The sequence below is a fragment of the Onthophagus taurus genome, chromosome 8, assembly GCF_036711975.1.
Source record: "Onthophagus taurus isolate NC chromosome 8, IU_Otau_3.0, whole genome shotgun sequence".
In the NCBI taxonomy this organism is placed as follows: domain Eukaryota; kingdom Metazoa; phylum Arthropoda; class Insecta; order Coleoptera; family Scarabaeidae; genus Onthophagus; species Onthophagus taurus.
Genome location: NC_091973.1, coordinates 9,788,286 through 9,932,464, shown reverse-complemented (window position 1 = coordinate 9,932,464; position 144,179 = coordinate 9,788,286). Strand labels below are relative to the sequence as shown.

At 36.5% G+C, this 144,179-nt stretch overlaps 9 protein-coding genes and 5 long non-coding RNA genes across 17 annotated transcripts; 9 read left to right on the top strand and 5 right to left on the bottom strand.

Moving 5' to 3' along the window:
- The first annotated feature begins 2,197 nt into the window (after positions 1-2,197).
- LOC139431048 (uncharacterized) lies at positions 2,198-3,382 on the top strand. The gene has a single exon (XM_071198618.1). It carries the CDS (start codon positions 2,198-2,200, stop codon positions 3,380-3,382), a length of 1,185 nt encoding a protein of 394 aa, XP_071054719.1.
- A 16,889-nt stretch (positions 3,383-20,271) lies between these two features.
- LOC139430939 (uncharacterized) lies at positions 20,272-21,177 on the top strand. Its single transcript, XR_011641300.1, has 3 exons — positions 20,272-20,745; positions 20,814-20,898; positions 20,970-21,177. It is a non-coding gene; the product is annotated as an uncharacterized lncRNA (long non-coding RNA).
- A 21,421-nt stretch (positions 21,178-42,598) lies between these two features.
- On the top strand, positions 42,599-46,012 carry LOC139431047 (uncharacterized). The gene has a single exon (XM_071198617.1). It carries the CDS (start codon positions 42,599-42,601, stop codon positions 46,010-46,012), a length of 3,414 nt encoding a protein of 1,137 aa, XP_071054718.1.
- A 2,295-nt stretch (positions 46,013-48,307) lies between these two features.
- On the top strand, positions 48,308-50,733 carry LOC111413615 (uncharacterized). The gene is made up of 4 exons (XM_023044649.2): positions 48,308-49,240; positions 49,324-49,520; positions 49,673-50,248; positions 50,308-50,733. The coding sequence occupies exons 1-4, from the start codon at positions 49,113-49,115 to the stop codon at positions 50,700-50,702; spliced, it is 1,296 nt and encodes a 431-aa protein (XP_022900417.1). The 5' UTR covers positions 48,308-49,112; the 3' UTR covers positions 50,703-50,733.
- A 271-nt stretch (positions 50,734-51,004) lies between these two features.
- LOC111413614 (uncharacterized) lies at positions 51,005-53,005 on the bottom strand. 2 transcript variants are annotated; one of them, XM_023044648.2, is made up of 3 exons: positions 52,920-52,988; positions 52,616-52,860; positions 51,005-52,553 (listed from the first exon to the last, which is right to left on the bottom strand). In XM_023044648.2, exons 2-3 carry the CDS (start codon positions 52,796-52,798, stop codon positions 51,051-51,053), a joined length of 1,686 nt encoding a protein of 561 aa, XP_022900416.1. In that variant the 5' UTR covers positions 52,799-52,860; positions 52,920-52,988; the 3' UTR covers positions 51,005-51,050. The 2 variants fall into 2 exon arrangements, with proteins under 2 accessions (XP_022900416.1, XP_071054654.1); XM_071198553.1 differs by having other exon boundaries at positions 52,616-53,005.
- Positions 53,006-58,354: 5,349 nt separating this feature from the next.
- LOC139431046 (uncharacterized) lies at positions 58,355-61,004 on the top strand. Its single transcript, XM_071198616.1, has 3 exons — positions 58,355-58,385; positions 58,501-58,707; positions 60,733-61,004. The coding sequence occupies exons 1-3, from the start codon at positions 58,355-58,357 to the stop codon at positions 61,002-61,004; spliced, it is 510 nt and encodes a 169-aa protein (XP_071054717.1).
- Positions 61,005-76,248: 15,244 nt separating this feature from the next.
- Positions 76,249-77,389, top strand: LOC139431173 (uncharacterized). 2 transcript variants are annotated; one of them, XR_011641482.1, is made up of 4 exons: positions 76,249-76,347; positions 76,912-76,957; positions 77,014-77,090; positions 77,149-77,389. It is a non-coding gene; the product is annotated as an uncharacterized lncRNA (long non-coding RNA). The 2 variants fall into 2 exon arrangements; XR_011641481.1 differs by lacking the exon at positions 76,249-76,347 and having other exon boundaries at positions 76,764-76,957.
- Positions 77,390-82,788: 5,399 nt separating this feature from the next.
- LOC139431104 (uncharacterized) lies at positions 82,789-83,774 on the top strand. 2 transcript variants are annotated; one of them, XR_011641398.1, is made up of 4 exons: positions 82,789-82,893; positions 83,458-83,503; positions 83,560-83,636; positions 83,695-83,774. It is a non-coding gene; the product is annotated as an uncharacterized lncRNA (long non-coding RNA). The 2 variants fall into 2 exon arrangements; XR_011641397.1 differs by lacking the exon at positions 82,789-82,893 and having other exon boundaries at positions 83,289-83,503.
- Positions 83,775-94,795: 11,021 nt separating this feature from the next.
- On the bottom strand, positions 94,796-106,431 carry LOC139431139 (uncharacterized). The gene is made up of 3 exons (XR_011641441.1): positions 106,046-106,431; positions 105,735-105,971; positions 94,796-95,313 (listed from the first exon to the last, which is right to left on the bottom strand). It is a non-coding gene; the product is annotated as an uncharacterized lncRNA (long non-coding RNA).
- A 6,183-nt stretch (positions 106,432-112,614) lies between these two features.
- LOC139431051 (uncharacterized) lies at positions 112,615-113,689 on the bottom strand. The gene is made up of 3 exons (XR_011641368.1): positions 113,501-113,689; positions 112,865-112,975; positions 112,615-112,806 (listed from the first exon to the last, which is right to left on the bottom strand). It is a non-coding gene; the product is annotated as an uncharacterized lncRNA (long non-coding RNA).
- Positions 113,690-123,020: 9,331 nt separating this feature from the next.
- On the top strand, positions 123,021-125,318 carry LOC111424969 (uncharacterized). Its single transcript, XM_071198622.1, has 2 exons — positions 123,021-123,500; positions 124,598-125,318. The coding sequence occupies exons 1-2, from the start codon at positions 123,021-123,023 to the stop codon at positions 125,168-125,170; spliced, it is 1,053 nt and encodes a 350-aa protein (XP_071054723.1). The 3' UTR covers positions 125,171-125,318.
- On the bottom strand, positions 123,497-125,871 carry LOC111420787 (putative nuclease HARBI1). The gene is made up of 2 exons (XM_071198621.1): positions 125,308-125,871; positions 123,497-124,415 (listed from the first exon to the last, which is right to left on the bottom strand). The coding sequence occupies exons 1-2, from the start codon at positions 125,812-125,814 to the stop codon at positions 123,609-123,611; spliced, it is 1,314 nt and encodes a 437-aa protein (XP_071054722.1). The 5' UTR covers positions 125,815-125,871; the 3' UTR covers positions 123,497-123,608.
- Positions 125,872-135,487: 9,616 nt separating this feature from the next.
- Positions 135,488-136,587, top strand: LOC139431045 (piggyBac transposable element-derived protein 4-like). Its single transcript, XM_071198615.1, has 2 exons — positions 135,488-135,815; positions 136,571-136,587. The coding sequence occupies exons 1-2, from the start codon at positions 135,488-135,490 to the stop codon at positions 136,585-136,587; spliced, it is 345 nt and encodes a 114-aa protein (XP_071054716.1).
- A 1,970-nt stretch (positions 136,588-138,557) lies between these two features.
- On the bottom strand, positions 138,558-139,415 carry LOC139431044 (uncharacterized). The gene has a single exon (XM_071198614.1). It carries the CDS (start codon positions 139,413-139,415, stop codon positions 138,558-138,560), a length of 858 nt encoding a protein of 285 aa, XP_071054715.1.
- Positions 139,416-144,179: the final 4,764 nt, after the last annotated feature.

Here is a 144,179-nt window from a genome sequence, read left to right as displayed (position 1 = left end):
CAGTTCAAATATTTCTTTGTTCCTTTGTTATCGTGTATTCCGCATCTACCTGAGTGCCTTATGTAAGGGGTGATATAGTCACCTTGCCGGGAGGAAATGAATCAGTATTAATGAAGTAGTGAACGAGAGAAGATGTTGTTTTATTACGAAACTGAAAAATATAATACAGTCTCCGTTACAATAAACTTTCGATAGAACTTCATTTGCCAGGATATAACTTTTGTGGACCGGGTAGCAAGTTGGAAAAGAGATTATTGAGAGGAGATCGAGGTGTGAATCCATTAGACGAAGCTCAGATTTAAAATTTAGACACGACGCAGATAGAGCATTATATAAAGCAGCGAAAGAACGAATACGAAATAAAGAGTCTACTCTTGGAGAAAAAGTGGCATCGTCCGTAATAGAACACTTTAACGTATATAGTTGCCTCATCTCCTTTTTTGGCATTACGTACACTTCAAGAACTTGCGAACCTTTACGCCGATGACAGTCCAAGAGCGGCCGAAGTTCTCAAAAATAATGTTTATATTGATGATATTGTAACCGGAGCTCAATCTGTCAAGAAGCATTACATCTACAACAAGAATTGATTGTTTTATTAAAGAAAGGAGAAATTGAGCTACGAACATGAGCGAGTAATTGTGTCAATCTCTTACAAGTTGTCTCAAAAACTAATTTACAGAAGCCGATATCAATGGATTCTGGTGAACTAAATTATGTCAAAGTATTGGGTCTTCATTGGGATCCTACTACCGTCATAATTCCTGTACTAAACGTTCGATACTGTCAGAAATTGCTCAGATTTACGATCCGCTTGGTTTTCTGGCACATTTAAAGCAAAAACAATCATGCAAAATCTCTGGCAGTGTAATCTTTCTTGGGATGAAAAACCCTCCCACATCAATTTCTGATACGTGGAAATTATTCAAAGAAGGCCTAGCTGCTTTATCTACTTGGACTTTGCCCCGTTTAATGGTTCCGATAGACACCAAGTCGATCCAACTCCATCTATTCTGTGATGCCTCTCAACTTGAGTATTGCGCTGTCGCATACTTACGATATCAAACTTCTACTCATATTCAAACTTCTTTCGTCTGTGCAAAAGCACGTGTTGTTCCTTTGAAAACTATTTCGATTCCTAGACTAGAACTGTGTGGTGCAGTTCTCCTTACTGATTTATTTCAGACCATAAAAGAAGCGTTATCCCCAAACATCACTTTCGATTCGATTTTCGCCTGGTCTGATTCTCAGGTCACTTTAACCTGGATTTCTTCGGTACCTAACCGATGGAAAATCCATGTTGCAAACCGTGTAACTCAGATTCAGAATATCTTACCTTCTAAATGTTGGAGACACGTTTCATCCTCTAACAATCCCGCTAATTGCGCATCTCGAGGTCTTCTTCCCGACCAATTAATTACATCTTAATTGTGGTGGAAGGGTATTTCGTGGCTTACCGATTGTCCAGAATATTTGCCCTCAACTCACGAATTCATACCCGAACCATGTGACACCTTAATTACAACAACAAAAAAATATATGTAATACCAACACATTTACAACACCAAACACAATACGGTCCTCGCCTAGCTCAATTGGAGATTGGGTCGGGTATAATTTCTCTAAGGCGCCACACATTGCTCCCGTATTGTCCACGAACTGTGACGTGAAGTTGGTAAAGTGAGTGTTGTAAACAAATGCCAGGTGGGTATGGTAGCGCTACTAGCCACTGCTTGTAGAATAGTTTGCACGCTTGCTTTAGGGTGGGTTAGTGTGGCTTTCTGCGGGGGTGGAGGAAGCGCTCCATCGAGTGTCTGCCTCCTCGTGGCACCACTGGATGTGTGGCTTCCACTACTCCTTTGGGGTAAGGGAATTCACTAACTAAATGGCACTCCAACGGCCCTGTCCAAGCTGTCGTGTCGTGGCTAAGGACTTGCACGGAAGGGTAACGGCGCCGGCTGCTGTTTACAGCAACCGTCATACCATGTGCTGGTTTCCAGCACGGGGGATCTTGGCTTAACCGCCCGGATCAAGAGGAGACAACCTCAATAAAAACCCCAAAGTCAAGGTGGAACAGCTTATGCCGAAGACTTTTATCGCTTAATTGCGTTGGCCAAGAGGGAAATACTTGGTTCCTAATAAGCGGACTCTGGATACCTGGGGACCTCCAGTTTCAACAAAATCCTCTTACTGCGGCATGCGGGGCTCTGTCGCGGCGGACCTCCTTTCCCTAGCTACTCGTGGGACTTTCATGGAACAGAGTAACAAAAAAACTTTAGTAGAGGTAGATGCAACTCCGAGCGCATCAAGGCAAAAATCGCCTTCAACTAGTGAAAGCGTAGAGGACATCACACTGTCCCCCGCTTCCTCCAGTGCCAGCAGCGTCTTAACGTCTGCGACCATCGAACTTCAGGAGAGCATAGAGAAGCTCCAAGTCAAGGAAAAAAAGTTATGTGGTGCAGCACGGAAAAGGCTCAGGTGGCTGCTCAAACAAGGGCTGACTCTCGAGGAAGCCCGAGCAAAGGCCACACAGCCTATCAGTGAGGAGGAGAAGAGGGCTAAGAGACCTCGCTCCGAAAGCACAACGCCTAAAGGGCCCGACACCAAACGAGCTGCTACTGAAAGGCGTAGCGCTCCTAGCGGAGGCAATCTTCCGCAGGGGCAAAAGCCTACAGTTGCCAGCTTCAAGCAGGTGTTGGAAGGTAAAAAGATGGGTATTGCAGATTCCCTATTTCCAGAGGTGAACCTCACAACAGCCCAAATGCAGGCTATTCAAGAGGTCATCATCTCAAGAATTGTGGACCTTAGCGAGGGACATGAAGGCGACATCAAGCCTAAGTTCCTCGGCACCACATTTAAGGCAGGATGGCTGGTAGTCAACTGCGAAAACCAGGAAACAGCGGACTGGATAAAGTCCGTAACTCCAACCCTACAACCATGGGAGGGCGCATCCCTAATGGCTATCGATGAAAAGGAGCTACCTAGAGCGACTATCATGAACGCCTATTTCCCCAACAGTGCGGATGAAAAATCAGACCGCATTCTAAAAATTGTTAAAGGCCAAAACGAAGGCCTGAACACCAACGAATGGAGGGTGCTCAAAAGGACGACCGAAGGCAGCAGTGCCTTTCTTACGTTGTCCGTTGACCATCCCTCCGTAGAGAACCTTAAAAGAACAAACTATAAGGTTAGCTACAAGTTCGGGCAAATCACCCTGAGGCAAAAGAGCGGCAAGCCTACGCCACAGAAAGAAGAACCCGAACCAACACCTGGAACTTCCGGAACCGCCAAGGACCCCAAGAAGGGTAAAGGTAAGGTTAGTTCCGAAAAAAAGGGTAAGGGCAAAACTGCCGCTCCCAAAATTGCACCCGCCAAACAATAATGGCGGGTGTAGGCTTCATCCAGGCCAACATCCAGCACTGTAAAAGCGCCTCCGACGTGCTGGTCAAGGGCTTCCACAGCCCCAACATACATGTTGCGTTGATTCAGGAACCATATGTATATGGAGGAATAGTCAGAAGACTATCAACAAAAGCAGGTAAGTTATTTTATTACAGAGGAGAGTGCCCTGCGCGAGCAGCGATACTCGCTAAATCCTCTTTAAACTGCCTACCATTAACCCAGTTTATCTCTAGGGACTTGGTTGCAATGTCAGCGGTATTGCCGACGCCGGGAGGCAAGCAAGAGGCGATTATAGCCTCGGCATACTTCCCCGGTGATTCGGACGATCCACCGCCACAAGAGGTAAAAGACCTCATCGAATATTGCAATAAGAGGGGAAAACAACTCCTCCTGGGCTGCGATGCGAATGCACATCATCTCGCATGGAACAGCTCAGACACAAACAAAAGGGGTGAGTATCTTTACCAATACCTTCAAACTACAAATTTAGATATCCTCAACAGAGGTAACGTACCGACTTTTGTTACCAAGAGTCGACAAGAGGTGCTAGACATAAGCCTAGCCACGCCTCGCCTTAGTTCGCAAATCGCAAACTGGCATGTTTCGCGTGAAATCACTTTAGCGGATCACAAGCATATTCGCTTTGTCATTGTAGCAGACATGACAAAACAAACAGAATTCAGAATCCCCTCACTCACTGATTGGTGCTCTTTTTGTAGACACATCGGCGAAGAGGTTGATGAAATCAAAACAAAGATTGAAAGCAGAGAGGATCTCGAAATAGCCTCTGTTCAACTAAACAATCTCATACATAGTGCGTATGAATCAAGCTGTCCAATAAAACACAAAAGAGCACAATCCAATGTGCCTTGGTGGAACAAGGACCTTGAAAACCAGCGAGTCATGGTTAGAAGACTATATAATAAAGTCAGGAATTCCAAACTCGAGCAAACATGGGGTGTCTATAGAAAAGCCCTAACGGAATATAACTTGGCTATCCGCAAAGCCAAAAGAAAAACCTGGCGTAGCTTCTGTGAAGGCATAGACAATACGCCTACAGTTGCTCGTCTGCATAAGATCTTGGCAAAAGATCACAACACTGATCTAGGCCACCTATGCAAACAAGATGGTAAATATACAGAGGATGCTAAGGAATCGTTGGAACTCCTACTGAGTATACACTTTCCTTCCTCAAAAGTCTGCCCCCATGCAGATGCCGACCCTGAAGTAATGGACATAACCCGTCCATCAGGTAAGGTTCGCAGCACAGCTGGGAATATTTTCACACCCAACAGAGTAAGGTGGGCTATCTCGAATTTCAAGCCCCTAAAATCACCTGGAGGAGATGGAATTCTGCCTATCTTTCTGCAAAAAGGCTTAGAAGAACTTCTCCCAATAATAATATCCCTATATATAGCTAGCTACAGCTTTAGCTATATACCCACTCTATGGAGGAAAGTAAAGGTGGTCTTCATACCCAAAGGTGGTAGGCGTTCAAACGCGGACCCCAAGGCGTACAGACCAATTAGCCTAACTTCATTTCTCCTCAAAGGGATGGAAAAGGTAATCGATCAATACCTAAGGAACGGAGTGCTTCTCACAAATCCACTCCACCCTAGCCAACATGCTTACCAGAAAGCAAAATCAACAATTACCGCTCTCCATGCTTTGACTAGCACCTTAGAGGAGGCAATTGCAACCAAAGAGATAGCCCTTTGTGCTTTCATAGATATAGAGGGTGCGTTTGATAACACCTCATATGAATCCATAGAGAAGGCTTTAAACGCAAAAGACATACATCCGTCGACAATCAAGTGGTGTATAGCCATGTTGAAAAGTCGGCAGATCACAGCCAGTCTGGGAGGCGAGTCGCTGACTATAAAGGCGCTAAGAGGATGTCCCCAAGGGGGAGTGCTATCACCTCTATTATGGTGCCTGGTAGTTGATGACTTGATGAACATCCTAACTAAAAACGGATTTAAGATACAAGGGTATGCTGATGACCTGGTAATCACAATCCGAGGTAAATATGATTCAATCATAACTCAGCTAATGCAGAAAGCCCTACTACTCACCAGTACTTGGTGCAGAAGCAATGGGCTCAGCATCAATCCCAATAAAATCGAAATAGTCCCTTTCACTCGGAGAAGGAAGCTACAAATAAAAGCACCCTCCATTGAAAGCAGAACTATTAACCTCAAAACAGAAACTAAATACCTAGGGGTAATACTTGATAGTAAACTAAACTGGAACTCACACTTAGACAAGGTGAGGAAAAAGGCCATCATGGCAAACCAGATCTGCCGCAGGCTCCTAGGAAGGAACTGGGGTCTCAAACCACGAATGGCTCATTGGGCCTACGTAGCAATAATCAGACCCATGGTCGCCTACGCCTCATTGGTTTGGTGGCCAAAAACAAAACATAAGACAGCTCAACAACAGCTGGCACAAATCCAGCGGTTAGCATGTCTTAACATAACGGGTGCAATGAGATCCTGTCCGACGGCTGCTTTGGAAGCCCTACTTGGTCTCACACCGCTCCACATATATATACAAAAGGAGGCAGCCTTAAGTGCCTTATCACTGAAAACAGTTTCTTCACTCAAGTTGATGCAGGGTAATCTCAGAGGACACCTCGAGATCCTCAAAGACCCATGTCTAAATCACCTGATTGAAATTAAAACGGACCTTATACCGACGGAATACAATTTCAACCAACCGTATAAGGTCATATTTAGTAGCAGGGATGATTGGGCGAAAGGAGGGCCTCAACTAAAAAGAGGAGCCCTAGCCTGGTACACCGATGCTTCAAAGACAGTAAGATCTGGAGTAGGCATGGGCATCAGTGGACCAAACAGCCACATCAAATTGCCCCTCAGCTCGGACTTAACAATTTTCCAAGCAGAAGTTCTTGCTATAAACTTCTGCACCGCTTTGAACCTACAGAAGGGACAAAAAGGTGCATCCATAAACATTTTCACAGACAGTCGGGCCGCCTTAAAGGCAATTCAGGCCTACACGTGTGGCTCCGCACTGATCAGAGAGTGCACCAACAACCTGAAAGAACTCGCTAGGGGCAATGATGTTACCTTATGGTGGGTTCCAGGTCACAGCAACATTGAGGGCAATGAGAAGGCCGACAAGCTGGCCAAAGAGGCAGCAAACACGCCCTTCATTGGACCCCAACCTGGATGTGGACTACAAAAAAGCCACCTAAAACAAATAATCAATAACTGGGAGGCTTCAAAGATAGCCTTACGCTGGAAAGAACTTCCAGGTCACAGACAAGCGAAGAGTATGATAACTCCGTCGCAAAACAAAACCAAAGAGGTTTTGTGCCTCAGCAAAGGGGATCTAAGAACGCTCTCAGGCTACCTAACCGGCCATGTGCCCCTAAAATACCACCTCTTCCACATTGGACAAGCTGAGGATCAAACTTGTCGACTATGCAACGACGAGTCAGAAACTGCTGAACATATACTGTGCAATTGCGTCGCCAGAGGACGTCTAAGGCACAACGTCTTCGGTAAAACTACCCTGTTACCTACCGACATAAAGGTTCAAGACCTTAGGACAATACTAAGGTTCATTAAGGACCTACATTTGCCCTAAACCATTGGAGGGCTAAAGTTACAATAGATCTTATAGGTCGCGGTAACGAGAGGGGCCGCCCTCCTCAGCCCGGCAGCAATAATAATAATAATAATAAACAAATGCCAAAAACAACAAATACAACAACAACAAAAATAAGTCAACGATTTGAGTTGCAATAATTAGGTTAAAAAGTGAATAACCTAGTGAACTATGGTAGAACCTATGAACCTATGCGAACGGTGTAATCGTGTGGTGGGAGGAGATCGGGCGTCCAGTGCTTGGTCTGCTGCCTTTGGTTCCACACAAAATGCATTGATCCGGAGGAGACGTTGGAGTCTGCAGATGCGTGGACATGTCATGATTCAAGATCAAGAGAACGAGGCGCTATTTCTCGCAAATCATGTGGGTCTACTTCGGCGACGCCGTCCTGTCCTGCTATTACCTTCGAATCCGTCTACGAGTTGGTTAAAGAGATGCGATCCGAGTTGCGTTGTAAAAAGAGCTAACTTCTTCATTCAGTCGACTTCGGTAGCGGCCGTATATCAGATTTTGAACAATTTGTGAAAGAGTTAAGGGATAAAATAAAAATTATTGATAAATTAACAGCCGAAAACTTACAACTGCGTGACCGGGTGTCTGATCTTACAGCTCAAGTTGATGATATGGAACAATATTCCCGCCGGAACAATTTAGAGATCCAGGGTGTTCCTGAAAAGAATAACGAAAATTTGTTGGATGCCGTTGCTGCTCATGTGGGGTATGATATTTCGCGTGTGGATGTAGACGCCATTTATCGTGTTCCTCATATCAACCGTGACAATTCAAAGCCAAGGTCCATCGTAGTTCCTCGCAACCTGCATCCAGAAGAGAAAATCCTTGCCCACGGGCTCATCACCGGGCACGAAGATTGATGGCGTCGGTGAAAGATGCTTTGTGAACGAACCCTTACTATGATTGGTAAAGAAAAAAATTACAAAGACGTCCGCGCGCGTCTAGGTCAGATGGACTTGGCCCTTAGACCAATGGATTATTACGTGACAAAAATGAAAGAGGCATTTTAAAGACAAGCTATCGCAGAACAGGAAGCTAAACATAAGTGGTATAATTTCCTCAATGGAAACAATTCCACCGTAAACAGGTGGTTTCCATCATACCAAGGAAATTCAGAAGGACGAGAATTTTATGAAAAATTACAAATATATATGGACCCGTGATTGTAAAATTTTTGTACGACAGACCCTCTGTGTTCCCTTCTGATTCAGATAGGGAACGAGAGGAATATTTCGCGTATGTAAACTATTAGGTCAATTTGTTGTAATTTATTAAATGCCATTTATTTTCTTTTTATTATCAGAATGTGCGCAGTACTCATTAAATGTCGACTTTGATGTGATCTGCTTTGCGGAAAATCTGCACCCCGGAATTTCTTCAGCTGACATTCTGCCTGACTCGTATGTTGTTATAAATAACTACTACATAAATAAATACTACATAACACTACTAAATAAATGTCCATCACGTTGTTACTTTTTAATTAGCAACAAAGACCAATGGATCATTACGTGACAAAAATGAAAGAGGCATTTTAAAGACAAGCTATCGCAGAACAGGAAGCTAAACGTAAGTGGTATAATTTTCTCAATGGAAACAGTTCCACCGTAATCGGGTGGTCAAAAGCCATACCAAGAAGATTCTTGTACTTATTCTCTTTGAAATTCAGAAGGACGAGAATTTTATGAAAGTCATTCGTTGAAAGATTCTACAGGTAAAGTTTCATGTCCGGTTTTGAGAGCGTTGAAGTGTCCGTATTGTTATGCAGACAGTGATTGTGCTCATACTAGAAAGTATTGCCCAATGTATGAATTGTAATTGTTTAATTTCCGAAGTTATTCATATTCTCTTATTGAATATTCCAGTATTTTTATAAAAGGTAACATTGCGTTTTTTATTTCTATTTCTAAATAAAGTTTTGTGTTTAATTTTTTGATCATTTTAAAATTTGTTTGATAGGATAAGAATAGGGGGCGTGACAGTCGCCCTGTCTCCATCATCAGCCTCAGCGGCAACTAGCACCAAGAGCGTGAAGAGAGCGCCAGGTGTGAAACCCGGCCGAGGAAGGATTTCCGCACGTGTCGGGGGATAGACCCAGCGCTTGCTTACTTATCAGGAACAACATTAATGCATTTTTAATCTCAGAGCATAGCGACCGCGATTGTGTGACTGCGGTTCTGACAATCCGAGGTGAGAAGGGCTGGACAGAAGTTGTCATCTGCTCAACATACTTCCCCGGAACGGATAATGTTCTTCCACCAGCCGCTGTGCGAGACATAATTGCCTACAGCCGAAGGAATAACCTACAAGTGGTTGTTGGATGCGACGCCAATGCTCACCACGCAATGTGGGCTAGCACCAACACAAATGAAAGAGACTCGGATCACTTCTATTTAATAAGAAACAGATTCGATATCAAAGACCAAAGTGGTGTTTACAGGATTAAATATGGAGATTGTGATAAAATAAACGTTGGACAGACTGGGCGAACTTTACATACACGTTTCGAAGAACACTTAACTAAAGATTCTTCAGCTATATACAAACACATAAGCACCTCTAAACACAAATAGATTTCAGTTGTGTCTCTTTACTGAAAAAGTCGAAAAATCAAAAGAGCTAGATCTATATGAAGAATACTATATTCACACTCAAAATAAATCCCTTCTGCTCAACGATATTACTGAGCTTAATAATAACAGGTTTTTTATGAAATTTTTATAATCCTTCCAGCGTCCTCTAGTTTCTAACTTTGATAATACTTTGTAATACGATAAAAATCTACTAATTAGATTTTAAGACCTTTAATTTTAGAAAATATTTTCTTAATTTTTGACATGGGTTTATTTACCACATCCTGTCCTATTAAAGGAAGAAAGTCAAACAACGAAGTTGCGGGTGGTATTTGACAGATCCTGTCAATTCGAAATTACCAGATTTAGAATACACAAGTATGTTTTGACGGGACATATTGCGCAGATGTATCGCCAGATAATAGTAGCAGAATTTGATAGAAAATAGCAAAAAATACTATGGAGAAATCATTCCGATGAAGAATAGCAATCTTATGAAATGAATAGAGTAACATTTGGAATGTCATCGACACCATTTGAAAACAAATTTCCGGCTGAATCATTAAACTAAAAGCGGTAAAATAAAACGTAACAACAATCCTAGAGTCAGGAGGTTTTACTTTAAGCAAGTTCAATAGCAATCATCCAGAATTGAGAAATAAAGTTTCAAATCAAATCCAACAATTATGTCCGAAGAAATTTTCAAAACGTTAGGAATTCAATGGAATACAAACACTGACAAGCTGACATATACCCGTGCAGAATTGAAACAAACAATTTTAGGACAAATAGCAAAGTTATTCGATCCATTAGGTCTTATATCTTCAATCATAGTTATTGCAAAAATCATATTTCAAGAGCTACAGTTACATCAAACGGATATACAGATTCAACGAATCGAGTTACATACTTTTACATATGCCTCACATATACAGAGACAGAGATCAACTTACTAGCTGCAAAATCAAAGGTTGCACCATTGTAACAAACCGCCCTGTATATTAAATGGCGTTTTGTATAATTATTTTGCTTAAGTCAGCTTTATCGCGTGAGGCGTTGATGCGCCACCGAGTTGGACTCGGGGAGTCGAGTACCAACTACCAAGGTAGATAGAAGCTACAGTCTTCCCCTTGAGTTCGCTCCATTTCATTTTATTTTTAATTTAAATTCTCAATACTAAATTCGGAAAGGCTTCTAAATACGCTGGTGGTTTGTGCTGGGTAATTTGCTAGAGAAATCGAATCCTCAGATCGAAATTGTGCCTTGAAGCCAGTTCCTGAAGCGTCCGAATCCTGGTGGAAGAGCGTCGTCGTGGCGTAGAATAAGTAAGCATAATTAATTACTATTGTTCTTGAAACTCATAATCATCGCTAGTATTTGTAGCCATAATTAACGTTCCGTTATCCAAAATTTGTTCAATTAGTTTTTTTTTCTTCTTTAATATTTAAACTTATTTTTTTTTGGTTGATTTATTTTTCTATTTTTTTTATATTTTAATTTCCTTAATTTAATATATTAATATTTTTTTATATAAATTCTTGTTTCGTATTATTTCAATTTCAACACAAGGGCTACGATCCTCCCTCCTTTTACTCATTAACTTCTTAAACCGTTCGGCCAAGTACGTAACTTGCCTGGTGGCAGCATCTTAACCTTCCGATAGTCGCGCGCGGACTCTCACTCCGCAGGAAAACATTTTTGCTGTTTACTTCAAAACCTGCCGCAAGAGCGTCTAGCGCCACTAAGTATCTTTCGATCACAGCGTCCTCGATAACTAGTACTCGTCTAACTGTTAAAGTGTGTAGTTGTTGTTGTCATTTTTGCGTACGCGGATTGTGAGTCCGCAAGCGAGCGTTTATGTTATTATATTTTATTACGATATTCCTCATTTCAAAAATAATAAAGGTAAGTTTTAGAGATTATTTTGACTTTTGTGTGTATCTAATTCAGATATTCAACATATTTACAGATGCCTTGTCCCTGGGAACAAGAACAAACACGTTTGAACAAGCTTATGACTGAATGTTTGGAAGAGGAGAAAGAAGAATCGGATGTCGAGTTTGACGACCAAGAAGAATCTGGGGAAGAGGATAACTTAGAAAGACAGGATTTAGATACTGACACAGAACAGGAAATTTCGGATTCAGAAGATGATTTTTCAGAAAGACAACCTACATTTGTTGGCAAAGATAAAGTAACAGTATGGAAGAAGCATGTCCCAAATAAAAGTGTAAAAACAAAGCCAAGTAATATAATTAAACAACTACCAGGTGTAAAGAGAATCGCAAAAGATTTGAAAAGAGAAATTGATATTTGGAAGTATTTTTTTTCAAAGCAAGTTCTAAATTTGATTGTTCATTACACAAATCAGCATATTCAATCATTTAGGGCAAACTACCAGCGAGAACGGGACGCGAAAGATACCGACCTTATAGAAATTGAAGCACTTTTTGGATTGTCATATTTGGCCGGGGTTCTGAAATCAAATCGTCTAAATATTGACGAATTATGGAGTCAAAATGGTACAGGTGTAGAACTATTTAGGCTGACCATGTCTCAGTGTAGATTTAGATTTCTTTTAGTTCATATACGATTCGATAATTTAACAACTAGAGATGAAAGAAAGCAAACTGACAAACTAGCACCTATCAGAGAAGTGTTTGAGCTTGTTGTCAATAATTTTAAAACAGCCTACACACCATTTCAGTTTGTGACTATTGACGAAAAGTTAGAGGCTTTCCGGGGGCGAGGTAATTTTAGACAATACATCCCCAGTAAACCCAATAAGTATGGGATCAAGATATTTGCTATGGCAGATGCAAAGACATTCTACACTTCTAACATGGAGGTATATGTAGGCACACAACCTAGTGGACAATTTGAGGCTAGCAATTCACCAACTGCAGTAGTGCAAAGACTATGTGAACCTGTAAAAGGTACCAGTCGTAATGTAACAGTTGACAACTGGTTCACATCCATGAACCTACTTACTTCCCTTGATACAGATTTTAAACTGACTCTATTAGGTACTATCAGAAAAAATAAAAAAGAGTTACCTATAGAGTTTTCTCGTCCATTGGGTCGCCCAATTTCGTCAAGTATGTTTGCTTTCAGGAAAAATTGTACTTTAGTGTCTTATATACCGAAAAAAATCAAAAATGTGTTGCTTCTGTCGAGCATGCATCATGATGATGAAATAGATAGTGACACAAAGAAACCAGATATGATAATGGACTATAATATGAGTAAAGGTGGTGTCGACTGTGTAGATAAATTATGCGCGGCGTATAATTGTGCGCGTAACACGAAAAGATGACCCATGGTAATATTTTACTCGTTACTAAACGTAGCTGGTATAAACTCATTCGTGATTTTTTCTATCAATAACTCTTCAAATCAACGAAGAAGAACCTTTTTACGAGCTTTAGCATTTCAGTTAGTGGAAGGCCATAATCGTCGACGAGTGACTCAATCTATTCCTAGGGTTATGCAACAAAGAATCAGACAAATGTTCGGTTTGGAAGCGCCTGTTCCTGAGCCACCGCAGGAAGGTCAGCGGGGAAGATGTTCGTATTGTGATCGAAAAAAAAATAGGCCTACACGTTTTTCTTGCGTAGAGTGTCATAAATATATATGTTTAGAATATTCTCTCATGATATGTCATCCGTGTCATCAAGAATAAGAATTAACGTGGTTCACATTGGTCTAAATTTAACAGAATTGTATTTTCTTTATGGAATGCTCCCATTTTTGCAATATAAAACGAATGTAGTTTATGAATAAATGCTTCTTTTTTCTAATTACTTAGGTTTTTTTATTTATTTTTAGTTGGGCATGTCAAAAAAAAAAAAGTTATGCTTGCGGACTGAGAGTCCGCGCGCGAGCGTTCCATCTCAATAAAAGGAGCGAGCACCGGAAGGTTAAAAATCTTCTATAATTTTTTCTCTTTTTCTGCAAGTACACGCTACCGTACTTCTAACTTTTCCCGTCCGCATAACGTTGGTGGCGGGTGCCCCTTTCTTCCTCTAATATTACATTGGTGGCGGTGGTGTTCTTCCCCATCTAGATTACACCATTGAAAACAATTACAGTTCCCAGATTGGAATTGTGTGCTGCAGTAGATGGAGCTCATCTTGCTAAGAAATTCAAATCCATTCTACAACTACGGATAAATGAAGAATATTTTTGGACATACTCACAAATTGCACTATCGTGGATTAATTCAAAGCCAAACAAATATAAGACATTTGTTGCTAACAGAATTACCGAAATTCAGTCTACAAGCGACCCTGTTACATGGTTCCACGTGAAGTCACAACATAATCCTGCAGATTTGGTATCAAGAAACTTCTTTCGCTACGTTAACTAATTGCCGAGTATTTTTGGCCGATTTTCTTCGCTCTTAGCTTACATAGTATTCGTATAGACTTTCTGAGTGTTCTGAAGTGGTCGATTTGTTAATTAATAACCAATAATTTACCCATAAATTAATACATTTTTAATTCCATTATTTTCGTTTCGCAAAAAGTGATCATGTCGATATGCGGACGGTGTAATCGTGTGGTGGGGAGGAGATCGGGCGTCCAGTGCTTGGTGTGCTGCCTTTGGTTCCACACCAAATGCATTGATCCGGAGGAGACGTTGGAGTCTGTAGATGCGTGGACATGTCATGATTGCAGATCAAGAGAACGAGGCGCTATTTCTCGCAAATCCTGTGGGTCTACTTCGGCGACTCCGTCCTGTCCTGCTATTACCTTCGAATCCGTCTACGAGATGGTTAAAGAGATGCGATCCGAGTTGCGTTATAAAAAGAGCCAACTTCTTCATTCGGTCGACTTTTGTAGCGCCCGTATATCAGATTTTGAACAAGTTATTGAAAGAGCTAAAGAATAAAGTAAAAATTATTGATAAATTAACAGCCGAAAACTTACAACTGCGTGACCGGGTGTCTGATCTTACAGCTCAAGTTGATAATATGGAACAATATTCCCGCCGGAACAATTTAGAGATCCAGGGTGTTCCTGAAAAGAATAACGAAAATTTGTTGGATGCCGTTGCTGCTCATGTGGGGTATGATATTTCGCGTGTGGATGTAGACGCCATTTATCGTGTTCCTCATATCAACCGTGACAATTCAAATCCAAGGTCCATCGTAGTTCCTCGCAGCCTGCATCCAGAAGAGAAAATCCTTGCCCACGGGCTCATCACCGGGCACGAAGATTGATGGCGTCGGTGAAAGATGCTTTGTGAACGAACCCTTACTATGATTGGTAAAGAAAAAAATTACAAAGACGTCCGCGCGCGTCTAGGTCAGATGGACTTGGCCCTTAGACCAATGGATTATTACGTGACAAAAATGAAAGAGGCATTTTAAAGACAAGCTATCGCAGAACAGGAAGCTAAACATAAGTGGTATAATTTCCTCAATGGAAACAATTCCACCGTAAACAGGTGGTTTCCACCATACCAAGGAAATTCAGAAGGACGAGAATTTTATGAAAAATTACAAATATATATGGACCCGCGATTGTAAAATTTTTGTACGACAGACCCTCTGTGTTCCCTTCTGATTCAGATAGGGAACGAGAGGAATATTTCGCGTATGTAAACTATTAGGTCAATTTGTTGTAATTTATTAAATGCCATTTATTTTCTTTTTATTATCAGAATGTGCGCAGTACTCATTAAATGTCGACTTTGATGTGATCTGCTTAGCGGAAAATCTGCACCCCGGAATTTCTTCAGCTGATATTCTGCCTGACTCGTATGTTGTTATAAATAACTACTACATAAATAAATACTACATAACACTACTAAATAAATGTCCATCACGTTGTTACTTTTTAATTAGCAACAAAGACCAATGGATCATTACGTGACAAAAATGAAAGAGGCATTTTAAAGACAAGCTATCGCAGAACAGGAAGCTAAACATAAGTGGTATAATTTTCGCAATGGAAACAGTTCCACCGTAATCGGGTGGTCAAAAGCCATATCAAGAAGATTCTTGTACTTATTCTCTTTGAAATTCAGAAGGACGAGAATTTTATAAAAGTCATTCGTTGAAAGATTCTACAGGTAAAGTTTCATGTCCGGTTTTGAGAGCGTTGAAGTGTCCGTATTGTTATGCAGACAGTGATTGTGCTCATACTAGAAAGTATTGCCCAATGTATGAATTGTAATTGTTTAATTTCCGAAGTTATTCATATTCTCTTATTGAATATTCCAGTATTTTTATAAAAGGTAACATTGCGTTTTTTATTTCTATTTCTAAATAAAGTTTTGTGTTTAATTTTTTGATCATTTTAAAATTTGTTTGATAGGATAAGAATAGGGGGCGTGACAGTCGCCCTGTCTCTGATTTCCGCACGTGTCGGGGGATAGACCCAGCGCTTGCTTACTTATCAGGAACAACATTAATGCATTTTTAATCTCAGAGCATAGCGACCGCGATTGTGTGGCTGCGGTTCTGACAATCCGAGATGAGAAGGGCTGGACAGAAGTTGTCATCTGCTCAACATACTTCCCCGGAACGGATAATGTTCTTCCACCAGCCGCTGTGCGAGACATAATTGCCTACAGCCGAAGGAATAACCTACAAGTGGTTGTTGGATGCGACGCCAATGCTCACCACGCAATGTGGGCCAGCACCAACACAAATGAAAGAGACTCGGATCACTTCTATTTAATAAGAAACAGATTCGATATCAAAGACCAAAGTGGTGTTTGCAGGATTAAATATGGAGATTGTGATAAAATAAACGTTGGACAGACTGGGCGAACTTTACATACACGTTTCGAAGAACACTTAACTAAAGGTTCTTCAGCTATATACAAACACATAAGCACCTCTAAACACAAATAGATTTCAGTTGTGTCTCTTTACTGAAAAAGTCGAAAAATCAAAGGAGCTAGATCTATAGGAAGAATACTATATTCACACTCAAAATAAATCCCTTCTGCTCAACGATATTACTGAGCTTAATAATAACAGGTTTTTTATGAAATTTTTATAATCCTTCCAGCGTCCTCTAGTTTCTAACTTTGATAATACTTTGTAATACGATAAAAGTCTACTAATTAGATTTTAAGACCTTTAATTTTAGAAAATATTTTCTTAATTGTTTGTCTTTTGATATGTCAATTTCACGCTTCCAACTTTATATTACGCATGCCCGCTTAAGCATTCCGTCTTGTGTCGTATCGTTCAGTCATACGTGTCCATCTCAAACGTTTAGTATCGTCTCATATACATTTAATTTTAATTTTTTAATTTTTTTCGATTTTATTTTAACATATTTTAGACTATTGATAGTATTTTTTTCCGTTGGCACTTCAAACTAGTTTTATTTGGTTAGTGTAAGTGCTCCGAAAACCTCCTCTAGAACCTAAAAATTTAGTTTTAACAATTCAACGTAATTCACATCATCGATCAATTAATCTTATTAGTCATCGTCTTTTTGTCTACGACGATAATAAAAATCTAAATTTTCTTACCGACACAGTTGCTGACATATCGGTTTTAACATTTACAGTTTTCGCATCCTTAAAAAAAGATTCAACTTCATATCCTTCAGCAGCTAATGGGTCTACAATCAATACCTACAGTAAGAAAATATTGACTGTATCTTTAAATTTGCGCAGAAATTTTTCTTCCGTTTTTACTATGGCTGATGTTGCTAAACCAATTATAGGCGCCGATTTTTAGATAAATTTGGTATTCTTGTTGACGTCAAAAATAACCGTCTAATTGACACTAACAGTATATAGATTCTAATATCCTAAATTGTTATGTAATACTCTAAACTGTTTATAAATCGTAAACTGTTTTCTATTAAAACTCAAATTCTCATGTACCATTTTCCCGTCCTCGACGTTTGGATACCTCAAAATTTGTGGTTGCCAAAAAAGCAAGAGATATTAAAAAGATATATCAAAAGATATATTAAAGCTTATCTTCTAACTTTTTGAGATAGCGGAAATTTTATGTTTCTCTATGGCAGTTAAGCCTCCTAGTGGTCGAATTATGAAGTTCAAAATAATTTCCAGCTATTTCTTTTGCCCACTTTGCCTATAAGGATTTTTTCCCAAACCTCTAGGCCTTACCGTTGTCGAGATACAGCCGCTCCGTACTCTTAACAGGGCACCCTGCATAGATGTGTGTGTAAGAATAACCCACACTACACTTATCAAGCGGAAAAATCAGCAGAATTCGCTCTACACAACTTGATTGGTAGAGTATCTAGGACGCTCCAAGATAAAGAGATCTTGGTTTGTGCGTTTCTGGATATAGAAGGTGCGTTTAACAACGCAATACCACAATCTCTTGAAAGAGCTGCTTTTGACAGGGGAGTGGAAGCAACTATAGAGGATTGGATCCTGCTTAATAGTAGAATAGTTTCTAGTTCACTGGGGCCTAAGTGCGCGCGTAAATATTACGCACTCCCCTAAGCATGCATACATACATACAACCTTGATTAACGGTGTCGCTCGGCAGCGAACGTGTTAAGCAAGATTATAGCTTGGAAACGTACTGTATTCCAGGCGGAATACAGGCATTTGCTATTGACATGGGTGGTATAATCATTCTTGAGAGAGGGGTGAAGAACATGACAGTACGACTTTTCTCAAACAGACAGTCAAGTCGCTCTCCAGGCGCTGCAAGCCGTGAAAACGGTGTCGGCTCTGGTTAATGACTGTAAGAGAACATTAAACACACTGAGTTGTGATAACAAAGTTTCTCTGATCTGGGTCCCAGGTCACTCTGGGGTTGCTGGAAATGAAGCGGCAGATGAGCTAGCACGAGAGGCTAGAACCTGTGGGCTGAAGAGAGACTTCGTCTACTGTGGACCAGTTCTCCTGGAATGAGACATGCTAAGGTGTTTATTAACATCGCCACTATCAAACCCGGGAATATTTTAGGACTTGCTCGCTGCAGCATTAAAGTTCTAATGGGTGTCTTTACTGGGCACTGTCGATTAAAAGCACACCTCAACTTGTTGGATCTAGCCGACGATGTTAAATGCCGAATATGTGTGAAGAAAGCGGAGACGGTTGAGCATGTTATATGCCACTGCCCTGCTGTTAACAGTATCAGATTCTCGATTTTTGGGTCGCAATTTATCTCCGCAAAGGATCTGAATGACCTTTCACTGAGCAAGGTATTAATGTTCGTTAAGAGCATTGGACTACACGGTGAAATTTGATATCGTTGTCTACCATTTAGGGCCCCTTAGGTACCCCTTAGGGTTGCGGTGCAAGGTTAGTTGTCCGCCTACCCGATATGTAATCTATGTAATATAACGTGATGTAACATTAAATATTCTATTATTGACTCGTCCGCTGACATTGAACAACTTTAAATGTTGCTGCATTTGCGTGGCGGTGATATCGCGGTGGGAGTTGACTACAGACCGGGTAATGTCAACTGCTCTCTGTTTTTGGGTGAGCTATATGACATGGTTGCGAACTGCCTGCTCCTGACTGACCAAATTCTCTGTTTTGGAGATTTTAACATTAATGTGCTCAACTCTGGAAGTTCAGATACACTTCGATTATTTTCTTTTCTGGACACATAAGAAGCAGCCCAATTGATTGATTGTCCGATCAGGACAACCGCATTGTCCGCTACACTTTTAGATCTTATTATATCATCTGATACGTCTTTAGTTCTCTCTTTGGATATGGTTGATTGTGCAAAGAGATGGGCGTCGACTCGTCGACTTTGATTATTGACGTCCGCGTGTCCACAATATGTCAACTATGTACAGAGTGTCGACAATGTCGATAATCTAGAATATTTCGTTGTGATGTGAATGAGGTTAGGTAGTTGCAAAACAGTGAATGTGCAATAAATTCGCAACGAATTCACGAACACGGTGTAAATTTGCCTTACGATCAGTGGTCGGAAGCTGAACGCTAATTTTAGTAACCTAAAGTTCGACTTAATAAAAATTAATACTTTACATGCTCGGCATCAAGCACATAGGAACGTATCAAGAAAATACAGGGCAGCAGAGAGAAACGAAGAAATTTATAAAATCTTATTTCAAGTCTTATTTCATCCTAAAAATATGTTCTATAACAGTGGAAATTTTTTAAGCATATTTTTCTTTTTAATTCTTTTAATTATAAACGACTGACCCAAAAAAAATAAATAAGCTCAAAATAGTCTCTTTTTAAAAAAGGGATTATTGTTCAAGTTTCCACTCTTTTAGGATCTATTTTCTTGAAACAAAGTTTTACTATTATCCTATATTAATTACTGGAATTAGGAATATTAGAAGGAATTAGAGACAAATGGCCTGAATGCAAATAATCCCTCATGAATTCGATGTATTTCTCGTGAAGTATATCATCTTTCAACAAATGTTTCTCCAATAATTTGAATCGATTCCGAGCAATATCATATGAACTTCCAAGAATAGGTTCTTTGGTTCTAAACAGGAGTGATACAATAAATCTGCCATTAATATCACAACGATAATTATTTTTGTAATGATTTTCACATTTTGCCTCTTCACTTGACATCATCTTGATTTCAGAAGTAGATTCCAATTCCCAAAAGCGTTGCATTGATAAATGTAATGAGTCATCAATTCTTGAGATACATGTTGATAAAGACGTGGATGGTAATAATTTGGATTTCCCATCACTATCCACCCGAACACTGAATGCACAGCCACAGGATCGTCCTGGCCACCACAGACACGACCACCAGTAAATAATTGAGGTACCAATTCAGCTCCCAATAATATATCCACTTCTTCGGAAGGAGAATGATGTTCGGGATGGAATTGGAGGCATTTAAGATAATAGTAGGATTGTATAATAGAAGATAATGAAGGTTAAGCGGAACATATTGAAGATGTAACAATAGCTCTCAGATTAAAGGATAAGTTTCGGGACTGGCAAAGTTGAATGATGCAATTGACACTTCCTTTGTTACAGATGGACGTCATCGAGTTTAAACCCTGTATTTCTAACGAAGAATTATTTTGTCGTGGCAAACGAAGTTGTTGCAGTAGCTTGGTGGTAATAAAATTTGACGTGCTTCCAGAATCAATCAATGCACATGCCAAATGCGGTTGACCAACCTGATCATAAATATAAATAAAGGCGATTGGTAAGAAACTCGACGATTTTCTGGTTTTGAATGATTATTTATATCTAATGTTGTACCCACGTGAATAGAAGGAATTGGCTGTTTAGGTCCAAAATGAAGTAATGTATGATGGCGTTGCTTGCATGAATGACAACAGTGATTTGAAACGCAATTGTTAGTGATATGACCTTTGCTTAAACAATTTCGACACAAATTGTTATCTCTTGCTATCACTAATTTTTCAGCTGGCGATTTAACATGAAATTGAGCACATCGGTAAACTTGATGTGATTCGGAGCATATCGGACATTTGACGGCTGATTTCGAATCTTCCACTAGTATAATTCTCATTGGTCACTGGAATTCTCTTTACCAATTTCAAAGCTTCTCCAGTGAGTGACGTCAATAGGTATTGATATTTAGCCACTGGAGATAACGACTTGTTTCCGTGTACCATAGTTCGGAACAAATCAAAAAAGGTAGGCCAATCTTTCTGTTGACCATTGAAAGTTCATTCAATTTAGGTGTGGTGATCCTATGAGGGCCACCCTGAGGATTCGCCGGGGCTGGCGTGAATTTTTGTATAAGTGCCTTGATTGTAAAATAGGCACCATCGACCCGTTGCCGAATCTTATCATAATCATCAAACTCATCATCATCAATTAAACCAACGATCTGATTATGGATCGTCTTGAAATCAGTATAAGATACTTCTACATATTCATCACGAACTAGAAATTCCGCTTGTTGTTTCGGATCGTCGATAATATCTTGACCAGCATTCATGGTTTCGATAAGGCGATTCTCAGCGACTTGACGTCGTAAAATTAATTTATTAAGTTTATCTGCCATAATGTCTCAGGGAGAAGGCAGGGGAAATAAACAAGAAAGAAACGAGATAAGAATTACCACTCCTGGAAGTAATATCAATAATAATTAGAATAAATTAAAAAGGTAATTTTTTCAGATGAGAAAATGCGGGAAAGAAAAGATTTAGAAAATAAATATTCAATTAATGTTCCAAGGGGAACAAATTCTTAAAGAAGAATTGCGGAAAAATTTAGAAATTAAAAATATTCAAAGTTGTAAGGAAATTTTAAGTTCAAGAGAACAATAAGGTTGCATGTAACGTCGCACGTGTGACGGCACAAAAAAAAATTGTTGACCACGTTGTGCCAGATGGCCACGCCGAAAATTAAAGAAAATCTCTCCAAACATGAGAAACGTAATTTTAGAAAATAAGAAAAATAAAAAATATTCAATTAAAGTTCCACGAGGAACAAAATCTTAAAGAAGAATTGAGTAAAATTGGAAAAATAAATATATATCCGGCTCGAAGGACCAAATGAATACAGCCGATAAAAACCGGGTTCAAAATAAAAGGTGCCGGTTTCAAATAATTTTCTTTGAAATAAAAACAAGTTTGAAAATAAAAAAGGTGTATAATTACCTAATCCTAATTAACAAATCCCAATCTAACCCTCTTCGTTACGACACAAATGAATTTAATTTTCGGTAAGAACGGCAAACGTGATAATCGCTCGACAGTTGATTTTTCTCTATTAAAAGTGCGCACGAGATCAAAATTGTGACAACAAGAAAGTTGTTATTTTAGCGATCTTATTTCCATTTTTTTCTTAAATGTCAATTGTGTATTAATTTTCCGAGTAGTTACTATTAAAACATTCAAAATTATTAGAAAGTTTTAGAAAGGAAGTATTTTTTGAACACCTGTATCTCATAAATCAGCGACATCGACATAAGGCATGTTGGGTTAATTCATCATATTTTCGTATGTAGCTATCTCCAGTGCTGAGATTTCCCATTCTTTATAACTGATCCTATGTAATTAATACATTTTTTTCATTCTGTTACATTAAGCTAAATAATCCTCGACATATTTATATAAATACTTAATCAGTTGTAATGGTATTTCAGAAATGTTTGCCGTTATAATAATATACGTACGGATTCCAGTTCCAGTTGTACAGAAGTTGTATCACTGAAACCACTAGATGAGGTAGTAAAGACATAAGAGTAGTATAGATTCGCCGATTCAAGAACCTCCTCCTCGAAGCTGCGTTCTAGGAGGAGGTTCTTGAACCGGCAAATTTTTTGGAGGTCGGAGGAGATTCAATGAGGAGAGGAGGTTCTTGAATCGGCAAACTTTTTGAGGGGTTTCGTTTGAGGAGGAGGTCAATTAACTTGAGAAGATCATGCTATTTTGACGAAATTATTAAAAATTTATAGTTTAGATCATGTTATTTTGAGAAAGTTATTAAAAAATTATCTTTATATGTAACTTGTTTACCTAGATGAAAACAATTACTATGTTTATCCTTCGACGCTTCTCAATGAACTGTTAATTGTTCGATATATCTCTTAATTTATTATACACAAAGGTATACGGTTTTGAGACATGTAGGTATACAAATAAGTGAGTCATGACCTACCTGCGAGATATATTTTTTTAATTTATTATGTAAAGGTATACGAGTATTTAAAAATAAGTGAGGAGGTTCTTGAATCGGTAAATTTTTTGTAGGGATACGTTCGAGGAGAAGGTCAACTAACTTGTTAGTAGTAGGTGAGTCATGATCTACCTGCGAGATATTATTTTAGGAGCTTCTTAATAAATTTGTCATGCGTTCTGTCTGACGTCTCACGATATAATGTCGTGTAAGAACATGTATAGTAGATATATTCGGTAATGATGTGAAACATCACTCCCCCCACCACCAACCTTATGTATTGCTATAAATACAACGTTGATCGAAGTTGTACAGCAGAGTGTTGTGCTTCTGAGTAAGGTTTTTGTGTATTTAGTACATATTAAAAATATTGTGTAGATTTTTGGTGCAGTTAGTACAGAGGATTTTTAACGTAACGAGTAAGTAATTCAAATGTAATACAAGTAGATAATGTACTAATGTAAAAAATAATATTGGTGTTTAATGGTAACCAGACCGAACCCCAAATGTCCAACTAAGAGAGCTGCTGTAAATTAATTTGAAAAGGGTGAAAATAAGAAACCTGCCCAAAACATCAAAGTGGAGGGTAATTGTAATGAAACAACAGCTACAAATGTGTCGCTAGGAAGTGATAATCAAAGAAAAAGGATGGAGTATTCGATGGAATCAATTTGTTGGCTTCTGACTTAGCGGAGTACGTATTTCCTAGCAATCAACAACATTATATAGAAAATTGTGGAAAGTTACCTTTCATAAGTAACGTAGTATTAAATGAAGCAGTGAAAAATAATCTCCAAAAAGGTAATCAAGCGCCATTATACTCCGAGAGTACATATTATTTAAATAAAAATCGAACGAAATGGATATCGGTTGGCATGTCTGCCAATCTACATTTTGATCCGGTTATAAGATTAATGGCAAAAGGGCAATGCATAACTTTTACCGAAGATGAATGGAAAAATGTGATTAATAGCAGACAATTGATTATGAATAGTTTTGTTGGTGATTTATCGACACCACCACATTTCGTTGTAAGCGGCATGACCTGCAGCAGCCAATGGATAGAAAATGTACGAAAAGTGTTGAAAATGGAAAGGGGGTCAGGAATATTTTACTGGCTTACGACTCGTTACACGAATTGTGGAAACTTAGCGATTTAGTTTCGAGTAGGGTAGAAGTATAAAAGTGTATGGAATATAAAAATTATTACGATAGCGTGATCGATGTGGTATCAACAATGCAAGGTGATATAAAATCGAATATATTGGTTGCTTCAAACGGCGCACCAAGTGAACATTTGTGCGTAACTAAAGAACTGCTCATATACGGTATAGGTAAGGTATTACTGGATTTAGATTTGCACGCATTAATGAAGATGTGAAGTGAACAAAATGGAAAAAAAGTGACGTTTTGCGAATCCAAAAATAGAGTGTACCGAATGCACACTTGGACGTTTGCTTATAGACAATCAAGGATAAGTGACTGGGAAGAAAAGATGTTGGACGGAATTAGATTTAAAAATATGATAAGAAACGTAAATAAGTTATTAGAAACGTTATTAGAAACGTTATTAGAAAAATATTTAGACGTAGATTATAGATTAAATATATATCAAGAACGTTTTAGTATTGTAGAGTAACCGAAATGTTTTTAACTGAGTAGCAATTAATTTTTAGGATATTAATAGATTTAAGTGTAGCTGAATAATAATAATAATAGATTTAAGTATAACTTAAGAGCAGAACTGGTTTTCTAAACTATTTAAAAAGATTAAAAGCTTAAAGCACAACAGCAGAGCTTCATTTCTAGTTTTTAACTGTGAAGAAAAGGAAGAAGGAGTGAAATTATAAAATGAATTTGTTAGAACCTGATCGTAACAGTTATCGTTTGACAGGCAAACGAATTGCAAAGAGAAAGTTGGAAAAGTTATTATCGAGAGGAGATCGAGGCGTGAATCCATTAGACGAAGCTCAGATTTAAAATTTAGACACGACGCAGATAAAGCATTATATAAAGCAGCGAAAGAACGAATACGAAATAAAGAGTCTACTCTTGGAGAAAAAGTGGCATCGTCCGTAGTAAAACACTTTAACGTATGGAGTTGCCTCATCTCCTTTTTTGGCATGACAGTCCAAGAGCGGCCGAAGTTCTCAAAAATAATGTTTATATTGATGATATTGTAACCGGAGCTCAATCTGTCGAAGAAGCATTACACCTACAACAAGAATTGATTGTTTTATTAAAGAAAGAAGAATTTGAGCTACGAACATGGGCGAGTAATTGTGTCAATCTCTTACAAGCTGTCTCAGAAACTAATTTACAGAAGCCGATATCAATGGATTCTGGTGAACTCAATTATGTCAAAGTATTGGGTCTTCGGTGGGATCCTACTACTGATCAATTTAATTATTCCAACTCCTCCCGTCATAATTCCTGTACTAAACGTTCGATACTGTCAGAAATTGCTCGGATTTACGATCCGGTTGGTTCTCTTACTCCCTGCACATTTAAAGCAAAAGCAATAATGCAAAATCTCTGACAGTGTAATCTTTCTTGGGATGAAAATCCTCCCATATCAAACTCTGATACGTGGAAATTATTCAAAGAAGGCCTAGCTGCTTTATCTACTTGGACTTTGCCCCGTTTAATGGGGCCAATAGACACCAAAATAGACACCAAGTCGATCCAACTCCATCTATTCTGTGATGCCTCTCAACTTGGGTATTGCGCTGTCGCATACTTACGATATCAAACTTCTACTCATATTCAAACTTCTTTCGTCTGTGCAAAAGCACGTGTTGCTCCTTTGAAAACTATTTCGATTCCTAGACTAGAACTGTGTTGTACAGTTCTCCTTACTGATTTATTTCAGACCATAAAAGAAGCGTTATACCCAAACAACACTTTCGATTCGATTTTCGCCTGATCTGATTCTCAGGTCACTTTAACCTGGATTTCTTCGGTACCTAACCGATGGAAAATCTTTGTTGCAAACCGTGTAACTCACATTCAGAATATCTTACCTTCTAAATGTTGGAGACACGTTTCATCCTCTTACAATCCCGCTGATTGCGGATATCGAGGTCTTCTTCCCGACCAATTAATTACATCTGAATTGTGGTGGAAGGGTATTTCGTGGCTTACCGATTGTCCAGAATATTAGCCCTCAACTCACGAATTCATACCCGAACCATGTGACACCTTAATTACAACAACAACAAAATATATGTAATACCAACACATTTACAACACCAAACACAACACGATCCTCGCCTAGCTCATTTGGAGATTGGGTCGGGTATAATTTTTTTAAGGCGCCACACAGTTGCTGCCGTATTGTCCACGAACTGTGACGTGAAGTTGGTAAAGTGAGTGTTGTAAACAAATGCCAAAAACAACAAATACAACAACAACAAAAATAAGTCGAAGATTTGAGTTGCAATAATATTTATTTGGGATAATACCCAAAGAACGAAAAGCAAAAAAAATAGAAAAAAAAATAGAAATTTAAAAATTTCGCAAAAATCAAGTGTATCTTATGTAATTTTGTATTTTTGTCTGTGGCAATAAATGGTAAATAAATAAAATAAACTATACAAGGTTCCTAAACAAAATTCAAAAAAATAATGTCATTAGCGATTGAACAATGAAAAAAATACAAAAAAACAAACCAAAAAGAAAATCCCTAAATTGAACCCGCACGACTTCGTATATTTCAGCTCAAAATAAAGGCGTAATAATAAAAAAAATAAAACCGAAATCAAAAATAAATTCGCTAATGAAAATTATCTCACAAAAAAAAATTAATATTCAGAACCAAAAAAAAGATTAAACCATTACCTTTCGTAAAATAAAAAAAAAACGGTAAGTACAAAAAAACAAGCAACTAAATTATATACTTATATATATATATATATATATATATATATATATATATATATATATATATTGGATCCTCGCCTCCAGAAGCGTTATTCACCGAGTGCTCTCACGATGTCTGCGGTGTTTTCGTTGCAAGATCATATACTCCTTGGATGGCCGATCTCCTTCATTTCCGAATTTCTGAAGCTAAGCCGTTTTCAAGTGTCGCCGTGAATTTTGCTGGACCAATTTATACCACCATCAGCCGTTGTCGTGGAGCGCGGTCTGTTAAATCTTACATATGTGTATTCGTTTGTACATTCACATAGGCTATACACCTACAATTGGTTTCACATTTATCAACAGACGCTTTCATCGCCGCCCTACGCCGTTTTACATCACGCCGGGGCTGATGTTCACTAATTCTTTCCGACCAGGGAACCAATTTTGTAGGTGCTTATAACAGATTACAACAAATGGTTCAAACCGCTGGTGAAAAATTGGAGTTACGATGACAATTCCATCCTCCGGGAGCACCTCACTTCAATGGTCTAGCCGAAGCTGGCGTTAAGTCCGTAAAAACCCATTTATTACGTGTGATAGGAGAGTAACGACTTACCTTTGAAGAAATATACACGCTCCTGACTCAAATCGAAGCGGTTCTCAATTCTATTCCATTGTCAGCAATCACTAGCGATCCCAACGATTTACAACCATTAACATCCGCCCATTGTTTGTGTTTAGAACCAATAATATTTTCTGTTGTAGATCCCGATATTAGTAAGGTTCCAATTAATCGCCTCTACCGTTGGAAATTGCTCCAGAGATACAAGAATTCTGGAAGAGATGGCATCAAGGTTATTTATCTTCGCTTCAACATCGGGAAAAGTGGAATGCACTTACTTCGAATCCTGCTGTTGGAGATTTCGTCATTATTCGTAATGAAAACCGCTCTCCTTTGCAATGGAAAATGGGTCGAATAGAAGAAACTCATCCTGGAACTGACGGCGTCGTTCGAGTAGCGACCGTTAGAACTAAAACCGGTCGTCTAAGCAGACCCGTAACGAAACTTTGTCTTATACCAAATTAAAATTAGAAGTTCACGTTTCTTATTATCTATCTACCTACTGTTTGTCGATTTGTTTCTCTTTTCAATTATATTCAATTGAACTTACCTGTTGTTATTTTTCGACTCCTTTATTTCATTAAAAAAAATGTTAAATCACATTTTTGTTCCTGGGTGGAATGTTTGTACCGCACCAACATGTATATACTACCACCTCTATTGCACATGCGCCTCCCCCTTGTCTCTAAAGGAGATTCAGTTTGTGCGTGCTCACAACTTAAGCGGTTGAAATTGCAAACATTTTTTTGTTTTATAAAAGTAAAGGAGCTGTTAACAAATTAGAAGCCGAAAAATATATTAATTGTAATAATTAAATTTTGGTTTGAAAAAATCTGATTTGTAACAATGTTTTTTAGGAAAAAAGTGTTTTCTTAGAAAAAAGGGGGGACAATGCGTTTGAGAACAAGTGTAGCAATTTCAAACTTAACGAAAATTATTAAGTAAGAAATTAAAGTGTTAATGAACGAGAAAACTAAAATTAACAGTTTTAAATTAAAAAAATATAAACTTAAATGGATCAGTCAATTAAATAAAACAAAAATTTTCCTCTTTCTTGCTATTTATTTTATTATGCTTCTAAATCGATTTCGAGGAAACAATCCTCATCTTCAGTAGAATCTTATATAAAAAAAATTTTTAAAAAAAATACTAGAAATATAATTAAAGAATGTAAAGATACTTTAATTCAATATACTCCTTTTCTTAATAATTCGGAAAAAAACTTTTACAGTTTCTATTTTATGGAAATTAAACCTGAAATACCTAGACTCTATTCTCTGCCTAAGCTTCACAAAGAAAATATGCCAATAAGACCTATTACAGCATACGGTAACGCTCCTACAAAAAAGTTAACAAGATTCATGTCAAAAATTTTCAAACACATAAATTTCGAACCTAAGTATACAGTTAAAAATTCCAGGGATTTTATTGAAAAAACTAAAAATCTAAATATTGACGACACTTTATTTGTTTCCTTTGACGTTACAAACTTGTATTCGAATGTTCCTATTGAATTTACTCTTGAGGTTGTCTCGCAACTTTTTGAGAACCACTTTACAGATCAAAATACGTCGAATAATTTAAATAAAATTCTTAAACATGTAGTTACTCAGAATTATTGTTCTTTTGAAGATAAATATTATCACATACCTGATGGTTTACCAATGGGCATGCCCTTATCAGGATTAATCTCAGATATATATCTAGATTTTATTGAGAAAAATATGATTCTTAATTATAACAGCATATTTGAAGAAAACATTAAATTTTGGTGTAGATATGTAGATGACGTGTTTTGCATTTGGAAGGGAGACATTTCTCAGTTGAAACAATTTTTAAAGTATCTAAACAACATACATGAAAAATTAAAATTTACCATGGAAATAGAAAAAGATAATTCACTGGATTTTTTGGACCTTACTTTAACTAAGACAATAGAAAACAAAATTAAATACAGTATTTTCAGGAAACCTACAAACTCTTTAACTACTATCCCCTACAATTCATACCACCCACACAATCAGAAATTTGCAAATTTTAGATTCTTAATCAACAGAATACTAGATTATCCACTTGACAAAGAAACTTTAAAAAACGAAAAAGATTTCATATATAAATTAGCTAACAATAATGGTTTTCCAAGAAGTTCTATAGACAGACTTTTTTATAGTATTATAAAACAAAAAGATCCGTTAAATACTAAAATAAAGAACTCAAATTTAACATATAAACCTATAATCTACAATCGATATACTTCAACTATGCAACACCTATTCTCCAGATATGATATCTCTCTGGCATATTCTAATAATAACACAATTTTAAAATTATTATCAAATTATAACAATAAAAAAGAAATAGATATAGGAAAAGAATGTGGCGTATATTCGATAGAATGTAATAATTGCAATAGTATTTACATAGGACAGACAGGCAGGAGATTAGAAACACGTATCTAATGTAAATAATTCTAATGTTTATAAACATAAAATGGAAACGGGACATAAAATTAAATACAAAGAAACTAAATTAATACACAAATGTAATAAAGGTCAAAGATTGGATTTGCTTGAAACTTTGGAAATTTTAAAGTATAAACACAATCAAAATTATAATTTATTAAACGATCAAATACAAATTAATACTGCACCTATTTTCACTTTACTAAAAGATTTTAAATTTAAATATAAACAGTGTTATTCAGGATGAATACCAGTTTCCTTCTTGCTTGTTCCTTTTGACCTTCAGTCATTTTTCGTATCTTTTGTCAAGTGTAAACGCGTGTTTTGTTTTATATTATTTTGGATTTTGTTTTAAGTGTATTTTAACTTTTCGTTTTAAATTTGATATTCTATTATATTTGTTCAATTATTAAAGTAAGAAATTTTCAAGTTTGGATAAAAAAGATGAAGTTAAATTTGGAGGATGTGTTAAATTTTGATGATTAATATATTTTTTCAACTAAACTGACAGTAAGTAAATGTATAGAAATTTTGGATTTATTTCATATTGTTTTTAAAAAAAAAAAAAAATTTTTTTTATATAAGATTCTACTGAAGATGAGGATTGTTTCCTCGAAATCGATTTAGAAGCATAATAAAATAAATAGCAAGAAAGAGGAAAATTTTTGTTTTATTTAATTGACTTAAACAAAGCTTGCTAATGGATAATTTAATCAATTAAATGGATCAATTCAACAGGCGCATGTTACCTAACCTTAAAAATTAAACGCAAAATTCTAAGTAATGAAAAATATAAATTAAATTAAAAAAATTAATTAATTCTCTCTTTGCAACATGCCAGCGAAAAAACAATAACAAAGAAATTTTAAAAACTGAAAAAGGAATTTAGATTAATTTAAATAGGGAAAACTTTATTCTATAGGTTAATAAACATTTCTTCATAGAAATCCATTAATTTAGATTTTTTTAAGTTTTTGATAATATTGATATTGTCTAAGTGTGGAGAGTGGTTGTTTGAAATTAGATGTTTATAAAAAGCGGAGTTTTCTTTGGAGATATGTTCTTTATATCTGGATTTTATATTTCGACCTGTTTGACCTATGTAAAAACTTTCGCATTCATTACACTTTATCTTATATATTCCACTCATTTCCTTTTCCCTGAATTTGTGTTTGTTATTAATTAAAAGTTGGCTAATTTTAATAGAATTATTGAAAGCATAATCATCATTTTTAAATTCAAATTGCAAATTAGGGTGAAACGGTATTAGTTTAAGTTGTAGAAATTTTGTATTTCACGTATGTTATAACCCTACGCATTTCCTCGACGAAATCAGATATTGAAAGTGGTGTACGAATAGCGCGATGAAAGAAGAATCTTTACGCCGCACCTTTGTAACTGTGACAACTGTGAGAGTTTTTAGGGATGATACAGTCAGTACTGATAGGTTTTCGAAAAATATTAAAGTCTAATGAGCTTGTGGTATCGTTGAAGCGTGTTTCAATTGAAAACACGTACTTTGTCATGGCGAAACAAAATTTGTTATTAGATTTATTGTTAGAAGAAAATGAGGATGAGGAACTTCTACTCCAAGAATTATCTGACGCTAAAAATGCAAAAAATCATCCGATATTTAAAACAAGACTTTATTAGAAGATGACAAGAAATTTCGAGATTTTCTTAGATTAAAGATTCGTCAATTCAACTATGTTTTGGACAAATTAGATATAACTCTAAGGTAAGTAAAGTAAAAGTCCACTTTTGTTATAAGAAAAATAGAATTGATTACTTCTTTCAATTGCAAAAATGTAACGTTGCAAATATGTTGGAATATCAGATCATTACCTGAAATGTCCAATTTCGAACTAGTTTCGACACTTTCTGAACAAAGGTATTATTTCCTTTTTTAAAAGGTAAAAGAAAGTATAAACAAAAAATATATATTATTTTATAATAATATGTAGTCACTGAATTTCCGTCAAAACTTGTTGGTGTCTGTGACGTATAAGGTTCAGTTGATGTAGAAAGTACTGCGAGACTGGTGATTGATTCGTGTGAATTTCATTGCGTTGCTCCAATTCAAAAATCAGCTGCAATGATCGCATTTTGGCTTCACTAACAAGCTGCGGCTTAAGCTTTTTGACTGATATCGCCACACTTCTGAAGAACGGACCAGTTTCATCTTCTTTATTTCCATTTAATGTTTTAATAATTTCTTGTCTTTCAATGTGACGAGCTTCCATTAATTCAACGATCTTATCCGTTCGTTTTGGCCGTTTCTTCACAGGTTGGGGCGAATCCACTTTTGAAGAATCATCTTCAACATTACAAACATCCGTGGCCGGGCATTCAGCTACATCTTCTGCGTTGCCCTCTTCATTAATAGTATCGTCATCTTGAATGTTGAATTTACTTCTTGGAAATGAATTAAAATTTACAAGAAGAGGAAGTGTTATCATACAACAACTTACTCTCGCATACGATCTGGTTTACCAAGAAATGATAACATGTCTGCTAATGGCCACTTCTTCGCTTTAGCTGAAGCAGAAGAACCAGTTCCTTTTCTTTTTTTTAAATCTTTTAAAATACGTGTCTTTAATGTTTCTCCTTTTTCACCTTTTTTTACAATCTTCTACTGCAATAAAAATTAATGAACAGAAAGCTCATACTGTCGACGATCTGGCAAAATCCACCAACTTTATTCTAAAAGTTGTTTTACTCAAAAATACTAATTTGAACTTAGCGATTTTTGGTATAACGCCGCCGCTATAATCTGTTGTAATATGTTTTTTGTTTTCAGGTTTTTAGCAACCAGTGAGTCAATGAAATCACTGGCATTTGCATTCAAAATATCTTCTAGCTATATCAGCAGAATTATGAAATGTGTGCTATCAGTTTTACGTTAAAGCTATCGCCTCTTTTTTACCCCCCTGTTCACCAGACGAGCTGAAGAAAAAAAGTGAGGAGTTTACAGAAAAGTTGCACTTTCCTAATTGTGTCGGAGCTATCGACGGAAAACACGTCCGAATTTTTGCTCATACATACAGTGGTTCACAGTACTTTAATTATAAAAACTTTTTTCTATAGTCTTGCTGTCGTTGATGCAAACTATAAACTTATATTTATTGACGTCGGTTCGTATGAAAAAGAAGGCGACAGCGGCATTTTTGACAAGACTAATATTGGGAAACAATTTAGGGCTGGTAATATGTTTCCTCCTCCATGCATGCTTCCGAATTCGGACATTGTTTTGCCTCACGTTTTTGTAGGCGATGAGGCATTTCGATTGCATTCAAATACGACCATACCGGCCATTTTCTCGACCGGTTGCAACTACAGACAATCAAAAATCAATTTTTAACTATCGTGTTTCAAGAGCATAGGTTTCGCATATTTTATACCCCGATTGCTATAAAACCAGAAACAACTGATGATTTGATTATTGTAATTTGCTGCTTACACAATTTACTTAGGGTTGCATTTTTAGAAAAGGAACAGAAGCCATATTACGACTTAGACCTAAATGAAACACCATCATCTCCAAATTTTCTGCCACTTGCTAGAGGTAGAGGATTTGGAAATATGGATGGATTTAATGTCAGAGATTCATTTATGAAATATTTCAACAGTAACGCAGAGACAGTATCTTGGCAAAATAGTCATGTTAACAGAACCAATTAAACTAGTAGTATATATTTTCTGATAAAATTAATAAATTATTACAACTGTTAATTTTTTTATTACCTGATCTCCCTAGCACTTGTCCTATTTCTTTCCAAGCATGACTAGTACGACTTGATCTTTGTGCGATGGGTTTAAAAGATCGTATATACACGAAAAGTTTGAAACTTTTTTCACTAACTTTTCGTCTTTGAAAACTGTAAATAATACTTTCGACTACGACATTTTTCGTTTGCTCAAAGCGGAGAACATATGTGAATGAATTGAACGAATATGAACAGGTTCGTGTCTGCACCTATCTAGCGATTGCGGCTAAACTGCTCTATAACCGCATGGCTTTACGTGTTTGGGCCGCAAGCGGCTGACGCTACCTAGGAAACGAAGCAGTACATTGCATCTAAAGCACTGCGTTCGCCGCTTGTGTTGAACGCATCACAAAAATCCCACCTTTATTCTGTCGTTATGTACTGTAATAAGTTTATTGTTTTTTTCTAACACAACGTTTGAAAATTTATCTTCTCTTACTTCATAAGGTCCTTTATATAAACAATAAATTTTATTATCACTTTCATTTTTAAGTAACACTTGTTCACCTTTCTTATAATTAATTGGTTTACATTGCTTATCATAATGTTCTTTACGTTTTACGTTCTGACCATGCATTTTGCAATCGATATTTTAATTCCAAAGGATAATTAATCAATAAAATTATATAAAAGATCACTGGTTTCTAGAATAGATGAAGGCAATTTGCAAGTTTTGCCAAATACGAGTTTATGAGGTGTATATTTTGTTTCAGTATGAATTGTATTATTGTAAGAGAAACACCAAAATGAAACCGATGAACTCCACGAGTTTACGTTTTTACTTATTTGCATTCTCAACTAACTAGACTTTTGTGCGAATTTTCTAGAGCCCCTAACGTCTGACGATGATAGCATTCAAGTGAGTGACTTAAAAAGTTGGGATTCTATGTGCATCGTTGAGATATGTAAGATTAAGGAAAAATATGAATCAACGGTGTTAAATAGTTTATTCAAACCAAATTTTTCGGTGAAATTGCCGAAGCAGCTGTCGCACCGAAAAACTTGGTTTGAATAAACTATTTAACACCGTTAGTGGTATAGCTATGTGCGTTCTGGCTTAAAATCCCATAAGATTTAACATTGGGGTCGAAAAGTACTTTTTATCCCCACCACTACCCCCTTTCGAGGGTGTGGCCACGCCCACATTTTAAATTCAACCAATCAGAGCGCAGCATTCTAAAAGAACCCTCTTTTTGGCGGGAAATTTGAATGAGGCTATCTAGATCGACGGGCCTTATCACGGTGACGTCATCGTTTACACATCGAGGCCTTGATACATTCGGACACAAAGCGTTTGGTTTGGCTTACCAGCTGGGTGCTAGGGTGCGCGGTGCGGCGGGCAGGGCAGGGTGGTTCAATCAGAGCATAGCATTCTCCGAGAACCCTCTTTTAGGTGGGGAATTTGAATGAGGCTACCTAGATCGATGAGCCTTATCACGATGACGTCATTGTCGATACATAGAGGCCTTGATACATCCGGACACAAAGCGTTTGCCTTGGAGGTTATAAAGTGGTAAATATCTCGTTAACGATACTTCAAATCGAAAAATATACCGAAAAATTCCCCCCTACAAAGCCCCTGTCACCTATAACAAGCATGAACAACATGGCACGGGTGAAAACTACTAAAACGGCCTTATTTAGTATCTCAAGGTCACGCGCTAGCGATTTAATGATTATCAAAAGTTATTTCATAATTATAATAATTATCAAAACTTGTTTCTTTCATTAGAATATATATATAATTCTTTGATATTAGACAAAATTTATTAATATCCTGCATCTCATACGAGAAGTTATAACCACAATTTTCGCTGTTCTAGAATGGCTTCAACATCAGGCAAAACCCTGTCTTTTTCAAGACTAGTAGAGGAAATGCGTCATAGAGTTGTAAGTGCTAAAGGGGGAGATATAGATATGATATAATCCCTGCCAGATACACAGATACAACGAATCGAGTTACATACTTTTACATATGCGTCACATATACAGAGACAGAGATCAACTTACTAGCTGCAAAATCAAAGGTTGCATCATTGAAAGCAATTACACTTCCCAGATTGGAATTGTGTGCTGCAGTACATGGAGCTCATCTTGCTGAGAAATTCAAATCGATTCTACAACTACGGATAAATGAAGAATATTTTTGGACATACTCACAAATTGCACTATCGTGGATTAATTCAAGGCCAAAGAAAGATAAGACATTTGTTGCTAACAGAATTACCGAAATTCAGTCTACAAGCGACCCAGTCACATGGTTCCACGTGAAGTCACAACATAATCCTGCAGATTTGGTATCAAGAGGAACTGCATCAAACAATTTAGAGTTTGGAATGTCATCGGCACCATTTGAAAACAAATTTCCGGCTGATTCTAATAAATTCTGCAGAGATTTTTACGTCGACGACATGTTTACAGGACATGATGACATCATTAAACTAAAAACGATAAAATTCAACGTAACAACAACCCTAGAGTCAGGAGGTTTTACTTTAAGCAAGTTCAATAGCAATTATCCAGAATTGAGAGATAAAGTTTCAAATCAAATCCAACATTTATGTCCGAAGAAATTTTCAAAACATTAGGAATTCAATGGAATACAAACACTGACAAGCTGACATATACCAGTGCAGAATTGAAACATACCATGCTAATCACGAAAAGAACAATTTTAGGACAAATAGATTCATTAGGTCTTATATCTTCAATCATAGTTATTGCAAAAATCATATTTCAAGAGCTATAGTTACATCAAACGGATATACACATACAACGAATCGAGTTACATACTTTTACATATGCCTCACATATACAGACACAGAGATCAACTTACTAGCTGCAAAATCAAAGATTGCACCATTGAAAACAATTATACTTCCCAAATTGGAATTATGTGCTGCAGTAGTATGAGCTCATCTTGCTAAGAAATTCAAATCCACTTTCTTCGCTCTTTGCTCACTTAGTATCCGTATGGACTTTCTAAGTGTTCTGAAGTGGGCGATTTGTTAATTAATAACCAATAATCTACCCATAAATTAATACACTTTTAATTCCATTATTGTCGTTTCGCAAAAAGTGATCATGTCGATATGCGAACGGTGTAATCGTGTGGTGGGAGGAGATCAGGCGTCCAGTGCTTGTGTGCTTGTGTGCTGCCTTTGGTTCCACACAAAATGCATTGATCCGGAGGAGACGTTGGAGTATGTAGATGCGTGGACATGTCATGATTCAAGATCAAGAGAACGAGGCGCTATTTCTCGCAAATCATGTGGGTCTACTTCGGCGACGCCGTCCTGTCCTGCTATTACCTAGCTAACTTCTTCATTCAGTCGACTTCGGTAGCGGCCGTATATCCGATTTTGAACAAGTTGTGAAAGAGTTAAGGAATAAAATAAAAATTATTGATAAAGTAACAGCCGAAAACTTACAATTGCGTGACCGGGTGTCTGATCTTACAGCTCGAGTTGATGATATGAAACAATATTCGCGCCGGAACAATTTAGAGATCCAGAGTGTTCCTGAAAAGAATAACGAAAATTTATTAGATGCCGTTGCTGCTCATGTAGGGTATGATATTTCGCGTGTGGATGTAGACGCCATTTATCGTGTTCCTCATATCAACCGTGACAATTCCAATCCAAGGTCCATCGTAGTTCCTCGCAGCCTGCATCCAGAAGAGAAAATCCTTGCCCACGGGCTCATCACCGGGCACGAAGATTGATGGCGTCGGTGAAACATGCTTTGTGAACGAACCCTTACTATGATTTGTAAAGATGGACTTGGCCCTTAGACCAATGGATTATTACGTGACAAAAATGAAGAGGCATTTTAAAGACAAGCTATCGTAGAACAGGAAGCTAAACATAAGTGGTATAATTTCCTCAATGGAAACAATTCCGCCGTAAACAGGTGGTTTCCACCATACCAAGGATATTCAGAAGGACGAGAATTTTATGAAAGTCATTCGTTGAAAGATTCTACAGGTAAAGTTTCCTGCCCGGTTTTGATAGCGTTGAAGTGTCCGTATTGTTATGCAGACAATGATTGTGCTCATACTAGAAAGTATTGCCCAATGTATAAATACAACACTACCAGAACTTAGAAGGTTGGCTAATGGCACGCTGGGATCAGCTAGTAATCACAAGTAATGAATTTTAATTGTTTAATTTCCGAAGTTATTCATATTCTCTTAGTGAATATTCCAGTATTTTTATAAAAGGTTTAACATTGCGTTTTTTATTTCAGTTTTTAAATAAAGTTTTGTGTTTCATTTTTTAATAATTTTAAAATGTGTTTGATAGGATAAGAATAGGGGGTTAGTAGGTTAGCGAGAGTCAATTAGGAAATATCGATACCCGCATGAACAATATTATTCCGATCTTGGACAACTTTTAGGATATTCAAAACAAGATTGAGTGCCTTGCCGATGAAACTCAAGGAGAAATTGAATCTCTTTCTTCTTGTTGCTCATCATTGATTCGTTCATGAGCGTGGGTAGCTTCATTCAAAGGTCGATCAGTTACGTATGCAGATAAGAATTCATCTTCAGCGAAAATATTCTCGTTCATGGGATAAAGTCCACTAGCTTCAAATCCCTTTTGAATGTTAGAAGTGGTAAAAGCTTTACCCACAAATTCAGCTATGTCATATATTGAAATGGCTTGCCCTGGATTCATAATCATCCATTCGCTACAGGTAGTGTTGTAATAGGTCTTCATTGGCACAAAAACTGTTCTGTCGAGCTGTTGTATTTTGTGGCTGGTATGAGGATGAAATGTTATCATAAGAGTTCCGTTATTCTTGCAGAAATCAATGGCGTTGACGTTCACGTGACTATCATGGTTATCCAAAAGTAATATGACAGGATTTTCAACTGTTGGTTTGCTATGATTTTTAAAGGACCCGCGATTGTAAAATTTTTGTACGACAGACCGACTGTTCCCCTCTGATTCAGATAGGGAACGAGAGGAATATCACTGATCACTGTCCATCCAGGCATTCAGAAAGCATGTTTCTGTCACAGGACTAATATTACTTCTTTTGTTTTTTTTTGTTGTTTACTTACTAATGTGTTTTTTATTCAATCGATCCATGCACATGTGAACCCACAGTCAATGCAAGAGTAGGACGAGGACATTTTTGTTCTGTTTTCTTTTTGCTTTGTTGATTTAATTTCGGATTAATTTAAAGAAAATTTTTGGTATTAATTTAATTTTGGATTTCAAGGTTTCAGTGGAAGAGCAACCGCTGCATGTCAGTGGCATTCAGCGGTTGAACTGCACCTTGGGATTTCCCACTTGTTTAGTATTAGTTCGTCTAGTGGAAGTGTGATATATTATGTTGTTGTATATTATTACAGGTGGGAAATAAAGGCATTATTATTATTATTATATTTCGCGTATGTAAACTATTAGGTCAATTTGTTGTAATTTATTAAACGCCATGCATTTATTTTCTTTTTATTATCAGAATGTGCACAGTATTCGTGGCAGACTACCGATTGTATTCAATAGCTCATTAAATGTCGACTTTGATGTGATCTGCTTAACGGAAACTTGGCTGCACCCCGGAATTTTTTGAGCTGAAATTCTACCTGACTCGTCTGTTGTTAATACTACACTAATAATACTAAATAAATGTCCATCATGTTGTCACTTTTTAATTAACAACAAAGACCAATGGATTGTTACGTGACAAAAATGAAAGAGGCATTTTAAAGACAAGCTATCGCAGAACAGGAAGCTAAACAGAAGTGGTATAATTTCCTCAATGGAAACAATTCCACCGTAAAAGGGGGGTTTCCACCATTCCAAGGAAATTCAGAAGGACGAGAATTTTATGAAAGTCATTCGTTGAAAGATTCCACAGGTAAAGTTTCATGCCCGGTTTTGATAGCGTTGAAGTGTCCGTATTGTTATGCAGACAGTGATTGTGCTCATACTAGAAAGTATTGCCTATTGTATAAATGAAACACTACCAGAACTTAGAAGGTTGGCTAATGGCACGCTGGGATCAGCTAGTAATCACAAGTAATGAATTTTAATTGTTTAATTTCCGAAGTTATTCATATTCTCTTACTGAATATTCCAGTATTTTTATAAAAGGTTTAACATTGCGTTTTTTATTTCTAGTAGTATAGCTATGGGCGTTCTGGACCAAAATCCCATAAGATTTAACATTGGGGTCGAAAAGTACTTTTTATCCCCACCACTACCTTCTTCTGGCCACGCCCACATTTTAAATTCAACCAATTAGAGCGCAGCATTCTCCAAGAACCCTCTTTTTGGCGGGAAATTTGAATGAGGATCGACAGGCCTTATGATGATGACGTCATCATCGAGGCCGGACACAAAGCGTTTGGTTTGGCTTACCGGCTGAGTGCTATGGTGCGGGGTGCGGGCGGGCAGGGCAGGGTGGTTCAATCAGAGCATAGCATTCTCCGAGAACCCTCTTTTAGGCTGGGGATTGAATGAGGCTACCGCCTTATCACGATGACGTCATCGTCGATATATCAAGGCCTTGACACATCCGGACACGAAGCGTTTGGCTTGGAGGTTATAAAATGGTAACTATCTCGTTAACGATGCTTCAAATCGAAAAATAAACCAAAAAATTCCCCCCTACAACCCCCTTGTCGCCTATAACAAATACGAACAATATGGCACGGGTGAAAGCTGCCAAAAGGGCCTTATTTAGTTATCGAGCTGATGACGTCATGCCGCCGAATCGTGTGGAGCTTGGTGGTGGTGACGTCATCTAGACAACCAGTTAGGTGCGGCATTTGGGCGTGGGCCGGTAGGGGGGGGCAGGGTGCGAAGTGAGGGGTGTTGGAACTTCATCGAGACCTTGATACATCCGGACACAAAGCGTTTGGTTTGGCTTACCGGCTGAGTGCTATGGTGCGGGGTGCGGGCGGGCAGGGCAGGGTGGTTCAATCAGAGCATAGCATTCTCCGAGAACCCTCTTTTAGGCTGGGGATTGAATGAGGCTACCGCCTTATCACGATGACGTCATCGTCGATATATCGAGGCCTTGACACATCCGGACACGAAGCGTTTGGCTTGGAGGTTATAAAATGGTAAATATCTCGTTAACGATGCTTCAAATCGAAAAATAAACCAAAAAATTCCCCCCTACAACCCGCAATCGCCTATAACAAGCACGAACAATATGGCACGGGTAAAAACTGCCAAAACGGCCTTATTTAGTTATCGAGCTGATGACGTCATTCCCCCGGACATGTGAACACAAAGCGTTTGGCTTGGAGGTTATAAAATGGTAAATATCTCGTTAACGATGCTTCAAATCGAAAAATAAACCAAAAAATTCCCCCCCCTACAACTCCCCCGTCGCCTATAACAAGCACGAACAATATGGCACGGGTGAAAACTGCCAAAAGGGCGTTGGTTCAACCCCTGTTCAACCGACCGGTTCAACCCCTGTTCAACCGACCGGTTCAACCCCTGTTCAACCGGTTGAATACCGGTTCAACCCCTGTCCCCCCTAAGACCTAGCCTGGATAGATCATGATCTACAGCCCGCGCACCGAACCCCGCACCTAACCGGTTGTCTATGGTGTTGAAGCTGATGATTACGTAATGTTGCGTAATATTATAAGTAAAATTGTTAAAGTTTATTAAGATAATCCAGAAAACATAAAACGTGCAAGTATAAGAGATTTTTTAAAATTAATAAATAATTATGTTTTTTGGAACAATGATGGGAATCGTTGATGAACGGGTTGACGTGAGAGGAAATTAAATAATAATTTATTAAGGAAGTAGAGGGGCCGCAGCTACCTATCAAATTTACCTAGCAATTTATAAATCGGTAAGTTGAACATCAACTTCCGTCGTTTGCGGATTTAATATCATGTAAGTGTGGGAATTCTTCGATTATCACGTTAGTTATCTCAAGATCACGCGCTAGATTGTTATTGCAGAGCCCGGACAGTTTAGGAAACGTGAGCCCCCTCCACACTAAACGTATACCTAGATAAGCGTACGCTTCGATTTAATTCATTGAATATTGAGACTGGAGTGGGAGGCGTTTTAGGATCACTTTCCTAAACTGTCCGGGCTCTGGTTATATGTATACATACATATAAAAATAGGATTTTCTGCTAAAGCGTAAATTAATATTTAACATTCACATCATCTTCATATCATTATTTAAGTGTTTACCTTAGCTATCCTTTGATATGAAGTCGCTTCCCTGATATAAGCGTAGTCATTTTCGTAATTGTCCGAATGAATATGGTGTTGAAGCTGATGATTACGTAATGTTGCGTAATATTATCATAAAACGTGCAAGTATAATGTGTATGTTGCATATATAAATTTAAAAATAACTTTAAAAATTGTGAAGACACTTGCAATTATTTTTAAACAATCCTATATGTTTATCAAGGTCACCGGCGCATTAACTCATGTCCACACGTAGAGTTTCTGTATTATAATTAGCTTCCCCTTAACAGATAATTTATTTTCGATTTAATGATTATCAAAAGTTATTTCCCAATTATAATAATTATCAAAACTTGTTTCTTTAATTAGGCTTTGATATTAGACAAAAACTTATTAATATCCTGCATCTCATGCGAGAAGTTATAACCGCAATTTTCGCTGTTCTAGAATGGCTTCAACATCAGTCAAAACCCTGTCTTTTTCAAGACTAGTTGAAGAAATGCATCATAGAGTTGTAACTGCTGATGGGGAAGATATAGAGCCCGCAATAAAGGACTGTAATCGTAATATTAAGGTGATGAACGCTGCGCTAAAGGTAGCCAACACAAGTGGTGAAAAGCACCACATAACCACTTGTGCTGGTCACATGCATGGATTCCGAAGCATGCTAAAATCGCTCCGGTACGTAACTGGGACCGGGTACAAACCAACTCACCCGACTCGCGAGAACTTTAGAAGCTTGCGGGTAAAATGGCAAGACCTTCAGACGGCGTTCTCCAACAGAATGAGAACGGGGATCATCATTAACCTGACCCACAAGGACCCTCGACAATTTATGGAAGATGCTAAAAAAATGATAATAAGGAGAATGACTAATGATGTGAAAAAATCAACATTGAAAGTTAACGCTGTGTTTTGTGGTGAATTCGTAACTAAGAAAATGGGAAAGGAAGTATTTGAATTTAAATATATAAATACTAGAAATGTCGCAATTTATAACAACACTGATTTAGAAGAGTGGTTTAAGAGCAACATTCAAGACTCCGTTCTAAAAGCCCTTGAAGAATTTCAAGAAAAAGATAGTGGATGGGCTTTAAATGCGATCGTAAACCTACAGATGAACATTAATAAATATACCCCACAACTTGGGTCGTCATACATTGAATTACCTAGGGCCCTTAGGTTGAAACATGCTTATGTAAATGTAAAGAACGATGATGAAGCATGTTTTGCGTGGGCAGTGACTTCAGCGCTTTATCCAGCCAATCATCACATCGACCGAACTTACATGTATCCACATTACTCAGAAGTTTTAAATATGAAGAACATAGCAATGCCGATGGTCATGAAACAAATCCCTCGGTTTGAACAACAAAACGATGTGTCGGTCAACGTGTACATTCTTGAATCACTAAAGAAGGGACGGTATAATGTAGTTCCTTCCTATCTAGCTAAGGAGAGGAGAGGCAGACACGTTAACCTGCTACTCATCCAAGATAAGTATGTAGAAGAAGAAGATGGGGATGATGATGGTGAATTCAAGCCGAGATTTCACTACGTTTGGATAAAAGATTTATCCCGACTAGTGTCATCTCAATTATCGATACATCATACGAAAAAATATTTCTGTGAACGTTGCCTTCACTATTTTTACAGTTCCACCGGTCTAGAAAAACACGTGAAGGATTGTGCTAAAATGAATGAATGCCGCATCCGTATGCCGAAGGAAGGTGAAACCGTATATTTCAAGAATTTTCAAAATAAAGAATCGGTTCCATTTGTGGTGTATGCGGATCTAGAATGTCTTTTGATACCAACAACAAAGACTGATACACAACATAAGCCATATAGTATTGATTATTACGTAAAATGCTCATATGACGAGTCCCTGAGCTTTTACAAATCATATGCCGGTGAGAACTGTCAGCAGTGGTTTGTGACCGAAATGAAGCAGCTAGCGGAAGATGTGGAAACTATATTCCTATGTCCCTTACCCATGGAACCTCTTACCGAACCGCAAGAACTGGAGTTTCGCTCATTATCATGCTGTCATATATGCGAAAACCGCTTTGACGTAGGTGACGTCAGAGTTCGAGACCATTGTCACCTTACTGGTAAATATCGAGGAACTGCGCATGAGGATTGCAACATTAACTATCAGGATAGTCACGTGATTCCAGTAGTCTTTCATAATTTAAGTGGGTACGATAGTCACTTTATTATAAAGAATTTAGCAAAAGATTTCGAAGGACGCATCGATTTGCTACCTATAAATAAGGAGCGATATATTTCTTTTACTAAAAATATAGACCAAAATTTAATTAAATTCCGGTTTATTGATTCATTTCGGTTCATGGCATCGAGTTTAGATAAATTAGCAAGTTATACAGATTCCTTTCCAAATTTAAAAACACAATTTCCAAATTTAGATGAATCTAAATTCAATTTATTAACGCGTAAAGGAGTGTTTCCTTATGATTACTTGGACTCTTTTACAAAATTAAATGAAACTGCATTACCGGATGAATCTACATTTTATAACTCTATGACCGACAGTCACATTGCAGATACTGATTATACGCATGCTAATGAAGTGTGGAACGCTTTTGGCTGTCAAAATTTAGGAAATTACAGTGAGTTATATTTGAAAACAGATATTTTGTTATTAGCAGACGTATTCGAGCAATTTCGGGCTAGCTGCCTGAATTCGTATAGCTTAGACCCGGCTCATTACTATACATTGCCCGGGTATACATGGGACTGCATGCTGAAGTATACGAGGGTAAAACTTGAGCTATTAACGGATATTGATATGGCAATGTTTATAGAGCGAGGTATACGAGGAGGTCTAAGCCAGTGTTCGAAACGTTACGCCTCGGCTAATAATAAATATCTACCTAATTATAAATCAGCTGAGCCATCAAAATTTATAATTTATGATGATATCAATAATCAATATGGATGGGCAATGTCTCAGTACCTACCCTATGGCGGATTTAAGTGGGTTGAGGGAAACAACATCAACTTCAATGTACCTGAGGATAACCCTGAAGGTTACATTTTAGAAGTTGATCTCGAGTACCCTGAATCCATTCATGATTCAAATCGTGACCTTCCATTTTGCCCAGAACATCGTGCACCACCAAATTCAAAACAAACCAAATTAATGGGCACTTTATATAATAAAGAGCGATATGTGTTGCATTATCGTAATTTACAACAAGCGATTGAAAATGGTTTAATTTTAACAAAAATTCATCGTGTTTTGGAATTTAAACAGTCGGCTTGGTTGAAATCATATATTAATTTAAACACTAAATTTAGAACCGCGGCGATTAACGACTTCGACAAAAATTTATTCAAATTAATGAACAACGCCGTATTTGGCAAGACGATGGAAAATATTCGAAAACATTCCATTGTGAAGCTTGTGACAAAATGGGGTGGTCGTTACGGCGCTGAGGCGTTGATCGCGAAACCAAATTTCAAATCCTCAATTATCTTCGATGAAAATTTAGTTGCTATTGAGCTCAATAAAATGGAAATTTATTTTAATAAACCCATCTACGTTGGTATGTGTATTTTAGATATATCGAAATTAAAAATATATGATTTTCATTATTCGTATATGAGGAGACGATTTGGGGACAAGGCCAGAGTCTGTTACACCGATACTGATTCCCTTATATACGAAGTCGAATGCCCGGATTTATATGAAGTGATTCGACGCGATGCTTCGAAATATTTCGACACGAGTGATTATCCTGAAAATAATATATACAACATTCCTCGTGTAAATAAAAAAGTTCTCGGTATGATGAAAGATGAAAACGCCGGTAAGGTAATGACTGAATTTGTGGGGTTGAGATCGAAGATGTATGCATGTCGAGTGGAGGGGGGAGATAAAGTTTAAAAAGCTAAAGGCATAAAAACGTCAATTGTTAAAAACGTAACCAGTTTCGATGATTACTTAGTATGTTTGCGAGAGGACAAAGAAATGCTCGTCACCCAAAAATTGTTTCAATCGCGAAACCACCAAGTATCAACAATTACGCAAACCAAAACTGCACTTAGTTCTCACGACGATAAAAGATATATTATTCCGGGGACAGTTGATACTTTACCCTGGGGACATTGGCGCATCTTATCATGCTGTTAACAGGTGCGGATCGAATTAAACTCTCATTATTAAACAATATAATTCCCCAAGAATTGATAAGACAACATTTTTTTGGAGCCTGCCTACAAGCATCTTTAATGTAAATTAGGGTATTAGCCGGAAATGTTGTTTGGTTATATGAAACATAAGGACCTACACATACCCATAATGCATTTCTGGATAAAAGTGGAGAATGAATGTTATGATCCAACACGTAAAGTAATGAACACTTATTGTGTGTTAACGAAACCGACTTCATCTATGAAGAATGTAATAATAATAATAAATGTATCTTATTAAATTTATATAATTTATGGTTTTTTAAATAAATAAATAATCTCTAATCTTCTATAATTTTTTATTTTAATCCTTATCTCTCCCGACTGACAGCTGCTCCCGTGATGTTTTTTTTTAGCAGCAACCGTAGCGTTGCTTTATTTTTTATTAAGTAAATATAAACATGTCTGCGATAAAGGTTACCACCACCTCTATACCCTCTTAAGATCCAACACTTCACTCCACGCATGCTCGAACCCCGGCAGAATTCCAAGCCAAACGCTTTTGTGTCCGGATGTATCAACGTTTTGATGAAGTTCCAACACCCCTCACTCCGCACCTCACCCACTGCCCCCTACTGGCACACATCCTTCACCTAACTGGTTGTCTAGATGACGTCACCACCACCAAGCTGTACACGATCCGGCGGCATGACATCATCAGCTCGATAACTAAATAAGGTCCTTTTACCAGTTTTCACCCGTGCAATGTTGTTCACGCTTATTATAGTCGGCAGGAGGTTGTAGGGAGGGACAGGGGTTGAACCGATCGGTTGAACAGGGGTTTTAACCAAGGCCCTTTTGGCAGTTTTCACCCGTGCGATATTGTTCGTGCTTGTTATAGGCGACGGGCGTTGTAGGGGGGGAATTTTTTGGTTTATTTTTCGATTTGAAACATCGTTAACGAGATATTTACCATTTTATAACCTCCAAGCCAAACGCTTTGTGTTCACATGTCCGGTGGAATGACGTCATCAGCTCGATAACTAAATAAGGCCGTTTTGGCAGTTTTTACCCGTGCCATATTGTTCGTGCTTGTTATAGGCGATTGCGGGTTGTAGGGGGGAATTTTTTGGTTTATTTTTCGATTTGAAGCGTCGTTAACGAGATATTTACCATTTTATAACCTCCAAGCCAAACGCTTCGTGTCCGGATGTGTCAAGGCCTCGATATATCGACGATGACGTCATCGTGATAAGGCGGTAGCCTCATTCAATCCCCAGCCTAAAAGAGGGTTCTCGGAGAAGGCTATGCTCTGATTGAACCACCCTGCCCTGCCCGCCCGCACCCCGCACCATAGCACTCAGCCGGTAAGCCAAACCAAACGCTTTGTGTCCGGATGTATCAAGGTCTCGATGAAGTTCCAACACCCCTCACTTCGCACCCTGCTCCCCCTACCGGCCCACGCCCAAATGCAGCACCTAACTGGTTGTCTAGATGACGTCACCACCACCAAGCTCCACACGATCCGGCGGCATGACGTCATCAGCTCGATAACTAAATAAGGCCCTTTTGGCAGTTTTCAGCCGTGCCATATTGTTCGTATTTGTTATAGGCGACAGGGGCTTGTAGGGGGGAATTTTTTGGTTTATTTTTCGATTTGAAGCATCGTTAACGAGATATTTACCATTTTATAACCTCCAAGCCAAACGCTTCGTGTCCGGATGTGTCAAGGCCTTGATATATCGACATAAGGCCTGTCGATCCTCATTCAAATTTCCCGCCAAAAAGAGGGTTCTTGGAGAATGCTGCGCTCTGATTGGTTGAATTTAAAATGTGGGCGTGGCTACACCCTCGAAAGGAGGTAGTGGTGGGGATAAAAAGTACTTTTCGACCCCAATGTTAAATCTTATGGGATTTTGGTCCAGAACGCCCATAGCTATACTACTATTTCTGTTTTTAAATAAAGTTCTGTGTTTCATTTTTTAATAATTTTAAAATGTGTTTGATAGGATAAGAATAGGGGGTTAGTAGGTTAGCGAGAGTCAATGGGGTCATACACACTTATTGAATTTGGGGAAAATTTTTACGTCAAACGATATATGCAAGTATATGCATGAACACAAAGTAAAAGAAATATTTTGATCAATTTTATATTTTGCGTAATTTGAAGTGAAAAATAGCAAATATTCAAACGAAATAATTTCGCGGCTTTTCTGTGACGTAGGAACCGCACAGCCTAAAACAAGTTAAATTGTCCGTTAGATAGCGCTTGCGGTGTGACAGTTTCAAAACAAAACATAATAAACATAACCTCATGGGGTGTTCACGTCCGTTCGTTAGATGAATAACGTTAATGATGTTTGGAGTAGGAGTGTAATCTAAATTTACCATCTATTACCATTAAAAAGGGAATACGGACCTTTGTTTCTAAATCTGTTATTATTCAGGTAGGTAAACAGAATGGTTGTTGGGTCAAATGTTTCCCAGATGTTTATTTTGTACCCCTAGTCAGGTAGAAAGTTTTGAACCCCTTACCATCTTTACCCTCTCTTCTTAACAAGAAAATATTCTAAACTAAAAATGTTAAAATTGTTCATTCACTATCTGTCTTTTGCTGCAGTTTGTGTTCTTACCAATCCTTTGTGTTTATTCTTAATAGTTATTTTTTTAATAGTTAGTAGTTTTTTGTAGTTAGTGTTTTTTTTAATATTCTCAATAGTTATTTTTTAATAGTTTTTTGTAGTTATTGTTTTACTTATTAGTTGTAGCATTTCTCTTATTAGTTCATAATTTTTTTATTAGTTAATAGTTTTTTCTTAATAGTAGTTTGTAGTTATTTTATTCCTTTCTTTATTATGGAGGCAGGCTTTATGAAAGCAGATTCTAGCAATTTACCTGCTGTTAATGCTTTTATGGTGCATACTTTTTATTGCAAAAATCTGAATTTTATGAGTGCAGAAATTAAAAATGTTAAAACAGAAAGGTATGTTTAATAGTTATGCTATTTACGCTATAATTTAATATTTTTTTGTCTATATTGTTTTAACACCTTACTGTTTTTTGCAGATCTAGTAAAGATTCGTATGGTGATGATGCAATTGGTAATGTTCAATTAAAAAGAGCAGACGGCTTATGCATTGTTAAAGCACTTATTACACCTGAACACCGTATTCACCAAAAAGGATATGGTGTTACTATCATTATAAATGAAAGGGACGAGGAAGTAATTAGCTGTGAATGTCATGACTGTGCAGCTTCGGCAGGTATTTATTAATTAATATTCTTAAATATGATTAATATTATTATTACCCAATATAATGTATACATATATATATAACATGTATATATTATTTTGGGATTCTTACCTATATAAATTGTTAAATAGAAATTTTTTAAAATGAATATAAAATTTTAGGTGGCTGCAAGCATGGAGTAGCTGTATTAATGTGGTTACATCGTAGAAGTGAGGAACCTTCAGTAACTTCTGTTGATTGCTATTGGAAAGCCCCCAAACTAGCAAAAGTGGGGAAATCTTTAAAAAACATAACCGTTCAAGAAATGTTTACTAAACCAATTCCCAAATTAAGAAAAAATGAAGGGCGCTTCCTGGAAGCTGTAGTTGAAAAGGGAAAAGCAGCTGGTAGCAGCTCTATATTATTAAATTATTTTAATGAAGATTCGCCTATTATGAAAACGTCAATACATCACCTTAGTTTAAAATATAAAGCAGAGAATGCAGTGTATAGTGCTGATGGGCTTATCAATTATTGTAAAGATATAATACAGGAAGAAGATTGCGTTTCAGTGGAAGCCTTAACCAAACAGCAATCAAAATCAAATGAGTGGTATGAGACGCGATATGGTCGAATAACCGCTTCAAAAGTGTATGAAGTATGTAGATGCAAAACTGAGGATGGATGTTTGGTTGAAAGCATTCTTGGTTCAGGAAAAATTCCTCAGACAGCTGCTATGTCAAGAGGACTTAAGTTAGGTAATATATTGTTCTTGTCAGTTTTTTTATAGCAACTAATTTGAGATATTTTTTTTTAGAGGAAGAGGTTCTTGACATGGTTCAAAAAATTTATAAAATTAATATAAGGAAATGCGGAATTTTTATATTAAAAGATTACCCAATATTCGGCGCATCACCTGATGGAATATCTGAAAAATATTGCATCGAGATAAAATGTCCCCAAGCCCAAAATTATGTTAAATATATTGATAATGAGGGTAAAATCTCTAAAAAAGGTTATGCCCAGCTCCAGCTACAGATGTTGTTCAGTCAAAGAAAACATGGACTGTTCTGTGTGGCATCTCCATCATTTGAAGAAACCAAAGCAGTCACTATTGTGGAAATCCCATTTGATGAAGAATATTGCAAAGATTTAATGCAAATTGCTCAAGAATTTTGGAAAACAGCTATTTATACCAAAATAATAAAATAATTTTCATGTAATAAATTGTACAAAAAATTAATTTTTTGACTTTTAATCATAAATATTGAACTCTTAACAAAAAATGCTCATTATTAAGTATTATGTGTAACAACATATAGAAGACATTAATATTAAATACCCTATCCAATAAGACAATATGTATTCAGAAGTTAATTTAACTTATAGACTTAATATAAAAACAAAGACATTTAATTTTTGACTCTAGCACTTTACATTGTTGATTTAGCTAATATTTTGTAAGATATTTGCTCTGTTTTTTAGATCTAATTGGAAAATGAAACACTTCTTAATTGATATAGATTACAATATTTATTTGATTTAATTAGTTTGATCAATTTACTTAATTAGGCTACCTTGTAAATTAATTATACCACATGCAATTATAATAATGTAGTCTAACCACTGAACAAGCTTACTTTTAACGCAAGCATGAGGAGAAAGTATTGAAAATTCGCGTAACCTTCTTATAACTCGCTCTATATGGATTCTCAATGCTGCAATTCTTTTACTTTCTAGAACTTCTTCTCTGGTGCTTTTTTTACCTGCACTGACAGATGGTGGTCGAATCAGTAAACATTTCTTTTGAACAAGCAGTTCATCTATGTGTTTGAACCCCCGGTCAGCCATAACTCCACAGTTATAGGGTAATGCTTGTAAATAGTTACTCATTTCCACTATTTCTTTGTCAGTAGTTCGGCCACCAAAACCATTTGAAATAAAGTTGACCAGTCCATTGGGAGTAGATGATATTAAATATTTTAAAGTATTGCATTTTTTATACTGACTCCAAGTCAAGGCTTGATGGATTGGTTTTCCTGGCTTTTCAATTTCAATTTCTAAGCAGTCAATAATAGATTGAACTTGTCGATATCTATATCTAAATGGTACTGGTAAACGTAATTTTATTTTTGATGCATTTGGCCAATAAATTAATTCTTGATAGTTACTAGCAAGTATAGGAAGCGAACGTATAAAACTTTTATTCACTAAAGAAACGCTCATTCCAAAATCTATTGCCAGTCTCATGTATGGATCATTGAGGCGTATTTTCTTAATAGTTATTAATACATCAGTGTAAGTAATAGGACTTATTTCACATGTGAGTCTAATTAAAAAATATTCGTCTTGTGGCAATCCTAAATAAAATCTACTGTTAGATTCAATATTTGACACAGTTAAATTTAAATTTGTTTGTTTTTGTGGTGCTTTTTTATATGATACATTTGTACTTGATGTTGAACTTGAACTTGCGTGAGGCATATATTCTGAAATAGATGCATCAGTAGAACTACTAGTTGCTGTCCAAGATATAGTTCTCTTCAGAGGATGTTTTATATTTATTGGTTTTAGCTGCTTTGTATTGCAGCCTATACTGCGTTGTTGTCCTTTCAAATTTATCTGAATTTTCTTATTAGAAGTCTCAAGATAGGTGTTCGTGCTTGCGTCACATTTTACTTTTACTTCTTCTTCATAAAACTCTCCTGATGGGGATGAAATAATGGCGGTTTTGGAGGGTGTGTACATAAATGATGATTTAATTAAATGTGCATTATCCAATGAAGACTCAGACATTTCACAACGCAATTCTGGGGTAGAAGGTAATTGAACGGGTGCTGAACATGTTGAAGGTTGTGGTTCATCTATGTCTTTACTAACAAAAAGTCGTTTACGAAAACTGCATTCTTCTAGATTTTCTCGTTTCCTTTTCTTAGCAGAATCAGTCAATTGGGAACCAAAGTACTTTCCCTCAATTTTTTTATTGGGTAATACATCTTTCTTCAAAATTAATTTACTTCCCATCATTTTAAAATACACCCAGTTTGCAGCATCCTTCTCCAACTAAAAAATACATGTTATATTGACTGTTATTCAAAACACAACTTTAGTAAAGTTTAACTTACATCAAAATGATCCTCACAACTAAACACATGTTTACTTGAATTTAATGCCTGCTTTGAATTTACAGCGGCATACCATTTAGCACGGACATTACTATCATACGGCACTGTTATAAATATTTTCTGAGGAAATTCTGTTGAACTATTATAGCAATTTGGTACAAAGCAGTATTTAGGTTTGACCATGTTGACATTAGAAAATAGTAGTAGTAGGATTTTTCAAATTGAAATAAATGTTTTTTAAACGGCTATAAAATATTTACAATAAAAAAACGATATAATCACTAAAAAATAGTTAACTCAGTACGATTTTCACCAACACATAACCAAAAACCGAAACATAAACAATATTGAAAAATATAAATGGCCGACTTTACTATTCTATCTCTTTTCAATACATCCTAAATGACGTTCATCACTTTCTCGCATTTGAGCGGGTAGCAGGGGGCGCAAAAGTGAGATTCGTACGTCATCAACGCGGGAATTTTAAAAGTGCAAATGGGTATACAAATTTTCAAAAATTTTTTTAACTATGATTTTGTTCGAAAATATTCGAAAAAAAAATAACGGTAACTATATTTTTATACAAACTTTCAGAAAATATAATAAAAAAAAAATCGTGTATGACCCCATTAGGAAATATCGATACCCGCATGAACAATATTATTCCGATCTTGGACAACTTTTACGATATTCAAAACAAGATTGAGTGCCTTGCTGATGAAACTCAAGGAGAAATTGAAGAACTCGAAACGTTTGAAGACATTTATTTTGATTTGATAAGTAGAGCTATGTTTATATACAAAAACTTGTGTTATTTTGGAAAGTACTACATCCTAGTAAAGTTTCCCGATTAAAAACTGAACCATGAAAATAAATAAGTAGATGTTTATTAAAAAATAAAGTTTAATTGATTCTTTTGTGTCTAGCGCTACTTGATATTTGGACAAAAATAACATCGAGTGTAAAACATTCATGCGCTACTAGATTAAAATGTTACTGTGCTTTTTGATGGGGAAAGAAAGGAATTTTTAAGAAAAACGAAATACTATGGTGTAAAGAATGTTTTTAGGATCTCAATAATAAAAAGAAATTTTGGCATTCCACTTAAAAAAAAAAGTTGATAGTCGCCATTTTGAAATAATTTGTCCAATTGAAAATATGATATCACCATCAATGGAAGAGAATGTCCTAAAACATGTAACTGCCAAATATTTTGAAAGTAGTACTCTGAATGAAGCTGTATATACATTCACGATGTCAGAACGACTTCAATACTGTAAATTTCACTCATATGCTGACGACACCCAGATTTACTACTCGTTCCCACCTGCAGATTTTTAGTGTGCACTGAATTTTATAAATAATGCACATTAATAATAATAAACCGACAGCTATTGTGTTTGGATCGGACCACGCCCGCGCGCCTCTAGGTCAGATGGACTTGGTTATAGACCGGCAACAAATTGAGTTTCGAGCATCGGTAAGAAATCTGGGTGTTGTAATTTACATCCGATTAAATTTTACGGAGCACATTAATTGAGGTGGGGATAGAGATGTCAGCTAACATCCCATCTCTTTCTTCTTGTTGCTCATCATTGATTCGTTAATGAGCGTGGGTAGCTTCATTCAAAGATCGATCAGTTATGTATGCAGATAAGAACTCATCTTCAGCGAAAATATTCTCGTTCATGGGATAAAGTCCACTAGCTTCAAATCTCTTTTGAATGTTAGAAGTGGTAAAAGCTTTACCCACAAGTTCAGCTATGTCATATATTGAAATGGCTTGCCCTGGATTCATAATCATCCATTCGCTACAGGTAGCGTTGTAATAGGTCTTCATTGGCCCAAAAACTGTTCTGTCGAGCGGTTGTATTTTATGGCTGGTATGAGGATGAAATGTTATCATAAGAGTTCCGTTATTCTTGCAGAAATCAATGGCGTTGACGTTCACGTTCTCGTAGATTATAGGACGAGATTACTCGAATCACTTAATGGATAAAAGAAGTTATAATATTTTCTATGTCGCGTAACGTCTAAAAATAACGGAGAGACTTTCCTGAGTGGCACTTGATGTAATTTCAGGCTAAATATTTGTCCAATTAGCTCACGCATAAACAAATGTTTAACCACTTATCTCCTTCTCGATCCTCGGGTGTGGATTTTTTAATTATTCTTTCCATTCATAAAACGTGGCCTCTCAGGACGATCTATCATGGATTGACTATCATGGTTATCCAAAAGTAATATGACAGGATTTTCAACTGTTGGTTTGATATGATTTTTAAAGTGTTCCAAATATTTTAAAAATAGCTGTTCGTTTGACCAGCCGGATGGATTGGTAGCTGCGATACTACCAATCGGGCAACCTTTCAGCATATGCGGTTTAAAATTGACCCTCGGAAATATCATCATAAGCGGAATATGATTTTCAATCGCATTGATTGAGGCGATCATTGTAACATTTTGACCCCGTTCACCACTAGTCATTTGGCCTAATTGTTTTATTCCCTTAGGTCCTATAATTTTTGGTGGAACATGAACAGTTGTTAGACCGGTTTCGTCACAATTCCAGATTTTTTCTGGAGTAAAATTGCCACGCGATAGAAGTTCTTTATAATTTTTAAAAAATGACGACATATTTGTTTTATTGAAAGATGTTGATCTAGCCAAACTTGTGGGTTCGGGCTTTCGAAGTGATAAATCTTGATGTCTTCGCCTATGTCCCAAGAAGCCGGATGGGGTTTTGCATTTGCAACAGCATACTGGTATGCTAAAGTACGAACTTCTACTTTAGTCAATCCATAATGCAGCCGTGCAGCCGTTAAAAGATACTCTTTCAAGATGGATTCCTCCTGGCTACTAAAAATTTGTTTCATGTTATTACTAGCTTCATATCGAAATACTGTGGCTCCCATTCTTTATAGGATTTTAAGTGCCTAATCAGCGTGGTTTTAGATATATTAAAGGATTTTGCAGATTCCCTAATTGATAATTCACCGCTTAAAAATTTTTTCGCCGCCGCAATTAAATGTTAAGAATTTATAGGTGCTCTTTTGACAACTCATTTGCTTCCAGGCATCCTCTAATATTTATCTGAAATAATAAAACTTAGTTGACTTCAGTTGATATTTTCCCCAAGTATTGAAAATAAGTAAAGTAAGTAAAATAATGTTTACTGAAATCATTTCTAGGGGTACACTTTAAAACTTATAATTTGTAATAAAAGAATATTAACACGATCGTAATACTTTAATAATACGACTGTTGTTCTGCGGGATCTCAGAGGCAACTGTGTCGACGGTTCGATCTTCTTATTCGTTAGCGTTTTCATAGGGGAATCCCACATATATATATATATATTTTATTGTTCCCTCTTACTCTTATATTAAGTAATATTACCTCTATAATTATTATTACGATTGGTCATGTTTGAAAACCGTTCGTTGCATTTTAGCAGCAAATGAAACATCACCAATTTTTATTTCTACTTGGTTTTCTTTCCTTATTCTGTAATGATTCCGTTATATTGTAAAAATGAAAATAAAGTTATTATTATTATTATTAAATAACGTTACGAGAGTTAACGCGTTACGACGCAACACATGAGTTAAGAGTGCTACTGGATTCAGCATCCCAATCTCATTTCATAACCGAAAACATGTGCAACTTTCTCAAACTGAAGAAGGAGAAGATCGATAATGGAACATTAACTATATTGCATCAAACACAAATCACGCTGAAGTCAAAACACACTAACTTCCAAGAAACCATTACATGCTTAGTGGTTCCACAAATAACTGATATGATACCTATCTGCACTCTTGACACAAAACAGTTTCAAATTCCAGCAACCATCAAATTAGCAGATCCTACATACAATCAACCGGGTACAATTGGGTAAAATTCGGTTGGATAGTATCTGAAAATTTAACAAAACAAAGCAAGGAAAAGGTCAAGCAAGAAAAACATTACGAGTAACAAATTTATTGCAAGAACAAGTAGAACGTTTCAGGAGAATGGACGAATTCATTGAAACAAAAAGGGTGTATACAGAAGAAGAACAATGCTGTTTAGTTTTTTTCGAAGAAAAGACAACACGAGATACCGAAGCTCGTTTTATCGTTAAATTACCTTTGAAGTCAAACATGAATGATTTAGGATACTTAAACGAAGTAGTGAAGTCACGACTCATCAACCTAGACAGAAGATTTAACAACAACTCAGATTAAAGCACGCATATGCAAATTGCATTCAAGATTACATCGAACAAGGACATATGAGTAAATCCAAGGAGAACGAACCAAAATCATTTTATTTACCACATCCTGTCGTATTAAAGGAAGAAAGTCAAACAACGAAGTTGCGAGTGGTATTTGACAGATCCTGTCAATTCGAAATTACCAGATTTAGAATACACAAGTATGTTTTGACGGGAGATATTGCGCAGATGTATCGCCAGATAATAGTAGCAGAATTTGATAGAAAAAAGCAAAAAATACTATGGAGAAATCATTCCGATGAAGAATAGCAATCTTATGAAATGAATAGAGTAACATTTGGAATGTCATCGGCACCATTTGAAAACAAATTTCCGGCTGAATCATTAAACTAAAAGCGGTAAAATAAAATATAACAACAATCCTAGAGTCAGGAGGTTTTACTTTAAGCAAGTTCAATAGCAATCATCCAGAATTGAGAAATAAAGTTTCAAATCAAATCCTACAATTATGTCCGAAGAAATTTTCAAAACGTTAGGAATTCAATGGAATACAAACACTGACAAGCTGACATATACCCGTGCAGAATTGAAACAAACCATGCTAATCACGAAAAGAACAATTTTAGGACAAATAGCAAAGTTATTCGATCCATTAGGTCTTATATCTTCAATCATAGTTATTGCAAAAATCATATTTCAAGAGCTACAGTTACATCAAACGGATATACAGATACAACGAATCGAGTTACATACTTTTACATATGCCTCACATATACAGAGACAGAGATCAACTTACTAGCTGCAAAATCAAAGGTTGCACCATTGAAAACAATTACAGTTCCCAGATCGGAATTGTGTGCTGCAGTAGATGGAGCTCATCTTGCTAAGAAATTCAAATCCATTCTACAACTACGGATAAATGAAGAATATTTTTGGACATACTCACAAATTGCACTATCGTGGATTAATTCAAAGCCAAACAAATATAAGACATTTGTTGCTAACAGAATTACCGAAATTCAGTCTACAAGCGACCCAGTTACATGGTTCCACGTGAAGTCACAACATAATCCTGTAGATTTGGTATCAAGAAACTTCTTTCGCTACGTTAACTAATTGCCGAGTTTTTTTGGCCGATTTTCTTCGCTCTTAGCTTACATAGTATTCGTATAGACTTTCTGAGTGTTCTGAAGTGGTCGATTTGTTAATTAATAACCAATAATTTACCCATAAATTAATACATTTTTAATTCCATTATTCTCGTTTCGCAAAAAATGATCATGTCGATATGCGGACGGTGTAATCGTGTGGTGGGGAGGAGATCGGGCGTCCAGTGCTTGGTGTGCTGCCTTTGGTTCCACACCAAATGCATTGATCCGGAGGAGACGTTGGAGTCTGTAGATGCGTGGACATGTCATGATTGCAGATCAAGAGAACGAGGCGCTATTTCTCGCAAATCATTTGGGTCTACTTCGGCGACTCCGTCCTGTCCTGCTATTACCTTCGAATCCGTCTACGAGATGGTTAAAGAGATGCGGTCCGAGTTGCGTTGTAAAAAGAGCTAACTTCTTCATTCAGTCGACTTTTGTAGCGCCCGTATATCAGATTTTGAACAAGTTGTTGAAGGAGCTAAAGAATAAAGTAAAAATTATTGATAAATTAACAGCCGAAAACTTACAATTGCGTGACCGGGTGTCTGATCTTACAGCTCAAGTTCATGATATGGAACAATATTCCCGCCGGAACAATTTAGAGATCCAGGGTGTTCCTGAAAAGAATAACGAAAATTTGTTGGATGCCGTTGCTGCTCATGTGGGGTATGATATTTCGCGTGTGGATGTAGACGCCATTTATCGTGTTCCTCATATCAACCGTAACAATTCAAATCCAAGGTCCATCGTAGTTCCTCGCAGCCTGCATCCAGAAGAGAAAATCCTTGCCCACGGGCTCATCAGCGGGCACGAAGATTGATGGCGTCGGTGAAAGATGCTTTGTGAACGAACCCTTACTATGATTGGTAAAGAAAAAAATTACAAAGACGTCCGCGCAGATGGACTTGGCCCTTAGACCAATGGATTATTACGTGACAAAAATGAAAGAGGCATTTTAAAGACAAGCTATCGCAGAACAGGAAGCTAAACATAAGTGGTATAATTTCCTCAATGGAAACAATTCCACCGTAAACAGGTGGTTTCCACCATACCAAGGAAATTCAGAAGAACGAGAATTTTATGAAAAATTACAAATATATATGGACCCGCGATTGTAAAATTTTTGTACGACAGACCCTCTGTGTTCCCTTCTGATTCAGATAGGGAACGAGAGGAATATTTCGCGTATGTAAACTATTAGGTCAATTTGTTGTAATTTATTAAATGCCATTTATTTTCTTTTTATTATCAGAATGTGCGCAGTACTCATTAAATGTCGACTTCGATGTGATCTGCTTAGCGGAAAATCTGCACCCCGGAATTTCTTCAGCTGATATTCTGCCTGACTCGTATGTTGTTATAAATAACTACTACATAAATAAATACTACATAACACTACTAAATAAATGTCCATCACGTTGTTACTTTTTAATTAGCAACAAAGACCAATGGATCATTACGTCACAAAAATGAAAGAGGCATTTTAAAGACAAGCTATCGCAGAACAGGAAGCTAAACATAAGTGGTATAATTTTCTCAATGGAAACAGTTCTACCGTAATCGGGTGGTCAAAAGCCATACCAAGAAGATTCGTGTACTTATTCTCTTTGAAATTCAGAAGGACGAGAATTTGATGAAAGTCATTCGTTGAAAGATTCTACAGGTAAAGTTTCATGTCCGGTTTTGAGAGCGTTGAAGTGTCCGTATTGTTATGCAGACAGTGATTGTGCTCATACTAGAAAGTATTGCCCAATGTATGAATTGTAATTGTTTAATTTCCGAAGTTATTCATATTCTCTTATTGAATATTCCAGTATTTTTATAAAAGGTAACATTGCGTTTTTTATTTCTATTTCTAAATAAAGTTTTGTGTTTAATTTTTTGATCATTTTAAAATTTGTTTGATAGGATAAGAATAGGGGGCGTGACAGTCGCCCTGTCTCCATCATCAGCCTCAGCGGCAACTAGCACCAAGAGCGTGAAGAGAGCGCCAGGTGTGAAACCCGGCCGAGGAAAGATTTCCGCACGTGTCGGGGAATAGACCCAGCGCTTGCTTACTTATCAGGAACAACATTAATGCATTTTTAATCTCAGAGCATAGCGACCGCGATTGTGTGGCTGCGGTTCTGACAATCCGAGGTGAGAAGGGCTGGACAGAAATTGTCATCTGGTCAACATACTTCCCCGGAACGGATAATGTTCTTCCACCAGCCGCTGTGCGAGACATAATTGCCTACAGCCGAAGGAATAACCTACAAGTGGTTGTTGGATGCGACGCCAATGCTCACCACGCAATGTGGGCCAGCACCAACACAAATGAAAGAGACTCGGATCACTTCTATTTAATAAGAAACAGATTCGATATCAAAGACCAAAGTGGTGTTTACAGGATTAAATATGGAGATTGTGATAAAATAAACGATGGACAGACTGGGCGAACTTTACATACACGTTTCGAAGAACACTTAACTAAAGATTCTTCAGCTATATACAAACACATAAGCACCTCTAAACACAAATAGATTTCAGTTGTGTCTCTTTACTGAAAAAGTCGAAAAATCAAAGGAGCTAGATCTATATGAAGAATACTATATTCACACTCAAAATAAAGAGATGCGATCCGAGTTGCGTTGTAAAAAGAGCTAACTTCTTCATTCAGTCGACTTTTGTAGCGCCCGTATATCAGATTTTGAACAAGTTGTTGAAAGAGCTAAAGAATAAAGTAAAAATTATTGATAAATTAACAGCCGAAAACTTACAATTGCGTGACCGGGTGTCTGATCTTACAGCTCAAGTTCATGATATGGAACAATATTCCCGCCGGAACAATTTAGAGATCCAGGGTGTTCCTGAAAAGAATAACGAAAATTTGTTGGATGCCGTTGCTGCTCATGTGGGGTATGATATTTCGCGTGTGGATGTAGACGCCGTTTATCGTGTTCCTCATATCAACCGTCACAATTCAAATCCAAGGTCCATCGCAGTTCCTCGCAGCAAAGACCAATGGATCATTACGTGACAAAAATGAAAGAGGCATTTTAAAGACAAGCTATCGCAGAACAGGAAGCTAAACATAAGTGGTATAATTTTCTCAATGGAAACAGTTCCACCGTAATCGGGTGGTCAAAAGCCATACCAAGAAGATTCGTGTACTTATTCTCTTTGAAATTCAGAAGGACGAGAATTTGATGAAAGTCATTCGTTGAAAGATTCTACAGGTAAAGTTTCATGTCCGGTTTTGAGAGTGTTGAAGTGTCCGTATTGTTATGCAGACAGTGATTGTGCTCATACTAGAAAGTATTGCCCAATGTATAAATTGTAATTGTTTAATTTCCGAAGTTATTCATATTCTCTTATTGAATATTCCAGTATTTTTATAAAAGGTAACATTGCGTTTTTTATTTCTATTTCTAAATAAAGTTTTGTGTTTAATTTTTTGATCATTTTAAAATTTGTTTGATAGGATAAGAATAGGGGGCGTGACAGTCGCCCTGTCTCCATCATCAGCCTCAGCGGCAACTAGCACCAAGAGCGTGAAGAGAGCGCCAGGTGTGAAACCCGGGCGAGGAAAGATTTCCGCACGTGTCGGGGAATAGACCCAGCGCTTGCTTACTTATCAGGAACAACACAAATGAAAGAGACTCGGATCACTTCTATTTAATAAGAAACAGATTCGATATCAAAGACCAAAGTGGTGTTTACAGGATTAAATATGGAGATTGTGATAAAATAAACGTTGGACAGACTGGGCGAACTTTACATACACGTTTCGAAGAACACTTAACTAAAGATTCTTCAGCTATATACAAACACATAAGCACCTCTAAACACAAATAGATTTCAGTTGTGTCTCTTTACTGAAAAAGTCGAAAAATCAAAGGAGCTAGATCTATATGAAGAATACTATATTCACACTCAAAATAAATCCCTTCTGCTCAACGATATTACTGAGCTTAATAATAACAGGTTTTTTATGAAATTTTTATAATCCTTCCAGAGTCCTCTAGTTTCTAACTTTGATAATACTTTGTAATACGATAAAAGTCTACTAATTAGATTTTAAGACCTTTAATTTTAGAAAATATTTTCTTAATTGTTTGTCTTTTGATATGTCAATTTCACGGTTCCAACTTTATATTACACATGCCCGCTTAAGCATTCCGTCTTGTTTCGTATCGTTCAGTCATACGTGTCCATCTCAAACGTTTAGTATCGTCTCATATACATTTAATTTTAATTTTTTAATTTTTTTCGATTTTATTTTAACATATTTTAGACTATTGATAGTATTTTTTTCCGTTGACACTTCAAACTAGTTTTATTTGGTTAGTGTAAGTGCTCCGAAAACCTCCTCTACAACCTAAAAATTTAGTTTTAACAATTCAACGTAATTCACATCATCCATCAATTAATCTTATTTAGTCATCGTCTTTTTGTCTACGACGATAATAACAATCTAAATTTTCTTACCGACACAGTTGCTGACATATCCGTTTTAACATTTACACTTTTCGCATCCTTAAAAAAAGATTCAACTTCATATCCTTCAGCAGCTAATGGGTTTACAATCAATACCTACTGTAGCGCATCACGCACTCTTATTATTTTTATATAGAAACATCATGTTATATCACCATGGGTTGTTATATCAACATAATGTATTTTCCCATGGCGATTTTGTTATAGTCATAAAATAATAAATAAACTGGTAGACAAACATAAAACAGTCTACCAAATACTCCATTTTAATTTTTAATATTTTATTATATGGTTAATTAATATAGAGTTACAAATAAATATACTCTATAATTGGTGACCCCGACTATTTTCAAAAAAGAAAATATATAATAATAACCATATAATAAATCTATAATAAACACCAATCGAAGAAGAATTAGAAGAAGACGAAATATACACATGGAATAAAAACGACAAGAAGAAATTTACCAGAAATACGGAATAAAGAAATCTACGACAAGAAGAAATATGCGTTTCATAAAAGAAAAATCTACCTAAGAAAAATAAGAGAAGAAGAAACCTACTATTACAACTAATCATCATAATAACTGATTTTTGGGTGAGTGACAATTGTTTCTATTCCTCATAAGTCAGACATTATATTCTTCAAATTTTCAATCATTGATTCTTCGATACTAAACAAGGTTTCATTCAAAATGCCCGATAATAACGTTGGTGTTACACAAAATTTTTCCGAAAATTTTTCTGCAGTGCGACTTCCACCTTTTTGGGTATCAAAACCTGAAATCTGGTTTACTCAGGTGGAAGCAAAATTTTCAATTTGTAATGTGCAGAATGACAAAGCTAAATACAATCTGGTGATTTCTAATTTACCGTTAGAAATCATTTCATCAGTTATTGATGTGATTAATAACCCACCAGACACAAACTTATATCCTTTTCTTAAAAAAACTTTAATTGATAGACTATCACAAAGTGAGGAGAAACGTCTGGATGATCTCCTGTCGGGTTCAGAGATGGGAAATCAAAAACCATCTGAATTCTTCCGAGGTATGATGGTTACTGCAGGTGGTTCTCAAGTTGTAAGTCAAGACTTACTTTTAAAACTTTGGAAGAGGAGGCTTCCACACACAATTTCAGTTGCCTTACTGGCCTCTGGAAAAAGTGATCCACTTGAATTACTAACGATGGCAGATAAAATTTGGGATTCTTTAAATTCCGGTCCTTATTCCTCATTAAAAGTTTCAGAAATTACGCCTGCCCAAAATTCACATTCGACGCATGATTTTCCTTTATTAAAAGCCATCAGTGATTTAACTTCAACTTGTCAAACTTTGTTGCAAACTGTAACACAACAACACACATCTATTACATCTATTCAAAATAAAATAAATAACTTACAACAGGGTGTTGAAGATATAAATTCTTTACAACGTCAGTGTTGTTCACATTGTCGTTACAATGACAATTCTTCATTTCGTTCGCGCAATCGTACTCCTTCTCAAGAACGTTCAAACATTTGCAAATTTCATAGCAGATATGGTACCAAAGCTTATAGTTGTGAAGGTACTTGGTGTAAATTCCATAATTTAATAAAAAATAAACCAACTACATCCTATTCAAATTCAAAAAAACTAATTAAAGTTTCGATAGAAAAATCCTCACCTTCTTCAAAATCAATTAACCAAATATCTTCCAGACTTTTTGTATATGATAATAAAAATAACCTGCGATTTTTGATTGACACCGGAGCTGACATTTCTGTCATTCCAAATAAATTTTATCCCTTAAATCAAAAAGACTCACAGTCCATACTTACTGCGGCTAACGGTTCTGTAATCGATACTTATGGTAAAAAATTACTAACCGTCTCTTTAAATTTACGAAGAAATTTTCCTTTCGTTTTCACAATTGCGAATGTTACAAAACCAATTATTGGAGCTGATTTCCTCAATAAATTCGCCATTTTAGTTGATATAAAAAATCGACAATTGATAGACTCAAAGACCACTTTATCTACTTATGGCACGTTAGCCAACTCAGAAATTTCTTCCCCTAAATTATTTTCTATCGAAACTGAATTTACAAATCTTTTAAAATCCTTTCCAAATTTAACCACTATTCCAGATTTTAATTTACCTGTTAAACATAATGTTAAACATTATATTATAACCGATTCACATCTTCCATTTTGTAGGCCGAGACGACTTGACAAAACTAAATTTGCAATCGCCAAAAGAGAATTCAATGATATGGTAGAACTCGGTATTTGTAGATCATCTTCTTCTTCTGTTGCTTCACCCTTACACATGGTACCTAAAAAAGATTGTCAAGACTGGCGTCCTTGTGGCGACTATCGTCAGTTAAATTTAGTAACGGTACCAGACAGATACCCATTACCTCATTTGCAAGATTTTAATTTGAACCTTCATGGTTGCACAATTTTTTCAAAAATCGATCTTGTACGAGCGTATCACCAGATACCAGTAGCAGAAGAAGATATCTACAAAACCGCTATCACTACCCCTTTCGGTCTCTATGAGTTCTCTAGAATGCCATTTGGGTTAAAAAACGCAGCCCAAACGTTTCAACGATCCTCGACGTTTGGATACCTCAAAATTTGTGGTTGCCAAAGAAGCATTTTAAACCAAGCGGTCTTACTGAAAATATCTTTTAAAAGAGCATAAAATGCTCTTGCAAACAAGACCAAAAATATTCAAATCGGTTGAACGGTCCAGGAGATATTAAAATATAAACATTTGAAAACGCATTGGCCTCCCCCTCCCTTATTATGACAGATATGAGAAATATCGCAAAACAAAAGCGATGCGGTATTATCCAAGCTACTAAATGGTGTTGTCAAAGTTATAAATTAAAGATATATTAAAGCTTATCGTCTAAGTTTTTGAGATAGCGGGAATTTTATGTTTCTCTATGGCAGTTAAGCCTCCTAGTGGTCGAATTATGAAGTTCAAAATAATTTCCAGCTATTTCTCTTGCCCACTTTGCCTATAAGGATTTTTTCCCAAACCTCTAGGCCTTACCGTTGTCGAGATACAGCCGTTCTGTACTCTTAACAGAGCACCCTGCATAGATGTGTGTGTAAGAATAACCCACACTACACTTATCAAGCGGAAAAATCAGCAGAATTCGCTCTACACAACTTGATTGGTAGAGTATCTAGGACGCTCCAAGATAAAGAGATCTTGGTTTGTGCGTTTCTAGATATAGAAGGTGCGCTTAACAACGCAATACCACAATCTCTTGAAAGAGCTGCTTTTGACAGGGGAGTGGAAGCAACTATAGAGGATTGGATCCTGCTTTATAGTAGAATAGTTTCTAGTTCACTGGGGCCTAAGTGCGCGCGTAAATATTACGCACTCCCCTAAGCATGCATACATACATACAACCTTGATTAACGGTGTCACTCGGCAGCGAACGTGTTAAGCAAGATTATAGCTTGGAAACGTACTGTATTCCAGACGGAATACAGGCATTTGCTATTGACATGGGTGGTCTAATCATTCTAGAGATGGGTGAAGAACATGACAGTACGACTTTTCTCAAACAGACAGTCAAGTCGCTCTCCAGGCGCTGCAAGCCGTGAAAACGGTGTCGGCTCTGGTTAATGACTGTAAGAGAACATTAAACACACTGAGTTGTGATAACAAAGTTTCTCTGATCTGGGTCCCAGGTCACTCTGGGGTTGTTGGAAATGAAGCGGCAGATGAGCTAGCACGAGAGGCCAGAACCTGTGGGCTGAAGAGAGACTTCGTCTACTGTGGACCAGTTCTCCTGGAATGAGACATGCTAAGGTGTTTATTAACATCGCCTCTGTCAAACCCGGGAATATTTTAGGACTTGCTCGCAGCAGCATTAAAGTTCTAATGGGTGTCTTTACTGGGCACTGTAGATTAAAAGCACACCTCAACTTGTTGGATCTAGCCGACAATGTTAAATGCCGAATATGTGCGAAGAAAGCGGAGACGGTTGAGCATGTTATATGCCACTGCCCTGCTGTTAACCGTATCAAATTCTCGATTTTTGGGTCGCAATTTATCTCCGCAAAGGATCTGAATGACCTTTCACCGAGCAAGGTATTAATGTTCGTTAAGAGCATTGGACTACACGGTAAAATTTGATATCGTTGTCTACCATTTAGGGCCCCTTAGGTACCCCTTAGGGTTGCGGTGCAAGGTTAGTTGTCCGCCTACCCGATATGTAATCTATGTAATATAACGTAATGTAACATTAAATATTCTATTATTTCCTCGTCCGCTGACATTGAACAACTTTAAGTGTTGCTGCATTTGCGTGGCGGTGATATCGCGGTGGGAGTTGACTACAGACCGGGTAATGTCAACTGCTCTCTGTGTTTGGGTGAGCTATATGACATGGTTGCGAACTGCCTGCTCCTGACTGACCAAATTCTCTGTTTTGGAGATTTTAACATTAATGTGCTCAACTCTGGAAGCTCAGATACACTTCGATTATTTTCTTTTCTGGACACATAAGAAGCAGCCCAATTGATTGATTGCGCGATCAGGACAACCGCATTGTCCGCTACACTTTTAGATCTTATTATATCATCTGATACGTCTTTAGTTCTCTCTTTGGATATGGTTGATTGTGCAAAGAGATGGGCGTCGACTCGTCGACTTTGATTATTGACGTCCGCGTGTCCACAATATGTCAACTATGTACAGAGTGTCGACAATGTCGATAATCTAGAATATTTCGTTGTGATGTGAATGAGGTTAGGTAGTTGCAAAACAGTGAATGTGCAATAAATTCGCAACGAATTCACGAACACGGTGTAAATTTGCCTTACGATCAGTGGTCGGAAGCTGAACGCTAATTTTAGTAACCTAAAGTTCGACTTAATAAAAATTAATACTTTACATGCTCGGCATCAAGCACATAGGTACATATCAAGAAAATACAGGGCAGCAGAGAGAATCGAAGAAATTTATAAAATCTTATTTCAAGTCTTATTTCATCCTAAAAATATGTTCTATAACAGTGGAAATTTTTTAAGCATATTTTTCTTTTTAATTCTTTTAGTTATAAACGACTGACCCAAAATAATAAATAAGCTCAAAATAGTCTCTTTTTAAAAAGGGATTATTGTTCAAGTTTCTACTCTTTTAGGACCTATTTTCTTGAAACAAAGTTTTACTATTATCCAGTGTAATCCTGTGCAATATTTCTTGTCTAACCCTATATAAAGGTTGAGTCAGAAAGAATGGGAAATCACGAAACTGGAGATAGTAGACACTAAATATGCTTTTTACCAATGTTGCTAGTTTAGGAGATACAGGGTGTTCAAAATTGATATTTTTTCTCTTTCATTTCTTAAAAATTTTTAAAGTTTTAATAGTATTTACGTAAAATTTGGAATTTTGAGGTATTTCAGTATGATAAATAAGAATTTGATGTTGTTTCATTAGTTGTAGAAGGCGTTAGTTACGCATTATTATTTAATTTAGCAAGCCTGAATACAGCCGATAAAAACCGGGTTCAAAATAAAAGGTGCCGGTTTCAACTAATTTTCTTCGAAATAAAAACAAGTTTGAAAATAAAAAAGGTGTATAATTACCTAATCCTAATTAACAAATCCTAATCTAACCCTCTTCGGTGCGACACAAATGAATTTAAGTTTCGGTAAGAACGGCAAACGTGATAATCGGTCGACAGTTGAGATTTTTCTCTATTAAAAGTGCGCACGAGATCGTGCGTACTTGACAAACGTTTTATTGTTGTAAAAAATATACATTATTGTTAATATTTTTTACAACAATAAAATATGAAGCATCAAAAAATGTTAATATAATGAATTAACAAAAACAATGAGGGACGAAACACAAGTAAGTCGATTGGCAAAATATAAATTTTCGCCACTGGGCGCTGCAAACAACCGTTAACGGTTTTTATATCAACAAGGCGTTAGGACAGTGTAAACCTCCTCAAAGGTAAGCATCTAGGTACCGATAGCTCTAATTAAATGATTTTTTACGGACTTCACACCTGCTTCAATCAATCCATTGAAATGTGGTGCACTTGGAGAATTAAATTTCCATTCGATACCAAATTTGGAACCAGTAACTGTAGCCAATTCTTGTTATTTGTTGTTAGCACCAATAAAGTTAGTTCCATGGTCACTAAAAATGGTTGTACAGTTACCTCGTCTTGAGATGAATCTCCGTAGAGCCGCGATGAAAGCATCGGTAGAAAGATCTAAAACCAACTCTAAATGGAGCGCTTTAATGGATGTATACACAAAAACACAAATATATGACTTCACCGATCGCACTCCTCTTGCTCAATGCATGGTTGTATATATGGGACCAGCAAAATCAACCCCGACCACAGTGAAAGGTTTTAATTCTGTGACTCGGAAGCTAAGAAGATCTGCCATCATTGGAACGTACGATCTGGGTTTCGCACGAAAACATCGAATACATCATGATAGGACTTGATAAATAGCACTTCTTGGAGATAGAATCCAATATTGTTGTGCTAGTAATGATGATAAACTTCGAAGACCAGGATGTATAAATTTATGATGTGTTTCTTCAATTATTAGTTGTGTTAACCGACAATTTTGCGGTAATAATAATTGATGTTTATGCTCGAATGGTATTTCAGCACAACGTAACCGACCACCCATCCTGAGCAACCCTCTATCGATGAACGGAGGGAGCTGTCGATAAGGTTTCTTGGGCGTTTGGTTATGATGAATGGATTGAATGAGATCAGAAAAATATTGCCTCTGAATGATGAAAACATGAAGGGAGTTTTGAATTTCAAAGGTAGATAAGATGTTAGAGGTAAATCGTTTTTTATAACTACTAAGGCTTTCACGGCCGGTGTTAATTAAACTAAAACTAGAACTAACACTAGCACTATCACTAGAACTAACACTAGACCTAGAACTAGAAACTTTTCGGTTAAGCCGTGCGTTTTTTGAAAAAAATTTTGACGTTTGAAGTGACACTTCGAACTTGTTTCTGAAGAAGGTTGCAACATGGCATCCGAAACGTCAAACATTTTTTTAGTTTTAATGAGTTCATCTTGATTTTGATAACGTAAGTAAATTGCAGTAGCATATCCCACCTCAGAGGCGTCACAAAAGAGGTGAAGCTCACAAGTTTTATAATCACTAGATGACATGAAGCGAGGTATTTCGAGATTTGATAATAAAGTTAATTGTTGCTTAAAGTTTTCCCATTGTGTTACCAGGTGCTGAGGTGGAATGTCATCCCAATCACAATGAACTTGCCAAAGTTGTTGAATAAAATGCTTAGCTTTGAATGTACATGGCGTTAAAATCGCAATGGATCATAAATCCGAGCAATATCTGAAAGAATACTGCGTTTTGTCGAATGATTTGAACGAGGTAAATATTGATATTTGAAGTTGTCCGTGATTGGACACCAATGTAATCCCAGAATTTTAACAGTAATTGAGTCTTCATAGTCCAAAGACAGTAATGATTGCAAAACAGTTTGAGATATGATTTCCAAAAGGTGTGAACAATTACTCGCCCACTTGCCGAGCTCAAACCCCCCTTTCCGTAGAATAACAATTAAATCTTCCTTTAATGTAAGTAAATTTTTGATTGATGTTGCACTAGTGACAGTATCATCAACATAGACATTATGTTTTAGAATATGACCATGAGGATGTGTATAAGAATATAAATTAATTAATTCAAATATTGTTCGAAGGGCTAAGAAAGGTGCTGAAGCGACACCATATGTTACGGTGTTGGGTTGATAAATTTGAATGGGATCTTCAGGGGAAAATCGGCATAAAACATTTTGAAAAACACGATCAGATGGCGAGATCATGATCTGACGATACATCTGCTTTATATCATAGATAAATACGAATTTAAATAATCGAAACTTGATTAGAACATTAATAATATTTTGCTGTAGTTTGGGGCCGATTAACAAATTATCGTTTAACGATTTTCCATTCTAAGAAGAAGCGGAAGCGTCAAAGACTACCCTAAGTTTATAATTGGCAGCATCATTGTGTGTTTCGCAATGATGTGTGATGCAACGATGGTGTGCTGAAGCGACACCATATGTTACGGTGTTGAGTTGATAAATTTGAATGGGATCTTCAGGGGAAAATCGCCATAAAACATTTTGAAAAACACGATCAGATGGCGAGATTATGATCTGACGATACATCTGCTTTATATCACAGATAAATACGAATTTAAATAATCGAAAATTGGTTAGAATATTAATAATATTTTGTAGTAGTTTGGTGCCGATTAACAAATTATCGTTTAACGATTTTCCATTGGAAGAAGAAGCGGAAGCGGAAGCGTCAAAGACTACCCTAAGTTTATAATTGGCAGCATCATTGCGAAAGACACAATGATGTGGAATATAATAATTACTGGAATTAGGAATATTAGAAGGAATTAGAGACATATGGCCTGAATGCAAATAATCCCTCATGAATTCGATGTATTTCTCGTGAAGTATATCATCTTTCAACAAACGTTTCTCCAATAATTTGAATCGATTCAGAGCAATATCATATGAACTTCCAAGAATAGGTTCTTTGGTTCTAAACAGGAGTGATACAATAAATCTGCCATTAATATCACAACGATAATTATTTTTGTAATGATTTTCACACTTTGCCTCTTCAATTGACATCATCTTGATTTCAGAAGTAGATTCCAATTCCCAAAAGCGTTGCATTGATAAATGTAATGAGTCATCAGTTCTTGAGATACATGTTGATAAAGACGTGGATGGTAATAATTTGGATTTCCCATCACTATCCACCCGAACACTGAATGCACAGCCACAGGATCGTCCTGACCACCACAGACACGACCACCAGTAAACAATTGAGGTACCAATTCTGCTCCCAATAATATATCCACTTCTTCGGAAGGAGAATGATGTTCGGGATGGAATTGGAGGCATTTAAGATAATAGTAGGATTGTATAATAGAAGATAATGAAGGTTGAGCGGAACATATTGAAGATGTAACAATAGCTCTCAGATTAAAGGATAAGTTTCGGGACTGGCAAGGTTGAATGATGCAAGTGACACTTCCTTTGTTACAGATGGACGTCATCGAGTTTAAACCCTGTATTTTTAACGAAGAATTATTTTGTCGTGGCAAACGAAGTCGTTGCAGTAGCTTGGTGGTAATAAAATTTGACGTGCTTCCAGAATCAATCAATGCACATGCCAAATGAGATTGACCAAACTGATCATAAATATGAATAAAGGCGATGGGTAAGATAACTCGACGATTTTCTGGTTTTGAATGATTATTTATATCTAATGTTGTACCCATATGAATAGAAGGAATTGGCTGTTTAGGTCCAAAATGAAGTAATGTATGATGGCGTTGCTTGCATGAATGACAACAGTGATTTGAAACGCAATTGTTAGTGATATGACCTTTGCTTAAACAATTTCGACACAAATTGTTATCTCTTGCTATCACTAATTTTTCAGCTGGCGATTTAACATGAAATTGAGCACATCGGTAAACTTGATGTGATTCGGAGCATATCGGACATTTGACGGCTGATTTCGAATCTCCCACTAGTATAATTCTCATTGGTCACTGGAATTCTCTTTACCAATTTCAAAGCTTCTCCAGTGAGTGACGTCAATAGGTATTGATATTTAGCCACTGGAGATAACGACTTGTTTTCGTGTACCATAGTTCGGAACAAATCAAAAAAGGTAGGCCAATCTTTCTGCTGACCATTGAAAGTTGGAATTGAAAGTTTATTCAATTTAGGTGTGGTGATCATATGAGGGCCACCCTGAGGATTCGCTGGGGCTGGCGTGAATTTTTGTATAAGTGCCTTGATTGTAAAATAGGCCCCATCGACCCGTTGCCGAATCATATCATAATCATCAAACTCATCATCATCAATTAAACCAACGATCTGATTATGGATCGTCTTGAAATCAGTATAAGATACTTCTACAGATTCATCACGAACTAGAAATTCCGCTTGTTGTTTCGGATCGTCGATAATATCTTGACCAGCCTTCATGGTTTCGATAAGGCGATTCTCAGCGACTTGACATTAATTTATTAAGTTTATCTGCCATAATGTCTCAGGGAGAAGGCAGGGGAAATAAACAAGAAAGAAACGAGATAAGAATTACCACTCCTGGAAGTAATATCAATAATAATTAGAATAAATTAAAAAGGTAATTTTTTCAGATGAGAAAATGCGGGAAAGAAAATTCCAAGGGGAATAAATTCTCAATGGAGAACTGAAGAAAAAAATTCAGAAAATTAAATATTTAATCAAAGTTCCAAGGGGACCATATTCCTAAAGAAGAATTGCCGAAAAAATTTAGAAAATAGATATTCAATTAATGTTCCAAGGGGAACAAATTCTTAAAGAAGAATTGCGGAAAAATTTAGAAATTAAAAATATTCAAAGTTGTAAGGAAATTTTAAGTTCAAGAGAACAATAAGGTTGCATGTAACGTCGCACGTGTGACGGAACAAAAAAAAATTGTTGACCACGTTGTGCCAGATGGCCACGCCGAAAATTAAAGAAAATCTCTCCAAACATGAGAAACGTAATTTTAGAACATAAGAAAAATAAAAAATATTCAATTAAAGTTCCACGGGGAACAAAATCTTAAAGAAGAATTGAGTAAAATTGGAAAAATAAATATATATCCGGCTCGAAGGACCAAATGAATACAGCCGATAAAAACCGGGTTCAAATAAAAGGTGCCGGTTTCAAATAATTTTCTTTGAAATAAAAACAAGTTTGAAAATAAAAAAGGTGTATAATTACCTAATCCTAATTAACAAATCCTAATCTAACCCTCTTCGTTACGACACAAATGAATTTAATTTTCGGTAAGAACGGCAAACGTGATAATCGCTCGACAGTTGATTTTTCGATGCGATCTTATTTCAATTTTTTTCTTAAATGTCAATTGTGTATTAATTTTCCGAGTAGTTAACACCTGTATCTCATAAATCAGCGACATCGACATAATTCATGTTGGGTTAATTCATCATATTTTCGTATGTAGCTATCTCCAGTGCTGAGATTTCTCATTCTTTATAACTCATCCTATGTAATTAATACATTTTTTTCATTCTGTTACATTAAGCTAAATAATCCTCGACATATTTATATAAATATTTAATCAGTTATAATGGTATTTCAGAAATGTTTGCCGTTATAATAATATACGTACGGAATTCAGTTCCAGTTGTACAGAAGTTGTATCACTGAAACCACTAGATGAGGTAGTAAAGACATAAGAGTAGTATAGATTCGCCGATTCAAGAACCTCCTCCTCGAAGCTGCGTTCTAGGAGGAGGTTCTTGAACCGGCAAATTTTTTGGAGGTCGGAGGAGATTCAATGAGGAGAGGAGGTTCTTGAATCGGCAAACTTTTTGAGGGGTTTCGTTTGAGGAGGAGGTCAATTAACATGAGAAGGTCATGAGAAGATGCTATTTTGACGAAATTATTAAAAATTTATAGTTTAGATCATGTTATTTTGACAATGTTATTAAAAAATTATCTTTATATGTAACTTGTTTACCTAGATGAAAACAATTACTATGTTTATCCTTCGACGCTTCTCAATGAACTGTTAATTGTTCGATATATCTCTTAATTTATTATACATAAAGGTATACGGTTTTGAGACATGTAGGTATACAAATAAGTGAGTCATGACCTACCTGCGAGATATATTTTTTTAATTTATTATGTAAAGGTATACGGGTATTTAAAAATAAGTGAGGAGGTTCTTGAATCGGTAAATTTTTTGTAGGGATACGTTCGAGGAGAAGGTCAACTAACTTGTTAGTAGTAGGTGAGTCATGATCTACCTGCGAGATATTATTTTAGGAGCTTCTTAATAAATTTGTCATGTGTTCTGTCTGACGTCTCACGATATAATGTCGTGTAAGAACATGTATAGTAGATATATTCGGTAATGATGTGAAACATCACTCCCCCCACCACTAACCTTATGTATTGCTATAAATACAACGTTGATCGAAGTTGTACCGCAGAGTGTTTGCTTCTGAGTAAGGTTTTTGTGTATTTAGTACATATTAAAAATATTGTGTAGATTTTTGGTGCAGTTAGTACAGAGGATTTTTAACGTAACGAGTAAGTAATTCAAATGTAATACAAGTAGATAATGTACTAATGTAAAAAATAATATTGATGTTTAATGGTAACCAGACCGAACCCCAAATGTCCAACTAAGAGAGCTGCTGTAAATTAATTTGAAAAGGGTGAATTTAAAAAACCTGCCCAAAACATGAAAATGGAGGGTAATTGTAATGAAACAACAGCTACAAATGTGTCGCTAGGAAGTGATAATCAAAGAAAAAGGATGGAGTATTCGATGGAATCAATTTGTTGGCTTCTGACTTAGCGGAGTACGTATTTCCTAGCAATCAACAACATTATGTAGAAAATTGTGGAAAGTTACCTTTCACAAGTAACGTAGTATTAAATGAAGCAGTGAAAAATAAACTTCAAAAAGGTAATCAAGCGCCATTATACTCCGAGAGTACATATTATTTAAATAAAAATCAAACGAAATGGATATCGGTTGGCATGTCTGCCAATCTACATTTTGATCCGGTTATAAGATTAATGGGAAAAGGGAAATGCATAACTTTTACCGAAGACGAATGGAAAAATGTGATTAATAGCAGACAATTGATTATGAATAGTTTTGTTGGTGATTTATAGACACCACCACATTTCGTTGTAAGCGGCATGACCTGCAGCAGCCAATGGATAGAAAATGTACGAAAAGTGTTGAAAATGAAAAGGGGGTCAGAAATATTTTACCTGGCTTACGACTCGTTACACGAATTGTGGAAACTTAGCGATTTAGTTTCGAGTAGGGTAGAAGTATTAAAGTGTATGGAATATAAAAATTATTACGATAGCGTGATCGATGTGGTATCAACAATGCAAGGTGATATAAAATCGAATATATTGATTGCTTCAAACGGCGCACGAAGTGAACATTTGTGCGTAACTAAAGAACTGCTCATATACGGTATAGATAAGGTATTACTGGATTTAGATTTGCACGCATTAATGAAGATGTGAAGTGAACAAAATGGAAAAAAAGTGACGTTTTGCGAATCCAAAAATAGAGTGTACCGAATGCACACTTGGACGTTTGCTTACAGACAATTAAGGATAAGTGACTGGGAAGAAAAGATGTTGGACGGAATTAGATTTAAGAATATGATAAGAAACGTAAATAAGTTATTAGAAAAATATTTAGACGTAGATTATAGATTAAATATACAGGGTGAGTCGGGAGGAACGGACCAAACTTTAGGAGTGTATTGTACGCTTGAAAATAATGTAAAAAAACTCATATGTTGTTATCCGATTTTCATTTGTTTTCAATTGATTGCATAACTACAGTTAAACATTTAACGTAGATTTGACAGTTTGATTTGCATTAAGTGCTATAAAATGCCAAGTACTTATTCATATTTAGAATATACAGACATGTTATTTGTATATGGTTTTTGTAACGGGAGTGCTACAGCTGCTGCAGATGAATATCGTGTAACGCCAAAAAAAAATATTAATATAGAAATAAAAAAAATAGTGTTTTATTACTAAAAGATTCTTTTCACGATCCCGGTTTTGTTGCGAACTTCCCGGCTTAACTCTTTCGGAGAAGGGAGGATTCGATTTATTTTTGGCGTCACCCGATCCGACAATCCGCAACTGGCTCTGAACGGGAAGAGTAGTGATAAAAAAAAATGTGAAAAGATCCAATAGTGCAAGTGGCACAAAAGAAAATAGTAAACAAGAAAGATATTAAATAATAATAAATCCAGTTAGGTAAGTTTCAAAATGTATAATTTAATAAAAGAAATATACCATAGAAACCAAAAAAAATATCAAAATTAAATCCAAAATGGAAAAAGTATAAAATAATAATAAATTAAAAAAAAAAAAAATATATAATTTTTCAATCTAAGAAGAAACTAATTTGGGTAAAAAAAAAAAAAAAAATCCTAACCTCAAAATTGACCACGACAAAACCTAACCTGATCTGTCACCCAAATGTGTAAATCAAAATCAAACAAAGTTTATCCCAAATAAAGCTTCTTTTACAAAATGTGTAAATTCAAAAAAGGTAAACTAGCATTTAAAAAAAATAACCCCTTCTCTAACCTTTTCTTTTTTTTTTTTTTAGGTCAACCAACTAAAGTATCAAAACAAAGTACCACTAAGAACAAGTATATATAAAAAAAAAGGGTGTATATCAATACTAAATCAAAATTACAAATTACTTTAAATTAATGAACAAAATTAGACTTTTGAAATTAAAAAGGAAACATAAACGAGACCAAAACAATATACGATAAATATTAATCGACTTGATTATAATATATGTACTAGTTTCCAGGAGCCTGAAGGGCTTAAAATACAGCAGAGGGAGGTGAAAGTAAGTGACTCCACTCTTTTCGATATGCAAATTTTGTCTGACCTTGTTTTCGGTAGTTGAATCCCTCAAACGAAGATTTTATCCTTCGGAGTAGAAAATAGAAGTCCGGTCCTCAGCAACGCTCCTCGAGATGGTAAGGATAAATGGTTTGATATCAGGAATCAAATTATATAATTCCAATTCTCTTTCAGGTATTGTTAACAGGTGTTGCCTTAAATTGGAAAATTTTTGTCCTCCCAACAAAATGTTCCAGAGTTTTCCTCTCCCCACAAAAAAAAGAACCTGAATATATTACCCGAATTAAGTTTAAGTTAATTTTCCCTTTTTTTTTTTTTTTTTTAAAAAAAATGAACGACCCTTACCTCAGTTGGTCGAGGTTCACGCCAAAACGTTTACTGAAAATATGTTAATAAATCCGGCAAACAACCGAAATTCGGAACAATCAATTTATTCCAAAATTTAATCGAAGTTTCGTGATTAATCCGCTAATTGCGAGTATAGACAAACACCCCAAAATCCAAATTTCAAAAGAAAATTCCAAAATGTCTTCCCGTCTATTTAAAATTCACTGACTCGAATATTTTCTCGGCGCACTCGATTGCAGAAAAAGAGAGAGATTTCCGGAATTCGTCCGTATTTATACCCGAAACTTAAAAAAAAAAAAAAAAACTCGAAAAATACCGTGATAATAAAATTTTTAAATAAAAATATCGTGTTTCTTAAAAGCCCTCTATAAAGTAATAGTGAAACTAGGGATAAGGATAAGTAAGAACGGAAACTCTCGGTAACGTTGCTGAAACAAAACAAAACAAAACCGAACATCTGGATTTATTATTTGAAAATGAAGAATCCAAAGTAAGAAAAGAAATAAGGAAAAAGAAACTGTAACATTCCCCTCTTTCCCACCAAAAGAAATTTTTCCCAAAATTTCTTTATCAAAATTCTAGGTCCCAAAAGGTAAGAAGAAGAAATGATAGAAAAGACAGAGAAGAAATGATGCAATCAGCCCAGAAAAAATAAAAAAGATATAGAAGAGAAAACGATCATACAGTATTTGCGATTAAACCTCCGCGTCGTCATCGCCCTGTTCCGTTTCCGACCTGCCCGAATATGGTTTCAGATGTGTCACGTGCCAATGACCAATCAGTAATTCACCGGTAAGTTTCTCTAACTCGTAAATGTCATCCGCTATTTTTTTACGCACCCGAAAAGGACCTATGTACCGATCTGACATTTTGGCCGCTATACCTTTATTCGCGTCCGACAAAACAAAGTTCTTTCGCCAAACCAGATCACCGTCATTAAAGCTAGTCTCGCGTCTTCGGAGATTATAATTAAGACCAGATCGCGTCGAAGCCATTTTAATTCTTGCGTGTACCTCCGCGAACAGATTCTTAAATGCTTTTGCCCTAAGTTTCGTATTAATTTTTTCGTGTATTTCATCGATTTTATGCAGTGCTCCATCCAAAATGATTTCCCGCCCGTGAAGGATGTAATACGGGGAATAACCGGTAGTCGTATGTTTGGCAGTTCGCAACGCGCACGTGACCTTGGGTAAGTATAAATCCCATAACCGTTGATTGTCACTAACGTACGCGGTTAACATAGTCTTCAACGTTCGGTTTACTCTTTCAGTCGGATTAGACTGAGGGTGGTAAAACGGAGTAAATTTAGCTTTAATATTATAGTCTTGAAGTAAACGTTCATACAATTTCGACCGAAATTGGACACCGTTGTCACTAATTATAATCTGCGGCACACCGTCGGTCAAAAGAATACCTTCTTCGAGGTTACGTACCACAGCGGAAGCTGTTGCTTTACGCAGCGGAAAGCACACCGGATATTTACTAAACAAGTCTAGTACAACTAGTATGTGAGTATAACCCTTGGAACTTCTAGGTAATGGTCCGATTATGTCTATACTTATAACTTGCCACGGACGTATTATACCGTTATGACTTCTCAGCAACCCCGCAGGAGCTCTTTGCTCAGGTTTAGTGCGTTGGCACACCTTGCACGCTTTAACATAACGAACGACGTCAGCACGATATTTGGGCCAGTAATAATGGTGAAGGATTTTGGACACGGTCTTTTCTACTCCTAAATGACCCCCTGCCTCAGGTGAGTCGTGGAGCCTTTTAATTAATTTTTCCCTTTCGCCTCGAGGAACCACGATTTTCCACATATCATCCCCGTCCGTCAAACGATAATCCGTCACTCGAATCTTTTTAAGCAACCTGTCCCCATCCGTCCGATACGAAGGATATCTATCGGGATTTGCTTTGACGGCCTGTACCAACCTTTGACACCACGGATCCGATACGCGATCAACCGACACCTCGTCCGCCAGTACCGGTACAGCTCGCGAAAGAGCATCGGGCACTACATGCTCCTTACCCCTACGATGTTTAATAGAAAAATCATACTGTTGTAATCGTATGGACCATCGCGCCAAACGACCAGAAGGTGATTTCAAATTGTTAAGCCAGACCAGAGAATAGCGGTCGGTCACCACGGTGAAATGGCTTCCTTCCACATAGGGCCGCAATTTTTCTATCGCCCACAAAACCGCCAAACACTCCTTCTCTGTAGTCCCGTATTTCCGTTCCTGCGCGGTTAACGATCGGCTCAAGTAGCTTATTACGTGTTCCGCTCCGTCAATCACCTGCGTCAGCACCGCCCCGACGCGTCCGTCTGAATAGTAAATTCATATTCGAAGTTCGGCCTGGTTAAAATCGGTGCCGTCACCAACTTTTCTTTAATCGTGCTCCACGCTCGCTCGCACTCATCGGTCCACAAGAACTTACAACACGACTTCCTTAATAACGCCGTCAGAGGAGAGACCACGGTCGCGAAATTAGGTACGAATCGCCGGTACCATGACGCCATACCGACCACACGCCGCACCTCCGACACCTTTCTCGGCGTAGGGATTTCCAAAATCGCTCTAACCTTCTCCGAGTCCACGTGTAATCCGTCACCGTCCACGATATATCCCAAATACCTTAATGACTCACGAAAAAAATTACATTTTTCTTTATTCAGGGTCAAGCCTGCCGCTACCAACCGACTACAGACCTGCTCGAGGATCTGAAAATGTTTTTCGATGGTCGGAGTCGCCACGACGATATCGTCAAGGTAGACGAAAACGTGAGGAGCCAAATCTCCCCCAATAACACCATCGATAAAACGCTGCCACGTGGCCGGTGCGTTAGTTAAGCCAAACGGCATCCGATTAAAGTGAAACAGCCCGCGTCCCGGCACCGTGAAAGCTGTGTACGGCTTGCTGGCCTCATCCATCGGAATTTGCCAGTATGCCGATTTAATGTCGATGGACGACAGATATCTCGCGTCCCGTAAACTATCTAGAGTCCACGAAATATTCGGCAACGGGTAAGCGTCAGACAAAGTCACACGATTCAGTTGTCTGTAATCGACACAAAATCGATATCCACCGTCCTTTTTAGGGATCATTAAAATTGGCGAAGACCACGGGCTACTGGATTTTTCGACAATGCCCATCGCGATCATTTCATTGAGTTCTCGATCGATGATCTTTTGTATAGCCGGCGAGACCGGGTAGTACCTTTGCTTAATCGGAAGTACGTTTTCGTTAACCCGAATTTTATGAGATACTAAATGAGTATGACCTAACTGACTTTTATGTTTAGGTTCAAAAATCCGTTGAAGAAGTTCCGATACCCGATGCTTATCTTCTACCGACAAACTTTCACGCGCTTGTATGGCCGATACCGTGACATCCGGAGGTTCACATGAAAAGGACCAATCCCCCCTACGTAAATCAGGTACCACACCCATACGTCTCCAAAAATCTACTCCCAAAATTAACGCATGTCGTAAAGTCGGTACCAGCAAAATTTCGATGAGTCTTACGCGACCCTCAACAACCATCGGCACGGTCATCATCCCTTCAATTTGACATCGGTCATTATTCGCGACAGTACATTGCGAATTAACTCTCGTTATAGGTATGCCTAAGTTTTTCAATATTAGTATCCCCTCTCGACCCGCGATCGTTTTAGTAGCTCCCGAGTCCAACAAACCCGCGATTCGTCTCCCCAAAATATTCACGTATAAATAGGGTCTTTCGTCGTCCCGTGCAGACGCGAAAACGTAATCTAACAAAACTCCGATCGGCTTTTGAAAGGTGGGACGGGTACGACACCGATCTATCGTCGACCCGCTGCCCCTTTTCCCGAACACGAATGACAATCTCGCGTTGTAACCCCGGGTGCACCACATCGGTAGCAGTGCTTACGCTTGGGTGCGCGACATGTTTGGGCCCTATGCCCAATAACTCCGCAATTCCAACACGCACCCGATTTCAACCCTGTCGTACGAGTCACCGACTCAGTTAACACTGGCGCCGCCGCCACGTCCACGTCGACCGACACGTAAGCCAAATCCGGTTCCAAAGTTTTGTTCATCCTTGTAGGAGGAACATAATCGTTAACGGCAGTCCGAGTCGCCTCTAACTTTCGGCCAAGCTGTAGTAATTGATCTACGGACTTAATTTCCACGAGGGCCAATTGTCGCTGAAGCGAGGGTGTTAAATTCTTTACGATAATCTTTACTTGCGCCAATTCCGTAATATTTGTCCCCAACCGCGAGAATAAATTTTTCATGACCGCGACGTACATTCCTATACTTTCAGAAGGTCCCTGCGTACGTCGTTTGATTTCCTCTATTAACCTTTCATCGTAATCGACGGGTTGAAACTCAAATTTTAGTCCCTCAACGATTTCTTCCCAAGTCGTATACTGATCGCGATTCGCTCGGTACCATACTAATGCGGAACCCGTGAATAAATCCACAGCCGAAGTGAATAAAACCGCCTTCGAAACACCACGAGCCACCCTCAACTCATTCACTCTCTCGAGGAATGCGCTAAGAGACCTCCGACCGTCTCCGGAAAAATCAACGCCCCATTTCATCACTGGCATCGCGCGCTTATCAGTAACTACGTCATCGTCCTCGGACGTCACCGCCGATTCTCCGCTAAAATCACCAATGCCGGTGGACGATTCCACCGATTCAACCTGTCCTCGGTCGCGTTAGCTCGATTAGCCCTACCAATTAAATGTTGCAAACGCGTAGCGATCTTTTTAAATTCAGCACTGCCACTTACTATGGCCCCTAGTGCCTCGATTTGTCCGTGGTACTTTTCGATACCGGTCCGAACCGCCTCCTCGTCCTCATCGTACGCTATTGGATTTTTCGGCAAACGAAAACTCTTATCGCGCTCAAGTTTTATAAGCTTGCGCAAGGTCTGTCGCATTTCGTCGCAATTCGTGGCCGGCGTGACCCCGCGAACCCGCAACTCATAGCGCAACATGTCGGCCGTCAATCTCCCGACCTCAAATTTTCCTTCCATATTTCCCGATAACTGTCAAATTCCCGTGTACCAACCGTATAAATAATTTAATCAATTTTAACAAATCTAATCCCGATTTCCCTTCCAAATAAGAAAATAATCGAAGGGAACGGACAACGCGCAAGTGTATCTCAAGTAATCTATCCACAACACGACCGCAAGAAAATATTTTGCTGGCGATTCTCTTTCCCCGTATGGCCTTTTCCTTATGGGGCCCACGTCACCTAATTTTTTTTGAAGGCCCCACGTTGGGCGCCAATTTGTAACGCCAAAAAAAAATATTAATATAGAAATAAAAAAAATAGTGTTTTATTACTAAAAGATTCTTTTCACGATCCCGGTTTTGTTGCGAACTTCCCGGCTTAACTCTTTCGGAGAAGGGAGGATTCGATTTATTTTTGCCACCCGATCCGACAATCCGCAACTGGCTCTGAACGGGAAGAGTAGTGATAAAAAAAAATGTGAAAAGATCCAATAGTGCAAGTGGCACAAAAGAAAATAGTAAACAAGAAAGATATTAAATAATAATAAATCCAGTTAGGTAAGTTTCAAAATGTATAATTTAATAAAAGAAATATACCATAGAAACCAAAAAAAATATCAAAATTAAATCCAAAATGGAAAAAGTATAAAATAATAATAAATTAAAAAAAAAAAAAATATATAATTTTTCAATCTAAGAAGAAACTAATTTGGGTAAAAAAAAAAAAAAAAATCCTAACCTCAAAATTGACCACGACAAAACCTAACCTGATCTGTCACCCAAATGTGTAAATCAAAATCAAACAAAGTTTATCCCAAATAAAGCTTCTTTTACAAAATGTGTAAATTCAAAAAAGGTAAACTAGCATTTAAAAAAAATAACCCCTTCTCTAACCTTTTCTTTTTTTTTTTTTTAGGTCAACCAACTAAAGTATCAAAACAAAGTACCACTAAGAACAAGTATATAAAAAAAAAAAGGGTGTATATCAATACTAAATCAAAATTACAAATTACTTTAAATTAATGAACAAAATTAGACTTTTGAAATTAAAAAGGAAACATAAACGAGACCAAAACAATATACGATAAATATTAATCGACTTGATTATAATATATGTACTAGTTTCCAGGAGCCTGAAGGGCTTAAAATACAGCAGAGGGAGGTGAAAGTAAGTGACTCCACTCTTTTCGATATGCAAATTTTGTCTGACCTTGTCTTCGGTAGTTGAATCCCTCAAACGAAGATTTTATCCTTCGGAGTAGAAAATAGAAGTCCGGTCCTCAGCAACGCTCCTCGAGATGGTAAGGATAAATGGTTTGATATCAGGAATCAAATTATATAATTCCAATTCTCTTTCAGGTATTGTTAACAGGTGTTGCCTTAAATTGGAAAATTTTTGTCCTCCCAACAAAATGTTCCAGAGTTTTCCTCTCCCCACAAAAAAAAGAACCTGAATATATTACCCGAATTAAGTTTAAGTTAATTTTCCCTTTTTTTTTTTTTAAAAAAAAAATGAACGACCCTTACCTCAGTTGGTCGAGGTTCACGCCAAAACGTTTACTGAAAATATGTTAATAAATCCGGCAAACAACCGAAATTCGGAACAATCAATTTATTCCAAAATTTAATCGAAGTTTCGTGATTAATCCGCTAATTCCGCTATTAATCCAGCGTTAAAGTAACATCTGAACGAGCTACGCGTCAATGTTTAAATGAAGTAGAACATATTTTGGATCTAGTAGAAGAAGATGCAACGACCAGCTCACGCAGAATTGCTGTTCAATTAAACATCCCACAAAAGAGAGTAATAAACACACTCCACGAGCAATGCTTATATCCATTTAGGTAAGATACAACATCTACTGCCGGAAGATTATGTTAAACGAGTTGAATTTTGTCGGTGGATAAATAATGATCATCGTGTTGTATCGCATATTCTTTTCACGGATGAAGCAACGTTTACCCGCGACGGCCTACATAATACTCGTAATAGTCACGTATGGTCCGATGAAAATCCCCATGCAACAATCGAAAACAAGTTTTCGATGTGTGGTGTACATTTACCGAAAACTTGGTATGATCAACGATTATTTAATTGGCCCTTTCATTTTGGAGAATCGCCTCACAGGAAACCATTACCTAGAGTTTTTACAAAATGAATTAAATGATTTACTGCAAGATGTTCCTCTAAACATTAGAAGGCAAATGTACTTTCAACACGATGGAGCTCCGGCGCATTTTGCTCGTCAGGTCAAGCAACATTTGGACGAAAGGTTTCCAGGGCGTTGGATTGGTCGTGGTGGTCCTATTAGTTGGCCTCCAAGATCTCCAGATCTCACAGCACTTAATTATTGTTTGTGGGGATGGTTCAAAAGTGAGGTATACAGGTGTCCCAGACCACCCGTACCAGCCGATTTATTCGGAAACGGTGAGTCCTAGAGAGTTGAAATAAAAAATTCGTCAACTAAAGCAGACACCCTCCTTCTAGATAGTGTGTTACGACCGACCAACAACAACCGGAAGTGGGTGCAATTGAGTAGTACTTTAATATTTTATATGTAAAGAGGGGTCAATTACGATATCATCGTAAAGAACTCTTCAATAGAAATCTCTTTCGCTTGAAAAAAATTTTTATATTGCTAATCGTTTTCGAAATAATAAACCCTAATTGTTGGTACTTTTTACCGGTGTTATTTAAGTTGACAAATAGATGTCGCTATTCGTCGTTTTGAAAAATCGTGTAATTTAGAAATGGCTGGTTAATAACAAGAAATTGTTTTTACTAACAAAATGAATAAAATAACAAGGAGTTTTTTTAACACAGAAGAATATTACAAAACACTAAATAATAAAACTTAATAAATTAAAGTAAAAATACCAGTTCTTATTAAACAAATGAATAAAATAACTATGGAAAGGAATAATTTTGACGACAAAACGACACAAAACGCTCAATCTAACAAAAAATTAACAATGTTCAAATTGGTAAATTAGGATAACATTGTAAAGAACTCTTCAAATGAAATTTCTTTCGTTTGAACAAAATTATTATATTACTAATCGTTTTCGAAATAATCCACCCTAATTTTTGGTTCTTTTTACCGTGTTATTTAAGTTGACAGCTAGATGTCACAATTCGTCGTTTTGAAAAATTGTGTATTTTAGAAATGACTGGTTAATAACAAAAGCATTGTTTTTACTAACAAAATGAATAAAATAAACAATAACTTTCATAAGAGTACATTAGAAAACAGTTTTAGTAAATTACAAAAAAAAAACGCTCTTCTTAAAATATTTAAGTAAAGTTTAATTTTAAAACAGTCGCCGTTTGTCAATTATTTGACAAAAAGTTATTGACAGAACGTCAACTTTGTGAAACTAGCAGTTATCAATTCTTCGTATTTATCTTGAACAACTAATTAGAATTTTATTTAAACATCAACATGCCTTTCAACAATGAAGAAGCGTATGACATGTTGATGTTATTGGGGGAATGCAGACAAAATTTTCGGGCTGCCGAAAGATTGTATGCCGAGCGCTTTCCTTACGGACCACAGCAAAGTCGTCATGTCTTCAGTCGTCTTGCTTGTAGAGTTAAGCGATTTGGGGTAGTTCGTCCTCATCACAACATCAGACACAGAATAAAAAGAACCGTGCAAGACAATCGAACAGCGGAGGTAATAGCCGGTGTTGAGTTATACCCTCATTTATCCGTCCTTGATATGGCAAGGGAATTCGATATCACCAAGAGCTCAGTCCAACGGATATTAAAAGAAAATAAATTTTACGCTTATCATGTAAATCTTTGCCAAGAATTAAGAGATCAAGGTTTTAATAACCGATTACAATTTTGTAATTGGTTATTAGGCCAAACTCAATTTTTTCATCGGAATATCCTTTGGACAGATGAAGCGACATTTAAAAGTAATGGGCAGTTAAACCTGCACAATGCCCACTACTGGTCAGAAGTTAACCCCCATTGGATGGTTGAAATGAACAATCAAAATCTGTGGTCTCTAAATGTGTGGTGCGGGATTTTGGGCGACACCATAATTGGGCCCTTTTATTTTGATGGCACTCTCAATGGTCGCACGTATGCGGAATTTCTTGCTGGCACATTGCAGCATGATTTGTTGGGTGACATTCCACTAGCAATAAGGAGGAGATTGTGGCTACAACAAGATGGCTGCCCAGCACATTATGCTGCGGTATCTCGTGCGATTTGTGACCAAAAATTCCCTGGGCGATGGATTGGAAGAGGAGGTTGTGTGGCGTGGCCAGCACGATCACCCGATTTGACCCCTCTTGATTTCTATCTTTGGGGTCGACTTAAGAATTTAGTTTATAAACATCGACCAACAACAAAGGAAGAAATGAAGAACAGAATTCAAGAAGCGTGTCAGAATTTAAGTGCAAGAGAAATTTTAAATGCGGTAGATAGTGTAAGGCTCCGGCTTGAAAAATATGTTGCTCAAAATGGTGAAAAAAATGACAATTTGAACATTTATAATCTTTATTATCTTGATTTTGTTAATTTTTTATTAGATTGAGCGTTTTGTGTCGTTTTGTCGTCCAAATAATTCCTTTCCATAGTTATTTTATTCATTTGTTTAATAAGAACTGGTATTTTTACTTTAATTTATTAAGTTTTATTATTTAGTGTTTTGTAATATTCTTCTGTGGTAAAAAAAACTCCTTGTTATTTTATTCATTTTGTTAGTAAAAACAATTTCTTGTTATTAACCAGCCATTTCTAAATTACACGATTTTTCAAAACGACGAATAGCGACATCTATTTGTCAACTTAAATAACACCGGTAAAAAGTACCAACAACTAGGGTTTATTATTTCGAAAACGATTAGCAATATAAAAATTTTTTTCAAGCGAAAGAGATTTCTATTGAAGAGTTCTTTACGATGATATCGTAATTGACCCCTCTTTACATATAAAATATTAAAGTACTACTCAATTGCACCCACTTCCGGATGTTGTTGGTCGGTCGTAACACACTATCTAGAAGGAGGGTGTCTGCTTTAGTTGACGAATTTTTTATTTCAACTCTCTAGGACTCACCGTTTCCGAATAAATTGGCTGGTACGGGTGGTCTGGGACACCCTGTACAAAGTTAAAGTTGACACTAGGGATGCACTTCTTAGGCGCATTCTAAATGTTGCAGTTAATATTAAGGAAAATCATGCAGCAATTAGGAAAGCAACAAGAGCTCTTAGTAAACGAAACCGGAAATGTTTAGAAGTTAATGGCGATATTTTCGAACAATTACTAAAATAACGCTGATGACCAGTATTTAATGTTAATGTATAAGATTTTGTTTAATTGTAGTTATGCAGTAAGAGTTATGCAATAAAAAAAAAATAAAATAAAAGAAAATCGGATAACAACATATAAGTTTTTTTACATTATTTTCAACCGTACAATATACTCCTAAAGTTTAGTAACGTTTTAGTATTGTAGAGTAACCGAAATGTTTTTAACTGAGTAGCAATTAATTTTTAGGATATTAATAGATTTAAGTGTAGCTGAATAATAATAGATTTAAGTATAACTTAAGAGCAGAGCTGGGTTTGTAAACTATTTAAAAGGAATAAAAGCTTAAAGTACAACAGCAGAGCTTCATTTCTAGTTTTTAACTGTGAAGAACAGGAAGGAGTGAAATAAAATTATAAAATGAATTTGTTAGAACCTAATCGTAACAGTTATCGTTTGACAGGCAAACGAATTGATCGCGGAATTTTTAACAAGTTGATAGATAAACTTTCGATAGAAGTTTATTTGCCAGGATATAATTTTTGTGGACCGGGTACCAAGTTGGAAAAGAGATTATCGAGAGGAGATCGAGGCGTGAATCCATTAGACGAAGCTCAGATTTAAAATTTACACACGACGCAGATAGAACATTATATAAAGCAGCGAAAGAACGAATACGAAATAAAGAGTCTACTCTTGGAGAAAAATTGGCATCGTCCGTAGTAGAACACTTTAACGTATGCAGTTGCCTCATCTCCTTTTTTGGCATTACGTACACTTCAAGAACTTGCGAACCTTTACGCCGATGACAGCCCAAGAGCGGCCGAAGTTCTCAAAAATAATGTTTATATTGATGATATTGTAACCGGAGCTCAATCTGTCAAGAAGCATTACACCTACAACAAGAATTGATTGTTTTATTAAAGAAAGGAGAATTTGAGCTACGAACATGAGCGAGTAATTGTGTCAATCTCTTACAAGCTGTCTCAGAAACTAATTTACAGAAGCCGATATCAATGGATTCTGGTGAACTCAATTATGTCAAAGTATTGGGTCTTCAGTGGGATCCTACTACCGTCATAATTCCTGTACTAAACGTTCGATACTGTCAGAAATTTCTCGGATTTACGATCCGCTTGGTTTTCTTACTCCCTGCACATTTAAAGCAAAAACAATCATGCAAAATCTCCGGCAGTGTAATCTTTCTTGGGATGAAAATCCTCCCACATCAATCTCTGATACGTGGAAATTATTCCAAGAAGGCTTTGCTGCTTTATCTACTTGGACTTTGCCCCGTTTAATGGTTCCGATAGACACCAAGTCGATCCAACTCCATCTATTCTGTGATGCCTCTCAACTTGGGTATTGCGCTGTCGCATACTTACGATATCAAACTTCTACTCATATTCAAACTTCTTTCGTCTGTGCAAAAGCACGTGTTGCTCCTTTGAAAACTATTTCGATTCCTAGACTAGAACTGTGTGGTGCAGTTCTCCTTACTGATTTATTTCAGACCATAAAAGAAGCGTTATCCCCAAACATCACTTTCGATTCGATTTTCGCCTGGTCTGATTCTCAGGTCACTTTTACCTGGATTTCTTCGGTACCTAACCTAACCGATGAAAAATCTTTGTTGCAAACCGTGTAACTCAGATTCAGAATATCTTACCTTCAAAATGTTGGAGACACGTTTCATCCTCTTACAATCCCGCTAATTGCGCATCTCGAGGTCGTCTTCCCGACCAATTAATTACATCTTAATTGTGGTGGAAGGGTATTTCGTGGCTTACCGCTTGTCCAGAATATTAGCCCTCAACTCACGAATTCATACCCGAACCATGTGACACCGTAATTACAACAACAAAAAAATACATATAATAACCAACACATTTACAACACCAAACACAACACGGTCCTCGCCTAGCTCAATTGGAGATTGGGTCTAGTATAATTTCTTTAAGGCGCCACACAGTTGCTCCCGTATTGTCCACGAACTGTGACGTGAAGTTGGTAAAGTGAGTGTTGTAAACAAATGCCAAAAACAACAAATACAACAACAACAAAAATAAGTCGAAGATTTGAGTTACAATAATATTTATTTGGGATAATACCCAAGGAACGAAAAGCAAAAAAAATAGACAGCATAAAAAATAGAAATTTAAAAATTTCGTAAAAATCAAAACAAAATAAACTATACAAGGTTCCGAAAACAAAATTCAAAAAAGTAATGTCAATGCTAATTGAACAATGAAAAAAAAATACAAAAAAACAAACTAAAAAGAAAATCCCTAAATTGAACCCGCACGACTTCGTATATTTCAGCTCAAAATAAAGCCGTAATAATAAAAAAAAATAAAACCGAAATCAAAAATAAATTCGCTAATGAAAATCTCACAAAAAAAAATTAACATTCAGAACCAAAAAAAAAAAAAAATTAAACGATTACCTTTCGTAAAATAAAAAAATACTAATTGAATAGATAAAAAAAAACGGTAAGTACAAAAAAAAGCAACTAAATTATATACAATAATTTTAAGTTACGATTCTTTACTTTATTTTAGGGTTTTATATGACCTTGACTGTGATGAACCTAATCCAGTAACTTTCTTCTTCAGCAACGCCTTCCAGAACTTAGAAAAGGATGGATATTGATGAAAGAGATGGAGTATTGGATTTCAAAAATTGACTCCCAATACAAAATATAATAATTTGATTTCTCCCAACAGGAAATTCAAATAAACCAAAAAAATGCTCTCCAATACAAAAGGCCTAAAGCGAAAATAAAGAGAATTAGGAAAAGAAATAGAAATGTAAAAGAAGGGAGAAGAAAAAGGAAAAAAAGGAAAATTCTGTTAAATAACGCAAAGATTGTTAAAGAGTTGTAGGATAAACCACAACCAGGATAAAAATTTTGTTTTTAAATATGATACGAAGAAAATCCGGATAAACCGTAAACAGGAATGAAATAATCACTTCCCAAGCTATTTCGCACACAAGTGATAGATCCTCCAAATAAGGAAAATGGAAATTTCCAACCAAATAATTTTAAAATTACCAAAATGGCTATAACCAAAAATTTCCGAAACTCACAGGTGTGGCACGTATTAAAGCTGGTTTTAAAGAGAGGGAGAATCGTCTCTGAAGACTTGTAAAAATACTCTCGTTGACAAAAAAATGAACGTGCGCATAAACAAAATTTGAATAAAAGAAATAAAAAGAAAATAGGAAAGAGAATTGAAATTAGAAATAACAGGAATATAAAAATGGAAAATTAAGGAAGTTCTAGAAGTACGCTGCTAAAAAAAAAATACAAAAAATGTATTAATAAACAATAAAAATAAATAAACATATTACGTTACGCGTATTATGCAACCCAAAATCTTCCTTCTTTGACAACACAAAACAAATTTACACCAAAACAATACATTAAAGACTTAATTTTAGAAAGAATTTTATAAATGATCTTCTGCATAAATTTTCCTCCTTGTCTAAAATTAAACATATTATGGCCTATGTCCTAAAATTCTGTAGTCATTGCAAAGGTCGTAAAAAATATATTGTCATAACTTTATCGCCATTTGAAACTGAAAATTCGTTAACAACCATCATTCGTTACATACAAGAACAGAACTTTCCCACTTTACTCAGAACAATTAAAAATAATCAACTGCCCGACAAGCCATTTCCTAAGTTAGCTCCTTTCTTGGACAGAGACCATTTAATCAGGGTGGGTGGTCGTCTTAAACATGCTACAATTCCGTTCGACCATAAACATCCAGTGTCATTACGTAAAAACCATCGTGTAGTGAACTTATTGTTAAAAAAGTACACAAAACTTACCTGCATGCGGGTCAACGAACCATACAAGCTCTAGTGATGCAACAATATTGGATCCTCGCCTCCAGAAGCGTTATTCACCGAGTGCTCTCACGATGTCTGCGGTGTTTTCGTTGCAAGATCATATGCTCCTTGGATGGCCGATCTCCCTCATTTCCGAATTTCTGAAGCTAAGCCGTTTTCAAGTGTCGCCGTGGATTTTGCTGGACCAATTTATACCACCATCAGCCGTTGTCGTGGAGCGCGGTCTGTTAAATCTTACATATGTATATTCGTTTGTACATTCATATAGGCTATACACCTACAATTGGTTTCACATTTATCAACAGACGCTTTCATCGCCACCCTACGCCGTTTTACATCACGCCGGGGCTGATGTTCACTAATTCTTTCCGACCAGGGAACCAATTTTGTAGGTGCTTATAACAGATTACAACAAATGGTTCAAACCGCTGGTGAAAAATTGGAGTTACGATGACAATTCCATCCTCCGGGAGCACCTCACTTCAATGGTCTAGCCGAAGCTGGCGTTAAGTCCGTAAAAACCCATTTATTACGTGTGATAGGAGAGTAACGACTTACCTTTGAAGAAATATACACGCTCCTGACTCAAATCGAAGCGGTTCTCAATTCTATTCCATTGTCAGCAATCACTAGCGATCCCAACGATTTACAACCATTAACATCCGCCCATTGTTTGTGTTTAGAACCAATAACATTTTCTGTTGTAGATCCCGATATTAGTAAGGTTCCAATTAATCGCCTCTACCGTTGGAAATTGCTCCAGAGATACAAGAATTCTGGAAGAGATGGCATCAAGGTTATTTATCTTCGCTTCAACATCGGGAAAAGTGGAATGCACTTACTTCGAATCCTGCTGTTGGAGATTTCGTCATTATTCGTAATGAAAACCGCTCTCCTTTGCAATGGAAAATGGGTCGAATAGAAGAAACTCATCCTGGAACTGACGGCGTCGTTCGAGTAGCGACCGTTAGAACTAAAACCGGTCGTCTAAGCAGACCCGTAACGAAACTTTGTCTTATACCAAATTAAAATTAGAAGTTCACGTTTCTTATTATCTATCTACCTACTGTTTATCGATTTGTTTGTCTAATCAATTATATTCAATTAAGGGAAAGTTCAAGTTATAGGGAACGGCCTATTTTATGGGATCAGTCAAATAATTTTTACAAAAATAAAAATCGAAAGGAGGATTGTTGGACCGAATTAGCTGAAATGTTTGGGACTGATAGCTCCGAATTTAAAAAAAAGATGCAGTCGCTTTTGGCCTCATTTAGGAGGGAAAAACAAAAAATTAAAACCAAATCAGGAATGGGGACAGAGGAAACATATAACACGAAATGGTTTGCGTTTAGTAGTTTACTGTTTTTGAAAGATAAAAATACACCCCATCAAACGCAGGATACAGAAAGTTTGGTACGTAAGTTTTGTCTTATATTATTTTTTATTTCAGAACGAATTAAAGAACATACAACAGGCCTTTTAAAGATTATGCATAAAAATCTTGCCATGGTACACGTCCTGCAGTTGCAAAATATTCTGCAAACTGTTGTCTATTCTCTTTCGTCACGGATGAGGTCTTACGGGCAACTTTTCTTATGGGGATGAGTGATGATGTTGTTCCGCTGTCTTGCCTCCAGCTACCATTTGCAAGTATTCCCTTAACTTCAGAGTCTAAACTTCCTTGGTGTGTGTAGATATAGCGAGAGGATTTACTTTTTCTTAAATAATTATGCAAATGAACACAAGCTAACACAACTTTTTGAACTTTTTGTGGTTCTAGCAAACTCGGCTTTCTCAAAACTCTAAAGACTGCTGTCATAATACCGAATACGTTTTCGACTATCCTTCTAGCCCTTGACAATCGATAATTGTATATTCGCTCAATAGAGCCTTTCTCATTAACACCAGGGTATGGTTTCAAAATATGGTTGTGCAGAGGAAATGCATCATCTGCAACAAATACGAAAGGTAGTGATAGGTCGGTATTTGGTAAAACATTGTTTGCAGGTAAATGTAGAGTGCCTTCTTGCAACTTTTTGAAAAATGATGTATTTTTATAACACCGCCATCTGATATTCTTCCCTGGCACCCAACATCAGCAAAAGTAAAGCAATAATCTGCGTCAACAACAGCCATGAAAACTATACTAAAGGTACTTTTATAATTATAAAATTCACTTCCACTCTTTCTTGGTGCTTGTATTACTACATGTTTACCAACTAGAGCGCCGACACAATTAGGAAAATTCCATAATTCCTCAAACTGCTTTGCAATATGCAACCAATCTTCTTCAGTTTGTGGCAACTGTAAAAAACAAATCGAATTATTTAGGTACACATGCCTTTTGTATTGCAGATAAATGCGGTCGTGGATAATACACGACAAGTAAGCGACAGTGAAGAAACAACAAACAATGATGCAGAGCAAATTGGCACCGGTGATACTGCTGAAGAGAAGGCTGAGGAGCCAATTTTTGCAGAAACGGCTAAACGGCGTAAACTATTTGTAGCTCCGAAAAGCACCCCCAAAAAATCAAAAGAAGATCCCCGAGTGACTGAGGCATATTCCGTGCTGTCCAGTTTAAAATAAAAAATGTTTGAAAACCCTAGGGACGACTGTTGTGTGTATGGCGAACATATAGCTTTAAAGCTACGCAGTTGTGATACCATGACTCGCGCAATTGTACAGCACCACATGAACAATATCCTTTTTAATGCGGATATGGGGCAATACGCCCAATTTTATCACCACCTGAGGTCATCTCCTGTGTCATCTTATGAAGTACTCTCCCAAAGCACCACACCTTCTCCTGCTCCCTCAGTGCCTTCAGAGAGGAATTTGCACTCCACCTGTAATGCAAGGTCAAATTCCAATCGAGATAGAATAATGTTTCCAACAGAGGAAACTTATGGAAGTACACTTTCAACTTTTTTTTCAAATTACGAAAAAATTACTTTTTATTAATCAAAATTACCTTTTCTTCCTCGAAATATTTCGAGTGTTTGTTTTCTAAATGCTGCCGTAAGTTAGTTGTGCCTCCTCCTGTTCTTATTTTTTTTAAACATACGGAGCACTGTGCTTCACTTTCGCTGCACTTAGTAAAATACTTCCACACTATGGATGACATAGCGGAAATATTTATAACAACAATATTATTCAACCACGCAGACAACGACGCCCAAATCACAGAACAGTCAACGAGTCAACACCACAACACGGTCAACACTGAATACTGTTCTGAAGTTAGTAACTGAGTGATCAATTGTCTCAGTGTCGCCAACTTACTATTAGAGAAATATAAAATTATTAATTTGTGAAATTATTTATTGTCTTAGAATTTAATGGCTTTTTATCTTTTTAACGGTTATTGCATATTAAAAAAAAACCGGTTAAAATTGCGACAAAAAAATAATCGGAAAAATCGGTTAATAAAAAGTAAAACACCGGTTTTCTGTATAAACCGGTAGGTGTTTCCCATCCCTAGTCAGAACGAACCGTGTTCGCATGTTGTGACAAGTATTTTGTATTAGCAACCTTTCTACTTAAATAAAGTTAATTATTTTACGAATAACAAAAGCATCATTAAAAACATGGCCCTTCGAGCCGAATGTCAACCGTACAAACAATTTCGTCGATTCAGTGCATTCATTTCACAATAACAAGGTGTTTGTCATCATTCAATGGTTCGTGCAGCTGTTCGTTCGTCATAACGGCGCCAAAACCAAAAATCAATAACGGTCAAGCTGTTTGAGTTCTGCGAAGATTCAAGGCACATTCACGAAGGTTTCCGAGTATTCCAATGTGAGTGGCAAGGAGGATTCACGAAGGTTTCCGAGTATTCTTACGTGAGCCTGCAACAAAATAAAACATAACAATTTCCATTTACCAAGTAAGTCATCCCTTATTTCCTTATTTGTGTACAAGTATCGATAAACATGACGGATAAAGAAACAAAGGCAAACGAATTAAGCGGTTTAATCCGACGTCGTGCTTCTTTAAAAAATAAATTAACAACATTTGAAAAGTTTTTAAAGAGTGCGCAAACACAAGCAATTTTATTTTTTTTTTTTTTCAAGTTTAAACAATTTCTGAAACGTAAAACTGAATTATTGGAAACTTTACAATTAAATCAGCCACAGAAACCAAAGGAAATTAAAAGGGTCATGTTAGTAACAAAGAACAAATGTTCTGCTTGCCAACAAGAACATCAAATTTATCAATGTTCAAAATTCATAGAAATGCCGATCAACAAAAGAATTGAACATATCAAGAAAATGAAATTTTGCAATAATTGTTTAAAACCAGGCCATTTCAACGCCAATTGTAATTATGGTTCATGTAAGAAATGTAATGCACGGCACAACACGTTATTGCATTTTGACAAACCAGCTACAAATGAATTAGCAACTACATTATCATCAAGAAAATTTACTATCCACAGTAATATTACAAATAGCCGACAAACGAGGATTTTTTCACAGATAATAATAATAATAATACACTTTATTGTACCAAAAACAAAATACAAATTGCAGAGTAAAAAAAAGAAAATAAACCATGAATAATTCTTTTTTGGTACAAACCACAAGGCGCCAATTTAGGAAGCCGAAGCTCCTGTTCTTCCATTGGAACCTCAACAAAATAAAACCAAGTAAATTTGAGAATAAAGAACACAATAAGAAACATAAAAAACAGAAACAATAAATTCGCATTTATAAGTACTAATTATGGCATCAATATCTAAGAATATGTAACTAAAAATAAAATAAATAAAGTAAATAACCAAAAATAAATATATATATAATATAATAAAACTAAACAGTAACCATCATAAAAAAAAGCATAAAATGAATCTTGTAACCAAATAAAAAAAAGAAATGAAAGAAATTAAAAAAAAAAAAACAAGGGAAGCTATGACGCGTATCGAGCAACACATTGAGATAAGGCAACACCTCCTCTCAATGCCTCTGTCTGTGATTCAAACGTCATTCAAAGGTCTCGTCTAAAACGGCGAGACCTGAAAACCGAGACATTGGCTGTCCAATCCGATTCCATAATGAGGTTATAGGACTTATAGATATGATAAGAGAAAGATCTTTGAAATAATGACGTTCTATGGGCAGGTGGTACAATAAGACAACGCGTTCTCATTTGACAAGCATTTACATCCTTATTCTTAAATTTAATTTTTTTAAATAAATAATGCGGAGCTTGAGAGATCATCAACCTATGGTAAAAAATCAAGGTATGTAATTCTCTTCTGTTCCTCATTGATAACCATCCAGCGTCCACCAACCTATGAGAGACATGATCAAATTCTCTAATGCCATACACAAATCGTAAACAATTGTTTTGAATTTTCTGAATTCTACCCGCCTCAAGAGCGGTCAACGCTGGATGGTAAACTGGAACCATATAATTAAATTGAGATAGTACAAAACTCTCGCATAAGTTCATCATCTCGCATAAGTTTCGTTTAACATCAAAAGGTAAGTATTCTCTATGTGGATAAAGTAGTCTCAGTTCACAATAGGCGTTCCTAATATACTTAGAGATCTGATTAGAAAAACGAAAAGAGTTATCAATTTCCAGTCCAAGACTTATATATTTTTCAACTACAGGTAGTTTTGAGCCATTCACAGCAATATTAGCAGCGTGAGACAATTCAGCACAATTTTTTTTATTCCCAAAAAACATGACCGCAGACTTGTCGGGATTGATTTTTAAACAGTGCTGCGAAGCTGCGATAAACACACTATTAAGATCTCTATTTATATTATCAATAGCAGGACCAGACTCGGAGGGAAGAAAGGAGAGCACCAATTGAGTGTCATCCGCATAAACATATGGTGTACAGTGTTGAATACATTTAAGTAAATTACTAGTGTAGATCGAGAACAAATCGGGCCTAAAATAGAACCCTGAGGAACACCATCAGAAATGAATCTGCTCTGAGATACTACACCATCAATAGCTACACGTTGAGACCTGTCATGAAGATAACACTCAATAATACTCTGTGAAACAGGGTTCAAACCAAACGAAGAAAGAATACAAAGAAGGATCTCGTGGTTAACGGTGTCAAATGCCCGGCTAAAATCTAACAAAACTAGAATTGTAATATTACTCTTATCAACCCCCGAAATAATATCATCCAAAAGTGCTGTCATAGTAGTAATAGTGGTATAATTTTTACGAAACCCTGACTGACAGTCAGGGAGCAAATTAGAAGTTTGAATGTAATCATTCAACTGATACTTTCCAAGATATCCCTTCCAAGATCTTCGAACAAGTAGGAAGCAGACTAATAGGTCTAAGGTCAGTGTAACTTGATGGGTTTTGATTTTAAGGAATAGGCTTGATTATAGCGTGTTTCCAGCAATTCGGGAAATGTCCTTCAACGATGCAACAGTTAACAATATGTGTAAGATAAGGTAAAATAACAGGACACGCCAGTTTAATCATATCCGCCCGAATCCCATCACTGCCCTCAGAACAAGACTTCAATTTATAGATCAATTTCTCTAATACATCAGTTGATACCGATTTGAATTTAAAATATTTCTCGTTGTTAACATTTAAATTAGAATAATACTCAAAAATAGCAGGATTGGGCGGTAAGTTGTCAGTGATGGCCGAAACACTCCTCAAAAAGAAGTCATTCAGATCTTCAACATTACACAAAGCCTCTGGAATATTACACTGCGTCCTCTTTCTTAAATTAAGCGAATCAAGCTTACCCCACATTAATTTTTTGTCCCGAATGCTACCAATATACCGAAAATATGCTCTTTTTTCCGCTTTAATAGTGAAAGCCGTTAAGTTTCTAAGAGATTTAAAGTAATCCCATTTAGCATCAGATCGATTCCTTCTATAGTCATCCTTTGCTTTATCCCTTAAAGAAATCATTAGCTTCAGGTTATCAGTAAGCCATGGAGGAGGACGTTTATGAACGTTACCCTTAATGAGTGGAGCAAAAACATTAAATGCATTAAGTAGTTGTTCATTAAAAAAATAAAGCTTATCATCAATGTTATTCATGGAGAAGATAAAATTGAATGGAATTTTCCACAAGAAGTCGTGAAACTCACAAATATCTATTCTTTTTAAGTTTCTGTATAGTTTCCAAATAGGAGAGGAAACCGGCGAACAGAAGTCGATGTCACAAAAGACAATGTCGTGATCAGACACTTGACAGCTTCTAACCTCAGAATTCAGGACAAGAACTGTACTGAATGCAACAATTACATCAATCATTTTAGCAGTCTATGCAGTAACTCTTGTAGGTTCATTTATCAACTGCATAGCATCAAAAGAAGACTAAAGTCATAAAATCATTCCTATTAACACCATCTAAATCAAAAAAATCAATATTAAGATCCCCACAAAAGATTATCTCATCACTCTGCGGCAGGCAGGCAGCCAAAACGTTCTCAAGCTCATCCAAAAATGTCCGACAGGGAAAGCTGGGAGGTCGATAGAGCACACCCAAAATGAGTTTACGTTTATTAATTTGCAGAGTTAACCACAATTGCTCAATATTAGCAGAAGTCTGAATTAAATTAAATTTTAAATTATTTCTGATATAAAAACATACACCAACCCCCCTGCCAACACGATCAGCTCTCACCACTCTATAACCATCAATCTGAATGAACTCATCAGAAATAGCAGACAACCAAGTTTCAGACAAACCAAAAACGTCATAGCATCCGTCATTTATAATATTAATAACTTGATTCATTTTAGGAACTAGAGATCTGACATTCAAATGAGCTAACCTGATACTAGTAACCATCAAAAAATAAAATGAAAAACTAGATACAATTATAATAACAAAAAAAAGGAAAAAAAATCTGAAATCAGAAATTAAAGGTAAGATTTATCGCGAGTAGACTTAATTTTTTTAACAATATTATTGTGTTTGTAAAAAACATTACCATTTTCCGTAAACACATTCCTTTGATCGTACTTATTAATTAAATACTTTACTATTGCCGCACGTTCTCCAGTCAAGTCTTCACGGATTATAATTTTTGTACCCTTGAGCTTTGTTTTAAGTCTATAAATCTGATTACGCACCGTTCTCCGGGTGAACTTAACTATAATTGGTCTACTCCTAGAATCCCCGTCTCCTCCACGTCCAAGGCGATAACAACAATCAATATCCCCAACACCAACATCCACTTTAAGTTTTTCCTTACATATTTTAACAATCATCTCATCTAGAACTTCCTTGGACTTTTCAGGTACCCCATACATCCGAAGATTATTTCGGCGAGAATATTGTTCGTGTTCTTCGAGCGTAAATTTATTATCGGAAATTTGTTTTTCGAGATCCAGAACACGTGCCTCTAAGGAAACCACTTTTTGTCGTTCTTCCTCAAACTTGATTTGGAATATGTCGACGACCCGATCCTTTAATTTTTCAATAAAACTTTGAATAAAAGACTCACTTTCAAGCACTTTTTCAACAACCCTTGCTACAAGGGCGTCTTCATCAACAACTGCACGATTTCGGGTAGACATATTTTGCATGAAAGCGCTAATTGAACCACAAAAATTACGGACCGCCTTTACACACGTCTATCTTCTACGAGCGCACATCTGCGAAAGATGTCGAGCATTATTAGATTCTGGTTCGCAATCAAATTTTATAAGTAATCGGTTAGCACGTAAATTAAAATTGACTAAAACACAGATAAACATCGCAATAAAAGGAATAAACCAAAAGTCAAGTAATATCACTGAACAATGCAAAACAATAATAAGCTCTTGTAATAGTTCATTCAAAGCGGAAATTTCATGTTTAATAGTTCCACAAATATGCGACGCATTGCCAAACAAATTCTTTGGTCACTTCGAACCAGTTTCTGAAGAAGGTTGCAACATGGCATCCGAAACGTCAAACCTTTTATTAAAAGACGCACGGCAAAACCCGAAAGTTTCTAGTGTTAGTTCTAGTTTTAGTTCTAATTTTAGTTTAAATTCTTTGATGTTTTAAATATACCAGTACATTTACCTCTAGCTGATCCTACTTTTAATAGACCTGGCGATATAGATTTGTTGATTGGTGCAAATATTTTCTGGAAATCATTATGTGTTGGTCAAGTATCTCTGGGAAAAGGTCAACCCCTATTAAACAAAACCGTTTTTGGCTGGCTGGTGTCGGGAGAGGTAAATTCAGCTTCAGATTCACAAACAATTACAACAATTTTGGGAATTGGAAAATTTTGAAAATACACGAAAACTTACCAAAGAAGAACAATTTTGCGAACAGCACTACATTGACACTACGATTCGCAATAAAAATGGACGATTCGTCGTTAAAATTCCATTCAGGGATTCGTTAGACAAACTAGGTAATTCTTACAACATGGCATTAAATAGATTTACTAATTTAGAACGTAAATTAAATGGAGATACTTCTCTTAGAAAAGCATACGACCAATTCATGCTTGAGTACGAAAACTTAGGTCACATGATTAAGATAAACAAACCAGAAGAAGCAGATTATTCCTATTACATGCCACATCATTGCGTTCAAAAAGCAGACAGCTTAACTACTAAACATAGAGTGGTTTTCGATGCATCAGCTAGCACTTCAAGTGGTTATAGCATAAATGATCTTCAAATGATAGGTCCTGTGATTCAGGCAGATTTGTTTTCTATTTTCATTAGATTTCGCCAACATAAGATTGCAGTGACTGCTGACGTCTCAAAAATGTATAGGCAGACACTTATTGATCCCAGTCAAAGATCATTACAAAGAATTTTATGGCGAGATGGTGCAGATAAAGATGTTTCAGTTTACGAATTAAACACCGTTACATATGGAACAGCAGCAGCGTCTTACTTAGCTATTAGATCTTTATTACAAACGGCTTTTGAGAATGAAAACTTACAAGAGGCATCATTGAGAATTAAAAGAGACTTTTATGTCGATGATTGATAACATGTTTCGATTCTGTAGAAGAAGCCACAAAGATTTGCGAACAAATAACAAACATTTTAAGATCTTACGGTTTCGAATTGGCAAAATGGAATAGCAATATAACGAAAAGGGTTAGTGATATACATACCTTGGATTCCACGTCAAATATTATTTCTTTGGGAAACGATCAAGTTACGAAAACGCTTGGTCTGTTTTGGGCACATGAAAGGGATAATTTATCTTACAAAACAAAACTTAAGCACTATAAAGACGTAAATAAGAGAACGATATTATCTATCATTGGTCAAATATTCGATCCTCTTGGTCTACTTAGTCCTATTACAGTCAAAGCCAAAATACTGATGAATCACTTCCCATGGAAATTTATTCAGATTGGGTAGGATTTTGTGCCACATTAAAGGCTATTGAGAATATTGAAATTCCTAGATTTATATTAGGAGAATACAAACAAAAACTTCAAATTCATGGGTTTGCAGATGCTTCCGAGAAAGCATATGGTTGTTGCATTTATTTGAGGTCCGAAAATGGCGATTACGTAAACACTAGATTACTTTGTGCAAAATCAAAAGTTGCACCACTGAAAATAACCACTATTCCTAGATTGGAATTATGTGCATGTTTACATTTAGCGAAAATGTTAACCATTGTGAAGGGGTTACTGACTTTGGATTGACATAAAATTTATCTTTGGACAGATTCAAAAATCGTATTGGCGTGGTTGAATGCAAATGCAAGCACTCTAAAAACATTTGTAGTAAACAGAATAATTGAGATTCAAGCTGTTACAAATTTGGAACAATGGCATCATGTTAAATCTAAAGACAATCCAGCTGATTTATTGACGAGAGGATTAAATGGAAACGAACTAAAGGATTTAAAATTATGGTAGAATAGACCGCGTTGGTTAGAATTCGATAGACAAGCATGGCCATTGCAGACGAAAGATGACATTGACAATTTACCAGAATTAAAAGTTCAGTCTCATACCGTTCTTGTAGGCAATGTAGAAGAATTTTTAATATTTCAGAGATTTTCAAACTTACGAACATTACTCAGAGTAATTTCCTATGTGAAACGATTCATATATAATTGTCAAAAAAATGCAGATGATCGCATGAAAAATAATATTTCCATAGAAGAGTTTAATGCAACTATGAATATACTATTGAGAATAGCTCAACGAGAAATGTTTAGCGACGAGATCGAACAATTGCAAAAACGAGATGAAATCCATATCAAGAGCAATTTGTTGGGATTAAATCCATTCATTGATAATGAACAAATTTTAAGGGTTGGAGGTAGATTGCAGAAATCTGATTTCGCATATGAAAAGAAACATCCAGCACTTCTACACAGCAAACATGCATTCACAAAGTTGATCTTTCAAACTGAACACTTAAACTTGTGTCACGCTGAGGACCAGTTGTTACTAGCTAGCACCAGAAAAAAATATTGGAAAATTGGTGGACGCAATTTGGCAAAGCAAACAGTTAGAAAATGTATAACTTGTTTCAAAGCATCACCTTCCACATCTACGCCAATTATGGGGCAATTGCCTAAAAGGAGAATAACTACATCTTTTCCGTTTGAAATAGTGGGTATACAGCCTGATTCAGAGTAAGCGCCTTATTTTTTTTTTAGCCACACTATGGGTACTACTTTCAAAATATTTGGCAGTAATATGTTTTAGGACATTCTCTACACGATGGTGATCTGATATTTTCAATTGGACGAATTATTTCAAAATGGCGACTGTCAACTTTTTTTTTTTAATGGAATGCCAACATTTTTTTTTTTATTATTGAGATCCTAAAAACATTACATACGAATAGTATTTTGTTTTTCTTAAAAATTCATTTCTTTCCCCATCAAAAAGCAACCTAAGATTATACAGTGCTAGCGTAAAGTAACCCCCCCCCCTGTTTAACTTCTGAACAGATTGAGATATCAATATGAACAAAAAAACGTCAGTTTCTATATTTTATCAGCACAAATATTTTCTTATGGAAAATTTTGGTATCACTTTTAGTTTTTCCGGAAAATGGAACAGCTTTGTTTTTTTAAATGGAACACCCAGTATATTATGGTATCTTTCGAAAGAATAAAACAATACGAATTCAACGATACCTCACGATCAAATATCGGTTTATTAGTTTTTTACATAAAAATTACACAAAATGCGGAATTTCGCCGGAAAAACCAACGTATCTTCGTTGACTACCTGTCGAGATACAATGGGCCAGATAAATGGTGGACGGTCAGTTAAAGGTCGGTCTACGCTCGGATTAAGCAGGGTTAAAATCAGCAATTCTTTTAGAATGTTTTTATGAAACAATCAATACAAGAAAAGGATAAAAAGAAAGTTCTTTTTAAAACTTCTAAGAAAAAATTGTCATAACAACAATTTTAAAGTTTGTAGGTACTTTGAAATTTTGTATTTAAGGCAGCATGCAAATATTTTCCTTCATTTCTATCTTTGAATTCTACCCGACCAAGTATAACCAAAGAAAGGCGAGATCAAAATGGCTAGAAGGAGTTTAGAGCAAGCACAATATCGAAGCAATTTTAATATTCGCTCGGGCTGACAGAAATCTACATGAAACAGGGCGACAATTTAAGGAACGATTTCCTGAACATCCAATTAGTCGAAAATATTTAAGAGAGCTTGTGAATAAGTTTTTGGAAACTGGAAGCGTCGAAGACCGCAAAAGAACTGGTCGTCAGATATTAACAGAAGTATTTAATGTGCCCATGATGTCGTCTGCTGCTATCGCATCAACGTGTGATGTGTTAAATATTTCCGCGTCGTTGTTGGAAGACGTGGAAATACTTAAAGAAGAATAAACATCATCCATTTTAAATAAAAATGCTTCATGAATTAACAGAAGATGACCCTGATATAGAAGAACAGAATTTTGTGATCTAATGACAAATATGGTTGAACGAAATCGATTATACTTGAAACATATTTGTTTCAGTGATGAATGTACTTTCTTTTTGGGTGGAAAATTGCATCGGCGTGATGTTAATCCACATGAATATCGTGACGTTATCACTCAATTTCATTAGAAAGTAAATGTTTTTTTTTCAAGACTTTTGCAAATTGTACAACAGAATTCTGACGATTTTGAAATGGAACTAGTGTTTCATCAAGACGGACCACCTCCACATTATGCGCCAATGGTACGAAATTATCTTGATAAAAATTTTAATGGACAACAAGATCACCAGATCTGACACCTTTAGATTTCTTTTTATGGGGTTATTTAAAATCCAAGGTATATGAAATTCCGTTGGGTAGTATTGAGGATTTAAAACAAAAAATTATTGACGTCTGCCAAAATATTGATCACATGTTAAGCCGTGTGAGAGAGGAACACTACAAAGATGGTAAGAAGTTCAAGGTAATCATATCGAACAATTTACTTAATATTTGATTCTTAATAAATAAAAAATTCTTTTATTATTCAATAACAACACTAAGCTAATTTTTCAACTGTTACCTATACTAGCAAAATCTTTAATAAGAAAATTTCATTTCTTATATTGACTTTTTTTCTTTATAAATATTTTTTGATAAAATATGATTAATTCATAAATTTAATATACTTCCAAACAACTTTTATTTCATTTCTAAAAAAAATATGTAATTGAACTTGCAATTTTAAATCCGTCTTAGCTCGAGCGTATACCGACCGTCCACCATTTACCTGGCCGATTGCATTTCGACAGGTAGTCGACGAAGATACGTTGGTTTTTCCGGCAAAATTCCGCATTTTGTTTAATTTTTATGCGAAAAACTAATAAACCGATATTTGATTGTGAGGTACCGTTGGATTCGTATTGTTTTCATCTTTCGGAAGATACCATAATATACTGGGTGTTCCATTTAAAAAAACAAAGTTGATCTATTTTCCGGAAAAACTAAAAGTGATGGCAAAATTTTCCATAAGAAAATATTTGTGCTGATAAAATATAGAAACTGACGTTTTTTTATTCATAGTGATATCTCAATTTGTTCGGAAGTTAAACAGGGGGGGGGGGGTTACTTTACGCTAGCACTGTATACTCTGATAATGGTACTAATTTTCGTGGCGCTTATAATGAGCTGAAGGGTTTGAGGGATTTTCTTAAATTGAGTTCAGATGAATTGTCAAAAGAGATGATAAATCAATTTATAAGTTAGCAATTCATACCTCCTCATTCACCGCATTTTGGTGGTATTTGGGAGGCGGGAATTAAATCGGTGAAGGGTCACTTGAAGAGAATTATGGGTAATACAATTTTAACATTTGAACATATGTACACGATACTTACGCAAGTAGAATCCATCCTTAACTCTAGACTCCTTTCTCCTCTTTCCGAAGATCCATCTGATGATAATCTGTTAACGCCGGCTCAGTTTTTGATTGGAAGAAATTTTACATCTATTCCTGAAACGGACATTACAAATATTAATACTTCAAGACTTACCATTCATAAACGTATTGAGCAGATCCGACAGCACTTTTGGCAACGTTGGTCAAAGGAATATATTGGAGAGCTACAGCAACGCTTGAAATGGAAGAAAATTGGTTCAAGATTAATCAATATTGGAACAATGGTACTACTGAAAGAGGACAACCTACCACCCCTTCAGTGGAAACTTGGAAGAATAGTGACAACGCATCCTGGAGCAGATGAAGTGGTGAGAGTGGTATCGGTGAGATTGTCTAGTGGTTCAGTTGTAAAGCGTTGTGTTTCGAAGATTTGTGTTTTACCTGTGGACTAAAAAGGAACAATTTGATTAATTTAGTAGAATATAGAGTTTGTACTTACCTTATATCAATCGTTTGGTTTTGTATATTTGAAAGTCTTAACCCTTTCAAAGGGGGGACGTTTATGTTAAGATTGCACATTTTATTTTATTTTTATTACGTTGGCTGCTCTTAGAAGAGTAGTAGTGGGGAGACGCCATCGCGCGGCGAGAAGCAGTCAGAACGAACCGTGTTCGCATGTTGTGACAAGCATTTTGTAGTAGCAACCTTGCTACTTAAATAAAGTTAATTATTTTACGAATAACAAAAGCATTATTAAAAACACGGTTCTTCTGTAAAAATGAATCTCGATCTCGGAATTTTAGGAACCGCCGATCTTCTTGTTGACACAGGCGCAGATATCACGTTGTTAAAAATAAAATATGCTAAAGATGACGCAATTGTCGACACAACAAAACAGCTGAAATTAAAGATAATCACCTCTGAAATAGTATCTTCTCTAGGCGTTTGTGAAACTCAGTTTATCTTAAATAATGAAACCAGACTCAATCATAACGTTCACTTAGTCTCCGATAATTTTCCCATATCTTACGATGGAATTCTAGGAAAGGATTTCCTTATGAAACACAACGCAGTCATCGACTACAATATCCCATTATTAATAATTACGTTAAATAATCAAGTTTTCAAGTACAAAATAAGCATCAAGATCAATAACACTACCCGCAAGAACAGAAATTCTAACTTCAATTCCTATCGATTCCATTGAACCACAACTTTGTTTAAAAACTGAAATAATTCCAGGTCTCATAGTGGGAAATTCTATTACCTGTCCCAAAAATGGCTCATGTAAAATCACTGTCTTAAATACTACTGAAACTTCTGCCTCTTTCAAAATCGATCAATTAAAATTCGATAACCTGCGAAATTACGAAATTCTAACTTTTCAAAATCAACATCTAGGATCTCGATTAGAGTCGATCAAGTCGGAAATTAATCTAAATCATTTACCCAAGGAGGAACACCAATCTATTCTAAACATCTGTCATAATTATCACGATTTGTACTATTTAAAAGGAGATAAGTTAACGTGCACTGATGCCGTTCAGCATTCGATACCGTTAACTATAAATAAGCCCGTTTTCGTCAAACCGTATCGACTTCCGGAATCTCAGAAACCGGAAGTCCAAAGACAAATAGATAAAATGTTGCGTGAAAACATCATTGAGCCAAGTAATTCGCCTTATAATTCTCCCTTTTTAGTTGTCCGCAAAAAACCTGATGAACACGGAAACAAGAACTGGAGACTTGTCGTAGACTTTAGACGACTCAACGACGTCACGGAAGCTGCTGCCTATCCTCTTCCAAATATAACCGAAATTTTGGACCAACTCGGACGATCGAAATATTTTTCTGTTTTAGACTTAGCGTCAGGTTTCCATCAAATTCCACTAAGTAACGAAAGTAAGCCACTTAAGCGGCCCATACACGACGACTCTTACGGCGGTGCCACAAGATTAGCTGTGACACTCCAATATCTGGCTACAGGAAAGAGTTTAGAAGATTTGAAATTTTCAACGATAATTTCGCCCCAGCTGCTAGGCAAGATTATTCCAGAAACGTGCGATGCCATTTACAAAGTACTTCAGAAAACATATATGAAGGTAAATATAATAAAATTGAGTGTCATTGAAAACTTGATTTATGAAATAGATTGTAATTTTTTGAATACCTGATATGTATTAATTAATGCCATTTAGGTTTTTTTAGTTTATTTATTTTTAACATAACCTAACTAATCTAGTTCAAAAAAAAATACACACATTAGTTTACATGTTTATTGTAATTAAATGTTAATAGTTCCTGACTTGTATTTGAGGTAGCCCTGTCTAAATCAGTAAATTGTGTATGTGGTGACATTGTATGATGTGGTGGCATTGCATGCATATTGAATCGCCATTCTGTGTTGTATTGTCCTGAATTAGATGGTCCTGTTGTAACTGACGCAGTTTCTGTTAACTTTCCTAGTTTTGCATAATACATAGCATCACTTACTAGTTTTTCAAGGATTACTCGTTGATTAGTTTCTAAAGTTTTAAGGTCAGCAGCGTATTTTTTTCCAGCTATATCGAAATCGTTTTCAATAATTTCATTGGAAGAACAAAATTTTTTTAATGCTTCATTGGCTAAGCCAATCAATTCGTTCTCAGATTTTTTTTTTATTTTGCTCTTTTTGATGCGTTCTACTTCAAGGGAACTCGTAGACAAAGGTGTCTGCGGACTTCTAATATTTAATATAGGACTACTTCTTGCAGAGCGTATTGTCTCATCGTCGTCAGGTAGTGTCTAAAATAATTAGAGGCTTATTAATTACTTTACTCGTAATGTGCTTGAAATTAACAAAATTGTAATTAAATAATTTTTTCGTTAGTCGCTTGTTAGTACAAGTACCATTATACTACTGTAGGTGCTAGAATGCCTTTTAAACATTTTCATTAAAATAAAGAGATCTTTGTTGAATAATAATTACTTGTTGTAGTTTCCAAAGTGCGAAGAAGAATGGAAGCAAATCGCTCTAGAATTCAAACAAAGATGGAACTTTGATACATGTGTGGGAGCCATTGATGGAAAACATATAAACATTGTGAAGCCTCCTAACAGCGAATCCTTCTACTATAATTACAAAGGAAAATTTAGTATTGTTTTAATGGCTGTAGTGGATGCACAATATAAATTTATTATGGTGCAGACAGGTACGAATGGAAGGGTATCTGATGGTGGTGTTCTTTACCATACAATGTTCTATGACAAGTTAGTAAATGGCACGCTTAATTTGCCAAAACCAGAGAACGTGGAAGGAACGCAGTTTACGCTTCCTTACGTGTTTGTGGGAGATGAAGTTTTCCCACTCCTTCCCAATCTTATGAAACCATATCCCCGAAAAAAACTTAATCCCGATGAACGCATTTTTAACTACAGACTATTTCGTGTAAGCCGTATTGTGGAAAATTCGTTTGGGATAATGTCGTCCCGTTTTGGTGTTTTTAAAACAGATATATGTCTTTCTGTTGATAAAATGGATTGTATAGTTTTCGCTTGTTGTGCTTTGCACAATTTTCTTCATGATGAAAGCAAACACTACATACCACCCAGGTACGCCGATGAAGAAGATGTTGAGGTAGGTGAACTTAGGCTCGGCCAATGGCGGGAAGAACGACAATTAACACCTTTACAAAGAATGACAAGACCTACAACACTCGCAACCACGGAGGCAAGGACGCAAACAAACAATATTTTAATAGCGTGGGAAGTGTTCCTTTTCAAGAAAAAATGGCGTTATCGAATTGCTGAATAGTTGGTTAATTATAGAAGTATTGCGTGGTGAAAATATAATAATAGAACTTATGATTACCTTACTTTGCGTTTCATTTTCCTTTTCTTTTTCTTCTTCTTCAGTGTCTATATTTGAACGTCCTGGCCTCGGCGTTTCAGTATTAGATATGAAAGATAGATGGTCATAATACCATAATTTCGGTATATATGCATCATCCTGCCCTCGTCCAGTTGCCGTTAACGATTTCCGTACTTTTCCCAACTCGCGGCGGAAGTTTCCACGTAAAGTGTGAATTTTTTTTTGTACGAAATCTGCATTTGCCTGCGGAAATCGTTCTTTTGTAAATTTTACAAGTTCATTTATGGCGGTAGTTTTTAAGTTTTTGTTTATATAATTTTTTGATTTTGTGTCCCATAAACAAGGGTACATTCTATAAAGGTTTATGAATTTTTCCCAAAAATCTCTTTCGGCGAACGATGCCATTTCGGTGCACGTTGGAAACAAACTAAAGCGATACTTTCGGTGTCGTATGCACGTCGCAAGCCCATACACGTTGACTCTTGCAAGGCGCCAGAGCCTGGCACGGTCTTGAACCCGTCGCCGTCGCCGCTGCTGATGCCGGCGCATGAGTCCTGGCGCTTCCCTACACACGATGCTTCATGCGGTTCGACTCTTGGCGTCGCCGCATGCGACGTTGCAAGAGTCGTCGTGTATGGGCCGCTTTACAGCTTTTTCATTTCAAGGTCACTTCCAGTATAAACGATTACCGATGGGATTAAAGGGTTCCCCAGCCACATTTCAACGTCTCATGAATAGTGTCTTAGCCGGTATACAAGGTACCAAATGCTTTGTGTATCGATGATATTGTAATATATGGTAATTGCCTACAAGCTCATAACTTACCACTTATTGAAGTTTTCCAACAACTACGCGAACACAATTTAAAGTTACAGCCAAATAAATGTCATTTTCTTCAAAAAGAAGTTACGTACTTAGGTTATGTTATTTCCGGAGAAGGCATTAAACCCGATGGTAGAAAAATTGACGCAGTATCTACCTTTCCTGTTCCAAAAAATCAGAAACAACTACAGAGTTTTCTCGGTCTCGCATCTTGTTACCGACGTTTCATTCAAAATTTCGCTCAAATTACTCAACCTCTCTATCATCTTCTCAAAAAAGAAACTACTTTTGATTTTAACGTACCTTACCAAGAATCATTCAATTTGCTTACGGAGAAATTGACCACTGCTCCATTATTACAATATCAGGATTTTAGAAAAACATTCATTCTCACAACGGATGCCAGTCAATTTGCTATTGGATCGATTCTCTCGCAATTAGTAACAGACAAAAAACAAGATCTTCCATTGGCTTATGCCAGTAGAACCTTGAACAAAGCCGAGCAAAACTACTCAACAATTGAGTGGGAACTACTTGCGAACGTTTGGTCAGTACAGCATTTCAGACCGTATCTGTACAGCCGTAAATTTAAAATAGTAACAGATCATCGTCCACTTATTTACTTATATTCAGTCTCAAACCCTTCTTCTAGACTCACTAGATTCAGATTAAAACTCGAAGAATATGAATATGAAATCGAATACAAACCAGGAAAGCATAATACCAATGCTGATGCATTCTCTCGAATCTATCACACCTATGTCGTTAACAACTCCGATTCAACAACTCTAAATTATGATTATTATCTGTCCCAAATTGCAAAATCTGTGATTCTTAATAATAACATTATCGATTACCAAACTCAAAATCCAACGCAAATTTCAACAAACGTTATCAATTTCACAAATTCATTAGATACAAATATTCCTCTTTATGCCTGTTCACGAATCCAAAAGGACAACAAATGTTATTTCGATTGTGTCATCAAACAACACCACCATGATTCACCTGAATATGCCGATTTAAAACTCTTCTAAACCTTAAACAGTGTTGCACAGACAATTCAATATCTGACTTATTAATTCATACTCAATCCATTATCAAGCAACATTTAAAGATAGACAACATCAGAACTATATTAGGATATATTTTCAAAAATACCGATGTAAAAATTTCTCTCATTTCTCCAGATCAAAGCGAACTTACACATGAACAAATCAAGGAAATACTCAATGAGTATCATTACACCCCATTAGGAGGTCACCAAGGGGTGAATAGGACGTTCAAACGTATAAAACAAGTTTACAATTGGCCAAAAATGTATAAGGACATAAAAAACTTCATTCGAGCATGCGAAACATGTCAAAAAAATAAAACATACAAGAAGACAAAAGTTCCGATGGTACTAACAACTTCCAGATATCCATTTGAAAAATTATTTCTCGATGTTGTAGGTCCCTTGAATCAAACTGAACAGTTCAACAAATATCTGCTCACTTGTCAAGACGATCTCAGCAAATTTTCTATAGCGATTCCAATTCAAAACCAAGAAGCCAATACTTTTGCCTGTAACATAATTTGCAAATTCGGTACACCCAAAATGGTACTAACTGACCAAGGTACCAATTTCCTTAGTCAAATTTTCAAAGAAACCTGTAAAATATTAAAAATGAAAAGTATCCAAACGACTAGTTACCATCCGCAAAGTAACGGAAGTCTGGAAAGAAGTCATAGAACTCTAACCGAATATCTTAGAAATTTCATCAACAAAGACATGAATAACTGGGATGAATTCATGCCGTTTGCCACATTCACATATAACACTACTCCGCATACATCTACCGGTTTTCCTCCGTTTGAATTGTTATTCGGACATAAGGCGATCTTACCGTCTACAGTGATAAAAAACCCTGAAATACTTTACAATTACGACGACTACTATAACGAACTCAAATCTCGGTTGCAACATACACATGCAATGCCCGTGAAACATTGCTAAGAGCTAAAGAAACCGCTAAAGAACAATATGACAAAAACGCCAAAGATATCCATTTCAATGTAGGTAACAAGGTACTACTATCAAACGAGACAAAACCAATAGGAAAATCTAAAAAATTACTTCCATTATACACTGGTCCCTATGAAATAACAAAAAGAAATTCAAATGTAAATTACACTATAAAGGTCAAAAATAAAAACACAAAAGTTCATGTTAACCGATTAAAGAAATTTATTGAGGCTACTCAATAAAAACTCAATTATGTTGTTCCAGGTTTCCATCCAATATGTCACTTCTAACTTGGTTTCCATTTTGGATTTTCATTATTTACCATGGCGAGGTAAATGGTAATACTCATTACTATAACAACACTCTTCTTGAAACTACTTCTGGATTACACTACGAAAAGTTAAACAAATTAAAATTATCAAACGCTGAATGGAAATTAGTTACTCACTTAGACTTAGAAGAATATCATGATGAATTCAATTCTATCCAATTTTATAATCAACAATTATTGTCAATTTGCAAAACCGTAACCCAATATCCTCTCCAATGTGGAACTTCCCTAAAAAACTTATTATCATATGTCATGGAACAATTAACTAACAAACATAAGGTTATATTAAACATGTTGGGAGAAGAACTCTCTACGCGAACAAAACGCGGATTAATCAATGCGATCGGAACAGTTTCGAAAACTCTTTTCGGAACTTTAGATCAAAACGATGCCGAATATTAATATTCTCAAATAATTAAGCTTCAAAACGATCAACAACATTTACACAATCTCCTTAAACAACAAATAAGTATAGTTCAGAATACCATTCATATTCTTCGGTCATCTTCAAATTTCGCGAACGTCAAAAACAGTTTAGACAACATAACACAACACGTAAACGATTTTAGTAAAAATTTAACAGCTATTAACGCGAAAACGATCGTACTCGAACAAATTGAATCTTCATATGAAATACTGTTAACATCTATGATATCAAATCAGGGTAATTTGCTGAACATTACTTACTTTACTAGCGCACCCATTGCTTTAAACGACTCAAATTACATCTTCATAGCACCAAAAGAACCTTACCTGATCATTGACGCCTTTAAACAATATTATTTCCAAATGAATTTGCAAGAGTTGCAAGCGTGCACAAAAGGTTCAGCTACCTACGTCTGTAAGCAAACAAAACCAATTTATTTAGTCCACATGTACGGAGGCTGCGAAGCGAGTCTATTCGTGCCTAGGTCGCACATTCCCGATAATTGTGATAAACGATTCATGGCTTTACGCAGTACCTAAAACAGAACACATAGATAGATCGTGTACACCAGGTACTGAGCGAATATCAGTTACCTTAAATAAAACCGGAATTTTAACATTACACCCAAATTGTGCGGCGTATACAAATTCTTTAATTTTAAAAACACAAAAGAAATTTTGTTCAAAAAGATCACTTCGTACTTATCACCTTTGAATTTGTTACATTCTTTTGATAGTATTTCAAATTTAGAAACCTATGTAAAAAGTTCATACTTACCGGTATTAACCAATCCACTCGTAATACCAAACACAGATGTTACCGAACTACAAAAAATTAGTAATAAAATAAATTCACTAACAATAGAAGCAAATTATCCTCTTTCATCGCCGTCATATTTTCATCATGTTAATTTTGGTATAGGAATTTTCTTTGTTTTTATCGTTATTATTTTTATTGTTTACCTTATATATGTTAAATATAAGCTGTATCGTCGAAATAGAATTAAGGAAAACATTCAAAATAAAGATATAGAATTATCAGCCGCAACCGAAGAAGTCGAAATTGAAAATTGTACCACTAACCCGCGGTACAATTTTCAAAAATAAGGGGGGAGGGATGTTGTAATCCACCCTTCGTTTTTAAATTGTATTTGTTAAAATGAATTATTACTTTGTCGTTAATTCTTGTTAATCTAACTTCGTAATTTTTGCAACAAATAGGTTACACTTTTTCTTTGTTTCAAATTTTGCTTACGTTTACGCATACGGACTTGAAATGCATTTCTCAGAATTTCATTATAAAAGCTTTTTCATTGGTCAAATTGTCAGACCACCAAGTTGCAAAAGTTAAAGAAGGGATTTAGTTATAAGTAGGGGAAGAACAAAGAATCATTATTAGAGTGATCATTATTAGCATTAGAGTTAAAATTATTGTAAAAACTGTATTGATATCGTCGAATGGTCAAGCCACCGTATTGTGCCAAATTTCGTTAAAAATAAATTAAATCAGTTAAGGAAAAAGTTGTTTAATTGCCAACGAAAATTGGTAAGCTAATGATTCGCTGATTCCATAAAAGTCAGCTACATCCAATAAAATGTTGCCTGTAGCAAAAAAATCTTAAAGTAAGCAACAATCTATTTGAAACAGGGATTGCAGAATTTCTAAAAAAAATTAATTATTAATTCTTCTAGTGATAAAAATTAGGTACTATACATATATAATACCTCCTCGTTCGTGGTTTGATGTCATTATCAATTTGTGCTAAGATGTGGTGAAAACACACATTCCTTTGATAATCGAAATCTTTTAATAAATTCATCAGTTTGATGGCAGACGTAGTCTATTCTGTTAAAATTAATTTTCTCCAAGATTTCTTGCTCATCAATTTCAAACCTTTCGAAATCCATGATTTTTTATTCTATCTCTGTGTAACACTGTTATAACACGACAATAACACCGTTTTAATCACTATTATGGAGTTTTGAGCGAACGTAAGCATTTATTATGATTTTAGGTTAGATTTATGTTACGCCATCTGGTTAAAAATACCTTGAACCAAGTTTATCAATGAGGTAAATATTTAACCCGACCCCCAAACCGATAGTTAAGGATAGACCGAAAATAACTATTAGTTAGCGCTATCAACAAGGTAAATATGGTGGTAAAAGCCGATTTTTGTGCTAACCATTAGTTAAAGTTAACAACCACTTTAACTAGAGGTGGTAAAAGTGTGCCTTAGTAGTAAAAATTTAAAAGTAAAACTATTATATAATTTATTCGTTAAAATTTATGAATTTCATCAAAAATCTTTCATAAAATCCGTGATTTCATTTAGAATCAAATCACCCCTAAAAATGGCATTAATGGCATTAAAATAAAGGCATTAGACCCATTATTGGTAATAATAACACCGTAACTTGTCGAGTCGCTACAATCATTCAAAAATTCCTTTTTGCAACTTTTAAGGATAGTTTTCATTATAATGTTTTAAATTCACAGGATCTCATAAAAAAGACCACAAATTTAATTATTTCTAGGAAAACTAGACTTATATCTTTTGATATTACAAATCTTTATGCCAATCTCCCCATAAAAGAGACAATTACAATCATTAAGATCAGTTAAGGCTGTATTCTCAGGGCCGAAAATTTAATTCCAATAAAACGCAGTTACCGTTTGATATAGACAAAAAACTTTCAAATAAAAAATATATAGAAAGACTAACTCTAGGGCCTCACGGTGAGATATTTAGATAATTGTTGATAATAACGGAGATTAGGAAGAGATTTAAGAAAAGTTTCGAAACCGAGTCCTTGGTGCAGTAGATAATAATTTTCCGGTTACTTTTTATATATACATTTTTTTGAAATTTTTTGGTATAAATGAGCTAGATTGGAATTTCCCACGGTAAGAATATTCTAATTTCTTTGCTAATTTCAATTTAGCTGCGCCCTCAAAGGGTGCATGGTGTGGCCAAACAGATTGTGCGAGCGGTCTGTTTATTTACATTGCATCGTTTACGATCTTATCGTATATTTCGACCATTTCGTATGAATAGCATTGTTTCAATTGCTTTGAAATAAAACTATATAAGTAGGTGAAGCTGAATACTATATAAATGTATAGTTTAAGGTAACCGAATTAAATTCTGATTATTTATTTTTTATTATAATTAGGTCCGCCATTGAACTAGGTAACTTCAATTATTAATTTCCTAAACATTACTATTATTAATTTTTTTTAGTAGTAATAAATATTTTGGTTTAGTATTAAAAATGGTTTTAAATAAAAATACAAAAAATACGAATTTTATTTTAAATTACGACTGATTTCCTGTTTTGAACGGTTTATGTATATAGGATAATTATGGTTTTGGTATTTCGGTCCTTTGGTTGAATAGTTTAGTTTAGTGTATAGATTTAGTGTTTAATTAGTGATTAGTGATTTAAGTTTGAGACAGTGACTTTATAAATATTGTATGTAAAATATGGGTAAAACTAAAACGTCGTTTTGTAAATTGAAATCAAAAAAGAAGAGAGCGATTCAAGCCAGTAGAGCCTCGCGAAGGCAAATCTTTATCATACTCTTGATTTATTATAATTTCCCCGAAGCCGATAGTACATGTTGACATTTTTCTTCGCACATTTGTAGAATTATTCAATCACATAGTGAGTGAATAGAAATCCCTGTAGCTGAGAATGTTGCTATTTATTTTGGGTATGTGAATATTATAAGATATAAATAATTATGAGAATTAACTACATATAACATTTTTTACAGAATAGATCAGATTATTCCAAATCAACCCTCCCCTCAATTACCAATAAACACTTCTCCCATTTTAGAATTATTACATGATAATGTACAGGTAATCATATATAAGTAATCAATAAAATGAGGGTAATAAAAACATAGTGATCGCATATTTTAATAGAAGAATTATTTTTATAGTGCAATGTCGACTGGTCGCCGTATTGTGGATGTGGGTTACATAGTAAAGCAACTAATTGAACATAAACACGTTGCGTTATATAACTGTACTGTAGCAAATTTACAGTTTGTTAAAGAAAATAGAGACGGCTTTGCAAGCTAAATCACAACTAGAAATGTACTCTGAAAATCCTTTTAGTCAACCTAATGTTAATATGGCGGCTGTTTCTGGTACTATTATGTCTGGAAATGGTTTCCAACAACTGAGTGAAATAACAGCTTCACTCAACATACCACCTATATCTAAGCGTCTATATTATAAACATCAAGAAGATTTACACACAGTTGTTGGAGAATGTACTTGGAGTGAAATAGAAAAAGCAGGTAACGAAGAAGTACAATTAGCAAAGGAAAATGGCGACATAGATAAATTTGGTGTTCCATTATTAACGGTTATTGTTGATGGTGTTTGGTCCAAACGCTTGTAACGTGTATCATTATAAAATGATTGAGTAAATCCTGTTCATTCTTAGGCCTGCATAATAGGGATGCGAACAAAAAAAATAATCTTTTAGGGAATAAGAAATAAATTTTGTATTATATGTGAAAGAGCAACCGCTCTAAATATTGAAGCTAAACCCCACGCATGTACCAAAAATTTTAATCGGCCTTCTACAGGGATGGAAGCATCTATAATTGCAGAGGGCTTCAAAAAGAGCAATTGGTAGGAGATGGGGACAGCAGTGTGTACCGAAAATTTCTAAATGTAAGACCCTACGGGAAGCAATTGGTACAAAGGATTAAATGCTCTAATCATCTTTTGCGGAATTATTGCGTAAGATTAAAAGAAATAAGTGGACGAAAATTCAGTTACGTTCGTTCCTGTTCAACGTTCCTGTTAAGGAAGTTAGTAGAAAACAATATCCGTAGGCTTCGAACGGCTGCTCTATCTGCTGCTAAATATAGGGCACTCCATAAAAATGTAAGGCTCTTATCGCAAGACCTTGCAAATAGTGTACATCATGTATTTGGTGATCATTCCAATTGCAAAACATACTTTTGTAAACGCCAACAATTAGGCGAATGTAATTGGATAGAAGAATTAAAAAATTGTGGGTTAGATGATGAAATCAATTCATTCGTGAACCGTCTAATTTTCAATGCACACAGTTTATTAACAAATATGTCGAGAAATGTGGCGGAATGTTACAATTTCGTTATCGCAAAGTATGTGGCAGGTAAACGAATTAATTATTGTAGAAGATTTGGTTACAATTTGAGGTGTAATGTAACAACTATCTCATACAACACCAAAGGAGAAGCAATTAAAAGTATTCATAAAAAATTATCTGGAAATAATTTAGGAGTATACACTCAAAGGTATTCCGAATTAAATTCAGGGCGTGTTCTAAACGTAAAATTTTCCAACAGAGACGTAAAGTAGCAGTGCAACCAGTTAATGAAAATTACGGTTTAGATGAATTGATACCAGATATGTCGCCCGCTAAATACACCGCTAAAAAAGAAGCGTTTTTATGAAATATTTACAAACCGGAAGACGAGTTAGCGGAAATAGAAATTAGGACAGCGGGACATTCCAATAGTCAGCTTTGGTACGAGGAAAGAAGTAAGCGGCTCACAGCTTCCAACTTCGGAAGAATTTGTAAGAAGAGGGAGAGCACTAATCCATCAAATATTGTCAAATATTTAATTTACCAATCCTTTCATCCGACAATAGCAATGCAATATGGCATTGAAAAAGAACCTATCGCTAGGCAACAACTTGAAAACGAACGACAAGTAAATGTTTTGCCGTGTGGTTTGTTTATTGATAAGACGGACTGTTATTTAGCTGCATAACCAGATGGGCTAATAGGGGAGGATTTCTTGTGTGAAATCAAATGTCCCTTTTCAGCAAAGAAATTAACGCCAAGAGCGGCAACAGAAGAAGGGATAATTAAATTTTGTAAACTTATAAATAATAAAATGGTTTTAAATAGAGGTCACGATTACTACTTCCAAATTCAAGGACTATTACATATAACACGTTGCAATTCGTGTTATTTTGTTGTATGGACACCACATGGTATCGAGATAGAAATGGTATAAAGATACAATAACAAATGTTTAATATTATCATTGTTTATATTACTATTTTTTTTAGATTTCTAAAGATCCTAATTTTTGGAACGACAAAATGAAAGAAAAGTTGAAAAAATTTTATTTTGACAACATGTTGCCTGAATTGGTGGATCCACGGCACACTAGTAGTTTAACCATTAGAAATAAAACACCCTAGATATAACAATAAAAGTAAAGATTCAACCGTTTCTTGATCTTGCTCTATTAAAATTTTTGTTCCTATAACCTCGCATTGAAAGAGTAAGGACCTTTTTGGTATTTCTTACTCCCAATTATCTATTAGTAAATTAATTTTGTCTATTATTTTCTACAATTGTGTACATTTCTCAACTGTGTACAATTTATCGGTAAATTTCTTGACAATATTTGTTACAAACCACTATTTGTCTTTACAGTACCGCGTTTTACATAAAATTTTTGATTTGTGTTCATCTGCATAATCCACAAAATCCTTGTTCTATTAGATATTTACTGATGAAAACGCTACTTACTATTCCCGTATTTCCGTCTTTTTCTATATTCTCCATAAAAAACGAGTAATATAAACACATTCAATTGAAACGGATTGCTTGGGCAAAAGATAAATAGATTGAGAACAGCAAAAAATCGATATCTGTAAGGGGCGGGGCATATGGAGAAATAAGTCCCGTCTTCTTGCTTCCGAACGTCCGTCTCCTGGGCCCCTCAAAAACTCTGTGACCGTGAGACTACAGTCTTAATTGAAAGGCGTACTGAATTGCAACTTAAATTTGTAAACATTTTAGCCCTATCCAACCTACTTGAATTAGTATGTAGTCAGAATTTCTTCATGTTTAATAACCAATATTTTCAAATGACAGACGATATTTACTTTAATTATTATGAAGCCAACGTTTATTAATACAAATTATTTAACACTCCAGTAGTCGCGCCTCCTGTTGCTACAAGAGTGGTCGCATGTCATCTCTTAGATGACTTTTCAATGCATGCAAAAGTATTAAATGTGTTGTAAAGCACCCTTTACACCCATCAATTTAATAGAATTGTTTATAATATTTTCTAGTTCATAGATGTTTGTTTATACAATTAATTGTTTACTAAATTGTGTAAAATAGCAACGTCATCAGAATTGGTTACTATAATTGTTTTCATTGCTAAATTGCTGATTCTGATATCGATGGTCTTGAACTCATTATTTTATATGTCATTCTGGGATTGGTCGATTGTATCGTCACAATCACGTGCCCGGAACTATTATAAAACATTGAATGCAAAATCATCTATCATCACTAACTGCAATCTATTGTAATTACTGATCGAACGGGTACGTTACACGAAGAGTGCTGGAAATAAAGTTAAAGTTAATATAATTAGAAGAAAACTGTCTTTTATTTGGTTTGACCAACACCCACATAACAAAAGTGGTATCAGGTGTGGGGTTGACAAAACGAAAAGTGCTACAGTTACCCAAAAACCGGAGCGAAAACGTCTGATTGTCGGCTACGAAGAGGAAATCTGGAGGAATCACATCAATCAATTTTGGTTATCGGTGAAACTGGTCATTCCTGGAAGACAGCGCACCATCTACTCTTCACGACTTCAGCTGCCGACCACCATCTGGTTGTGGATACAAGATTCATCATTACCAGAGTTGTGCAGTGTAGTGCCGCGACCGATCCCCCAAACAATCCGGACTCGACGCCACCATTATGTCATTTGCTATTGATGTTTGTCTTAAAATGATCCCCGAATTCAGTGGCGATCGGGAAAATTTGCATAAGTTTGTTGCCTGTTGCGACATTGTTTCAAGCACCGCCATGGCTCGCGTCGATAAAGACATGTTTTTAAATGTTATAATTTCAAAATTGTGTGGTTCCGCTTCTAATTTAATTAAATACAAAACGTACGCAACCTGGGATGATTTAAAAAAGATTCTACAAGAACAGTATTTAGAGAAAAGAACAATCGCGCAAATGCAGACCCAACTGCTCACTTCGAGAAAATATCCGAACGAAGATATTAGAACTTTTGCTAACCGTATAGAACGTTTAACATTAGATCTCACTGATGCCTGCATTGCAAGTAAAGGTCAAGAATCCGCGGATATTGTTAGAAATTTAAATGCAAAATCTGCCTTAAAAGCATTTGTAGAAGGTTTAAAAGATCCAATTTAGTTAGTTATTGAAACCAGCCGATTTAATAAGTTCGAAGACGCTGTCGAAGCAGCTTGCGAAGAAGAGAGCGTTTTAAATACAAACAGATCAAGTTTCGCGAGTAAAGTTAAATGTTTTCGTTGTGGAAAATTGAATCATAGAGCGAATCAATGCAAAACAAATTTAGGTTCCAGTCCAAGTCCATTATCATTTCCAAATCGCAACCCAAATGTGAAAATCTAAGCAAATGTTCACCAAATTAGTTGTAATTATTGTAAACACTTAGGTCATACCATAAACCAGTGTAGGAAACGTCAATATAATAACTCTCTTCGAAACAATCCACAGAATCCGTAAAAACAAACAAATTCTAATCCCAACTTCAGATCGAATTTTAATCGTAGTCAAAATTTTCAGAACAGTTATACCGACAATAAAAACGAACTTCCAAGAAATTTTCAGTCGGGAAACGACCAAGAGCCGAGTACGTCGGGCACAGTAACTCGAGCTCGCGATATGAAATAAAACACTTGTCTTCTACAATTTCATGCCCAACTATTAATTCTGCAAATTCCGCCAATGACTCACCGTTAATGAGCTCTGCTTCTAATTCTACTATCTCTGATTCTACTATTTTTAAAACTTCAATTTCTAATCAAAATCATGTTTTTAATATACAATGCACTGAGGGAAACACGACTTGTGTTGATTTACCACTTCAATTAGCGGCGAATAAGATTGCTAAAATGTATCTCGATAACGGTTCTGATAAAACAGTAATGTTACGTGGTATAACGAAAGATGCTGTATCCTCCTTGGGTTTAGCAATGGGCGTATTTAACATTTCTGAAACTCATAAAATTATGAATCCGATACACATTGTTCCAAAGGATTTTCCCATATCTGTTGACGGTATAATCGGTCGCAATTTCTTTGTCAAACACAAAGCAAATATCTGATACGAAAATTTAACACTTTCCTTAAAATTGAATGACATTAATTTTCAATTTCCGATATCGTGTCCATTACAAGTCACTGTATCAGCCCGATTTGAATATATCGCTAAAATTCCCGCACGAAATGATCAGCTAAGTATCTGCTTACAAAAGGAAATGCTTCCCGGAGTTTATATTGCTAATTCTATTGCTCAACCTGTTAATGGTTTATATAAAATAAGTATTTTAAATTCAACTCAAGAAGATAAAGTGATCGATTGTCGAAATTTAGAGTTTGATAAACCTGATAATTATCACATCTTAACATTTTCGTCTACTCCTTTTAATAATCGCATTGAAGAATTAACAAACCAGATTCCTACCACACATTTAAATGACGAAGAACGAAAGTCAATTCTAGATATTTGTCACCAATTTTGTGATATTTTTCACTTAAAGAATGATGTTTTACACATACCGATTCAAACTCTCATAACCAGAGCCGCGACGTTGTCGGGCAACTCATTGGCGGCTCGTCGCCTTAAAGGGCCCATACATCTGCGAACAAATTGCACAACAGAGGCTGTTGTGCAAAAATTGTATGGTGTATGGTGTTGTTCAACGTGATGCGCAACAAGTTGTAGAAATTCAAAATTGTTTGAAATTAATTGCGCAACGGATGACGTTGTGCAACTATTGCATCATATATGGGTCCTGGCTCGAGAGGTTGTACAGTTAAGGGCAGGTTTGGACAAGTTCCGCATACGCCACACACTAGTAGTACTGATAATTTTAAAATGGCGAACTTTATAAACAACAAAGACTTTTGGAGCGAATTTATTAATCTATATCGCCAGTTGCCAGAAGTGTGGAAAGTGAAGAGTGATGTGTACAAAAATAGAAACAAGAAGAACGTCGCGTATGAAAAACTAATCGAAACATTAAAGGAAATAGAACCTAGCGCCGATAGAGAGATGGTGCGAAAGAAAATAAATGTTTTGCGTACTGTGTATCGGAGGGAATTGAAAAAAGTAGTGGCGAGCTATAGATCTGGCACAGGCACCGAAAATCTTTATGAACCAAGTTTATGGTATTTTAAAGAATTAGATTTCCTCAGAGACCAAGAAAGTCAATTACCAGGGACTTCTACCATGGACGAGCCCCAAGAGACTGAAAATGAAGGCAGGGTAAGTAATCAAATCAGTTATTATTTAAATGCTGATATTATTTTGAAATAATTTATTTAAAAAGTAATATATTTTTAAGCACAACTGTGAAAAACAGATAATTTATAGTTAAGATATAATGTTGTCCTGCCACGGAACAGCTCCAACAGTATTAAAGTAATTACAAAACTGTGCTATTACTTCTTTTGCTGTTGTTGTACTGTTTCTCCCTTGAAGTGGTTGTAGTGTTTGTAACGTAGGATCTGCTCTCCAATCAGCATTTGTAAACTCTCCGGTATTTATATTTTCAACATCTATGCCGCCTTGGAAGTAACACTCTACATTTTTATGTCGTAAAAAGTTGTGCAAATAGCAACATGCTACTGTTATAGTAACAGCTTTTTCTGGACATAGATTAATTTGACTTAACAGAATTCTAAATCGAGAAGCTAGTATCCCAAATGCATTTTCAATAATCCGACGGCTGCGTGACACCCTGTAGTTATAAATTTTTTCTTCCTTGGTGAGGTTTCTCTTGCTGAATGGTTTCATTAAATTCTCCAGAAGTGGGAAAGCGTCATCCCCTACGAAAACACAAGGCACTTTGGTATTAGTTAAAGGCAAATTTTCCGGTTCAGGAAGGCCCAAGTTCTTTTCTACAAGTTTTTTATAGAAGAAGGTATTTGAAAACACCCCTGCATCAGAAACACGTCCATTAGCGCCCACATCAACAATCAAGAATTCATAGTTTGCATTTACAATTCCCATTAAAACAATACTAAATGAATGCTTATAGTTGAAGTAATAGGAGCCTGTTCCGGGGAGTTTAAATATGTGTATATGTTTACCGTCTATTGCCCCTAAGCAAAGAGGAAAATTCCACTTCGTTTCAAAATCTTTACTTACAGCTCTCCACTCATTTTCACTTTGTGGTAGCTTTTTAATAATAATTTATAGAATTGCACCTTGAATCATGCACAATTGAAGAGCCCACTGCAAAAAAGACGAAAGATTTCTTGAAATTCCGCCTTTTTGCAGTGGACTCTTCAATTATTATTTATAGAATTGTTTAATAAAGAAAAGTAGGAATATTATAAACCCATTTTGGCCTTTTATAGGATTCTTCTCGGGACGATGGTAACCCAGAAGCAAATGCAGCAGAAGAGGAAAATCCAGATACTTCTCAAGAAATAGAAATGCCGGAAGCTGCCACAGGACGTAGAGCTCCAAAACGAAAAGGGACAACCGAGGAATCTCAGACCCGAAATGAATTATTAAGAATGGCTTGCCAACATCTGCGTGCTTCCAACAATGAGGTAGACATTCTAGCGAAAAGTTGGGCACTGGAGCTAGTGAAAATGTCGCCCGAGCAGCAAATTCACGCGAAAAAGGCCATTAGCGACATCTTATATGAAGGGCGTTTTGGAACCCTTCACAGAAATTCTGTAACAATAAATGAGCCAAACTCACGTCTACTTTCATACGGATATTCACCTCATACAAGTAATAGTAGTCTATCTCAATCATACCCTCCATCTCCAGTACAAATCACCACTCTAGAGAACAGACCACAACATTCATCCCAATACATGTACCCATCACATTCAAATAATACAAAAACTCATTACTCCCCAGCTCCGGTACAGATAGGCAGACCAGAAGACCCATATCCAGACCCAGATTTTATTTAAATATATTGTAGTAGGAGAAAGTTGCCCAACAGTCAAATAACTTCAGTTTTTCAGGTTTTATATTACTTTGTTTATTTTTAGTTCATATTATTTGTATTGTTATTTTAATGAACGTTAATAAAGTAATAATTACTTACCTTTATATATTTCTTCAAAACCTTTATGATTGCGTCACAGGTCTCTATAATAATCTTTCCAAGTGTTTGAGCAGCTATTGCTGTTTCGAACTTTAAACCCTCGTAAGTAAGCCCAGAAGTAAGGTATCGTAAAGTTGCAAATAACCTTTGCTTGGGTGATATTGCTTCTCTCATTATAGTATGTTGTTTTTCTATAAGTGGTGTTATCATTACCAATAATTCGCCAAAAGTAGTGGGGTCCATTCGTAAATAATTTTTGTAATCTAGTGGTGAACTCAATTGAAGTTCCTTGAGGAGATTTGCGTGGCTAAAAAGGGATCTTTTCTTCAACCACTCTTTCATCCATACTCTCCTCTTCCTCCTTCTTTTTTTAATACCAACATCCTCGGAGGTTATAGCAATTATTATAGCTAAACAGGCCGCTTCGTCAGATGGCATGTTTCCGTATGAACGCAACACATACAACTGAGGTTTGCATAAAATAGCGCACAGTGTATGGCTAACCATGTTTGTACAACACTTTGTTGCGCAACATCAAGTTGCCCAATATGTATGCAGGTGTATGGGGCCTATTACGGTAGAGACTAGAACATTCTTACTTGTCAAGATGACTTATCAAAATTATCTATCGCTGTACCAATACCAAACCAAGAAGCAAATACTGTCGCTAGAGCATTCACTTCTCAAATAATTTTTAAATATGGAACTCCAAAATTATTAGTCACTGATCAAGGAACCAATTTTATGAGCGAAATTTTTAAGGAAACATGCAAATTATTAGGCATAAAGCGTATAAATTGTACTAGTTATCATTCCCAGAGCAATGGTAGTCTCGAAAGACCTCACCGAACATTGGTAGAATATCTTAGACATTTTATAAATAAAGATCAAGACAACTGGGATGAGTTCATGCCATATGCGTGCTTTTGTTATAATACCACTCCTCATACCTCTACTTCATTCTCACCTTTCGAAATAGTTTTTGGACTCAAACCGATATTACCAATCGAATTAGCAAAAGACCCCGAACTTCTTTATAACTTTGACGAATTGAATTTGAATGAATTCCAAAGAACGTTATGATAAAAACAAATGATATTAAATTCCGCGTTGGCGACAAAGTTCTTTTAAGAAACGAATCGCACACAGTCGAAAAATCAAAAAAACTACAACCTCTATTCAACGGCCCCTTCGAAATTATTTCTAAAGATTCAGACGTAAATTATACAATAAGAATTAATCGTAAATTAGTTAAGGTTCATGTTAATCGACTAAAAAAAATGTTTTTGAGTAATCTTAGTATTAAACTTTTTTCAGGAATTCCACGACCATGACTTACTATAACATTCAGCTCCTAATCCTGCTTTGCATGAAGTTATCGCTTACTGATTCAGCAAACCTGTACTACAATTACACACCCATCTTTAAGAGTCCAGGGTTGTACTACGAGCAGATTGGATCATTAAAGCTTTTTAATAACAATTGGAAATTAATCACTTATCTAATTTAACTGAATTTTATATTAATTATTCAAATTTACATCACGAATTTCAGAATCTTTGTAATAAAACAATAAACAGTAACCTCGGTATTCGTGAATGTTTAGTAACCGATCACACGATTATCACTGCATTAGAAAACGCAAATCATAAACAGTCGCTCATTTCGGAATTTTTAGGTTTACCCTCAACCCTAAAGCTTAGATCAAAGCGAGGCTTAATTAACTTCGTTGGATTTGCTTCAAAAGTGCTTTTAGGTACGTTAGATGATGAAGACGCGAAATATTTTGAATCCAAGATTAACACTTAAAAACCAAATCAAAATCATTTAATTAAATTGTTAAAAGAACAGACTTCCGTAATCGAAAGTACTGTAGAAGTTCTAAATTCTTCAAGTAACGTTATTGAATTTCAACAATTTAAAGACAGAATTAACAAAATACAATATTTTGTAAATGATCTCAGTAGAAATCGGACAACTTCAGAAATCAAAAATAAATTAATTCTTCATATTCAGGAACTAAGGATTAATTTAAGTGCGTTTATTACTATGTTTAGTAATAGTCAAGATAAGCTTCTAGATGGAATTGTTTTAGCTATTAATGGTTTCCTTCACCCGTCCGTTACTGCATCGATACGTTTAGTTTACGAACTTAATTATATTAATCAACATTTAGATAATTTAGGTTTACCTATCGCCTAAATTAGAGAATGTTCACTTATTTTATAATATGATTAAAACAAATGTATTCTATATCAATGATAAATTAACTTTTATATTGTCAATCCCAATAACAGACTCAAAAACGTACAATCTAATGAAAAATTCAAGTCTACCCGTAAAAGTCCATTAAAATCGCTATGCTCTTATTGGGCCGCAAAGTAATTATCTTGTAATGGATTCAACAAAACAACAATATTTTCTTATTAACGATTTAGAATTTTCTCAATGTAAATTAATTTTAAACACATACTTATGCCAGCAAACCAAAGCCCTATATTTCACGCATCTCCATGATGGATGTGAATCTAGTTTATTTTTACCAACATCGAGTATCCCCGACAATTGTGAGAAACGCATTGTTGAAATTAAGAAATCTGTATATTTACAATTGGCTTCACCAAATTCATGATTATATGTTATACCATTTTCTGATAATATATATATCCATTGCACACCATGCAATAAACGTTTTTCTACCCACTTAAATGACACAGGAATATTACAAATTCACCCAAATTGTTCAGCTTACACCACTTCTATGAAATTAAACTCTCATAATACATATAGCAGCATCATTTCTTATATCTTATATCAGATACTCTTAACGTACCTGTCGTTGAAAATAGTATTTTAATATCAACCAGTAATGTAAATACCTTACGACAAGTTTTAAATTACAATAACTTTTATGATATTAATATTCATTCATTGATTGTTTATTTATGTTTATTCTGCATATTAATTGTTATATTATGTTTCATTTTTCGTAACAAAATAAAATGTAATAAAATGAATCCTAAATTGTCACCTGAAACTGTAAATCCGCCCGACACAAGTGTTAATGAAACTAGTTTGGAAATGAATGCTTATAGTTTTTCAAGTACTGGCGAAAATTGCACCAATCCAAGGTACAATTTTCGAAATTAAGGAGGGAATGATGTTGTAAAGCACCCTTTACACCCTTCAATTTAATAGAATTGTTTATAATATTTTCTAGTTCATAGATGTTTGTTTATATAATTAATTTTTAAAAAATTACTAAATTGTGTAAAGTAGCAACGGCATCAGAATTGGTTACTATAATTGTTTTCATTGCTAAATTGCTGATTCTGATATCGATGGTGTTGAACTCATTATTTTATATGTCATTCTGGGATTGGTCGATTGCATCGTCACAATCGCGTGTCCGGAACAATTATAAAACATAATGTAAGACACAAAAGAGGGTCAATTGAATGCAAAATCATCTATCATCAATAACTGGTCAATCTATTGTAATTACTAATCGAACGGGTACGTTACACGAAGAGTGCTGTAATAAATAAAGTTAAAGTTAATATAATTAGAAGAAAACTGTTTTTTATTTGGTTTGACCAACACCCACATAACAAATGAGAGAGCGGTGATTTTAATAAAACTAGGTTAAAAACTCATAAAACGTACACAGGAAAAAATCGTGTCGTGTAAAAATTTTAGAGTAGTTGGTAAAAAGAATTATAGTAAAAATTGTAATATTACATGGTAAAAATAACTCTAATGTACACTATATTTAATATTAATATAGAGTTCATATATTATTCACTTAGGCCCGCTTTTACCACCTCTAGTTAAACTGGTCGTTAGTCTAACTATAAGATAACGCTTATCTATTAGTTAACTGCGAAACGACTTTTACCATTTCGATCTAACTAATGGATAGGCTATGTAGTAGTTAACGTAAAAATCTAGGGGAATATTATAATGACTGTTGGTGACCACGAGTAAAAGAGGTATTACAGGTTTCTATCTCCTTTGTCCGTCGGTAATGGTCGGTAATTCGTGGGTAATTCTCATAAACCTGTCAGTTCTGTTAGTGGCAATTAACGATCACGAAAAAATAAAAACCGCAAATCAGACCGAAAAGCGTATTCGGAGGGCAAATTTTAAACCTGAAGAAATAACACTTTTACTTGACTTGGTGGCGCATCATAAAAATGTCCTCGACAATGAAAATAGCCACGTTAGTACGTGGAAAATAACGATTGGGTTTTGCAAACAACAAGGAAAGGTAAAAGTACAATCAAAATACTAACTAACCTACTATGTATTTATAAAAAATTGATCTGCTTTATATGGTGTAGTGTCCAATAAAGCTGTCCAGGATACCTATAATGAATTATTAAAGAAAAGATTAGAGTTAACAACATTAATGTTAGAAAATGAGAAGGAAAGAGATGGAAGTGATAATCTATGATTAATCTATTTGTTAAATACTTGTTGATGATATTTAAATAATAATAATGTACATATTTATTGTAAATAACGCTTTTTTTTATTATTTTTTATAATAATAAAGATTAATAAAGAATCGTGGGACGAAGTTTCCTCAAATACACTGAAGGGGATTTGGAAAAAATTTTGCCCGGACTTCTTCGCCGACTCACCAGAAACAGCGCCAGAAAACTATATAACCGAAGTAGTACTAAATATTGCTTCTTTAGGAAAACAAGTCGATTTGGTAATGATAATGAAGATGTCATTGTGCTTTTGGAAAAAGAATTTATGTCGCCAAACTACCATCACCAGTTTTATAGAACCGTCCAATTTAAATGACTAAATCTAAATAAATTAGTCTACAAAACATAAATAAAATATTAATTTTTTTTTGGTTTGTTTCATACTGTTATTAGAATGCTTAAATAAATTTGATTTAGAATATGTTTCCGGTTTACCTTTTGTTGTACATATATACAACAATATATTTTGCTTCAACCTATCCATATACTCGACTTACGTAATTTTCGACTTATGTAATCCTACCCGGTCCCACCTATTACGTACCTTCGGGGTATTACTGTATTAAGTGTTGATTGTGTAAGCTAAGAATATTGCATAAGCACATTGCGAATTGAACGTCATTGTAACGAAGGTTAATAAACGTTGGATTTGCAGAATAAGAATACAATTGTCGTCCGAACGTTGAACGAACACCATATGATTAACCTTAATAAATTCATTGTTAAATCCCGACATTACACGACCACCATCGCACATGAACGCAAGGCTCATGAGAGCCAATATTTTGACACGTTGTCTGCCGTCGTACCTGAGTTTGACGCGGTTATTTTTGAGAAACTTGCCAACATAGATTACAGAGTTATGAGAGATAAACCCTTCGTAGCCGAAATGTGCGCGGCTACCGGTCTCACCGTGAACCAGGTTTGCCATCGTCGCGCTAACAGTTTGTATCAATCTGTTATATAGGCAACTAAGCTAGTGTAAGAGCGTGTGTAGAACAGAATGTAACAGAGTGTAAAGATGTCGGTGTCCTGAATAAACGAGCAATTTACAGTTAGAAACATAACGTTTATTTAACCTACAGTTGAAAACACAATATCTATTTGGCGACGAGAAGTGTATTCGAAACCAAGCGTGGCAAACGAAGCGTTGGGTGAGATCATCAAGAAGTAAGTTCCAGTAGCACCGTCTCCGATTTCACAAAAGTTAATTGTGCCATGTCATCTGTCCCGATTTGCTCACGATGATGACTTCTCCTGTGCCCTGCCAGTCTTGCCGCGCTCTGGAACACCAAGTCACATTGCTTGCAAACATATTGTTGTTGCTGCTGTTGCTCATTACCTCTTTTACTAGCTCTTCTATTTGACGCTTCACATATTTCTTTCATTTCTTTCTTTTTGTCAAATAGAAGAGCTCCTAAAAGAGTTAATGAGCAACAGCAGCAGCAGCAACAACAATATGTCTGCGACCAATGTGGCTTGGTGTTTCAGAGGGCGGCGACACTGGTAGGGCACAGGAGAAGTCATCGTTAGCAAATCGGGACGTTGCAGGGTGGCATCCAGCAGCTGGTGATATGTTTTCAAGAACGCGTAGCCAGTTACAGAATATTTGGAAGCCACTTCGAAGATGACATTCCAAGCTACCTCCAGCGGTATCGGACGGACGTCTTCAAGCTGATCGTTAATTCACAAGGTAGACATGGTTCAATTAAAGTACAGTTACAATTATTCGCGACCTTTGTGAAATCGGAGACGGTGCGAGATGGGGGTGGTGAGGATGTTGATAATGTCACGTACTTTATGAAAAATTTTAATACAAACTTCAGAGTCGTGACATTATCAACTAAGTTAGATGGGGTGTATGAGTTAATGGCTGACGACATCGTTAAACAAAGTGAAGAGTTCCAGGAGAGATAGCGGATGGGCGTTTTTCTCCATCTCTCACTTGGAGCTGAACATCAACCAATACTCTCCGTTAGCCGGGAACTCATACATCCCACTATCGATACCGATAATGAGAAAGTTAATATCGGAAATGATGATAACGCATGTTTAGCGTGGTGCTTAACTGCCGCACTTCACCCAGCTCGTCAAAATAGAAATCGCAAAACGAGTTATCACCATCATTCCGAGGTCTTAAACTTAACTGGAATTGACTTTCCATTAACCGTAAGTTAACCGATCTCACAAAGATCGAGTAAACAAATAATCTCAGCATTAATGTATACGAGCTATGTGAGCGGTCTAAAGGTATATTTGCTGTAGATGGGCCAATTTATTTTACAAGAAAAAGAGTGGAGGGACGTCATATTAATTTACTCTATATTTTTAAAGGTGGCAGAGGTCACTATGTATTAATTAGCAATCTTTCTCGGCTAATTTCCAATCAGGTCAGTGCTCGTAATGTTATGGTTGTGTGATGGTTGCCTCCACTGTTTTAAAAGCGATAATGATCTGTAAAGGTGACTGTAAGTATAATTGCATATCCATGCGGAATTGCCGACCAACAAACCTAGCCGTATTTGTTTTGGTGAATTAGTGCCAGGAAATATTTTAAGTTTTCAAAATTTCAAAAACACCTTAGCGGTATCTTTTGTTGTTTACACTGACTTCGAGTCCCTTTTACAGCCCATCCCCCACTGTTAACCTAATCAAGCTGAATCGTTTACGACCAACGCCCATAGACATATACCATACAGTTTCGCCTATCAAATAATCTGCGCGTTTGATTCAAAATTTGTTACATATGCGGGGCAGGATTGCGTTAATGTGTTTGTTGAACGGTTAATACAAAACGCTAAGTTAATTTATGATAATCGCTATAAAAATATTGTTCCAATGCACCCACTGTCACAGGCTGAACAGCTATTTTACGATACATCATTAAATTGTCATATTTGTAAAAAAACACTCGATAATTGTACTGGTGATAATCGTAAAGTAGCTGATCATTCTCAGATAACTGGAAATTTTGGAGGACCTGCCCACTCTAATTTTAACCTCAATTTCAAAATTCCCTCTATCCTACCAATTTTTTTCCACAATTTAACCGAATATTGGCAGCCACCTTTTTATCAAACAAATTGCTGATATAGATAATGATATGATGCCATACCGAATAATAAAGAAAATAAAATATAAATAATAACGAAGGTGACAGACGAAAATATCTTACATTACGCTTCCTCGATTCCTTCCGATTCATGGCCTCTTCGCTAGATAGTTTGGCTAGTAATCTGAGCGAATGTTACTTTAGTCATGTTAAACAATCTTTCCCCGCACACAAATTAGTCACACGACATTTGATAGGCTGAATGAAACTGCTCTACCACCTAAGGTGGCTTTCTCCAGTAAAATGTTCGATGAAAATGTAACTGATGAGCAGTATACGCATGCAGTAAACGTTTGGAATAATTCTTCTTGTAGAACATTATTATATTATTCAAACGTTTACTTAAAAACAGATCTGCTACTGCTATCGGACGTTTTCGAAAAATTCAGGAAAGTTTGAGATAATTATTATAACCTCGACCCCGCCCATTATTTTACTGCTCCTGATCTTTCGTGGGATGGCATGCTCAATAAAACAAACGTTAATTTAAAGTTGCTAACTGATATCGATATGGTACATTTTATCCAGAAATGGATACGTGGTGGTATATCTCTATGTTCCCTGCGAGAAGCGGTCGCCAATAATAAATATCTACCATCATATGACCCGAAATTTGTATGGGTGGGCGATGTCTCAATATCTACCAATAAGTAACTACAAGTGGATGAGTGAAGTGGAAATAGAAAATTTTAATATTGATAATATTGATGACAGTTCGGATGATTGTTAGACATTGGATGTGGATATTATTTATCCTGGTAATCTCCACGATCCACATAATGATCCACCGTTTCTGGCAGAGAATTTGCCCTCCTAATTTAAAACAGTCTCCGACCAATATTCAATAATAGCCAATTTCATGAATAAGAAAAACTATAGATCCATCAAGCATGGATTAATTGTTGAAAAAATTAATCGAATATTGTTGAGGATTTAAACAGTCACCTTGGCTGAAATCCTACATCGATTTCAACACCACCCTACGACAACAGGCCAAAAATCAATTCGAAAAACACTTTTTCAAATTAATGAATAACGTCGTTTTTGGTAAAACGATGGAAAACGTCATATACAGGGTGAGTTTTTTTTTTTCATGTTTAGTATGGAGATCTTGAAAACTAGCGGAGATAGAGAGACGATCAAATAGGGAAAGAATTGCGGTTTCATGAACTCAATTTAACCCTACAGTGAATACGTTGGGCCTGACAGGCCTATGACATTATGTTTTTGCTGTAACTTTCACATTTTTCAATATACTTTTATTATGTCGTTGGTAGCTTCTTAACTTTATAGGTGCTACAGATTTCTAAAATGACATCATTTACTAATTGATCCATTTACGAATAGAGGATGCTTTAGGCTTCTGAGACCTAACGTATTTATTGATGTTTGAAAATTCTATACTAATACTAAAAATAAGTTATGAGAGAGTATAGTATATAGTTTATCTATATATAGTTTTTATAGTTTATCTATATATAGTTTTTATAGATTATCTACTTATATTTTCAAGGTAAACAGTAGTACTTACTTATTCCAAAGAAATAAGTCTATTCCAAAGCACGGCTTTTAGTCAAAATGGACGACTACGAAAGAGTAATTGCTAGACTACAGAAAATGTCGAAGGAAGTTCAAATAGATGATGAGGACTTGGAGAGCGATGACGATTCGGTGGAGTTCCTAATTTCCAGGAAGTCAGTGATCACGAGACTGACTCGGAAGAAAACATCGCTGATGAGTTAGTTCGTGCACAGAATGTAGCAGAAAAAGAAGCCATTGATACTGAAGATATTGGCTATTTAGAGGAGAGAAGACCAAAATATCTTACTGGTAAAGACGGTACAAAATGGAGAAGACAGTGTGCACGAAAAACTGTTCGTACAAGACAGGAGAATATCATAACCCATTTACCTGGTGTTAGAGCTTATGCCAAAAATGCACAAACCCCGTTGGCTGAAGTTAGTGAGAGAAAATATGCCAAATATGATAGTTGAAAGTACTAACATATACATAGATGAGATAACACAAAATATGGAATATGATTACAAAAAAAGGAGACTGATCTAATCGAAGTCAAAGCCGCCATTGGTATGTTATATTTAATCGGAGTATTGCATGGAAACAATGAATCTTTCTGAATACTGGACAACTGATGGTACTGGTAATGATGTATTTCCAGCTACTATGGGTATAAATAGATTTCGTTTCTTGTTGAAATGTATCAGGTTGGATAACATAAATACAAGAAACTAACGAAAAGAATTAGATAAAATAAGTGCTGTCAGAGACTTTTATCTTATTATCTTACAGTGTTGGAGAATACGTACCATTGGACGAAATGCTGTGGTCATTCCGAGGACGTTGTAGTTTTAGGATGTACATATCTAACAAACCTGCAAAATGCGGGTTGAAGATTTTTGCTTTGGTAGACTCCAGAACATATTATACAACGAACCTCGAAATATATTGCGAAGTGCAGCCGGAAGGACCTTACAAAATACGTTACAAAACTAACGATGTTGTGGAGAGATTATGTAAATTAGTTATCAATTCTGGAAGGAATGTCACCATGGACAAGTGGTTCACTGGAATTGATATAATGGAAAAGATGTTGCCAGATCATCGTCTGACAGCTGTTGGAACTATTCGAAAAAACAAAAAACAGATACCTTATGCTTTCATACAACCTAAAAATAGAGATATACATTCCACTCTCGTTGATTTTTCAGAAAAAATCACCATCTTATCACATATTCCTAAGAAAAATAAATGTGTTCTATTGGCGTCAAGTTTCCATCATGATGACTTGGTTGATGATACAGAAAAAAAGAAACCTGACATGATTCACTTTTACAATCAAACCAAAGGTGGAGTGGATTCAGTTGACCAGTTATGTGGTAAGTATAACTGTGCTCGCAATACCAGGCGATGGCCAGGTATTGCGAAAAATGAGGGATCATGATACGAAAACCTACCTTCAAAATGCTGCAAAGGATGCACAAAATTTCAAATTCATATATGATAATTAAACTAATAATATTGTATGTGAAATTGATCGTGGGTTAAAACATACAAAAATGGAAAATTGAAAAAAGTTGGCTCCTATTGTTCGGACATTTCTATTCTGTGGTAGGCAAGGATTGGCCTTGAGAGGTCATCTGGATGATGGACCATTATTGAAAGATTTCCCTGTGGAAAATGATGAAAACTTTCGAGCGATCCTGCGTTTCGCAATCGAAAGTGGCGATGAAAATTTAAACAATCACCTAATGACGGCAGGTGAAAATGAGAGCTACATAGCAAAACCATCCAAAATGAAATAATCGAAGCGGCAGAGAAAATCATTACATCTAAACTGGTTCAACGCATATAGGATTCAAAATGTTTCTCGGCAATTGCGGACGAAACAACGGATGTCGGTGGCACCGAGTAGCCTTCAATTTATGCTCGATATGTGCGTTATGTATCTACAAATTATCAAATTTGTGAAGACTTTCTCTGCTTTGTTCCGGTTGTGGATGTCACTTGAATTGGTCTAGCAAATACGATATTGACTTCCTTGAGAGATTTGGGTGTGAATTTAAATTTTTTAAGAGGACAAGGTATATTTTAAATATTTTATCAATACATTTTTTTTTTCTTTTTTGCGCAGAGGGGAAAATGCATTAATGCACCCCGGCCTACTGTTGGCGCCTAGAGATGTCCGTAAGGTCACTTTATTTCGGCCGGTAGACTGGGACTCTCTGTGCATATCCAGTAAACCCCCCCCTCTCTTCTCCGGTACCACCCGTCAAGGGATTTCTTCGGAGGAATTTCGGTCCCAAGGGAGCGCACCCCTCCGTCTTCCTCTCTTCCAGGTGTACGCTGCTGGCTGACGGCTTCAGACGTATCGATCAACTCCAATGGTAAGTATGAAATTAAAAATTTCCGGGTTACTTTTATAATAATATTTGTTAAATTATAACTCACCGTGGTTGGAGGAGGGTTCTTCGGTCGCTAGGAAGCGCCTCCCTCCTTCTTCTACTCTCTCAAAGTCTAGTGACGGTGTCCATATCTTTCTTTTTTCTTGTCAGTATTTCGGTGACAAAAATAGTGACCTTATTCCACGTGTCCTCGGAAGCGAGCATTTGGACGACTATGGACTCGGAGTCGAAGGGGCCTACATCTATCACCAGGCGGTTTTTGACTTCGTCCTATTTTCTACAATGGAAGAAGGTGTGTTCGGCGTCGTCAGTTTCGCCGTCCAAATAATGGCACGTCGCGCTGTTAACCTTCCCCATGGTGTGGAGGTATTTGTTGAAACACCCATGGCTGGTGAGGAACTGGGTTAGGTAGAAATTAACCTCGCCGTGCTTTCTCTCCCCCAAGCAGAGACGTTAGTAATCAGGCGTGCAGTCCACCTGCCCCTTCTATCTTGATCCCACCGTTCCTGTCATGCGTCGTTGGTGCGCTTTGCGATCAGGCTCTTTAGTTCCGGGTTTTCCCTTGCTTCCCATCTTCTACGTTTCTCTTGCGCAAGAAGTGGTGGCTGGTGTTACTCCAGCCATTACTGAAACAGCTAGGCCGGAGACCGTTCTATAGGCGCTGGCTACTCGGAGCGCGCGTCTACGTTGTATCGCTTTTAGGCGCCTCCATGCTGTCGACCGGACTGTCGCAGACCAGACCTCGCTACCGTAAAGTAGTATGGAATTGGATACTTCCATCAACAATTTTCTTTTCGACGCCGTGAGCCCGCCGACGTTCGCCATCAGCCGCGAAAGGGATTACACCACTGTTGCGGCTTTATCGCAGACCGTTCTTAAATGTTTTGTAAAAGAGACCTTGCTGTCGATTGTCACGCCCAGTTATTTTATTGCCGTCGCGGTAGTGATATCATTGCTGCCGATCTTCAGTGGCACCTCCAGAGGGATTCTTCGCTTCGTGAGGAGAACGACTTCCGTTTTCTCTGATGCTAACTTCAACCCGCGATTGCTTGTCCAGATAAGTATCCGCCTCATGGTGCCGTTAGTTTTCAGCTGAGGCTCAAACGTGTCTCTGGCGAGAACCACGGCAGCTAAGTCATCGGCATATCCTATTAGGTGACAATTTTCAGGCATGGGTATTTTAAGAATGTCGTTATAGAAAACATTCCATAATTCGGGCCCCAGCACGGATCCCTGGGCCACCCCGCACGTCATTTTTCTTGTACTCTGTCCCTCAGCGGTGTCGTAGATGATGGTTCTGTCAGAGAGGTAAGCTCTAAACATTCTCATTAGGTACGTTGGAGTGGAAAAATCTCGTTGAAGTGCGAGAAGTATCTCTCCCCACCGTGCCGAGTTGAAAGCGTTTCGAATATCGAGCGTAATCAAAGCTATAATCGGTCTGGAATGACGATTCACTCGCTGCGCTCCTTGAAAGGTATCGACGATGTCGTGAAACACAGGTCCGTTGCGGAAACTATATTGACGGTTGGACAAGCTTGCCTGAGGAATCTAGCATAGAGAGGGGCCGATATATCGTTGCAGCGAGCGGATCGCCGCCTTTCCCCTTATTAATCAGCACGAGCTTTTGGACTTTCCAGGCCTTCGGGAAAACCCTCTCTTTCAGACAGCAGTTAAACATGTTTATGAGGACTTCCGGTGCTGCCACGGCCGTAATCTTTAGAACTTTAGAGGGGACCCCGTCGGGACCAGGGGCCTTTCTATTTTTGAGCGCTTTGCCGCCGCTAGGAGTTCGGGTTCTGTTATTACGGGAAGGTCGGTAACTTCTTCAGAGGTGCGAGTCACGTTTTCGTTGCACTCCGGGAACAAGTCGGCAACAATGGTCGACGTTTCCTCGTTTGTAAGTACTGTTGGGGAGAAGATCTTTCTCCGTTTCTTCATGACCAGCTTATACCCGAGTCCCCATGGGTCGCGGTTAATATCATCCCGGAACTTTTCCCATTTCTGGTGTTTACTCTTTGCAATAGCTCGCTTTAATTCCTTTTTAGCGGCTTTGAGTTCGGAAGAGTCGTTTAGTGCGTTAAGGTGGTCTCGCCGTCTAACCCTTGTCAGTTTCCTCCGTTGTTGGTTACATTGTTTTCTTAACTTGGCTATCTCGGCCATCCACCAGTATGCCGATTTTTTGTTGACCGTAGACGGCCTCTTACCTGGCATGCTAAGGTCGCACGCTTGTCGGACTAAGGACATTGTAAGGGAAGTTACGAGTTCCGCCCCATCGCGCATTTTTAAGGCTTCCGCCTTACCGTTTTCTATGGCCTCCGTAAACGCTTTAACATTTAGCTTGGCAATATTCCATCGTATAATAGTACTTTTAGGCATGGATAGCCTTGCGTGCTGATCAGCAATATGAAATTTTATATATTGGTGGTCACTTCCTGTGTATTCTTCAAGGACCGACCAGTCAAGTATACGACCCGCCATGTTTTCGGACGCCAATGTGACGTCCGGAATGGTTTCGCCAGACCCGGTTCTCCTAAATGTGGAGATAATAACTGTCAAGCCTATTCTAGCGGCCATGTCCAATATCCGCCTGCCTCTGGAGTCAGTTTTATTCATGCCCCATTCGATCGCCTTGGCGTTTAAGTCTCCCGCCAGAAGTATCTGGAAATCGGCTATCGATTCGTTCGGTGTGAGCTAACAGCTTACGAGCATGCTTTTATCGGATTTTACCCAGACAAATCCAGGTCCAGCGCCTTGTTCAGTGCGCACCGTGGAGTTCATGCTACAGTTCTGCAGGCAGAGGTGCAGGCGATAAGATTGGGGCTGGAATGGATATGTGGGCAGAGTAACGGTAGTTTTTACATTTATAACGATAACCGTCTTGCAGTTGAAAAGATATGTGAAGTTGGCATGAGAAGCGTTGAGTTGAACGAGGTGTCGAAGGTGCTGAAGAGGACCTTGTCGAACGGAAAGATGATTAAGGTGGAGTGGCGATGAAGGGCTGAAGAAGGGATGAGGTCGGTGGATGAATGGGTGAAGACAGACGGGGAGAACTGGGGGTTCATGAGGGTGTCCAAGGCGAGAGGAACATTCCGAAGGGAGCAAAGAATGAGGTTGACGAAGGAATGGAGAGAATTGTGGAAGGCGTCTAAGGTGGGAAGAAGTGTTTACGAATGGTTGAGGTGTGAATGGGTTGGTGAAATGGCGATGTCGGCAAAAGGGATCCAGCTACTTAGTGGGCATGGGCCCTTTAACAGTTACTTGAAAAGGTTTGGTTTGAGAGAGGGAGATGGAAGGTGTGTGTGTGGTGGAGGGGAGGATACACTCAACCACATATTGTGGGAGTGTACCGACCCTAGACGAGTGAGTTGTAGGGAGCGCGTGATGAGTAGGCGAAATGAGGAGGTAAGGTGTGAATGGAGGGGTATTGAAGGGGAGCAGGATATAAAGGATTGGAATAAGTTAGCCGCGGGTTTGGTGTTTTATTATGACGGTGATGAATTGGGTTAATAGCTGTACGGTTACTATTGCATCATTGGTTGGTTGCTCTCTCCATTACTTTCCGTCGCTCTTTTCTGTTTTTTTAGTTTATCATATTGTTGTACTTCGATAGTTGTAAGGTGCAAAGGTATTGTGTTGGCATATAAAGAGTGGGTAAATAGAAAAAAGACAGAAAGAAAGAAAAACGAAAAGACAGAATGAAAAAGAAAAAAAATGGTATGCGGAATATATGTACATGTTGTACCTCAATTTGTATGTCTCTTTGTTGCGGATTTACCTTTGCATTTTTGTAACGGGGCGTGCGTAGATATTAATTTTTCTTTGTAGCGGATTTGTTATTGATTTTTGTCGCGAAATGTGCGTAGATATAAACTCTTCTTTATAGCGGATTTATTATTATGGTTTTTTGAAGCGGAGTAGGTGTATATTTTCTATGTTTCCGTGTAGCGGATTTACCATTTTATTTTTGTAGCGGAAAGAGAAATGTGTATATATTGTATTTTTTTCTCGATAGCGGATGTAATTTTGATTTTGGTAGCGGAATATGTGTGTATATTGCATTTTTCGTTGTAGCAGAATATGTGTATACACTAAATTTTTTTATGCTTATCTTTGTAGCGGATTTATTTGTTTTTTTGTTTGCGGAATATATTTTTTTTGTATTTTGATTTGTATGAAATTGTTTGTATATTATTCGAGACTTGAAAATAAACTGACTCATCTCCCGCTAATTTTTGGAAGGCGGAGGAGGTGGGTTGTCTTGGGGGTGGTGGCGCTGGATAGCGGGCCGACGGGTCGTATACCGCAAGGTGGGTCGACCGTGATCTCGCACTTTGCGAGATCACATATATTCAATGCTCGCTGATCATCAGCAGATCGACCTCGTGTTCCCTTTGGTACTGGGAAAGCAGGTCGTCCGCTGCTTTGCTTCGGTGCAAGTTTATTTGGATTACTGAGAAAGCTGCTTCCAAAGCCAGCTTGAATGTTCGACACTTACCCGACCCCGGAACATGATCCGTCGGGTCTTCATCGTCGCTACAGAGATAACATCTTGGAGTGTTTTTACACTCCGTTTTTAAATGGCTCTTTGTCCCACAGTTATAGCAGATGTGGAAAAATTGAAGAATACACATGTCGCTTAAAAATCGACGATTTTTTTTTTACCGACGTAAAAATGCCTAAAAAACACGTTAAAAATAAAAAGAACGTGAGGAAAAGTGACGTCACATTTTGTGACCATGCTTACGACGTATTTTTCACAACACAACGGTTAAAATTGGTCCGATAAATAATTTGTTCCATATTCACGTACACAACACGAATAATGTAAGTAAAAATAAATCATTTTCTCAAATGTAATGAAAGATTAACAACTTGTTAGTCTTATAACGCTTATTTTCGGGTGAAACACCCATGTTACTTTGATACTCAACGAATAACGACTAAAACGTGATCAAACGCGTTTATTAACCATCTTCCTGCTCGTGTGTTTACTCTTCCCCTACTCCGAACCCGACATTTCAGGATTTCGCAGTTGTTTAAATGTGAATTAACCTAACTCAAAATCTAATTTCTATACAAAATTCTGAAATAAATCAGTAATTTAGGTGGATCCGAATGTAACGTTTTTTTTTTTCAACAAGACCATACCAATATTTAACCCACCTGCTGCTAAAAAAAAACTATCAATAAAATTAATACTTATATAAATCAGTAAATTAGGTGGATCCGAATGTAAAGTTTTTTTTCAACAAGACCATACCAATATTTGACCCACCCGCAGCTAAAAAATCGCATCTATCAATAAAATTAATATTTTGTACCTATTCTGTTCTTAGCGTTACCCAGGTTGCACTACGAGGAAGTGAACAGAGACGCAACCCAAAAATTAAGTATATGCGCTGTAATAAAAATTTGTCCAATTCAAATATTAATATTTGAAATTGCCAAATGTTAATTATTTTATTGGTGATCATTATCGGACAGATACTTATCACCTACATCCTCCGGATCTCGTTGCTCTGTTGGTTTGGTAGGGTCATACACTGATGCAGCTAATTTGTAGAATTCCGTGGCCTTATCTACCCCTCTTCCTGCACAAGATTTAAGAAACATATATCGCGCAAGATTACCGGGTAGATGGGTCTTCGTCCGGCCAGAGGAGGACATGCTACCCTTAGCATGTCGACACGTACTCTCTATGGCGTTGGTGTGCGCGCCTGTATCCGGATCTACAAAATTAATCGAATGATTAACTTTTAAATGTACGTACCCTTCCATGTCCAAACAATCATAGGCCCTCCAATAATCGGAAATTATGGTGGTACCCGGCCGTATCCACTTTTGGATGATGGGGAGAAGGGTGTCCGCTGATCTGTCCTCCACGGTCTCCATGAACACACGTCCTGTACCACGTTCGTATCCGCCAAAAACCCATTGGCCCTCAACGCGGTGTCCTCGGTGATATTTTCGCCGGCCAAATTTACTCTCGTCAAGCTCGGCGACAGAGTCCGGACCGCCTAACATCTCTGGATGCACCAGGTATTTATCCAATACGACCTCCCGACAGAACGATGCAAAGTCGACCGCAGTTCTTAAGGACATATTGGTTAGTTTTGCGATGAATGCAATACTAACTTTCTCCACCCACAAATAGATGAATCCTAAAATTTGGGGTATATCTAATTTAGACTGTGCAAAAAACGTACCGGTTCGAAACGATACAGTCGTACCACGCTTTTGCTTCTTCTGTTTCCTGACGGAAACACGTCCGTTACATACCCACAAATATCCATCTATTGCTCTACTCTGTTCTTGTAAGACTAGCGGACTCTCGCATTGCGGGCACTTGTAATCGCCTTCATTGGGAATGAAACCCCAATCCCTCAGACGGTTCAGTAACTCCTCTCCTTCAACGGAACGCAGTGGAAACATGCAGTATTCAGTACTCTAAAAAACAATAAAATTATATCTAATATTATTATCAAAATATCCAACTTACCTCAGCCATGTTAAAAACATAAGTAAATTTTTAAAAACGAAAACGGTTTATATACTACCCAAAAGCAAGTCGGAATTTCCATTCCCCCTTCTTTCCTACACAACTATAAAGGGGGTGGTATGACAATGATCGCTCTTACAATTGTTTAAAAATATTTATCATATTTTATGACCTTATTTTTCGTCTTACTCCTCTCGTTTTCTAAAATAATCCTTTCAAGAAAACAATACAAAAATATTTAACAATTGTAAGGAAAAAAGTAACGTTAACAATAACAAAAAAAGGGATTGGAGGACGGGGTATCAGGTAGATGGTAAGAAACGACATATCAATTGTTGTGTCGTATACCTAAGATACAAGGTTATTTAACTCGAAAATATGCGTTTTAAGAAACTGTTAATTCTTTCTGTTTTGTTTAAATTATTTAATTTATAATTTTATCGGATTAATGTAATGTGATTGTTTGTGAAAAACAATGAAACGATTGGAATTAGCAGTGGTGCTGCGTAAATATATGGTTAGAGCATGATTGATGACGTCAGAAAACGTGACGTCACCTCGAAACTTTAAAGTAATTTTTCGGTAACTTATACACTTTTCCGCACTTCTTTTTTTATTTTTAACGGCTTATTTGAGTACCACCGGTAAAAAAAAATTGTCGATTTTTAAGCGACATGTCTATTCTTCAATTATACCGCAGATGTTTTCGGAGCGCCTGTCGGGGCCGTCACATTTTGCCTGTCCGTGCCCAAATCCGAGGCAGCGATAGCATCGCTTGATGTCTAGCCGTCTCCTGATCCTGCTGCTTACCCACCCGATTTTTAAGCGGCCGACATTTA

What these genes read in the sequence shown, in the direction of transcription:
- LOC139431048 (XM_071198618.1), top strand. Translation starts at nt 2,198, where the DNA reads ATGCGGGGCTCTGTCGCGGCGGACCTCCTTTCCCTAGCTACTCGTGGG.
- LOC139431047 (XM_071198617.1), top strand. Translation starts at nt 42,599, where the DNA reads ATGCATCATAGAGTTGTAACTGCTGATGGGGAAGATATAGAGCCCGCA.
- LOC111413615 (XM_023044649.2), top strand. Translation starts at nt 49,113, where the DNA reads ATGGAGGCAGGCTTTATGAAAGCAGATTCTAGCAATTTACCTGCTGTT. An exon ending in AAAAATGTTAAAACAGAAAG is followed by an intron (nt 49,241 to 49,323) that starts GTATGTTTAATA and finishes TGTTTTTTGCAG; the next exon opens with ATCTAGTAAAGATTCGTATG. An exon ending in TGACTGTGCAGCTTCGGCAG is followed by an intron (nt 49,521 to 49,672) that starts GTATTTATTAAT and finishes ATAAAATTTTAG; the next exon opens with GTGGCTGCAAGCATGGAGTA.
- LOC111413614 (XM_071198553.1), bottom strand. Translation starts at nt 52,798, where the DNA reads ATGGTCAAACCTAAATACTGCTTTGTACCAAATTGCTATAATAGTTCA. An exon ending in GTTGTGAGGATCATTTTGAT is followed by an intron (nt 52,554 to 52,615) that starts GTAAGTTAAACT and finishes TGTATTTTTTAG; the next exon opens with TTGGAGAAGGATGCTGCAAA.
- LOC139431046 (XM_071198616.1), top strand. Translation starts at nt 58,355, where the DNA reads ATGGTTAAAGAGATGCGGTCCGAGTTGCGTT. An exon ending in GATGCGGTCCGAGTTGCGTT is followed by an intron (nt 58,386 to 58,500) that starts GTAAAAAGAGCT and finishes ATAAATTAACAG; the next exon opens with CCGAAAACTTACAATTGCGT. An exon ending in TCGTGTTCCTCATATCAACC is followed by an intron (nt 58,708 to 60,732) that starts GTAACAATTCAA and finishes ATAAATTAACAG; the next exon opens with CCGAAAACTTACAATTGCGT.
- LOC111424969 (XM_071198622.1), top strand. Translation starts at nt 123,021, where the DNA reads ATGGGTCCTGGCTCGAGAGGTTGTACAGTTAAGGGCAGGTTTGGACAA. An exon ending in AGACTGAAAATGAAGGCAGG is followed by an intron (nt 123,501 to 124,597) that starts GTAAGTAATCAA and finishes GGCCTTTTATAG; the next exon opens with GATTCTTCTCGGGACGATGG.
- LOC111420787 (XM_071198621.1), bottom strand. Translation starts at nt 125,814, where the DNA reads ATGGTTAGCCATACACTGTGCGCTATTTTATGCAAACCTCAGTTGTAT. An exon ending in TTTTGAAGAAATATATAAAG is followed by an intron (nt 124,416 to 125,307) that starts GTAAGTAATTAT and finishes ATTATTAAAAAG; the next exon opens with CTACCACAAAGTGAAAATGA.
- LOC139431045 (XM_071198615.1), top strand. Translation starts at nt 135,488, where the DNA reads ATGGACAAGTGGTTCACTGGAATTGATATAATGGAAAAGATGTTGCCA.
- LOC139431044 (XM_071198614.1), bottom strand. Translation starts at nt 139,415, where the DNA reads ATGGCCGCTAGAATAGGCTTGACAGTTATTATCTCCACATTTAGGAGA.